Raw genomic sequence first — 121,896 nt, 5'->3', positions numbered from 1 at the left:
TCTGACCTTGTGGTGCCCTGTTACATCCTGTGAGGCTGCAGAGTGTGTGGGTGGGGTGTTTGCCCACTCTCTCCGCCTCCTCCTCTCTTGCTACTCCTACCCCCTCTGTCTCTCTCACTCTCCTCTCTCCCCAGGACACAGCTGCTTTTGATTAGCCTCGTGTGCCACCTGGATCCAGTCAGCAATCACCTCTGAGGCTATATAAGCAGGGGATGAACTGTGAGTGAGGTGGTTTTTCCCCCTCTGTGGCTCTACATGTTTTTCTGCTAGGTTTTGGACAGCCAGCCTCCTTCGACTAGTGAGTAGACGGGCTTGTGGGCCCTGAGAGTGTCTCCCCGTGGTGAGGAGTAAAGTGGGAAGTGCTTCCCTTATTTGTTTGGTAGTTTTTTTCTTTTGTTGCTGCGAGTGTTTCCTTTGTTTCTTTGGCATTATTGGTAAAACGGTGTTGCCGGCTCTTTACGTTAACGTCATTTGTAATAAAACCATATTGTTTGTAATAAAACTATATTATTATAGAACAACTCTGTCTGTTTTCCTTTTCATTCCATTTCCGGACCCATTTGTTACTGGTCCCCTCCCTCACACGCCTAGACCTCTTCGTGGGGACGTAACATGCCCTTTGAAAAGTAGTTGAATCTAGCTCCTGAATAATGAACTGTGGACTTTATAGGATTTGGCAAAACATCCAGAGCACAAAAAATAATGTTTGCATCAAGTAACAGGTGCTATACATATACTTCCAAAAACTGTCAACAGATTCCACAATGCTTTTTGCACACAAAGGATAAAATGGCAAAGCAGTGGTTATAAAGAATATTTGTAGAACCACAAACAATGTGTTTTTTGTTTTGTTTAGTTCAACAAATATAATTGGCTATTTTTATAAGACCATATTGACTCCTGTGCTCCTGTCATACTGAACTGAACTGTTTTACATGACGGTAATACTGAAAAAGACTATGGTGCTTTCTAAAAGCGCGTGTGTGTGTGTGTGTGTGTGTGTAATAAACAGATTTGTGTTGTTTTGAAAAACAAACAAACAAACCATCAGCTGGAAACTGGAACTGATGTTACAGACTGAGTGAAAAATGCTTTGAGAGCATATTAAATCCTCAGTATTTCATCTTCTTTTAAAATTGAATTAAATCTGCTATTGATGAATAATGACGCATCATTGAAGTGCAAGATTTTTTTTTTATTTGGTGTTACTGTCCTTGCAGATGTGGAGAGAGACAAAAGCATGCTCCTGTATGTACATGTTTAATAAATAGGTCAGCATAGGAGGCCAAGAAGAGTCCAGTCTATTGCTCTTATGGTCTAACATTCATAATAAAAGTAACAGTCACTGAACAACCCAGTGACTTTTCTCAGTTTCTCATGTAAACCCTTTCAGTGTCTCATCTTCAACTGCAGGTCTGAACATTCTTCTGTTCTGTCAGAGCAGCAGAGCAAATATCTGAACTACAGCATTGACTCCAATGACAAATTAACCCTGGCTAAAGTCTAGTTTCTTTAGTTCTTTAAATATCTGAACCAGAGCACTGACGTTAATGAACAAACTGATTTCTTTACTCAGTAAAATCATTCATGTGCAAGGATTAACTACCGAACGTGACTTTCCCCAGCAGGTGACAACTCACCTTAGCTAGCAAACAAGGACATTAGCTACAGAATAGCTTAAAAACACATTTAACTTACTAAAAAAGTGCAGCGGGGCCTCAGGTCCTTCTGTTGGTTTGTCAATTTTACTGCTAAAAACCACAGTGTGTGTGGTTTTCGAAAATAAACACTGCCCTTCCTCTCAGCTTCACCGCTCTGTTAGCGATTCTTGAACAGAGATGCACAAGTTTGTCAGTGACTACAGCTGCCAGTCAAAGCTGGTATGATGATGTTGCACCACAATTTTACAGCATTATGGTCATAATTAGAATCAAACTTATGACAAAACACCCCTTGATGAGCACCACTAATAATGACAAAAAGCATCTTTGGGAAAATTTTGTCTTAGGAGAACTTTTTTGGGGAGCTGTTAGGTCGTTCATGTTTTCTACAGTCATTGGTTCAGATGGACAGACCACAGTGGACTCACCATACACTTGTTGTAAGTACACGTTTGTTCTTACATCTTTTACATCAGCTAGCACAAAGGAGCTAGCTGATACAGTTCGCTAAAAACAAACTCACTATATACAAGTCAGTGGATTTGATCTCTAGCTAGAAGCCAGACTGATGTACCTGAAAGTGACAGTGTAAGCTTACTGCAGGATATTGAAGATCACTTGAATTAGCTTTCAGCTGGAACACCTCTGACTCATCATATATCTGCAACAGCACGAAAGGCAATAATATTAAAATAAACATGTTGCCTAATTGCAACTACAGCAAGAAATTAGCTTCTAGAAATTCCTTCTAACTACACATCAGGCTTTCAGCTAGGTCTGTCTCTAAAATAATTATTTTATTTTATTACTTTTAATGTGTCATTTCAGCTTAAACATCTTTATATTTACTGATGATATTCTGATCGGTATTGAGCATACTGTGATCAAGAAAATCACATATCAATCATAATTCTGTGTTTAACCTGTAAAACATTTAACACTATTTTTCTTGCTCAAAAGTATGATGATGGGTCGGCAACAACACAGTTCTTATCTTCTCAAACTCAGACACAAATAGAAAGGTCAATAATGGATCATGTCTACTGTCGTGTGTTCTTTTTCTCTAGGATAAAGAGAGCTCAGGTCCAGTTCAAATGTAAAAGATTTATTGTATCAAGCAGTTCAAGAAATAATTAATGTGGAATAGAATAGAATAGAACAGAATTAAACTTTATTGTCATTGCACATGTCACAGGTACAGGGCAACGAAATGCAGTTTGCATCCATCCAGAAGTGCTTTAGCCATGATATAGATATATTACAATACATTACAGTACATAGCCAACCACCAGAAGAGAGATGCTCCTAACTTAGCGGTGTACACATATTTATAAAAGAGAATGCGCTTCTATCTGATTGGTCAAAAAAACGTTGCGAAGGGGCCGTGGTTTATACTTTAGCCCCCCTTATTGATGGTCTTCTTCTCCTCCCTCAGTTGTAGCTTCACCTGGGGATGGACACACACACACACACACACACACCACACAGGCACACACGTATCCCTGACCTGTTACCCAGTTTCATGCACCTAAAGTAGCATCTATCTGTGAGAGCTACTGTCTCTTGACCTTGCTTGGGTTACTCCCACATTCTTTTCACTAAGTCTGCACAAACAATCCTCAGTCATGTGAATCTATAACTTTTCTGCTTATTTTATTGAGAATGCTCAGTAGTGAAATTAACTATTAAAGTGATCTAAAATTAATTACAGTCCCGATACCATTTGCCAGCACAGGTCTTGTAAACCAAACTTTTCTAGTCCTCACACTATGCACACAAAAACTAGAATAGCCTGAAAAGACATTTTCAGTACTCACAGTACATCTCTCTGCTAACATATTCATCAGACTTATATCTAATCCTTACTAGCAGATAAAGAAAAGCTCTGTTTGAGCACTCTGTCCATTTTCAACACGTTTTTAACGCATAAGGCTGGGTGTCCTTTTATTCCCTCAGCTGTGATGGCTAAGGGGAAGGGGAATCAACATACAGATGTGATTCAGGCTTTTCACACATGAACTTAATAAAAACTAAAATTATATTCTATCAGTGTGAAGCTGTAATCGTTATATTTGTCTGTATGTACTGTAATGGCTTTCTGCAGTGATAACTTTGATCTGATTGAATCATTAATGTTATGCACTTTCAGATGTCCGATATGAGCAAAATGTTTTCCTTTCTATCACCACTGAAAATAAAACTTGTCAATAAAGAAATAGAGAAGATTTCCATTTAAGACTTTTGGAAAATGTTTTTTTGTTTCCAGTCAATGTGATTTAAAAGTTAAAAAGCTGCAAAATGTATTTTAAGTAAAAATGCAAATGTGAACTAATCACAGCAGAAGGCAACTCTAAAATGTTTCTAATGTACGTAATATCTAAAGCCATAGAACAAAAATATAACTGTCACAAACACAGGGACAGCTAATACTGTGGCGGCAATGTTGAAAGTTTGAGCAGTGGAGCCATAATATCGTGCACCATCCACATCTCCAGCCATCTTCCTGTCTCTGGCCTGGAAGGATGAAAACATTTTATACACTTTAAAACTGTAAACCAACACATGTTCAATGCTTGCTGTAAGACACTTATGTCATTTTGTCTTTTATGATTTCCTTTTACTATTTTTAGTAAGCCATTTGTTTAGATTGTAGTTTTGCTTGGAGCTGATTGATTTTATGATTATTTCATTTTGTTTGTTGTTTTACTGACATTTGATATATATTTTTATCTTGTTATCACTTTATTTATGAGTTTATCTTACTGAGCTTTATCATGTACCATATCACTTAACATAATGTTCTGTTAATTTTTTTAGATTTTTTTACACATTTACCTCAGTTAATTTCTGTATACTCTTATTTCATTTAATTGCACACCTCATTTGTATAGTTTTAATCTTTTATCATATTTTACATCCACATTATATCTCTAGATCAGGGGTGGGCAATCTCAGGCCCCGAGGGCCGGTGTCCCTGCAGGTTTTAGATGTGTCCTCGAACCAACACAGCTGATTTAAATGGCTAAATTAGCTCCTCAACATGTCCTGAAGTTCTCCAGAAGCCTGGTATCGAACTAATCATGTGATTCAGGTGTGTTGACCCAGGGTGAGATCTAAAACCTGCAGGGACACCGGCCCTCGTGGACTGAGATTGCCCACCCCTGATCTAGATAGATAGATATTCTTTTGTTATAGGTTGTCTTAATATTCTGGCTTCTGTAACACAGGAATTTCACAAAATGTAATTTCTAAAAAATTAAAATGTTTCACAATAAACTCACCTTGATGGAATAAATGAGAGCTGCAAGTCCAAAACAAAAAGTATTTGCGTAGACAAAGGAAAAGATCGACCAGATGATATAGTCCTTGGGGGGCTCAGTGATGACTTGTTGCCCTCTGGTGATGTTCACAGCAGTGTGCTGGACCACTCCAGGATGACCAGGGAGTCCACCATAACTCACGCCCTGCAATGGCATGGCTTCAGTCAGGTAACCTTGAGGATGCATCGCTCAAACTGTTCTCAGCTTAGCTGCAATGTGGAGAGGAGAAAGGTGTGAACAAGAACAAGAGAGTCACTACCAGTTGTGGCTTTTAAAGCTTTTTTTGGGGGGGGGGGGGGGACAGGAAGCCCAGGAAAACCTTTACTACAATAGTGTGATTCATCACTACAAAAAAGTGAGATACTAAGAATGCATGAAACTCTCAAATCTAAATATGAACCTGCAAAGACACCACTGCCAGTAACAAAGCCTTTTAAATTAATAACACTGCCAGTTATAGTTTGAGAAATAACCTTTATTGACTGAATTTGAAACTGTGACTTTTTGGTATTGTGTTTATGAGATGATGAAGCCGTCTTTGCTTAATATTAAAACTTGAAGGGGATAAATAAGTTTTCACAGTACTGTACTTGCACTTTCTTTCCCACTGTTACAAATTTTGCTTGAATCGTCAGCTTTGTGTAACGGATGGAAGACATGAGGAAATATCTGCATTCAAGCCAAAATAAGAGTTGGTGGAATTCTCCACATGCCTTCTTTAGTACTTGAAATTAGCAAGAAAAGAGATAATGTCATTTCATAATCTAAAGAAATCAACTGAATTAGACTGTTCAAGAAAACTAATGATCCAAAGTAAGACACTAAGAATGCTGCAAACTGTCACATTTCTAAATGTAAAGCTGCAAAGAAAGCACTGCCAGTTACTAAACCTCTTCTACTAAAAGCATTGCCAGTCAGAGTTTGAGAAATACCCTTTATGAACTGGATTTAAATGTTATTTTGACACTGTGTTCCTGAGATGATGAAACATAATGAATTTAGTAATCGCGGAATCATTGCTGTATTTTTTTTTTTTTTTTTTTTTTTTAATGCTGAAACATATTAATTTTTCCAGGTGGAGAGACTAAAAATTTGATGTGTTCAGGGTCAGTTCCAATAAATTTTGTCATGACTCTGATAAAAGTTCTGTATTACTAATTTTCTTTAGAGAACTTTTGCTTGAAAATGAAATGACTATATTTTTAAATTGCTAGATTTTATACAGAGTTAAGCCAAAATCATTCAAAAATATCAATAATGTGCATCTACACACAAAAAACAATTAACAGTTAGTACAACTATATATAACTATATATATTTTAATCTTTTATATTAATTTTTTTGCCTGTATATTGTAAATTTGAGAGAATACAATATTAATATCATCAAAACATATGTACCGAATAATATCAATACTGAAAAAAAGTCACTGATGAATCTGGAGTTATTCACAAGTTTTCCTGTGTGTTTTATATGTGCTTTACTATAAAGACATCCTACAAACTTTTCTTGTAAATAAACAAAGATAATGTGCATTCATCCAAAAGTCATTGTGTGGGTTACGTAACTTACCTGACAAAGTGAAATAGGCTAAAAGATCTCAAAAAGCAACACACCATGGCATAATATAAAGAAAAAACAGAGAAACAATGTCACTGATATCTGTCATTCTGGAAAAGGTTACAAAGCCATTTCTAAGGCTTTGGGCACAATAAAAGCAATTATCCACAAATGGAGAAATCTTGAAATACTGGTGAATCTTCCCAGGAGTGGCTGGCCAAACAAATGAACTCCAAGAGTGTATCAAGAAATCATCCAGATCAACAAAAGAACCTAGAACAACATGTAAAGGACTGCTGGCCTCACTTGTCTCAGTAATTCAAGATTCAACAAACGGAAAGAGACTGGGTAAAAACAGCACCCATGGGAGAGTTCAAGGAAAAAACCACTGCTGACCAAAAAAGAACACACAGGGTCATCTCATGTTTGCCTGGAACATCTTTCTGATCCCCCAAAACTTTTGGAAAATATTTTGTGAACTGAAAAGTTGACAGTTTTGTAAATGTTGCATCCTGCTACATCTGGCATAAAGGGAACATCATACCAACAGTCAAACATGGTGGTGGTTGTGTGATGGTCTATGACTTTTGTAATGCTTCAGGACCTGGATGACTTGCTGTTTTTGATGTAACGATGAATTCTTCTCTCTACCAAAAATCCGGAAGAAGAAGACTCAGTCTGTTTGTCGCCTGAAGCTCAGCCTCACTTAATGATCTAAAACACACCAGCAAGTTCATCTCTGAATGGCTCAAAAAAAAGAAAGAAAGAAAAGAAAGAAAAGACAAGAAGTTTCTGTATCAAGATTAGCGATTACTTAGTCACAGGGGGCAGGTCGGTTTTCCCTTGATAAATGAAACCATCCTTTAAAAACTGCATCATAAGGAACAGCCAGCCTGAGACTCACACATGCAGGTACAAGGGTTTGAGGGAGACAGAAAGAAGGAGAGAGTGAGGGGAATGAGAGAAAGAAAAAAGGATGAGAGATACAAGCAGTTATTCTGAATCATCAAGATAACAACTCAAAAAGAATAATGGACAAGATGAGAGACCAACCTCAGTGTGAAGGTTTATTGTTTATTTCTCAAATGTTATTGTGACTCAAATAGTTGACATGCAGAGATATCATGATGTAAAAACTGAAATGAAACACAACAGACGGGTGAAGTGTGACTGCAGAGTATCAAGTGTGTGTGTGTGTGTGTGTGTGTGTGTGTGTGTGTGTGTTCATATATATGTGTTAAACAGGTAAACCAGTGGTAAAGGGCACAAATGTAAAAGAAAACAGCTCCAACAATGCAAACATGTCAGTAGCCTATAGTATTATCACAGTATGGCAAGTAAATAATAAATGAATAAATCCTGAGTTAGTGTAGAACCGAATAGGTGATTTAGGCCTCAGTCACACGAGAGTAAAAATAGGACGACCACCAACTGGTCGCCCGCCGGCTGAGAGTGAGAAACCACTTTTGATTGCAAGGCGATCAAAAGTGGTCTGGTGGGAGGCAACCTGTCTCTGTCAGACTCGGAATGAATGCAACCACTCCTAAAAACATTGGTCAGGTTCTGCAATTAATTGCCACATAATTTATAAATGCAAGTAGATTGCTGACTCTTGCAATCACTTGAATCAGTCTGTCCCATTGTGTGCCAAATTGTGACAGACACAAATTGAAGTAACTAAGCTATTTGGCTTTAAGTAAATTTAATGAATATATATGAGTCATACAAATACATGCACACAAAAAAGAAACATGCAATGCTGGGGAAGGACAGTTAAAACCACAAAACCACTGCAAATGCTTCCTGGAACATCACGTTCCAAAAGCAACATTCTGTGGTATTACCATACGAATAACATGTTAACAACGCATAGCTTTTCTGGCAATATTAAAATAAATGCTATCACATTCAAATTGTTGTTTATTTGTGTTTAAAAAAACAACAAAGGTTAAGATTTATAAAAGTGTGTGGCTTTAAGAATGGTAGCATATTTACCCATTATATGTCCCACTGCAACAGTGATACAAAGAGGAAAGAATGTGACCAGAGCTCATCACTCCAACAAAATTATATCACTTATACAAAATGTGCAAAAGTGCAAATGGGTCAATGTTTAGTCACACTGAAGCCTTTTTGTTATTGTTTTTCTCAATAGACTTTAAATCTAATAGTCCTAAATAGATTCTGGTAGTTTACCACGATATGATGTATGAATAAAAAATGTGTTTTGAGGGTGGTATTGTTTTTAACTGTAGTTGTAAAAACCTCCAGAAATTTCTATAGTAAAAACTAAAAAAACAGAAACTTTTTTGTCATTTATTGTTATTTCTGTTATTTTTCTGTTATTTGTTTATTGATTAATTAATTTGTATAGTATGATTGGCCATAAGGGAGGTTAAAAGTACAGTTAAAAGTCCAAAATGTATGCTTGTGCTTGTTTGTGGTGAGCAGCAGATCAAAGAGTTATGAGTTGTAAATGGCTTCAAGCGCACATTCAAGCCTGTGAGACTCATTTAGCCCCTGAGACACTGAGCCATGGCTCTGTGCTACATGCACACATTTCTGCATCTCTGCCATTCAAACACACTTTGACAGACTGAATATGACACATTTTGTTTCATATTTAATACTGAACTGTAAATTTATTCTTTTTCAAGGAAGCAATTTTATATTCAGTGTTTTCTTAAAAGTCTTGGTTTTATGCACTTACTACTACAAGGGAGAACAAATATGTTTAAATATATAATTATGTTGGTGATTTTTCATTTTTATGTTTGTTTGTTTTTGTAATGGTATAAACAATGAAAGGTGGTGGATTAGCCAATTGGTCATGATCAACTCTAGGCTGGACCAATTACAATACATCCGTATTGAGGGGAAAAAGATTGCGATTTGTCCCGTACTTCAGCTAGAATAAAAAAAAAGACACAAAGCTGGAGCTATTCTGTGTTTTTGCTGCACTGTTCTTCTCTCATTCTCTCCACTCCCACTCCTGTTACTACTTCAATCATGAAACTGATCAATGATCATCTGATCGGCTTTTCTGCCACAAGTCCCGTCTCTCGTTTGTCTATCGCCTACTTTGTGCTAGAAAGAGGAAACCAGCGGATGTTGCGCTTAACAACAGCAGCACGTTTAAGCTTAATGAGCTGTTGCTAGAATTTATTTAATATTACTTTCTAGTATCAGCTGATGTTTGCTGGAGCCACAGCTGTAAAAGCTGCTGGTCATGATATCGGTTGTGGATATGTGGTGAGAGGGAAACATGAAGGTGATATAAATCATGCATATACAATTCAATTGAAATAAAAATCAAGAAACTTGACAAGAATATTCCAGAATAGAAAAGAGCGTGTGTAAAAAGGGTGTAACTATTGCAGTGTTCACAGTGTGTTAGATGGAGGAGTTGTACAGGGAGATGGCCACAGGCAGGAATGATTTCCTGTGTCGGTCAGTGGTGCTTTTTGGTCATCTCAGTCTCTCACTGAACGTGCTCCTGTGGCTAGCCAGCATGTCATGGAGTGGGTGGGAGGAATTATCCAACATTGTCTTTATCTTGGACAACATCTGCCTCTCAGACACCACCCTAAAGGAGTTCAGCTCCATCCCCACAACATTGCTGGCCTTGTGGATCAGTTAATTTAGTTTGTTGGCATCTGTGACCCTCAACCTGCTGCCCCAGCATGCAACAGCATAGAGGATAGCAGTGACCAAAACAGAGATACAACAAGACAACATTAATTAGTAGGGATAGTGAAAACGTCTGTTGACGTTTGTTAGTCACTTGGCTATGATAGTAAACAGTAGACACTGATGTAGCTTACTGAATCTTTTGGACTGTGTTCAGCAGAATATTAATTAGTCATTGTCAATTCTTGATTTGTCCTATTCTCATTGTATGACGAATTATGATCGCTGTTTGGTAGCCATTTGCATATTATGCATACTCTCTCTCTCTCTTCATATATGTGTGTGTTTCTCTGGTGAAATTCAGTGTGGTTCCGACAACAGTTTTATGTTAATATACAATCCTCAATATGTTTTATGTGTGTGTGTGAGGGGGTGGGCTGTACTGGTAATTTTTCTTATGCAGATGAGGCATTATTTCTGTACCATTATTTAATTCCAGAGGCTTTTAAGTTATTTTTTGGCACTTGTTGACTTGTAAAAGCCTATATGACATTTTTCGTCCACACGTAAACGGCGTTTCAAATCACCTAAAACTGAGATTTTTTAACCCTTGTGCAGCCTGGACCAAAAAAAAACAAAAAGGGGGGGGGTGTCACAAAGACCCCAGCAGCGCGGATCCAGATCTCGTCGCGAAACAGGGCTGCGGCTCGGGGTGGGGGCGGATGGGGGTCAGGCGGACCCCCGGCTATAGCGGGTCTCGTCACAGCGTCGGACAAAGGTACCTAATCGGCTGTAACCCTCCATCGATCGGGTAAGTTACGATGGCAAACCTTGGGGTCTGGAGGGACCCCCAAGTGCCACGGCAACAACTCTCAACTTCACATCATCATCATCATCATCATCGTCTCCTTCTCGAGAGTGTAAACCGGCCTCAGTGAGGACCTCGGGTGCTCCGTGTTCCGTGGGTACTCTGTGACCCCTTAGTGATCATGATGGGGTATTTCGCCACCCCAACCGACATTCGTAAGTTACGTTGGCAAATACTGGCGTCTCGAGGGACCCCGAACCACCGGAGGAAACATCTCTCAACTTCACATCATCATCATCATCATCGTCTCCTTCTTGGCAGTGTTCGCGTAAACCGGCCTAAGTGAGGTCCGGGGGGTGCTGTCTACTCCGCGATTACTAAGGGGTCAAAGTGTACCCACGATAGGGTATTTCGCATCCCCAATGCACATTCGTAAGTTACAATGGCAAACACTTGGGTCTGGAGGGACGCCGAACCGCTGGAGGAAACAACTCTCAACTTCACATCATCATCATCATCATCATCATCATCATCATCGTCTCCTTTTCGGCAGTGTTCGCGTAAACAGGCCTCAGTGAGGACCACAACTCTCCCTGCCTCAGCGTCCTCCTTCCTCTTCTGCTCCGTTCTCCTGCTCCTCGCAGGCGAGCGCTTAGCCGGATGGGCCCCAGAATACGTGAAAACAGGCCTCCGTGAGGACCACGGACTCCCCCTGTCTTCTAGTCCTCCTACCTCCTTCTGTTCCTTTCTCCTGCTCCTCGCAGGCTACCGTTTAGCCGGGTGGGCCCCGGGTTACGCGTAAACCGTTCTAAGTGAGGACCTTGGGCTCTCTCTGATGCCCTGTCCTCTTTCCTCCTTCTGCTCCGTTCACTTGCGCCTCGCAGGTGAGCACTTAGCCGGATGGGCCCCGAGTTACGCGTAAACTGGCCTTCGCGACGACCGGGGGTGCTCTTTACTATGCGATTACTAAGGGGTCAAAGTGTACCCACAATAGGGTATTTCCCATCCCCAATGCACATTCGTAAGTTACGATTTCAAACAATGGGATATGGAGGGACGCCAAACCGCCGGAGGAAACAACTCTCAACTTCACATCATCATCATCATCGTCGTCTCCTTCTCAGCAGTGTTCGCGTAAACCGGCCTAAGTGAGGACCTTGGACTCTCCCTGCCTCCTAGTCCTCCTTCTGCTCTGTTCTCCTGCTCCTCACAGGTGAGCACTTGGCCTTATGGTCCTCGGGTTACGCGTAAACCGGCCTTCGCGACGACCGGGGGTGCTCTCTACTCTGCGATTACTAAGGGGTCAAAGTGTACCCACGATAGGGTATTTCGCATCCCCAATGCACATTCGTAAGTTACGATTTCAAACAATGGGGTATGGAGGGACGCCAAACCGCCGGAGGAAACAACTCTCAACTTCACATCATCATCATCATCGTCGTCTCCTTCTCAGCAGTGTTCGCGTAAACCGGCCTAAGTGAGGACCTCGGACTCTCCCTGCCTCCTAGTCCTCCTTCTGCTCTGTTCTCCTGCTCCTCACAGGTGAGCACTTGGCCTTATGGTCCTCGGGTTACGCGTAAACCGGCCTTCGCGAGGACCGGGGGTGCTCTCTACTCCACGATTACTATGGGGTCAAAGTGTACCCACAATGGGGTATTTCGCAACCCCAATGCACATTTGTAAGTTACAATGGTAAACACTGGGGTCTGGAGGGACCCTCAAGCACCACAGCAACAACTGTCAACTTCACATCATCATCATCATCATCATCGTCGTCGTCTCCTTCTCGAGAGTGTTTGCATCAACCAGCCAAAGTGAGGAACTCGGACTCTCCCTGAGTCCCCGTCCTCCTTCCTCCTTCTCCTCGGTTCTCCTGTGCCTCGCTGTCGGACGCTTAGCTTTGCAGAGGGCAGTGTTCGCGTAAACTTGCCTCCATGAGGACCTCGGACACCTCCTACATCCCAGTCCTCCTACCTCCTGCTCCTCGGTTCTCCTGCTCCTCGCAGGGGACGGCTTAGCCGGATGGGCCCCGGGTTACGCGTAAACCGGCCTAAGTGAGGACCTCGGACTCTCACAGCCTCCTAGTTCTCCTTGCTCCTTCTGCTCCGTTCTCCTGCTCCTCGCAGGCGAGCGCTTAGCCGAATGGACCCCGGGTTACGCGTAAACCGACCTTCATGAGGACCGGGGTTGCTCTCTGCTCCGTGGGTACACTGTGACCCCTTTGTAATCGCGATGGGGTAATTCGCAACCCCAACGCACATTCGTAAGTTACGATGGCAACCACTGGAGGAAACAACTATCAACTTCACATCATCATTGTCATCATCATCATCATCATCAATGTCTCCTTCTTCGCAGTGTTCGCGTAAACCGGCCTCAGTTGGACTTCGGACTCTTCCTGCCTCCCTGTCCTCCTTCCTCCTTCTGCTCTGTTCTCCTGCTCCTCGCAGGTGAGCGCTTAGGCGGATGGGCCCGGGTTACGCGTAAATGGGCCTAAGTGAGGACCTCGGGCTCTCCGTTGCTCCCTGTCTTCCTTGCTCCTTCTCCATCGTTCTCCTGCGCATCGCTAGTGAAAGTGCAGCTGCTTGGCCTGCCTATTACACGAACACCGCCCTCCGTCTGGACTTCAGACACTCCTTGCCTCCTCCTCATCCTTGCTCCCTCTACATTGTTCTCATGCTCCTCGCTAGCATACGCTTAGGTCTGTGGAGGGCGGGTTTCGTGAACACCCCCTTCGGTGAGGACCTCGGGTTCTTCATTGCTCCTCGTCATCCTTGCTCCCTCTACATCCTTGTCATGCTCCTCGCTAGAGTACGCTTAGATTTGCAGAGGTTGGGTTTCGCGAAAACCGCCGTTGGTGAGGACATCAAGGTCTCCGTTGCTCCTCGTCCTCCTTGCTCCTTCTCAGTCTTTCTCCTGCGCCTCGCTATTGAAAGAGCAGCTGCTTGGCCTGCCTATTACGCGAACACCGCCCTCCGTTTGGACTTCAGACATTGCTTGCGTCCTCCTCATCCTTGCTCCCTCTACATTGTTCTCAACAGCCTCGCTAGTGAAAGCGCAGCTGTTTGGCCTGCCTATTACGCAAACACAGCCCTCGGTTTATGTTCCTCGCAAGCGTAGGCTTAGGTCTGCGGAGGGCCGGTTTCGCGAACACCCCCTTCGGTGAGGCCCTCGGGCTCTCCGTTGCTCCTCGTCCTTCTCGATCCCTCTCTATCATTCCCAAGTGCCTCGCTAGTGAAAGAGCAGCCGTTTGGCCTGCCCATTACGCGAACACGGCCCTCCGTTTATGCTCCTCGCTAGCGTATGTTTAGGTCCGCGGAGGAGGGCGGGTTTCACGAACACCGCCCTCTAGTTGGACCTCGGGCTCTCCGTTGCTCCTTGTCCTTCTCGCTCCCTCTCCATCGTTCTCATGTGCCTCGCTAGTGAAAGAGCAGCTGCTTGGCCTGCCTATTATGTGAACACCGCCCTCCAGTTGGACTTCAGATACTCCTTGCCTCCTCCTCATCCTTGCTCTCTCTACATCGTTCTCAAGCGCCTCGCTAGCATACGCTTAGCTCTGTGGAGGGTAGGTTTCGCGAACACAGCCGTCCGTTTGGACTTGGACCCTCGCTCTCACGGGCCCTGCTGGCGAGCCCTTAGCTTTGGCGAGGGCGGGTTTCGCAAACACCACCGTCTGTGAGGAACCCAGTACCCCCCCCCCCCACACACACACACACAGGCGGCAGTGAGGAGGAGAAGGAGGTTGTTGCTACGCCTGCGTCGCGAAACCAGGGCTCATTGTGTGTGCGCCCGGACCAGCTATGTGGAAACACATGGGACAACCAACCAGTTTGGGGCCATGGTTTATTCAACGTGTATTTTCAGTTTGGTTTAACTTGCTAATCTGACATGAAAGACTTTCCTTGAATGTCCCTTAATTTAACCTCTTTTTTCTTTCTCCTTTTCTTAGCTTACTGAAAATGTTGCCGACCAAAGGCCGGATCCAGGGATGTGTGCTGGTTGTGCTACTCGCGTTATGTGGGCAAACTGCTCAATGTCAACGTCGATACAAAGGTAAAATGCAATCCCAGGGTTGTGTGCTGCTTGTGGTACTCGCTTTATGTGGACAAACTGCTTGCTGTCAACCTCGATACAAAAATAACAAAAGAATAGCCTAGTGTAAGGTAGTGTTTTATTTTTTATTTTTTTCTAGAATGATTCAAATGTTACCATCATTTCCCCAACCCCGCAGGCTCTGCGACCCGTGAAGAACTGAGACTCCTTCTGGTCGGTAAAACAGGATCGGGAAAGAGTGCGTCCGGAAACACCATCCATGCGTACGCTTTCAAAGAGGACGTTTCGCCCGAGTCTGTCACCGACAGCTGTCTCAGAAAACAGGCAGAGGGCGACTAAGTGGTGGGAGAGGATGTGGTGAAAATCGGCCAGCTGCGGCTGGTCACAGAGTGTTACAAAGGAGATTACTGAGATTCGTTTGTCACAAAAGGCTGATTCCTTCAATGCATGCATCCTACGGTGATATTTTTATCATGTATTCACAGCCACCGGAGGCGCTGTACAGCACCGAGCGCCTGAAACACCGACAGTTTGTTGATATTTTTTCATGTAAACCTTTTTTTTTTCATGTAAACCTGTTCTTGACATATCTACTGAGATTCGTTTGTCTTGAAAGGCTGATTCAACCCCGTTGTTGACTTTTATTTTGCCTTCCAGATTGCCTCAGTTGTATTGTGAGTGTAATTTCAAATAAAATAAAATAAACCTCAGAAGCGTCTGTGTGTTGTATTCTTCTTCTTCTTCTTCTTCTTCTTCTTCTTATTATTATTATTATGATTATTATCATTATTGTGATTATGCTTCATTTTCATGTACTGGGGTATCAATGACCCCCATGCTGCCGCAGCAGCTTCTGTGCATGGTCCCCAAGTGCTACGTTTTCTTTCCCGATCCCCTGACGAACCCATTAGAATTGCTCTGGGGCACTCTTCGATCCCAAATGATCGCTCTGTTTTTTTTTTTTTTACATTTTCATTCACCTGTCTCTACTGAGGGTGGGGTACTCTGGGACCCCCGGGGTCTGGGGCTGCCCCGAAGGGGAGCACAAGGGTTAGAATCGCTCTGGGGCACTCTTCGACCCCAAATGATCGTTCTGGGGTTTTTTTACATTTTCATTCACCTGACTCTACTGAGGGTGGGGTACTCTGGGACCCCCGGGGTCTGGGGCTGCCCCGAAGGGGAGCAGAAGGGTTAGAATCGCTCTGGGCACTCTTCGACCCCAAATGATTGTTCTGGTTTTTTTTTTACATTTTCATTCACCTGTCTCTACTGAGGGTGGGGTACTCTGGGACCCCGGGTCTGGGGCTACCCGAAGGGGAGCAGAAGGGTTAGAATTGCTCTGGGGCACTCTTCGACCCCAAATGATCGTTCTGGGTTTTTTTTACATTTTCATTCACCTGACTCTACTGAGGGTGGGGTACTCTGGGACCCCCGGGGTCTGGGGCTGCCCCGAAGGGGAGCAGAAGGGTTAGAATCGCTCTGGGGCACTCTTCGACCCCAAATGATCGTTCTGGTTTTTTTTTTTACATTTTCATTCACCTGTCTCTACTGAGGGTGGGGTACTCTGGGACCCCCGGGGTCTGGGGCTACCCCGAAGGGGAGCAGAAGGGTTAGAATCGCTCTGGGGCACTCTTTGACCCCAAATGATCGTTCTGGGTTTTTTTTTACATTTTCATTCACCTGTCTCTACTGAGGGTGGGGTACTCTGGGACCCCCGGGGTCTGGGGCTGCCCCGAAGGGGAGCAGAAGGGTTAGAATCGCTCTGGGGCACTCTTCGACCCCAAATGATCGTTCTGGTGGTTTTTTTTACATTTTCATTCACCTGTCTCTACTGAGGGTGGGGTACTCTGGGACCCCCGGGGTCTGGGGCTACCCCGAAGGGGAGCAGAAGGGTTAGAATCGCTCTGGGGCACTCTTTGACTCCAAATGATCGTTCTGGTTTTTTTTTTACATTTTCATTCACCGGTCTCTACTGAGGGTGGGGTACTCTGGGACCCCCGGGGTCTGGGGCTGCCCCGAAGGGGAGCACAAGGGTTAAATGAGCAGAAGTTTACAACTCTCTCTGCTGCTGCTGTACAGGCTGATGAGTTTGCGTTGACACACAAAGGTGTGTTTTCATCTCCTGTTCACAACACACCACACTCAGTTAGCCCAAAAATCAGGTCTCCAAAGAACATCCGTCGTATCACCACCGGAGCCACTGAAAATGGAGAGTGCTACTATTGCCATGAGCAAGGACACCTTATTGCTGCCTGTCCCGTTCTTAAGAGAAAGAAACAGTACAGGAAGGCTAAATCTCCTTCCCCCTATCAGCTTTCTGCAAACCAAACCTTATGCTTCAGAAGGAATGACTGTACTTAAAACTGAAAAGGACAGAATAGATGACGAGTTCAAGCCATTCGTGTCAAAAGGTTTTGCTTCTTTGGTGGGAGGAGAAAAGAAAGTTGCTGTTAACATTCTGCGTGACACTGGGGCAAAACAGTCGCTCATTTGTGAGGGTGTAAATTCGTTGGGCATCTTTCTTGGCCTTTAGGCAATAATTCTGATGGCAAAAGATCCAAACGGGACAGGTGGGGAAAAAAAAAAAGATAGAGAAAAGCTTATAGAAGCCCGGGAAAATGATGAAAGCTTGTCATCCTGTTGGGCTTATGTGAAGGAAGCTAAGTGTGGGAAATCTGCATCTTACCTCATTGAGGATGGTGTGCTGATGCGCTAATGGGCTCCCAGTTCTGGCTGCACACATGAGGGAGAGCAGCAAATTGTTGTTCCGCAGTCGTTCCGTTCCCAGGTCCTAAGCTTAGCACATGACCACATCATGTCCAGTCACTTGGGAATCACAAAAACATACAACCGTGTCCTCTGTTACTTCTTTTGGCCTGGTCTCAGATCTGATGTAGTAAACTTCTGCCGCTCGTGCCATACATGTCAGCTTACAGGTAAACCAAATCAGGTGATACCTGTTGCTCCGTTGCAACCCATTCCAGTCGTTGGAGAGCCATTCGAGGATGTTATCATTGATTGTGTCTGTCCTCTTCCAAAAACAAAATCTGGAAACCAATACCTCCTCACCATGATGTGCACTGCCACCCGCTATCCTGAGGCCATTCCGTTGCGCTCATTAAAAACCAGTGGGATTGTGAAAGCACTTGTTAAGTTCTTTTCTACCTTTGGGTTACCTAAACGCATCCAAACAGATCAAGGCACAAATTTTTGGTCTAAAATATTTGCCCAAGTCATGACAGAGGTCAGCGTTGAATATTACACTTCCAGTGTGTATCACCCGGAGAGTCAAGGTGCACTAGAACGGTTTCACCAAACCCTAAAAAACATGCGTCACAAATTTTGCACTGAGTCAAGCCGTGAGTTGGATGAGGGGTTACCACTACTGTTGTTCACTATCAGGGAGACATGCCAGGAATCATTGGGGTTCAGTCCAGCTGAGCTAGTTTTTGGCCACACCGTGCGTGGTTACGCCTCCTTAAAGAGAAGTTTCTCTCGAACAAGCATCCACCAAGAGAAAACGTTCTGGACTACGTTACTTCATTTAGAGAGATGCTGCACAATGCCTGCAATTTTGCCCGTGATGCGCTGGCAGAGGCTCAGGTCAAAATGAAAACCAATTTTGATAAAAAGTCCGTACTGTGGACTTTCCAGTCAGGTGACCATGTGTTGGTTTTCCCTTGCAGGCAAAATTTTCCGGTCCGTATGTCATTGAGCGCAAACTGAGTGAAACAGATTACGTTGTGTTAACCCCTGGCCGTAAGAAGAAAAGTCGCGTCTGTCATATCAACATGCTAAAAGAGTACATTGATCGTGAATGCTCTGGTTTGTCTGCTGCTTCACCTGTTGCTTCACTATCCGTCTCTCAACCCTTGTTTAATCCCTGCGATGATGGGTTGGATGACAGGCACAGCTCTGTTTCTCTGTCTGAGGAATTTTGAAATCTTGGCCAACTTGGATACCAATTTGGCCCATCTGTCTGATCCTGCCAAATCTGATGTCCGTGAGCTCATTAAAAATTACCCAACTCTTTTCAGTGATATCCCCACTCAAACAGGCATGCTGAGCCACGATATTGATGTGGGTGATCACAAGCCCATAAAGCAACATGCATATAGAGTAAATCCCACAAAGTGTGCCATAATGCAGCAAGAAGTCCAGTATCTTCTTGACCATGGTTTTGCTATTCCCAGCAATAGCTCTTGGAGATCCCCATCACTGCTTGATCCAAAACCCGATCAAACCTCATGTTTCTGTAATGACTACCGAAAAGTAAATGCTGTTACAAAACCAGACTCTTTCCCACTCTCACGCATGGATGACTTGGTCGACCGTGTCAGTTCAGCAACCTTTGTAACCAAGCTTGACCTCCTAAAGGGATACTGGCAAGTTCCGTTAACTAAACGTGCATCCAAACTCAGTGCCTTTGTTACACCTGACCATTTTTTGCAATACACCGTCATGTCATTTGGGTTAAGAAATGCCCCAGGCACATTCCAGTGACTGATGAACACTGTGTTACGTGGAGTCAGAAATTGTGAAGTGTATTTGGAGGATATAGTGGCCTATTCATCCACCTGGACTGAACACCTCAAAACCCTTAGCGAAATATTTGACCACCTGCGTGATACCCCTCTGACACTAAACTTGGCTAAATGTGAGTTTGGAAAGGCTGTTGTAACCTACCTGGGCAAGCAAGTAGGACGTGGTCGAGTCCTCCCTGTTGCTGCGAAAGTGCAGGCAATATTAGACTTCCCAGCTCCTCAAATATGTCAAAAGCTGCATCGTTTTTTTAGGCATGGCCGGTTACTACCGTGGTTTCTGCAAAACCTTCTCTGAGGTAGTAGCCCCGTTAACCAGTCTTCCCAGTTGTAAGTCACCGTTCGTGTGGTCAGAGACATGTCAGTGTGCCTTTGAAGCTCCCAAGGCTCTCCTCTGCAGTGCTCCTGTACTTACTGCCCCTGACTTTACATGTTCATTGAAGCTTGAGGTGGATGCTACCGCTTTGGGGGCTGGCGCCATGCTCCTGCAGGAGGATGAACATGGTGTTGACCATCCTGTTTCTTTTCAAAAAAATTCATAAAACACCAGCTGCATTATAGCACGCTTGAAAAGGAGGCTTTAGCATTGCTGCTTGCCTTGCAGCATTTCGAAGTGTACCTTGGGTCCAATCCTCTACCAACCATTGTATTTTCCGACCATAACCCCCTCGTGTTATTATCTCGGATGCAGAACAGCAACCAACCCCTCATGCGCTGGTCTTTACACCTCCAAGACTTTAACATTGAAATCCGTTACAAGAAGGGCTTAGATAATGTCATGGCTGATGCGCTGTCTAGATCATGAATCAAACTATGTTATGATTCACTGTTATGGATGTTTTGCACTGTGTTTTTGTCTGCCACACCAGAGGGTGGAATAGTTTGTGTCCTGTGTTATTCATGTTATGAGTTCCAGGTGGAGGCTGACCATTGGTGGAGGACTAGGAGAGGCCAGCTATAAATGAGGGATGATCTGATATCGTCGTGTTGGTGTTGTTCCCAGATCATCATGAAAATGTTGTTCCAGGTTCAACATTGCAAGTGACCAATCACATTGTTGTGACGTTATTCTTTTGCGCGCCAAGCCATTCGTGCATTTATGAAATTCCAATGTTGCAAGGACAATATCAATTCTGCTTACCGTTTATTAAAGGGTTAGGGTTAGGATTAGGATTAGGGTCAGGGTCCGTTGATCGGCGGACAGAGGCGGTTTCTCGCAGCTTAAGTACAGTTTTTTGTTGGCGGCACAGGGCACTTCCCCGCCTACTTCCTGTTCCCAACGAACTGTGCATGTGGCTGCGTATGAATCTGTGTTCTGGAGTGAGAAGCTTTTGCTGTGTTGTAAATAGTTTTGTTGCAAATAGTTGTAAATACTTTTACTCGGTAGCTGTACAGGTGAGAAGCCATTTTCTTTTGGAACCTTTTCTCCTGTTTTTGGTTAGGGAGGCAGGTAAGAAACCTGTATTTTCTTTTGGGGTTTTTCTGTGTAAGTAAGCCAGTTGCATTTCATATCTAGAGAGTTTTGTTTGTTGTTTTGGCCATGCTCACCCTGACGCCCGCTGCCTTTTGGGACTTAATAAACTGACTGGATGTTGTAAATTTGTGGCAGTTTTTGGCTCATCTTCCTTGAGAGCAGGGGTTGGGGGGCATTTTCCTTTTTTTAAATTTTCCTTGTGTTGCACACCCACTTCCCCTGGGCTGGGGTGTAACACAACCTACTAGAACTTGCTGACATGCAGTCATCTGTAGCCACAGCACAGGAGCTGCAAAGTTTGGGACTGAGGTTAACATACATCATTCCCCTTATCAAAGTTGCAGTCATGCTCATTGTGTTTGGATCAACATACAGATGTGATTCAGGCTTTTCACACATGAACTCAATAAAAATCAGCTCCCATTCAATGCACAGAACAACAAAATGGATAAATAACTTTTCCGACTAATGTAAACAGGGTAAATGTAGCCTAAATATTAACATTACTGGATATGTATCAGGCCATGCCTGACTTACAGTTAAAATTATGTTCCATCATGGTATAATGTAATGACTTTCTGCAGTGATGGCTTTGATATGATTGAATCATTAATGTTGTGCACATTCAGATGTCAGATATGGACAAAATGTTTTTGTTTTTAATTTTTTTTTTAAATTTCTGCTACTTCAGATTCTGTTCAGTTACAACTCATTTGTTATTTTTATGCACTTATTCATGTGCATGCTTTCAGATGTGATCAAGTTTAAAAGTGAAACAATGAATAAATATTACTTTTTTTCATTAGTTCCTTTATATTGGTTTGAAGTTTATCATTACTTGTTGCTTACAAGCTGCTTCAAATGTCTGGCCCAGGGACACTTCTAGGTTTGAAAATCTGATCCAACTAAATGTATAACTGCTGTAGTATTTTCTGGAGCTGCACACGACTGAGACGTCAGTTTATACATTTTCAGAGAAGGATAACTCACCACTCTGCCCTTTTACCCACTCATGGTATAAAAAAAAATCTATGTCACCAGTTGATGACATCCAGTTAATTATAATTATAATTAGTCAAAAATATGTAAAGCATAGTAAAATAGGGAGACCTTTATTGAAATGTGAAGCTTTTTAATTCTTAATTATTTGCTGACAGGATTTCTGCATCAAGTAACAAAGTCTGAAAATAAAACTTGTCAGTAAAGAAATAGAGAAGACTTCCATTAAGACTTTTGTAAAATGGCTTTTCTTCCCCAGATGATGCTATTAAAAGTTCTAGAAGGTTGCAAAATTTATTTTAAGCAGGAAAACACAAATGGGACCAAATCACAACAGCAGGAAATGCTTAAATGTGATTAATATTGATGGTTGTAACTGTAACTGGAATAGGAAGCTGTTTGAACCCTAATTACAGTGAATGTAATAATGAAAATCAGGAACCCAACACTGTAAACCCAGATTTTGTTTCTAGTTAAACTTCTGAGTGATCATTACTTATACTGTTATGTTTTGTAAAAACCTGCTATCATTACTAAACAACATTAGTTAATTGTACTTTTTAGCTGAAATAGTAAGTGCCACTAATCCGGTTTAGTAGAATTAACTTGGTGTGTTTAGTTTTATAACAAAGGGGAGGGGCCTAATTCAAAACTTCACTGGGCGCCCCACAAGGCCTCTGCAACGGATTCAACGCGGACTCTGCGGGAGGGAAGAAAGCAGACTGTTGCCGACATTTTCTCAGCAGCATTGAACGCCTTGAACGGTTAGTATGTAAAATAAGTAGTATAAATATCTTTGTTGGAACATGCAACACCAAAAAGCTTGGAGGTATTTTTTGACGCTGTCACTTACTGTACGGTTTAAACTTGGTGCATATCGGTAATATATAGGCTACTTATTGCTAGCTAGAGTCCATCTATTATTGTCAGCAGAATAATAAAGTTAGATTTAGTCAGTTTAATTTGTCAACCACAATTACTTTGATATATAGGGTAACATAAGTTTATATTTGCTGAATCAACGATTTAGAACACTATGATGACCCAGGTCAGAAACTCAGAACACGATGTCTTAGAGAAATGATTAACATTAAAAAAATGTAACAACGTTAAAAAACAACATTGTTAGACAAACTTTCTTGTGGCCTTCTGAAGTGTTCTTTAATTTTTCACAACTCTGCTTGGCTTGTTATCAACTTTTACACATACTGCCACCTTTCATTTTTAACATAAAAGGTCTTAAAAAGACTAACTAACCTGTAGGAACTCTGTTCTCGTTCTCCCTCACTCTCTCTTACCTATTTACGTGCCAGTTTTATGGTAACACATATATTTTGGTTCTATTACTTTTTTGTGTTATACAGCAATATTATTTTGGTCTGATAGTTTTCTTGTTTTATGTTTTACAGATCCTTGTGTTGTGAAGATGCTGTGGAAGTGTAAGTATTGTGAGTTTATGTGTGAGAAAAGGGGTTACCTTTTAAAACATTACCGGTTAAAACACGGAAACTATGGAAGAACAGCCCCATTTCCCTGCTTACACCAAGAATGTGTGTGCACATTCAACTCCATGAATGCACTCAAGGTTCACTTAGCAAAGATCCACCAAAAAACCCAGGTTCCACAGCCAATATATACTGCACAAGTAACCTTTCAGTGTCAGTCATGTGACTTTTCTGCACCCTGCACAGAAGCAGTCTTCCTCACTCACTTGCGCAGTACACATTTGAAGGTAAATCACAGAGTCCAGTGTCCATTTAATGGCTGCAACTTTCACACCAGTGTGTATTCTACATTTAATGCACACAGAAGTAAAGAGCACAGAACACTCGACTGGAGGATGTTCAGGCCGGAAATTGTTGCTGGTAATGTAACTAATGAAATGGCACAAGAATATCACGAGCCTCCCAATGACACCTCCGAATCGGAAGACAATGAGGACTCTACCAATGAAGATCTTCATGATTTAGAAAAACAGCTGGAGCACAATCTTGCTGCTCTTTTTTTAAAGATGCAAACAGTGCTACACATTCCAGAAAATACAGTACAAGAAGTTATAAAACAGCTGCTACAGATTTGTGAACTAGCCCAGCCACTGCTGCATAATGCAGTCAAGGAAATTCTCAAACCACATACAAATGTGGAAGATTCTGTTGTGGAAGAATTAGTAAGGGCTGCTGAAAAGGGTAATGTAATGATGAAATTCTGTGGCAAGAATGGCCCCTTATCAACTACAAAAAGGAGAGCAGCATATGTGAATAAAAACTTTACAGAGGTTAAACCAGTAGAGTACCTTATTGAAAGAGGAAAAAAATGTAGTGCTGTATATGTACCTTTGCATCCAATGCTACAGAAGATGTTGAGTAGGGCAGACATTTTGGATAAAGCTCTTTCCATCCAAAAGCATGTGCAACATGAGTACAGTTCATACAGAGATGGTACATACTGTAATGAAAATGACCTCCTTAAAGGGGATGAATTCAAAATCGCTGTTGGACTATATACAGATGATTTTGAAGTGTCCAACCCTTTGGGAACATCTAGAAAGAAACACAAAATGAGTGCAGTGTATTGGGTGATAGCTAATGTCCCATCAAAGTACAGATCCACACTCCACTCCATCCAGCTTGCTGTCTTGTGTAAAGCCTCTTATGTGAAAGAATTTGGCTATGCAAAAATTCTCCACCCACTCATTCAAGATCTAGCTTCTTTGGAGCAACATGGTGTCTATGTTGAGAAGTTGGGAGAATGTGTTAAAGGGACAGTTGTATATGTGGCTGCAGATAACCTGGCTGCTCATTCTCTGGCAGGATTCTTCGAAAGCTTTACGGTGGACAGATTCTGCAGGTTCTGCATGGCAACAAGGGACGAGATGCAAGCCAAAGAGGTAAATTCAGGTGCTTTTGAACCCCGCACTATTGATGCTCACAATCAGCAGGTGCAGGAGGTAAAGCAGGATCCTACTAAGGCAAAACAATATGGTGTTAAAGGAGAGTGTGTACTGACTGATGGTCTGGAGCATTTTCACGTTGTCCATGGGTATCCCCCGACATCCTCCATGACCTTTTGGAAGGGATTGTTCCTGTTGAGCTATCACTCTGCATTTCAAACATGATTTCTAAAAATATTTTACCATAGACACACTGAACTATGCTATAAAAGCTTTTGAATATGCCTTTGATGACAAAACTGACCAGCCTCAGCCAATTTCCCACAGCTTCTCTACCAAAGGGACCATTGGTGGCAATGGCCATGAGAACTGGGCTCTACTTAGGCTGCTCCCACTTATCATTGGCCATAAAGTCCCTGAGGGAGACGATGCATGGAACATTTTACTGCTCCTAAAAGAGATTGTTGAGTTGGCTGTTGCAACAAAGCACACTGAAGAGTCAGTACATTTCCTTGACTGCAAAGTGTCAGAACACAGAGAATTGTTGCAAACAACATTCCCAGATTTTAGATTACGGCCAAAACATCACTACCTCGAGCATTACCCCGAGCTGATCAAAGCATTTGGTCCCCTTTCAGACGTTTGGACAATGCGATTTGAGGGGAAACACAAATTCTTCAAACGGGTCATACGTAATGCCCACAACTTCAAAAATGTAGCTCTGACATTGGCTGTTAAGCATCAGAAAATGATGGCTTACTATTTGGACACAAGTTCATTTTTCAGGCCATCAGTTGAAATGGACAAGGTCACTACAGCATCAATCAGATCTTATCCTGAGGATGTCCAACAGGTTTTCTGCCGGAAAGTTCCTCAGCTCACATCAGTGCTTGTTGCATCATCAGTCTCTGTAGATGGAGTTACATATCGTTCTGGCATGATAGTCTCTGTTGGTTCATGCGCTGGGCTACCTTCATTTAGGCAGATCAAACAGATAGTGGCACTCAACACCGAGATCCTGTTTATTTGTAATGAGATGACTGCTTGGTACCACGAGCATCTGAGGTCTTTTGAACTCATCTGTGACAGCAGGAACCCCTCTCTGTGTGTGGTGCAGCTGAAAGATCTAAATGATGTGTTCCCTCTTCCAGCATACACATATGGTCAACATTTAGTAGTGACCCTCAAGCGTCATATTATATGCTAAAAAGCAAAAGTGTGGTTTCTGCAATCAGTCTAGACTGTAAGGTTTTTTGTCTAATTTTAGAGCTCATGATGAAATATATAATAATACAGTCTGAGAAGGGTTTTATATTTTTTCATAAATGTCTGACTATTTTAGTAAATGTTTTTCTTGTACATTTGAGTAGGGGGCTTCTATAGAAATAGACTAAAAAATGGAATTACCACTTAAATCTCAGGATAAATCATAATTTTCTTATCTTACATAGAACACCAAGACAAACAACAAAGTCATGTACCACACAGACACAAGCAACACCAACAAAAACAACACACATTTATTGGATGTACAACTTCAATCTCATGGACATCCATAGTTTTTTCCCCCTCTGGATAGTACTCATAACTTGTTTCTGTGTTGGTGATAGTTCAGCTTGTTCAGTGTTTTCCAAAGCCCAGTATGATGCTCTCAAATATTTTGACTTGAAATCATAAACACTTCTATCATTTAAGTTATCTTAATTATTTTCATAGTGATGTTTCTTCTGAAGGAAAAAAAGTGTACTGAATTTAGGCAACAAATGCATTAATCAACTATTTTTGTGATGCACATAGTGATTGTTTAGCCGTTAAATTCCTTTTTTTATATGTAAAGTTATATTCTAATTGTTGTTTCTATTTCCAAGATGACTGCAAACCAGAAAATGACCATGAGAGTCATTCTAACAGAGGCAGATATAAGGAAAGTCATCCTACATTCAAGGCCTTCTACAGTAAAAGACTTGATAACCAAGCTTCGAGAGTCACTGGGACTTCAATACAACTTCAGTCTCCAATTCCAAGACCCTGAATTCAATAATGAACTATGTAATCTAACAGATCTTCAAGAACTTCCAGAAAAACCAACCATTAAAGTCCTGCCTGTCTTTGACCTGGTGCCTGTCTCATCTGATGACGTCTTTAGCGACACAAGTACTGCAGATACAGAGATACTCTCACATTCACCTCAGGATCGACGTGAACCATGGCCAGAATTTTTTGACATTCCAACATTTTCTGTTGATGTGGAGTATAGACTGAGGCAAGCAGATTTGCTGTTTATGAGTGAAGGAACACACCTTAAGGTCTCAAAAGAGCTGAAACATGAGATACTAGAGAGACTGGCAGAAAGCATGTATAGCTACACAGCATACCCAACTGCTGCTCAGTTTGAAAGTGTTGCAACAGCACTGATAAACAAACACCCCTGTCTCCAGGAGCGAGGCTCTGTCACTCGCTGTTGTGGTTGGAAAAATAGTCTAAAGCATAAAATGGGAAATTATAGAACAAAGCGCAGGCAATCAGGATGCCTTGATGTTGCAGTAAATGCCGGTAAGCGGGGAAGGCATTCATCAGATGGACAACCAGCAAACAAGCGGATAAAAAAGGCAAAGAAAGGTGAAATCAACTACTTGCCCAACTTTCCGGATGGATTTGATCAAGCTGCCCTGGAAGAGGCCCGTAAGGACTTGGCTGATGAAATGCAGAAGAGAACCCCAAATGGACTTCTTGTAAAACAAAAGATGGATCAGACTTTTGCTTTGAGAAGAAAAGAGGTTGTGGACTCTGAACCCCCATAAACATGATGGTGAAACGCTGGCCTGCCCTCTTCACAGAAGATCAGGTATGTTCACAAAAGCAAAGATAACTAATAACTATCTGTGTTTTATATAATGTGCCTAGATGTCGATTTCTTTTGACCCCTTTAAGGAAAACATGGATGACTTTAATGTGGAGCATGTCGTTTATACATAGAAACATCAAAACTTAAAATTCCACAAAAATGACATTCATGGCTGTTTCTCCAGCTCTACTTTGCAGATGGCTTGTCTTGTACAGGTTGGTTATGTTAAGTGCTTTTTTTTTACTCTCTCTCTCTTTCTGTATTTTTCAGGTGTTCATGGAGTTCAGCAGGATTGTGGGCAAGAACCTCAAGCAGGAATTTTATGAGAACATCGATCGGCACAGTCCTCGTTTCCTTGAGTTATTTCGTTCCAAGAGAGGGAATGTTGGACAGTTGTTGACTCAGATTTCACAACAGACCAATGTAAGTTCATACAAATTATGTTTAGTATTGTTCTTTACAGGTTTTACAAACATCATAGTCCCAGTCTATAGTTTGTGTAATTCAGTTTATTGTTGATCAGTAGCTTTCTTACTGATAAGTTATTTTGTTTTATTTTAGTCGTCTAATTTGTTATTCTGTTTCATTCCCAAAGACTACTGACCCAACTGCAATCCGGACACAGGTGCTCAGAGGGCTTCCAATCATCCTGGGGGACAATCCTTCAACCTTCTTCAAAGCAGGCTTTGTAAGTACACTCTTGTGTTCTTTTAGCCAAACGTCTCCTGGCACAGCTTCACCCACATGCAAGGTGCACAGAGAAGGTCAAGAGTTGATTGGACAGACGCCTGCAGTAAATAAAACGCTTTGAGGTTATAGGAAACAATAATCAACCTGGAAATGCACAAATATATTTGGAAAAAGAACAAAGAAAATAATATGAAAAATAAAATATCAAAAGGAATGCAAAGAAAGAATGTCTAAGTATAAAAGGAAGTAATTAACACAATTAGAATGGAATTAGAACCGGATCAAGTCTGAAAAATCACTTATACTGATCCAGTTCTAATTGCTTTTGACCCAATTAAATTGAAGGTACCACCCCTACATTTTGATTGGTGTATCGACGTTCCTTCCTATATTATGCTGCATATTTAAACGCTGGTTGGTTGGTTGTTGTTTTTTGTTTCAATAACCCTGTCAATCTACTTATGAAGATTGTTTTATAGCACTTCCAAGTGTTCCCGAAGCCTCTATTCCACTCTTTTCTTTTACATTTCACTATGACACTCTCATGGTATCATGATTGAAGTTTATTTTTGTAACGAGTATTCTAATGATTATGTACTTTTGTTTTACAAGGAATCAGATGCTGATTTTTTCCGTGACCTTGACATCGGGATTCTTCTCACTGAGCGTGAAGAGGCTGTGCTCACATCTGCCCAGCATCCAAGTCCAACCTTGTTGAAAATTATCATTGAGGGAGAAGTCGTGATGGAAAACATCCAAGATCTGCCTAAAGCAATGTGCATTCTGTTTGGACTCACGTATGCACTCCATCTTAACTATCCTAAAAGTATGAAGCTGACCTTTCTGTTCATCCAACAGATTTTGCTCTCATTAGGCCACACTGACCTAAAGCCAAAGATACAATCTTTGAAAAATCAGCTTACAATGTAAAGTGATGTCATCTCTACTGTGACATGTTTGTTTTTTTTCCTCACCTTTTTGGTTCTGTAAAACAGCCCAACAAAAAGGCACAAAACGCAGAAACAGACACATTCAGCACCCAGTCAGAACAGTCCCATACAACACCTACAAACAAAAAACACTACACATAAACTTCTATACACACAAACACACACACACACACACTTAGATGCTTTAGAAGTGAGCAGAAGCATGTGACGTGAAAGTAAAAATTGAAGAGTTGTACCTGAAAGACAGACATTGTTTAAGTTGTTGCATCATAAGTCTTTGTAGATGGAGTTGGATATTGTTCTAATTAGAAAGTCTTTGTTAGTATGTCTGTTGACCTGCCTTAATGTAGGCAGATGGTGCAGATCCTGTTTGTAACAGGGAATTTTTGGGAATTCTGTTTTTTGTTGGTTGTTACATTCACCTACCACACAACACACACACATTCAACTACCACACAAACACACACACATTCAACTACCACACAAACACACACACATTCAACTACCACACAAACACACACACATTCAACTACCACACAGACAAATTAACATTGGCTTTGTTGTGGCTTTTTCTTAAAAATAAAATGCATTGGAGCATTTGAAGATTTTGTTTTTTTTCCTATCCAACTTCATTGTAACAATGTTTTTTATAATTCATAAAAAAGTTATTTTGTTAGAGGAAAATACAATCTAATTTTTTTAGTAAGTACCAGTAACAAGTAATATCTTGTTATTCAATAATTCTGACTACACAAAAAAATATGAATATGAAAATTCATGTTATATTAATACAGCTAAAAGTATTTAGTTTCAGCTTGTGTAAAAACGTAGTATTCCATGTTAATAAAACTAAAAATATTTAGTTTTAGCTTGTGTAAAAACTTAACATTCCATGTTAGTTAAACTAAACCTATTTAGTTTCAGCTTGTGTAAAAACGTAGTATTCCATGTTAATAAAACTAAAAATATTTAGTTTCAGCTTGTGTAAAAACTTATGATTCCAAGTTGGTCAAACTAAACCTATTTAGTTTCAGCTTGTGTAAAAACTTAACATTCCATGTTAGTTAAACTAAACGTATTTAGTTTCAGCTTGTGTAAAAACTAAAGTGGTATAAGGCAACGGGTTTCCTCGCAATTTGCGAGTAAAGTCAACTAATTCGGGTTAAGAGTGAATGGCAGCTATGATTGTGGCAGCAATGTTGAGATTGCGAGCAGTGGAGCCATAACGCCGTGCACCGTCCACATCTCCAGCCACCTTCCTGTCTCTGGCCTGCAAGAATGAAAATATACTTTTCTCAACTTTGAAAAATGGATTCAAGCACATCTTCAATTCCACAGAAACTCAAAACGTCAGATGTCATGTATAATCCTCTAATAGTCACTGAAAATAACAAGATTCTGGTTTGTGAGCACTGATTTTTTTTATTTTGCAAAATGTAAAAGAGGGAAGCTTATATTGTTTGAAGTTACCACAAATCAGCTGTTTTGTGTTTATGGTTTATTTAGTCCTTTACTGTCTCAGTCTGATATTTTCTGTATTGCTTTCACTACTTTTAGTAAGCCTTTAATTTTAGTAACATTTTAGTAAAAGTTGAGTTTCAGTTTTCCTTTATTGAAGTTGAGCTGGTTAATTTTATGAAGCCAGAATATTACACTCCTTTTGCTGTTCTTTTATTGCATTTTATTACAATTTTTCTATCTCAATCTCACTTCATTCATTTTATCTTCCTGTGTTATGTCCTGTATCATTTTCAATGTTTTACATAATGTTCTATTAAATTTTATTTCAATTTTTTTGTTTCATATTATGTACACAAAATAAAAACGTATTGATACTCTTATTTCATTTAATTGAACTCCTTTCTTTTATGTAGTTTTAAACTTTTTAATCATGTTGCATGTTATTTTATTGAAAACATCTATATTTGTTTTTGTTTATATATTCTTTTATTCTTGGTTGTCTTTAATTTTCTGGCTTCTGTATCAAATCCATTTCCCAAAATGTTGGATAACTTTATCTTCTCTTATCACGTAGAGCAAACACATAAAAATGCTATTTCTATGAAATGAAAATGTGTCACAATAAACTCACCTTGATGGAATAAATGAGAGCTGCAAGTCCAAGGCAAAAAGGATTTGAGTAGACAAAGCAGCAGAGCGACCAGATGATATGGTCTTTGGGGGGCTCTGTAATGACTGGTTGCCCTGCGGTGATGTTCACAGCAGTGTGCTGGACCACTCCAGGCTGGCCAGGGAATCCACCATAACCCATGCCCTGCAATTGCACAACGTCAGTCGTGTAACCTTGAGGATGCATGGCTCAAACTGTTCTCAGCTCAGCTGCAATGTGGAGAGGAGAAAGGTGTGAACAAGAACAACAGAGCCACTATCAGTTGTGGCTTTTAAAGGGTTTTTTTTCCGGGGGGGGGGGGGGGTTGGAACAGGAAGCCCATGAAAACCTGACCCACAATAGTTTGATTCATCACTACAAAGTAAATATTAACGTGTAAAGAAAACACTGCCAGTCACTAAACCTCTTCTACTAACAGCCATGACAGTTGACTTTGTGTTCCTGAGATAGTGAAACATAATGACTTTAGTAATCACCTAATTGTTGCTGAAGATATTCCGAACAGCTGAAATGTCTTCATTTCTCCTTGGTGGATAAGTTAAAAATCTGAAAGGGTTCAGGGTCAGTTCCAATAAACTCAGTCATGACTTTGATAAAAGTTTAATATAATTGATTTTCATTGGACAACTTTTAACTGGAAATGAGATGACTATGTTTGTAAATTGCTCTATTTTATACAGAGTCAAGCCAAAATCATTCAAAAATATCAAGAATGTGCAAACATTTCTTGTAAATGAAGATAATATGCATTCATCAACAAGCCATCGTGTGGGGTAGTTAACATGTCTGACAAAGTGAAGTAGGCTAAAAGATCTCAAAATGATGAGAGCCATTATCCACAAGTGGAGAAATCTTGGAACAGCAGTGAATCTTCCCAGGACTCCAAGAGTGCATCAACAACTGATCCAAAAAAAAAAAAAAAAGAACTCAGAATAGTTTTTGGTAACTATTGTCCTTGATGTAAATATGTAAAAAAAAAAATGTGTGTCCTGTGCCCTGTTTGTTTGTATATGTGTTTTTCTTGCTGCTATTACAACCAAATTTCTCCTTGTGGGACAATTAAAGGATTATTCTATTCTATTCTAAAATCTTATGAACTGCAGGCATCACTTGTTTCCTTTATTAATGTCAGTGATTCAACAACAAGAAAGTAACTAAAAACTCAGCATTTTTGGAAGGTTTTAAGTGTTATGATGATCTGTCTCTCTTCCATTGTTAAGTGTGTTTTTCTCGCCATTTTTCTTACAACACACTGCTTTCTGCAGTACAATTCTGTTCAACTGATGCTCACGAGGGTATGGTACCACAGTGTGTTCCAACACTGCTTTTATGCAGACACAGGGGGTTGTAAGTAAAAAAGCAGAAATGTTGGAACACCTGTAGGAATTAGTAGTACCAGCTTTCATGGCTTAATCAACCTCCATTGCTGCGGAACGGCTTTAAACTGTTAACCCATTTTGTGTTGCCTAAAAAAGGCCTTTTTGTTTAATTCTGAAATTAATATTATTTTTCAGTTTTAGGTAACCTCAACTTTTTTAACCTCTGGAAGTTCACCACTTACCTTTGTACCATTTCAAGCTATTCATTGGACTTGAATTGCAGTAAATAACTGGAAAAAATGGTGTTGTAAAACTTTTGGCCAGTAGTGTGTCTACCCAACTTTTTTTCTTCTTTTCCTCATTTTTCTCCTTTTCCTCGTTATGCTAAATTGACACATGGAAAGGGACATGTGTCTAAAGAAGGGATAGAACAAGAAATACAGCCACACAAGAAAAAAGATTCCAAATGTACTCTAAAAATATTCTTCAATTCTTTTATGATTTGTGTAACTTACAATCCATGTAAGTCCACAAAATGCACTGTCCCAAAAACTGCTGTGAAAATATTATATTGTAATATTTTTTCCTACTTTAAGTGACTCTACTCGACTTTTTAATAAACCACTTCAGTCTGAAATATGCATATAAAAAAGTTCTAATTATTTTCATTTCAAACCTTTAAAGGCCTGTATGTTTACATAGCTTCACTCTTTTTTATCAGAGAAAACAAAAAAACCCAAAATATTTTAGGTCAGCTGTCAAACTATTTGTGGTACTGAACCGTTTATTTTGGCTGGGGAGTGTCTTGCTTACCCATTGTGACTTGCTGCTTTTAACAAGTTTGAGCCTAACTGATTCTGATATTGTGAAACAACAACTTCTTTAGACAGTAAATCCTTTTATGTTTTTTTAAGTAAGTTTTTCAATCTGTTGGGTTATTTAATGTGTTATTGATGAACACTTCCCTCATTTCAGGCTGTGTCCCAGCTGCCCTTAAACATGCTGTGGTGCAGCCACTCATCAAACAGAAACAGGAATAACAACAGGGGCATTCCATCAGGCTGCTCTTTGCTGAATTTAGCTCTGCTTTTAATACGATACTCTCTGACAGACTGATAGCAAAACTGCAGGTGTGAAAAAATGCTGTAAACAAAGAATGCTTTCAGAAATATAAATGATTGTTTATTGGCCCCAAATGTTTTCTGTAGAAGGAAAACGACCCCAAACATACAACCAAAGTCATTAAGAACTATCATCAGCTTAAAGAAGAACAAGAAGTACTAGTAGTGATGGTATGGACCCACGGAGCCCTGATCTCAGCATCATCCAGTGCGTCTGGGATTACATGAAGAGACAGAAGGATGTGAGGAAGCCTGCATCCACAGATCTGTGGTTAGTTCTCCAAGATGTTTGGAACAACCTACCAGCTGAGTTCTTTTAAAAACTGTGTGCAAGTGTACCTAGAAGAACCAATGCTGTTTTGAAGGCAAAGGGTGGTCACACCAAATATTGATTTGATTTAGATTTCTCTTTCATTCATTCACTGCATTTTGTTGATTGCTGAAAATAATTCACACTGTAGATGTTCCCTTAGCTGCAGCACCTCTTACTTGTGGAGTTTCTCAAGGGCCATACTTATTTCCCTATATAATATCTCTTTACACTGCTTTGCTGATGAGATTGAAATCTATCTATGTCGGTTTAGATCATCCCTTTATCACTTGCAGCTTGTAATGCTGCAAATGCTTCTGCTCATTGTTAATGGGAACTGGAATATGGGAACATATAACACTAGTTCCTGTTTGTTACACCATTGATTTCAAAATTTTGCTACTGGTTTTTAACTGTCTTAATGGTCTTTCCCCATCATATTTAAAGGAACTTCTAAAACACCATGAACAACAGTACTAACGTCAAACAACCAGCTGTTCCTAAATGTTCCAAGGTCAAATCAGAAAAGTAGAGATGATCGTGCCTTCTCTGCTGCAGCCACAAAACTGTGGAATAATCTACCAAACCATATAAGAGCTGCTTGTAACCTTGAGACTTTTAAGGTGCTTTTAAACACCCGCCTCTAAGCTTTGATTTTGAATTAAGTAGAGCTTGATATCTTATCCATTTATATTTTTTAAATTGCTTCTTTTTTATATAAACTAAAGAATGATTTTATTCATGTGTCCTGTGTGTTTTTTTCCCTTTTTTATGCTATTCCTATCAACCGTTTTGGTTTATTGTTGTGCTGCACTTTGGTGCAACTTGTTTGCTGTAAAGGCCTACATATATATAAAGTTTACATTAGCATATTGAAACAAACAATTAAAAATCAAACAATTAAAAATAATGAGCAAGGAAAACTGTAATTTTGACAGCAGCTAAAAGCCTTTAAACAATAATTTTTGTAGAGATGACCAAAATCCATTAGCTTGAAGACAGGCCTGGTCTAAACAAAAAGTGAGCTGTTTATTTAGGCTGGTTAACAAGCAAGCAAGAAATAAGCCCAACTAAACTGGGAAAAAAACTAAGTACATATATATATAATATACATATGAATGAGTAGGAAGTGGCAGCAGCAGCTGGGAACACAGGAGGAACAAATCAGGAGTAACGAGACAGGAAACAAAGCTGAAAAAAACACAGAAAACAAACAGAGATCAGGAGGGAACTTTTTAAGGTTCCCTTTTTAAAGTTCCCTTGAAGACGTTTCACCTCTAATCCGAGATACTTCCTCAGTTCTAAAAGCAACTGATAGAGAGTCCCAGATTTTAAGCCCTATGTGAGTGTCCCCAATAGGGTCATGGGCCCCCTATTTAACTGGGATGAATGAATTCCCTTATCTGATGCCTGATCTAGTTAGTGTTATCCACTCATATCGGAAGTTTAGCCTATTCTGGTTTTGTCGTCTCCTCATCTCTGTCTCTTCTTTGCACAGGAATTCTGGTTGTGTCGAAGTAATCTACTGAGAGCGAGTTTCCCTTATGAGGATTTTTTTTCTGTGGACTGTTGCCAAGAAATATCCTTCATATCAACACACAACACATCCCCAACCATTTTTAAAAGGCAGGATAGATAAAATTCTGACGCAGTCACGAGAATTTCGCTGCAGATTGATCAGACCAAGAAATGTGTTTCTGATCTTCTTTTGTCCAGCTTTGGTGAGTCTGTGCAAACTGTAGCCTCACTTTCCTGACAGGAATAGCATATGATGTGATCTTCAAACCATCTGTGTCAAGGTTCGATATGTTGTGTATTCAGAGATGCTCTTATGCATATTTTTCTTGTAGCAAGTGGGGTTTTTTTTAGTTATATTTGTCTTCCTATAAGCTCAACAGACTGGCCATTCTCCTGTGAACTGCTTCTCAATGGATAGTTTCTCTTTTTCAGACCATTCCAGGTAAACTCAGCAGATGGTAGTGTGAAACTCAGCAGTTTTTGAAATACTCAGACCAGTCCATCTGGCACCAGCAACCGTGTCACGTTCAAAGTCACTTTCATCTTGAATGTGTTTACATGTCTAAAACCTTTGAGCAGCTGACATATGATTTGATGATTACATAATTACACTCACAATCAGTTGAACAGGTAGGTGGCCTCAGTGTATATAAGGCCACAGTTGACATGCAAAATAAGTGCTTTATATTCCTCAACAAATGAACTACTTGATCTTAAACCTTAATTCATTGGTTTAGTTGTACAGTTGAAATACGTCAAATACTTTTGTTTTGTAACACAGTTAAATAAATTAAGTTAATTACAATTAAATGTTGGTTCTTGGTGTAAAAAGTGAGCAACCTTTGTATTCCAGTTGGCAAAGAATCAAGGCCCACAAGTGAACTAAAGCAGACTTAATGTACTCTGTAATTTTTTCGAAATTATTTTTGCTTTAGATTATACTTCTTGTAAATTTTGATTTATTAACCATGATTACATTTTTGAAGTGTTTAACCAACAGAAACCTGAAGAAAGGATGTAGGATTTATCCTTTATGAAAGAATAGTAAAGCAACATCCGAGTTTGAATTTTTCATATTTTTTGGTTTCAATTAGTTTACAAATACAGCACTTTTAAATGTATTTGACTTCCTTATAAAACAAATATATTTTATTAAATACTGTAAAAGGGACTGATTGTAACGGGTAAGTGACAGCTTGTTCCCGCATAATACTTTAGTTTAGTTCTGTGTTATATGTCAGTCTCACTCTAAAAGGATCAAAACCTCCTATGAATGTGCGCCACAGGTTCCCAGACAGAATCACTTTATCATTCTTCTGGACGAGTTCACACAAAAACGCCACATAAAGCCCCCTCTGTCAGTAAGATGGACATTAGGGAAGAACTGGAATGTATTGTAGGAAGTATGGAATCAGAAGGGCAAGCACCCAAGCCTCTAACCCCTCCTCCTGCTTTACCCAGTGGACCACTGATGGGTGCCCCCATCAACATGGTGCCAGCTCACCTGAACAGTCGGCCAGGGACTGATAGCCAGGGACAAGTGAGACACCCAGAGGTAGTGACAGAGTCATTAGAGATGTATTGATAAAGGTGCTTAAAAGTGTTGGATGCTTCAGGTCAAACAAAAGCAGAACAGTTTTGTCTGAATGTAAAATCAATCTGCTGTCACCTTCCTTGTATTTTACCTTTGTGTAACTGTGCTGTGAAGCTTTGCTGATCAGGAAACTTAATCACTGTCAGTAAATCATAATTCAAAAGAATAACTCAGGAGAACAAAGTCAAGCTATGTATGAATGTAGTTTTATGCACGTTCTCCTTCCAGTGATCACTTCCTCCACCTAGTGGAGGATCCCTTCACTTCCTTACTTCCTGGAAATCTTACTTCATTTCCTCCACTAGGTGGAGGAAGTGAACTCCTACTACTCCTACTCCTACTCCTCAAATGGGAGCGGCTAGTGTCCTTGCTGGAGGCTCAAGTGAATGAGAATGAGGCCTCCAGCCATTTTCCATGTTTTCTGGAGCCTCAGGAAAACCACTACAACCACTACTACAACCATTACTTCAATCACTAGCTCAATGATCAGCTCTGCCAGAGGTCTCTGCACCTGCTGTTCCTGCATCTGCTTCCACTGAAGTGGAAGTAAAAGGATTACAGGATGTGTAACAAAACCAGTAATATTGTTAATTGTAAATTTTCTTGAGCAATCATTTACACTTTGTAAATCGATATTTTCCATGACAATACGTCTATCTACACATAATATGCTAAGTGCTCCAGAAAAAAAAATCATGACAAGAGAACTAACTATAGACTACTCAAGCTTTGAATTATGGTTATGAACATAGAACCGTACAATATTCCTTGAACACTTATTATGAAACTGCATTAATAACTGAAAAACTATACATGATCTGAAACCAGATCTTTAATTTTCCATGTGTTTTTACTGCAGGTCCTGTACTTGGATGCAGCAACTAACAACAGAGCAAAAACTGCATTCTCATTTTTCCTGAGATCAGCCCAGCGTCACGGCTTGTCATCAAGGTTTTTTGTCCTGATTAAAATTATATGCTAGCAACAAGTTTCATTAAAGAAAACTTTACAAATTCCTTTAAAATTTATTTTTTATCAGAGGGTTAGGGCAGATCAAGGAGTAGAAAACCTGGACATTGCACATTTCATGTTTGCCACAAGAGGAACAGGGAGAGCGAGTTTCATATCTGAAAAGAGTGTCCACAATCAGAGGTTAGTCTTTTGATGTTTTTTATATTATTATTGACTGCATGGCTAGATTGTTGTAGCAGTTCTGACATTGATTGGAAGCATAAAATACCTGAAATCCAAATTCAAATGTATTTACAGAGTAGAACGACTTTGGCGTGATGTCTGCAGTCACTAGCAAGTACCATGATATTCTTCACTCACTCAAGGAGGATGGCCTGCTTGACATTTTGGATGTCATTCATCTCTTTGGTGTCCACTACATCTTTGTCCCTTGAGTCTGAGCAGATCTTGTCATCTTTGTTGGAGGATGGAATAATCATCCCCTCAGGACAGAAGGAGGTCTCACTCCTGAACAGCTCTGGCGTATGGGACATCTACAAGAGCTGGATGAGGGTGAGAGACTTGAGGTACCAGATCATAATAAGATTTTTTTTTAAATTTATTTAAATGTTGAATTTCAAAATATTAGTTAGCAGTTAACTCTTTTCTTCTGACATTAACAAATTAAACACTTGCAGCACATCTGGGAGATGCTTCTGGTAACTTCATACATTCTTGCTTTTCAATTACCACTAATCTAAATTACTGTAAGAATAACATGAAAACAAAGGCATTCTTTTTAAATGGTTGTATTTAATGTAAAGAACGCTTACACAAAGCAACATTACTCCCAAAAGTACCTATTCTGAAATAATGACGATTATATGTTTGTGAATTTTAAGGAGCTTCAGGATCCAGGCATCGACTGGGAGAGCGCTGTACTGCAAGAGGAATCTAACAGCACAGTTGTGGTTCCTGAGGTTGAATGCCCACTGGATGAGGAAACCCTGGAGAGACTTCAGAGAACAATTAATCCTTTGGAACATTCTGAGTCACATGGTCATGACCTGTACATACAATTCTTGCAACACGTGTTTAACCAACAGTGACACTTAACATGGACTTGAAAGTCAACACTCTTAAAAGTTCTCAAATACTGGATTTCTTTGCTAAAACATTCAGATTACAAGTAGACAAGCAAACAAAGCGCTTGCTTATTATCTATCAACGTAGGACCCTAAACAAAGTTTTACCGAAAAATGTAGATCTAAGGACAAGATGAGAACACTGAAAGTGTACAGAAAGTACTGCTAAAATCCTCCCAATTCTTTCATCTTTGGGCTGAAGGAAGGACAACACTCAGTGTATAAATGCTCAGTCAACACTCTCTTTATTCCATACCATTCTCATTATTCCATACACACTTTAGCGCAATACATCCGGATGGGAGATGTGCCGAAGAGGGTCACAGCAGATCTTGACGTGTCTGACCATTTCTCACATTCTTATAGCTTCAGCCCCCCTCCAAAGTTATAAAACCTAAACATCCACATTCTTTCTCTCTCTCAGTGAGCCTATGTTATGACCTTGGCTTCCTGTGCAGTATGTTCTGTTCTTTTCTAATCAGACAAATAAGGCCATGATTCTCTGAAAATAGTATTTCTTATAACGCAGCAGTATCATACATCATAAAACAATATCATTCATTCACAATAAATCAGCAGTGTAATGTAATACAAATCAGTTTAATAAATGTAATAGTTATCACCGTCTTCTAAGTCAGGAGAATAATGCAAACTAAAACTATAATTTCACAATCTTTAATTAGAGGTATAACGTGGCATAAGATAGTATAATAATCTCACAATACCTAAACAATGGAGTGTTCATATGATTTGTACTTTAGTTTCACATGGCAATCAGCTTCCATTTTTTGGGTTCCTGTAGCTAAAATTAATGTAATTGAATCCAGCAATACTGCAAAAAATTACTAATTTAATTTGAATTAACTGTCAAATGGATGACCCCAAAAGAAAGAAAAATAAATATTGTAATCTTCAGGAAGGTGGGACTTATGGGGCACTGCTGGATTGGATCACCTTAGTTTAAGCTTGAAGTCTCAAGCAGCTTGGATACAGTGTTCACATTACAGCATTTCAGCAAAGTGGGAAAAACTAAACTCAGCTTTTCAGAATGAATGCATGCAGGGAATCCTATATGGAGGACATCTTGCATATATTTCTGGATAAAGTTAAATGATTATCTTTGTAAAACTGACAGTTCTGAACTCTTGTAATTTTCATGAAACAGCTACGAAAATCTTAACAGCTAATGTTTAGAAACATTTTTACTCATTTAGTTTCCAAATTACAAGACAACCATGTGTTAAACTCTGTGGAATCCACCACCATATCTAACTGCTTCACTCATTACTGTTTTAAACTCTGTGTAAGTGTTCAGATGCTGAAGTGGAAAAGTCACGGTACAAATGCATGCACTTACAACTGGGTAAAAAATGGAGTGATCTCCTAGCTGCTCCTTACATTCATGGTCAAACTTGCATGTTATTTTGAAATGTCTCTTTTCATCAGGAAGGATGGGAACATGGGGTTGGCCGGTCATCCACTGAAGCACATGCTGGACAGCAAGAGACTCTGATTTTTCACCACCTGCACCGCCTGTGTTTCCATCTGTGATGTTTGAAAATGTTTATGAAGTCGTTTCTAAATAAAAAGTAATCTTAATTACAATGCTTAAAATTAATGCATGTTAAAGCAACAAAATTGAAAAGATGCATACAGTATACATATAATACTATAGGTATATACAGCTAATACTATATAGTACCTGATGCTTCAATATCCTGCAAGAAATCTTTCAAAAAATGTACGATCTTCCTCTCAGTTCTCTCCCTAGATGTCCCCTTTTCACTGAAATGTGGTTGGCAGCTCATCATAATGAAATCAGTGTCTGGCTGTAAATAAGGAAATAATGTAGATTATATTATAGATATATTGTTAATTCAAAACTAATAAATAAATACAGGATAACTACAGTACAGAGAAGTGGAGTTTCTTTCCGATCAGACTGAAGCTGTTATGTTAATACTTACTTTGAGGATTTTCCCAGGAACAAACAAACTGTGGCAAGCTTCAGGATTTACAGCCATCAGGTTCACAAGACCATACAGTTCCATGCCCTTTCTGAGCTGATGTAGCATTGAAATCAGTCTAGTTGTAGAGTGTAAGACAACAGCACACAGGGAAGATTCCACATCTGCAACATCCTCCTTAGACAGCTGAAATCCACCTCTCCTGGGCAGAGGAAATTGTAGCACCATTTTTTGAAAAAGGGAGGAGATGGGCCTCTTTGGGCGAGGCTGCAATTATTTCACCAACAGTTCTGTGTAGACAAATGATTATAATTCATTTTCAGGTAACATTTACAAAAATATCGGATATGTATTAAATGTCATACACAAAGCTCATATGTAACCAACCTGAAGTTTTCATTATCAAGATCGGTCAGAGAATACTTGGGGTTTTTGACATTGTTCTCGGGTCCTTCAAAGAATCTGCTTTCAATACCAGAAATCATGTCTTTCATACAAAAAATATCCACATTTTTAATCTGTCCATTTATTCACAAAACAGGTAATAGGCAACTCACCACTCAAAAACTCTTTCTTAATTGCTCCTGTATCCACGCCTGCCTCTCCAATGAAAACCACCCTAAGAACGCTGGTAGGAGATGCAGCTTTTTTTCTCTGCCACTGGAGAATGCCTCTGTCTGTAAGGTCTTCTCTGTCCACACACAAGTTAAATTCTGTTGTGGTGTCGACTTGTTGTTTAAGGAAACGCAATACATCTTCCATGCTTAACAAAAAGTGAAGACATCCTAAATTCTCAAAGACAAACAATCATGTTCTCATTAAAAAGGGCAACAACATTAAACGTGATTAGAAATTATTGCAGTGTGTTCTGTGCAACAACCTTTAACAATAATTTAAAGTAGTGTGATCATAAAATGTTTTATATGAGATTAAACCCCAGTTATTGTGTAAAAGATCTTACACATAATTTTAACAAATGGTTCTGCATAATAATGTGTATGAACTATAATACAGCAAAAAGTACCTGTCTGTTGTGTCATTTGCTTCAGGCACCATGCATTGAAAGCTGTTGACCAAACTAAGTTAAAAAAAAACTGCATATGTTTACGTGGACTGTTACTGATTAACATTTTTTCATAAACGGCTGAAAAAAGATTACCTATCCCCACACAGACTCGCGTGGACTGTGATCTCATCTTCTGGAAGGTCCTTAGTACATATTGGACAAATGACCTACAATTTCAAAAAGGGTTATAAGTTATGTGGGAAAAAGTTCATTACCGATACAAAATTAATTGTAGTTACTATGGTTTTTAGTAATGTGCTAGGTTTACCTTTCATTTGCTTTTCGCAATGCATAACTCAGATGGTGAAAGATGTACCAGTGCCAGGAGGATTGTCAGAATTTATACATCGGGGAAACCAAACAACCTCTGGTGAAGCGGATGACACAACACAGAAGAGCTACCTCGTCAGGCCAGGACTCTGCAGTCTATTTACACTATACAGGCCAGTGGACACTCTTTCAATGATGAGGATGTACACATCCTGGACAGGGAGGAACACTGGTTTGAGTGCGGAGTCAAGGAGGCCATTTACGTGAAAAGGGAAAGACCATCTCTGAATCGAGGAGGGGGCCTAAGGGTACATCTTTCGTCATCTTACAACGCTGTGATTGCAGCCATTCACCAACTCTCTGTGAATGGTACTCATGGCCATTGATTAGTGGTTGTTGATTAATGGTCATAATAATTTGCATAATTATGATGAGGGAACTGACCTCCCAGCCCATTGTTCATTCAGTGGTGCTAGTTTCAGCCATTATGCAAATGCACTTTTTATAAGGTTGGGGAAACCTGCAGTCAGCTGAGACTGAAGAGGTCACTTGGATGAGTGATGAAACGTTTCTCCCACTGAAAACGCTACGTCCAGATGAACAGAATCAACTTTTGGAGACAAGTCTGTGATTGGTTGGTTTTGTGGCACACTTATAACGGTGTACAGAGAGTTAGGTGCGAACGAAGCAGAGAATGTTGTGAGCGCGAACGGCACACTGCGAACAGGTCCGCAGAGATCTGAGCGAGAGCAAATACAAAAACTGAGCGAGAGGGGCTGTTATTCTGTGTGTATATGGATAACAGCAAACAATGATATACATTTTTTGCATGCAGCAATGAATTTTGTTCACTCAAATTTAGCTTTTGTTTGCTCAAAATAAATTTCTCCTCAAAATGCAACACTTGTACTTGCAATTTTTTTTTACTTGCACTCAAATTTTTTTTTATGTCCACTCAGAATAGTGGCACAAAAATAATATTTCATGCCACAAACAGAGTTGCGTGAGGTATGCTAAAGCACATTTGGACAAGCCAGCTTCACTTTGGAATAAGGTGAGATGAACTGATGAAATTATGTGCAGCAGTTACTGTGCAGGAAGAAGAGCAGAGGAGAAAGAAAGCTTGGAGAGGGTCTGGAAGGATGGCGTTGAAGGCACTTCACTGAGGACCCACTCCCCATAACCATCAACCGTCAGCTGTGATAGTAACAAACTGAGATATCAGCTGGAAACTGAAACTGATGTTACAGACATGTACATGTCATGAACATGTTAAATCCTCAGTAATTCATCTTCTGTTAAAACTCCATTAACTCTATTAATTAATAATGATGCATTATTGAAGTGAAAGCTTTTTTTTTTATTTGGTGTTACTGTCCTTGCAGATGTGGAGAGAGACAAAAGCATGCTGCAGTATGTACATGTTTAATAAATAGGTCAGCATAGAAGAGTCCAGCCTATTTGCTCTCCTAGTCTAACATTCATAAAAAAAAAAATAACAGTGTGTGAACAACCCAGTGACTTTTCTCAGTTTCTCATATAAACCATTTCAGTGTCTCATCTTCAACTGCAGGTCTGAACATTCTTCTATTCTGTCAGAGCAGCAGAGCAAATATCTCAAAACTGACAAATTAACCCTGGCTAAAGTCTAGTTTCTTTAGTTCTTTAAATATCTGAACCAGAGCACTGACGTTAATGAACAAACTTAGAGTGATTTCTTTAGTCACAGTAAACTCTTTCATGTCTAAGGATTAACTTGAACATGATTTTCCACGGCAGGTGACAACTCACCTTAGCTAGCAAACAAGGACATTAGCTACAGAATAGCTTAAAAACACATTTAACTTGCTAAAAAAGTGCAGCGGGGCCTCAGGTCCTTCTGTTGGTTTGTCAATTTTACTGCTAAAAACCACAGTGTGTGTGGTTTTCGAAAATAAACACTGCCCTTCCTCTCAGCTTCACCGCTCCTTTTGCAATTTTTGAACAGAGATGCACAAGTTTGTCAGTGATTACAGCTGCCAGTCAAAGCTGGTATGATGATGTTGCACCACAATTTTACAGCATTATGGTCATAATTAGAATCAAACTTATGACAAAACACCCCTTGATGAGCACCACTAATAATGACAAAAAGCATCTTTGGGAAAATTTTGTCTTAGGAGAACTTTTTTTTTTAGGTCTGTTATGTCGTCCATGTTTTCTACAGTCATTGGTTCAGATGGACAGACCACAGTGGACTCACCATACACTTGTTGTAAGTACACGTTTGTTCTTACATCTTTTACATCAGCTAGCACAAAGGAGCTAGCTGATGCATTTCGCTAAAAACAAACTCACTATATACGAGTCAGTCTAGCTAGAAGCCAGACTGATGTACCTGAAAGTGACAGTGTAAGCTTACTGCAGGATATTGAAGATCACTTGAATTAGCTTTCTGCTGGAACACCTCTGACTCATCATATATCTGCAACAGCACGAAAAGCAATAATATTAAAATAAACATGTTGCCTAATTGCAACTACAGCAAGAAATTAGCTTCTAGAAATTCCTTCTAACTACACATCAGGCTTTCAGCTAGGTCTGAGTTAGGCCTGTCTCTAAAATAATTATTTTATTTTATTACTTTTATTCTTATGTGTCATTTAAGCTCAAACATCTTTATATTTACTGATTATGTTCCAATCAGTATTGAGTATACTGTGATCAAGAAAATGACATATCAATCATAATTCTGTGTTTAACCCTTACAACATTTAACACTATTTTTCTTGCTCAAAAGTATGATGATGGGTCGGCAACAACACAGTTCTTATCTTCTCAAACTCAGACACGAATAAAAAGGTCAATAATGGATGTCTATTATCGTGTGTTCTTTTTCTCTAGGATAAAGAGAGCTCAGGTCCAGTTCAAGTTTAACAGATTTATTGTATCAAGCAGTTCAAAGAATAATTCATGTACATGCATCTCCTTCCGGTTAGAAAACCACAGTCTACAGCAAACTGCTGTAGACTGTGGTTTGATGGACACGCACAAACAGACACACACAGGCACACACTTATCCCTGACCTGTTACCCAGTTTCATGCACCTAAAGTAGCATCTATCTGTGAGAGCTACTGTCTCTTGACCTTGCTTGGGTTACTCCCACATTCTTTTCACTAAGTCTGCACAAACAATCCTCAGTCATGTGAATCTATAACTTTTCTGTTTATTTTATTCTGAGTACTCAGTAGTGAAATTAACTATTAAAGTGATCTAAAATTAATTACAGTCCCAATACCATCTGCCAGCACAGGTCTTGTAAACCAAACTTTTTTAGTCCTCACCAGTGTTGGAGAGTAATGGAATACGTGTAACGGCGTTATGTATTTAAAATACAAAATATGAGTAACTTTATTCCATTAGAGTTACCATTTAAAAAGGCAGTAATCAGAATACAGTTACTTTGTTGAAATAAATGGATTACACGGCGGTCTTTTCCTGTTTCACATGTTAAGCTATGCCCTCTCTATTTTTGGTAATTCCACGTCGGTGGAAACCCAAACAAAACACGCATTAAGAGGCTCTAATGCCTGGGTCTCAATCTCACGGCCCATGTCACCCCTACTTGCAGCCCACTTAATGACTTTAAGAAATATTCTTAAAAATTATTTAAAAAATAATGTAATATAAAGGCAATAGGCAGAGTGTTGCAGGCATAGCCCTAAAGAATGTAGCCTCATGGGCAGTGTAGTCCGTGCAGCAGGGAGAATGGTCTGTCATACCTGTTATGTGTCTGTGAGCGCGAGGGAGGGAGAGAAAGGAGAGTGGAAAAGTACGAGCAGAATCAGGAGATGGAATCATGTAAATATAATAATAACCACTGCAGCAAAAAAGAGTGCCTGACAAGCCCAGTTGTAAGCTAATAAGACTCAACTGTACACCGTGTTCGTGTTTTCTCCAAAACAATAAGTTCCATTGGAGAAGCTTTTCAACGCCTCTCTCTGTCTCTCGCTAGCAAAGTTGACCCAGTAAAGCTAGTTTTTGTCTACGAGCCCGACACAGCCGTATTAGCCAGAGGTCCCTTTACTACGGTTCAGAGCCACAGACCTGTTTTATACATGCGCGCAATAATTTTCCATACGAGATCGCTGCAAAAAGTGCAGCCTTACCTAATGTCTATCCTACTGTTACTCATTTATTTTACTTTTTTAATTCTGTTTCTTTGTTACTCTTTTTTTTTTTCGCTCCGGGACCGTGTCCATAATTTCGTTCCACCTCATGTAAACATGTGATGCAAATATCAATAAAGCTTTCTTGAAACCTTGAATAGGCTGAATAGACATTTTCACTACTCAGACTACATCTCTCTGCTAACATATTCATCAGACTTATATCTAATCCTTCAGGGCTCTAGAGTGCGACCAATTTGGTCGCAAACAGACACACATTATGCCCCTATTGTGGACTAAACCAATCATAGATAGTCAGGGGCGGGACCTCTCTGATTGGCCGTGGTCAATATTGAAATGCAGGTGGATAGAGAGAGGTGAGTAGCTTGAATAAAGCGATAACGATTCATTAAATCCTGAATCGACTTTTAAATATAATTGTGTTTTGCCAGAAACGCCAGATTCTCAGATTAAAGCTCACAAAACTATTTCAACAACCACCAAACAGCAAATGAGAGCAGGTACACGGATTCCACACAAAGACCTAAACACAGAGCGGACCCGACACATCAGAATCAGCTTTCTCTTTCTCGGTTTTCTCACCCGATGGCACGTACACACACACGCTGTCGGAGCTCACCGATTCTGATGCGTAGGGTCCGCTGTGTGTTTATGTCTTTTTGCGCTAGATTCTGAGCTGCAGGTTTTGTCTCTCTCCAACCAAAATTCACAGAGCCAGCAGCAAAAGAAGCAGCAAACTACGCTTCACATTTGATAAATGTCATCATGAATTCCCTCTGACTTTTGCTGTTTTGCTTCCACCACGATAAAAATCACACTTCATGCACAGCTCTCTCTCTCTCTCTGTGTACTTTAGTGATGCGCGAATCATGAACGAATCGTTCAATACTCGAAAATCACTTTACTGACTCGTGAATCATGATTCACAAGCCCAACTGACTCACTGACTCATCCCTGTTGCTGTTAGCAAACTAATTTCATTAGTAGAACTATATCTAGCTTATAATTGTGGAGAAAAAACACAACATCCAGTATCTTAAAAAAAACATTTCTGCTCTGAACTGGAAGAAAAAACCCTGAGTAGAAGCTTACATCAAGACAATAGCTCCTCAGTTCACAGTAGCGTCGCTCTGCTAACATGCTAACAGCACATTTGAGCTACTCACCCCCTCCTTTCCTGTGCTGAATCATAGCGCGAATGAATCACTCAGGACTCACTAACCCCGTCCCTCCTGTGCTGAATCATAGTGCGAACGAATCACTCACTCACTCACTCACTCACCCCCTCCCTCCTGTGCTGAATCATAGCGCGAACGAATCACTCACTCACTCACCCCCTCCCTCCTGGCTCACAGCTTCTTCTTCTTCTTCTTGGTTGGCAACCAATGTTAAGGCACATTGCCGCCCCCTGGCTCACAGCTCAGTGGACATTTAGACGAGAAAATATACAGGGTGGGCCATTTATATGGATACACCGTAATAACATGGGAATGGTTGGTGATATTAAAGTCCTGTTTGTGGCACATTAGTATATGTGAGGGGGCAAACTCCTCAAGATGGGTGGTGACCATGGTAGCCATTTTGAAGTCGGCCATCTTGGATACAACTTTTGTTTTTTTCAATAGGAAGAGGGCCATGTGACACATCAAACTTATTGGCAATGTCACAAGAAAAACAATGGTGTGCTTGGTTTCAACGTAACTTTATTCTTTCATGAGTTATTTACAAGTTTCTCTTTGTTCACAGCCATTGACATGTCGAATGAGGAGCGGATCGAAATTGTGTTGATATCTGGTGAACACAGTAACCGGGTCATTGCAGCAGATTTCATCACAAGACACCCTACGAGACCACCCATCTCCCATGCTACAGTTAGCAAACTGCTTGCTAAGTTTCGTGAAACTGGTTCAGTGTTGGATTTGCCAAAATGTGGATCCAAGAAAACTGTTACTAATGAAGAAACATCAGTGGCTGTCCTTGCTGCATTCAGCAAAAGCCCACAGTGTAGCACCCGCCGCATGTCACTGGACAGTGGCATTAGTCAAACATCCCTTTGGCGGATATTAGCTACTCACAAATGGCACCCTTACAAACTCCAGCTACTGTATGAGCAAAATGTTTTCCTTTCTATCACCACAAGTTGTGGCTTTTTAAAAAACATACTATTTCACTACTTCAGATTTTGTTCATTTACTACTGATTTGTATTTTTGATCCATTTTAAAGGTGAAACAATAAGTAAATATTACTCTTTTTCAATAGAGTTTATTTTTATCGGTTTGAAGTTTTGTCTGGCCCAGGGACATTTCTTGGTTTAAAAATCTGATCCAATTAAATTTAGAACTGCTGTAGGATTTTCTGTAGCTGCACACGTGTGACACATTTTCAATTTATACATTTTCTAATCTGAAAATAAAAATTGTCAATAAAGAAATAGAGAAGATCTCAGTTCAGTTCAGTTCATTTTTATTTCAAACATGTACATTCACAATCATTACAAAATATCATTCCATTTTTTTGTTTGAAAAGGAGTAGGCCGAAGTATACACTTATTTGTCCCTACCCCCTCAAGTTGATTTCCATTTAAGACTTTTGGAAAATGTTTTTTTTATGTTTCCTGATGTGAACTAATCACAGCAGAAGGCAACTCTGAAATGCTTTTAATGTAAGTAATATCTGTGAAAGAACACAATTATAACTGTCACAAACACAGGGACAGCTACGATTGTGGCGACAATGTTGAAATTTTGAGCAGTGGAGCCATAACTTCGTGCACCATCCACACCTCCAGCCATCTTCCTGTCTCTGGCCTGGAAGGATGAAAACATTTTATACACTTTAAAACTGTAAACCAACACATGTTCAATGCTTGCTGTAAGACACTTATGTCATTTTGTCTTTTATGATTTCCTTTCACTATTGTTAGTAAGCCATTTGTTTGGATTGTAGTTTTGCTTGGAGCTGATTGATTTTATGATTATTTCATTTTGCTTGTTGTTTTACTGACATTTGATATATATTTTTATCTTGTTATCACTTTATTTATGAGTTTATTTTACTGAGCTTTATCATGTACCATATCACTTAACATAATGTCCTGCTAAATTTTTAATATAGTTTTTTACACATTTACCTCAGTTATTTTCTGTATACTCTTATTTTATTAATTGCACACCTCATTTGTATAGTTTTCACCTTTTATCATATTTTACATTTACATTATATTTGTAGAAATATTCTTTTGTTATAGGTTGTCTTAATATTCTGGCTTCTGTAACACAGGAATTTCACAAAATGTAATTTCTAATAAGTTAAAATGTGTCACAATAAACTCACCTTGATGGAATGAATGAGAGCTGCAAGTCCAAAACAAAAAGGATTTAAGTAGACAAAGGAAAAGAGCGACCAGATGATATAGTCCTTGGGGGGGCTCAGTGATGACTTGTTGCCCTCTGGTGATGTTCACAGCAGTGTGCTGGACCACTCCAGGCTGACCAGGGAGTCCACCATAACTCATGCCCTGCAATGGCACATCTTCAGTCGGGTAACCTTGAGGATGCATCGCTCAAACTGTTCTCAGCTCAGCTGCAATGTGGAGAGGATAAAAGTGTGAACAAGAACAACAGAGTCACCACAAGTTGTGGCTTTTAAAGCTTTTTTTGGGGGGGGGACAGGAAGCCCAGGTAAACATGACCATGTGATTCATCACTGCAGAAAAGTGAGATACTAAGAATGCATGAAACTCTTAAATCTAAATATGAACCTGCAAAGACACCACTGCCAGTCACAAAGCCTTTTAAATTAATAGCACTGCCAGTTATAGTTTGAGAAATAACCTTTATTGACTGAATTTGATATTGTGACTTTTGGCATTGTGTTTATGAGATGATGAAGCCGTCTTTGCTTAATATTAAAATCTGAAGGGAATAAATAAGTTTTCACAGTACTGTACTTGCACTTTCTTTCCCACTGTTACAAATTTTGCTTGAGTCCTCAGCTTTGTGTAACGGATGGAAGACATGAGGAAATATCTGCATTCAAGCCAAAATAAGAGTTGGTGGAATTCTCTACATACCTTCTTTAACAGTGGACATTAACAAGAAAAGAGATAATGCCATTTCATAATCCAAAGCAATCGACTGAATCAGACTGTTCAAGAAAACAAATGATCAAAAGTGGCAAAGCTCATGTAAATACAACTAATTTGTTATTTTTTTATGCACTAATTCTTGTGGATGTTTTCAGATGTGATCCACTTTAAAACTAAAACAATGAATAAATATTACTTTTTATCAATAGATTTCATTTATATAGGTTTGAAGTTTATCATTACCTGTTGCTTTCTGGCTGCTTCAAATGTCTGGCAAAGGGACATTTCTTGGTTTTCGAAAATCTGGTCCAAATAAAATTATAATTGCTGTATTTTCTGTATCTGCACATGAGTGAAACATTTTTAATTTATACATTTTCAGAGATGGAAAAAAACTCACCACTCTACCCTTTTACCCACTTATGGTATTAAAAAAAAACAATTTATGTCATCAACTAGAAAAGGAACCAGTTGAGGTGGTTCAGGTATCTGACAAGGATGCCTCCTGGGCACCTCCAGGGTGAGGTGTTCCGGGCATGTCCCACTGGGAGGAGGCCCCGGAGCAGACCCAGGACACAGGAGTGATTATATCTCTCAGCTGGGAATGCCTTGGTGTAAATAAACAAAGATAATGTGCATTCATCCAAAAGTCATTGTGTGGGTTACGTAACTTACCTGACAAAGTGAAACAGGCTAAAAGATCTCAAAAAGCAACACACCATGGCATAATATAAAGAAAAAACAGAGAAACAATGTCATTGATATCTGTCCTTCTGGAAAAGGTTACAAAGCCATTTTAAGTTTTTGGGGCACAATGAAAGCCATATTTCACAAGTGGACAAATCTTAAAATACTGGTGAATCTTCCCAGGATTGGCTGGCCAAACAAATTAACTCCAAGAGTGTATCAAGAAATTATCCAGATCAACAAAAGAGCCTGGAACAACATCTAACAGACTGCAGGCCTCACTCGTCTCAGTTAAGGTCATGATTCAAAATTCTAGAAGCAGAAAGAGACTTGGTAAAAACAGCACCCATGGGAGAGTACAAGGAGAAAACCACAAAGGCTCATCTCATGTTTGCCAATAACATCTTTGTGATCCCCAAAAACTTTTGGAAAATATTATGTGAACTTAAAAGTTGACAGTTTGGGAAATTTTGCATCCTGCTACATCTGGCATAAAATTAATACAGCATTTCATAAAGGGAACATCATACAAACAGTCAAACATGTTGGTGGTAGTGTGATGGTCTATGGCTGTTTTGCAGCATCAGGACCTGGATGACTTGCTGTAATTGATGGAACCATGAATTCTTCTCTCTGCTAGAAAATCCTGAAGAAAAGGACTCAGCCTCACTTAATCATCTAAAACACACCAGCAAGTTCACCTCTGAATGGCTCAAAAGAAAGAAAGAAAGACAGATTAGGGATTACTTATTCACAGGTAGCAGGTAGGTTTTCCCTTGAAACCATCCTTTAAAAACTGCATCATAAGGAACAGCCGGCCTGAGACTCACACATGCAGGTTCAAGGGCTTGAGAGAGACAGCAAGAAGGAGAGAGCGAGGGGAACGAGTGAAAGAAAAAAGGATGGCATTAAGATAACAATTCAAGAAGAATAATGGACAAGATGAGAGACCAACTTCAATGTGAAGGTTTATTGCTTATTTCTCAAATGTTATTGTGACTCAAATAGTTGACATGCAGAGATATCATAACATGTAAAAACTTAAACATAATGAAACACAACAGATGGGTGAAGTGTGACTGCAGAGTATCAAGTGTTAGGCCTCAGTCACACAAGAGTAAAAATAGGATGACTACCAACTGGTCACCCGCCGGCTGAGTCTGGTGGGAGGCAACCTGTCTCTGTCAGACTCAGAATGAAAGCAACCACTCTTAGATTGGTCAGGTTCTGCAATTAATTGCCACATAATTTACAAATGCAAGTAGATTGCTGACTCTTGCAATCACTTGAATCAGTCTGTCCCATTGTGTATCAAATTGTGACAGACACAAATTGAAGTAACTGAGCTTTTTGGCAGTAAATTTTAATGAATATATGAGTCATACAAATACACACACACAAAAAAAGAAACATGCATTGCTAGGGAAGGACAGTTAAATTCTCACCCAAAACCACACAACAGCTGCAAATGCTTCCTGGAACATCACGTTCCAAAAGCAACATTCTGTGGTATTATCATACGAATAACATGTTAACAATGCATAGCTTTTCTGGCAATATTAAGATAAATACTATCACATTCAAATTGTTGTTTATTTGTGTTAAAAACTAGTAGCAGTGATACGAAGAGGAAAGAATGGAGCCAGAGCTCATCACTCCAACAAAATTATATCACTTATACAAAATGTGCAAAAGCACAAATGGGTCAATGTTTAGTCACACTGAAGCCTTTTTGTTATTGTTTTCTCAATAGACTTTCAATAAAATAGTTCTAAATAGATTCTGGTAGTTTACCACAATATGATGTATGAATAAAAAATATGTTTTGAGGGAGGTATTGTTTTTAACTGTAGTCGTAACCCAAGCAGAAATTTATATAGTAGAAAATAAAAAACGGAAACTTTTCTGTCATTTAATTTTTTATTCCTTTATTAATTTGTATAGTATGATTGGCCATAAAGGAGGTTAAAATTACAGTTAAAAGTCCAAAATGTATGCTTGTGCTTGTTTGTGGTGAGCAGCAGATCAAAGAGTTATGACTTATAAATGGCTTCAAGCGCACATTCAGACCTGTGAGACTCATTTAGCCCCTCAGACACTGAGTCATGCCTCTGTGCTACATGCACACATTTCTGCGTCTCTATGGAATATGGCACATTTTGTGTCATATTCTATACTGAACTGTAAATTTAGTCTTTTTCAAGGAAGCAATTTTATATTCACTGTTTTCTTAAAAGTCTTGGTTTTATGCATTTACTACTACTAGGGAGAACAAACATGAGGTTTAAAAACTTTTGTCCTCCACAATGAAAAATGGCTGAAAATAAGAACAGGCATCACTTTAGCCAGCTCTTTGATTAATTCTGCGCTCAGCTTTCCAGTCTTTAGTATCATTGAAATGCAGCCAGATGCTGCTTATTTTACGTTTTCACTTGTCTCTTTCTTGCATTGAAATTCGGCTCCTCTGTGTATCTGGCATGTACCACTACACTTGCTAGCTTCAGAGCTCATGCCCCCCTTCCTTCTTTCACATAATGGTATGATGCCCGTTTGCTGTTGCATGTGATTGGTGTTCACATCAACATAAAATCCATCCCTTGGCTGCAATGTTGGGGCCAGATATAATTGTATTTATGTGTCTGCAAAGTGTGTTACAGTAACATTACAACAGCTCTTCATCCAAACTTTTGCACCAAGCAACATATGGAGGAGACACCTTTAACTTGAGTTTAGTCACTTAGTAACTCAACACCAATTAGTTCACAATTAGTTTAAATTCATCTGCCTGAACTGCAATAGTGCAGCTGACCATGGTAGTTGGCCATATGGGCACAAAACGGGCACTTAATGGTTTTCCCACACCTTATGATGGTTCATAGACTTGACCCAAGACAGAGAAAAAGGAAGATACAGATTTCTTTATATCCACTGTGACCGGCCATCTTTGAACAGAGACGGTGGTTTATGACACCAACTGTCTGTCATCTATAATCCAGTTTTGAGATCCCTTCCCAGACGCCTTAACGCTCACTCACATCCTGGGCCATTTGACCTCAGGAAATCACATGATAGGGTGGGGCTAGGTTTCACAATGAGCTCACCCGAAACCTTGGCTGATTGTGACCTACACCCATTTTCACACCTTGGCTCATGTGATTAGGTAGAAGATCCTCAGGGGGTCCATTGTCCCTCTTGGCTGGTTACTCCCACTGGGTTTAAATCTGGGACTCTCCACCATTGACCCTAGAACTGAAGAAGCTTCTCGGATGAGAGGTGAAACGTCTTCAAGCAACTTAAAGAAGTCCAGATGCTTTTCTTTCCAAGCTCCTTAGAATACAGATTTCTTCTGTTGGGGAAGCATGCAGTACTTTAAGAAGATTGAAATGGTTGAACTAGAAATGTACTAACCTCATTCATAAGCTACTGCACAGATTCTCCACAATACACAAGTAAAATTTTGGATAAAGATCACTCCATCAGCATGTTTCTGTGACAAATTAAGCATGCCACACCTTTAACAAGTTCTTATGTGACTTTGTGAGCTGTAACTTGGTCCCCTTTAATAAATGCACTCATAAAGTAATCTGTGTGTCTATATAATATAAGATACTACTAGTTCTTTCATGCATAATAGACACTACAGAGGGCAGCTATTGAAAAACGGTTCTCTTGTATATGCATGCGTTTTGTTGTTATAGTTGCATATCAGCTAACACAGTGTTGCTTGTACATCTTCCCATACACTGCTTTCTATTGGTCAGTCATGGGAAGTGCAGTTTATTTCAGTCAAAACCAAGATGGTGGCAGGAAGTCAGAAATGCTGAACAACTATGGATTCTTGTAAATTGTAAATTCTTTTATAGGATTTAGTTGCAGGTAGAAAAAATATGCTAGGATCAAATAGCATCTAAAGATTCATATTATTGTAAAAATTACAATATTTATTTTGTGGTGGGTGAAATGTGCAATCAGTCACGTGTCTACAAAATCACTGGCTATATAATTTAACTGCAATTCATATCATTACCGTATTGTTCTTGCTAAACCTGATCTGCAGGACTTTTTTAGTGTAAATCAATTGATATTTGTTAATGGGTTTTTTTAAAGCAAAACAATTTTTTTGCATATTATCTTCATGAGTTAGTGTCTTAATATTTTGTATAGTTGAAGTTCAGCAATATAGGAACAGGAATAAGATGGGAAAGCCTACAGTATGCTGGAGGATATACCAGGTGAGTCAATTGAGGATGATGCCAGGCTGATTAATGGTTGATAGAAAAACAAAAAGAATGAGGATTATTCATGATTGTTCAGTGCTAGCAGCAGTGACGGTTGAGGAGCTGTGGGTGGAGAGGTGGAAGATGATGCTGAGGGAGGGAAGGATGTACCATGACACATATTGTTATACTTTTAAAATCAATGTAAAAAAATATCTAGCTCTTGACTGATGAGGGGCTTTTTAGGCTTTTCTACAAAAAAAATCTCAATACATCCAGAGCACAAAAAAAATGTTTGCATCAACAGGTACTATACGTAATCTTGCTAAAAGTGTCAACAGATACCACAATGCTGTATGCCCACAAAGAACAAAATATGCATGTAGTGTTTTGTGGCACTGCGCCCTGGATGCTTTTTCTACTTCTATACATGATAGACAGGAAGTTAATGATGAGAAGGCCATGGTGAGCTGAGAACATGGTATCAAATGGTAAATGTCCTGTATTTGTATAGCGCTTTACTTAGACCCTATGGACCAGACATGATCGCCACGAGGTCAGTAAGCACAACCGGGAATCCATAAATAATGCGCCCTGGATTATAACGGGCACTATCGATTGTTGAGAAAATGAAAGGATTTAAAGTGCGCCTTAAAATAGTATTTCAACAGCATTGTGCTGGAAAACTTGGGTCCTCGGTTTTATGTGGAAGTCATTTTGACATGGACTACCTACTCAAGCACTGTTGCACACTGAACACACTCCCTCATAGTAACATGTCAAATTACCATGAGCCTCCAAAGCTCCAAGGTCAAAATCCAATCAAGAATCCATGGAATACACTTGACCAATCCTGATCCACTGAGGACCCACTTCCCATCACCATCAACCATCAGCTATGATAGTAATCTGCCATTAATGATTAATGACACATTATTGAAGTGGAAGCTTCTTTTTTAATTTGGTGTCTCTCTCTACTTGCAGATGTGGAGAGAGACCAAAGCATGCTGCTGTATGCACATATTTAATAGGAGGTTAGAGTCCAACCTATTGCTCTTATGATCTAACATTCATAATAAATGCAAAGTAACAGTAACGTTAGTTAGTGTCTGAAAAACCCTGTGACTTTTCTCAGTTTCTGATTTAAACCATTTCATGTTCAGCTGCAGGTCTAAACATGTTCTGTCAGAAAAGCAGAGCAAATATCTGAACTAGAGCACTGACTTCAGTGAACAATTTACCCTGAATAAAGAATAATCATAATAGTCATAATTAGAGTCACACCTATGGCAAAGGAGACCCATTGAGTGCAAATCATGAGCACTGCTAATAATGACAGAAAGCATCTTTGGGAAAACTTTAACGGATTACGTTTATGAGCTATAGGCAGCCAGACAAGAGGGTAATACAGATGCTTTGGCTTCATTTTTGGGGAGCTTTTAGGTCATCCATGTTTTCTACAGTCATTAGTTCAGATGGACAGATCCCAGTGGGTTCACCATACATTGCTGTAAGTACACATTTGTTCAGTAGTTGTCTTAAACATTTTTTAAATATTTATTCTTATTTGTTACTGTTATGATGTAACGGGGGTGTACAGGTTTTTGTCCACCAGGGGGCAACGGTTTTTGGAGAGCAGCGTCGGTTTTTGTTGTGCATGCCCCAGTGGTGTAAATAAAGGAGTGACTGTGAGGTCGACATAGTCTCCATGATTCCCTATTGCACGATATCACAATTATTTTAGCCAAACTCAAATATCTTTCTATTTACTGATTATGTTCTGATCAGTATGAGCATAATTAACTATCAGCAAAAATGTCATATGAATTATAATTCTGTGTTTAACTCTTACAACATTTAACACTAGTTTTCTTGCTCAAAAGTATAATCATGGGGTGGCAACACAGTTCGTATCTTCTCAAACTCAGACATGACTAAACAGGTCAGTAGTGGATCATGTCTACACACAAAAACTAGAATAGATTGCATAGAAATTTTCACTACTCAGACTAAATCCCTGCTAACATATATATCAGACTTATATCTAATCCTCACTAGCAGATAGGGAAAAGCTCTGCTTTTGCACGCTGACCACTTTCAACACATTATTAACACAAGGCTGATTTTCAAGTCCTTTTATTCCCTCAGCTGCGATAGCAAGGGGCAGTCAGGGGGACATCAGTCTCTCTTTACTCCACATTACACAACAGTCCACATAAGGGTTGCACTCTTCAGTGTTTTTGTGATCTTAAAGAGGAGATCACAATGTTCCTGTTCAACAGCAGGCAAATCCCCCCCCCAACAAGTACAGCTCTACAGTCAGTGTCTACTTTCTGAGTGATATATTCAAACATCTGAAAAGAGAATGCTTAGTGGACTTGAGGTGGACTTCCTCTGCCCATGAAGGTGAAGGAGACGACATTCACAACCTACTGAAACTTGCTGATATGCTGTCTTCTGTAGCCACAGCACAGGAGCTGCAAAGTTTAGGACTGAGGTTAACATACATCATTCCCCTTATCAAAGTGGCATTAATGCTCAGTGTGTTTGGATCAACATACAAATGTGACTCAGGCTTTTCACACATGAACTCAATAAAAATCAGCTCCCATTCAATGCACAGAACAAAAAATGAATAAATAACTTCTCACACTAATGTCAACAGGGTAACTACATATCAACATATATGTAGGCTACAACAGTCTTGAGGTGAATGTTGTTGTGGTTTGACGCTGTGTAAATAAAACTGAATATTACTGGATGAGTAACAAGCCATGCCTGACTTAAAATTGAAATTATGTTCCATCAGGGTGAATCTGTAATTGTTATATTTGTGTGTATAATTCTAAGGCGCACTATTGATTTTTGAGAAAAAAACGATAGTGCGCCTTATCTCTGATTTTTGTTAGAGAGACTTCTGGATATTATTCAGGATGTCGCCATAGACAAAGTTGAACGGCGCCTCAGGGCAACCGTGGCTCAGGGGATTGGGAAGCTCATCTGTAACCGGAAAGTTGCCGGTTCGATCCCCCTGCTCTCGCTGTCCTGGTCGTTGTGTCCTTGGGCAAGACACTTTACCCTACCGCCTGCTGGTGTTGGCCAGAGGGGCCGATGGCGTGATATGGCAGCCTCGCTTCTGTCAGTCTGCCCCAGGGCAGCTGTGGCTACAACTGTAGCTTGCCTCCACCAGTGTGTGAATGTGAGAGTGAATGAATAGTGGAATTGTAAAGTGCTTTGGGTGCCCAGAAAAGCGCTATATAAATGCAATCCATTATTATAATGTAATGAGTTTCTGCAGTGATGGCTTTGATATGATTTAATCATTAATGTTGTGCACATTCAGATGTGTAATATGAGCAAAATTGATTGGTTTTTAAATTTAAAAAAAAACTATTACTACTTCAGATTCTGTTCGTTTACAATTCATTTGTTATTTAAATGCAACTATTCTTGTGCATATTTTCAGATGTGATCAACTTTAAAAGTGAAACAATGAATAAATAATACTTCTTTTATTAGTTCCTTTATATTGGTTTGAAATGTATTGTTACCTGTTGCTTACAGGCTGCCTCAAATGTTTGGCCCATGGACATTTCTTGGTTTGAAAATCTGATCCAACTAAATTTGTAACTGCTGTAGTATTTACATGAGTGAAACATTGTCAGTTTATCTATTTTCAGAGAAGGAAAACACCACTCTGCCCTTTTCCCCACTCATGGTATCAAAAAACTATGTCACCGGTTGGGGTGACATAATTATAATTAGTCAAAAATGTGTAAAGCACAGTAAAATAGAGAGCCATTTATTGAAATGTGAAGCTTTTTAATTCTTAACGATTTGTTAACAGGATTTCTGCATCAACTAACAAAGTCTGAAAACAAAACTTGTCAGTAAAGAAATGGAGAAGACTTCCATTTAAGACTTTTGTAAAATGGGTTTTTTTCCTCAGATGATGCAATTAAAAAGTTATAGAAGGTTGCAGAATTTATTTTAAGCAGGAAAACAAATGAGACCTAACCACAGCAGGAGGAGACTAAATTACTTACAAAGCAATTAATGATGGTTGTACCCATAATATGGGCGAGAGGAAAGTATAAAAGTAGTGAGAACAGCCATCCCAATTATGAAAGCCAGGAACCCAATGGCAACTATGATTGTGGCGATAATGTTGAGACAGCGAGCAGTGGAGCCATAACGTCGTGCACCATCCACATCTCCAACCACCTTCCTGTCTCTGGCCTGGAAGGATGAAAACATTTTATACACTTTAAAAACTTTAATTTCTGACATTTCCTGTGTTGCTACTTCTGGTCAGTCATTTGTTTGATTATTTTTAATTTATTCTCACTTTAAGATTTTATCTTACTGAGCTCTGTCCTGTACCATATCGATTTTTTTTACACAATGTTGTATTACATTTTATTTCGAACCCCCCCACCACCACGACACACACACACACACACACACACACACACACACACACACACACACACTTTTCTTTCATTTAATTGAACTCCTTTTGTGTAGCTGTAATCTTTTATCATATTTTATTACATTTAGCACATTAAAGCAAGCACATAAATGATGTCATTTCTAAGAAATTAAAATTTGTTACAATAAACTCACCTTGATGGAATAAAGGAGAGCTACAAGTCCAAGGCAAAAAGGATTTGCGTAGACAAAGCAGCAGATTGACCACATGATATGGTCTTGCGGGTACTCAATGATGACTGGTTTATCTGTGTTGATGTTCACAGCAGTCTGCTGGATCACTGTAGGCTGAATAGGGAGTTCACCATAACTCACGCCCTGCAATGGCACGGCTTCAGTCGGGTAATCTTGAGGATCCATCACTCAAACTGTTCTCAGCTCAGCTGCAATGTGGAGAGGAGAAAGTTGTGCAAGAACAAGAGTCACCACAAGTTGTGGCTTTTGAAGCTTTTGGGGGTTGGAACAGGAAGCTCATGAAAACGGATCAACAATTGTGTGATTCATCACTACAAAATAAATAACACACTAAGAATGCATCAAACTGTCACATTTCTAAATATGAACCTGCAAAAAAAATTATTCATAGCAATGTCAGGTATAGTTAATATATAGTATACTTTATTAGCTGGATTTAAATGTAATATTGATGTTATGCTCTTCAGATGATGAAACTACAGTGGGCCAAAAAAGTATTTAGTCAGCCACCAATTGTGCAAGTCCTCCCACTTAAAAAGATGAATCATATTGTCTGATTTTTAAAGAATTTATTAGCAAATTATGGTGGAATATAAATATCTGGTCAACTACAAACAAGCAAGATTTCTGGCTCTCAGAGACCTGTGGCTCCTCTGTCCTCCACTCACTGCCTGTATTAATGGCACCTGTTTGAACTCATTATCGGTATAAGAGACACCTGTCTACAACCTGAAACAGTCACACTCCAAACTCCACTATGGCCAAGACCAAAGAGCTGTCAAAGGACACCATAAACACAAATTGTAGACCTGCATCAGGCTGGGAACACTTAATCTGCAATAGGTAACCAGCTTGGTCTGGGAGCAATTATTCAAAAATGGAAGACATACAAGACCACTGATAATCTCCCTCGATCTGGGGCTCCATGCAAGATCTCACCCCGTGGGTTCAAAATAATCACAAGAACGGTGAGCAAAAATCCCAAATGGGGGGACCTAGTTAATGACCTGCATAGCTCTTTGACCAAAGCAACAAAGACTACCATCATTAACACATTACGCCGCCAGGGACTCAAATCCTACAGTGCCAGATGTGTCCCCCTGATTAAGACAGCACATGCCCAGGCCTCTCTGAAGTTTGCTAGAGAGCATTTGGATGATTCAGAAGAAGATTGGGAGAATTTTATATGGTCGGTTGAAACCAAAATAGAACTGTTTGGTAAAAACTCTACTTGTCATGTTTGGAGGAAAAAGAATGCTGAGTTGCATCCAAAGAACATCATACCTACTGTGAAGCATGGGGATGGAAACATCATGCTTTGGGGCTGTCCTTTCTGCAAAGGGACCAGGACGACTGATCCATGTAAAGGAAAGAATAAATGGGGCCATGTATTGTGAGAGGGCATTGAAGATGAAATGTGTCCGGATCTTGCAGCATGACAATGATCCCACAACAAAACTGTTTTATAGACTACATGACAGCATTCCTCAGCATTCCACAGCATTCCACTAGCTCCTATATATCTTTCTGATCTTTTAAATTGGTATACTCCGGCAAGTCATTCAATGCAGACTCTTTACTTTTGACGAGCAAAAATCAGGGAGAGAAAGTGTTAACAGACAGGGATAAAAAATGATATTAAATGTCTCAGTGTGTTAATAGCAGGTAAAACTGGAACTGGATCAATCTCCTCCACAAGCACAGAGGCCGGAGCAAAATGACAGACCAACACCATCAACATCATCAGAACTATAACCAGGGCGAGCTAAATATTCCAGGACTGGGTATCGTCACTGATTTCTAGAATTGATTCGATTCCGATTCACAAGGTCTCGATTCAATTCGATTCAAATCAGGGAAATTTTGCCTCAGACAGTCAGAATTATTATAATTCTGATCATTTATTAGTACATATCCATATCTTTATATCTATAAAAAGAAAGCTGACATTTGTGAGACTTCATCAGAGGTGTAAGCATCACAGCAGATGCCTTTGAGTCAAAGTAACTGAGGATAAAACACAGAAAAACAAGGAGATTTTCCTGGCCTCTTTTTATAGCAGATAGCAGATCCACTGCTGTATAAATATGAGTGAAGAGTAACTGTTTCCTGTTTCTGAAGAACTGGTGGAGCATGTATTTGCCCCTCCCCCCCCAGAGAGACAGGAAACTGAGAAGGTGTGAATAAGCAGTGTGTATTTGACAAAAATAAGTGTGCAGCCAGGGTAATTGTCACTGAACAAAACTGTTTTATAGACTACATGACAGCATTCCTCAGCATTCTACAGCATTCCACTAGCTCCTATATATCTTTCTGATGTTTTAAATTGGTATACTCCGGCGAGATCTTTGAGGTCTGCGGACCAAATGCTTCTAGTTGTCGCTAGGTCTAGATTAAAACACAGAAGATCGGGCTTTTGCTGTGACTGCTCTGAAACTGTGGAATAAACTGCCTTTACATATCAGGACCTCTCCAACACTGGATACTTTTAAAACTCGTTTAAAGACCCATTTTTACTCTTTGGCTTTTAATTCTGTATGAGTCTGTCGTTATTTTATTCTTATTATTTTCTTATCTTTTATTTTACTTTCCTTTTAAGTTGTATCTGATTATTTTATTGTAGAGTACTTTGGTCAACAGTTGTTGTTTTTAAAAGTGCTATATAAATAAAATTGATTGATTGATGATTTTCTTTCACAAGCTGCATAAAATTTTTGGGTCTATCGCTAAAATGAGTGCAACAGTAACAGGGCTGGACTGGGACAAAAAATCGGCCCGGGCATTTTGACTAGAGACCGGCCCACCAGGATAGAGATTGAAAATGTGACGTCATTCAGGGGTAAAACCGCAAAGGATTCTGGGAACTTGAGGCAAGAGGTACTAGCGCACGCAGGCTTTCAATTGAACTCAGTTACACAGCGATAAAAAGAAACCCAAAAAATGGCAAGAAGCTGTTGTATTATTAACTGCAATAGCCGGTCGCATGACAGCCACGGGAAGCCGACGGGTAAAGAGATCGTTTTTTTATCGGATTATGTCGTTGAAGAGAAATTTTTTAAGCCATGTTTCTGAAGTAAGAGCCAACGGATGGTCTGGATATACCAAATATAACGTCCCAGAACACTCCAGCTCACGTTAGTCTGCTCCAAGCATTCCCACAAAGGTCAGTGTTTTGTAGTAGTTAATACGTCACTTTTCTTAACATAATTCGTGATATAGGTTACAAGCAAGTCTGGCGCTGAACAGAAATTGTCGCGCTATGCTTCTTTGTTTAATGTGCATAAATAGTGAATTGTCATGACACAATATTGCGTTTCGCTTCTGTTATTACCACGGTACACTGACAAAAACATATACTTTTATTCACAGGATAAAACAGTTGTTTTGTATCACTAATTGTCCAGTGCGATTACAACATACAATATTATTGTCACTGCTACATTTCTGTAATGCGTACCAGAAATTATTTCCACTACTAATTAATTACCGTTGAGCTCAAAGGTTATATTAATAAACGGTTAACGAATGTGTATTTATGACGACGATTTGTGAGACTGGTAAACTTACCTTTGTTTGTACGATGGTCTTTCGTTCTACACGGTGCATTTCAAGGTCCTGTACCCATCCGTCGGTAAACTGTACCTGGGCTTGTTGCAGTGACCTGAAGTTACTAAAAACTTCATGAGTGTATGCACTCACTCCAAGAACCATATAATTATAAATCTGAGCGTGGTGAAAGTTGGGCAGCACGCTAACGTCTTTTGTCCACTCTGTGTGCTCCTAAGGGTCTGACCCTTTCACTCCTTTGATTTTTTCCTTGTATCTTTTCTTTGCCTTTTCGTCGAGTCTCTCTTTGTACGGACCGGCATTGTTCTCCTTAGTTTTGTACATTCCTTTTTTGTGCGGCAAAAAAAAATCAAGAAGGTATTGGAACCAGAGAATGAACTTTTTGCGGTGCTGCAAATGCTTGCATTTGATGCGGTACTTGGATTGTTTTGCCTCGAGTTCCCGGCATGCAATGCGCGAAAGTCACGTGATCTGTCAATCGCTATAGGAAAAACCTTAAATTAAGACCAAGAACACTAGAGGTGAGACATGATCATTAATTAATATTAAAATTAATAAATGGCAGATTTAGTGATATTTTCATAAACACCTCCTTTCCTTTTTTTGTTCTCCATTTTCTTTAGTTCGTCTATAAGATTGCTAAACAAGGGGAGGGTGCATCCGGCCTCCTCGGCTGTAATTGGTCCAGCCCAGAGTCGATCATGACCAATTGGCCAATCCAACACCTTTCATTATATATACCCTTCCTAAAAAACAAAAAAAAAAACAAAAAATCCATCGGCCCATAAAAACAAAAAATCGCCAGCGGCCCACCTGCCCGGTATGCCCGATGGCCAGTCCAGCTCTGAACAGTAAAAACACTAGGAAGAAACTGACATTCTAGGGGTAAAACATGTTTCTGTTGTAAGAACTGTGCAGCTGCTAACAAAAACTTCTCTGTAAATCCAGGTCCAAAGTTGACCCCAGACTCCTTTACAGGCCAAAGAAAGGTGAAAAGGAAATCTGCAAGAAATGAATTAAAAGAAAAGTGTGTCATTCAATGCAGATTTTCTACTTTTGACGATACACAGCAAAAATCAGGGAGAGAAAGTGTTAACAGACAGGGATAAAAAATGATATTAAATGTCTCAGTGTGTTAATAGCAGGTAAAACTGGAACTGGATCAATCTCCTCCACAAGCACAGAGGCCGGAGCAAAATGACAGACCAACACCATCAACATCATCAGAACTATAACCAGGGCGAGTTAAATATTCCAGGGCTGGGTATCGTCACTGATTTCTAGAATTGATTCGATTCTGATTCACAAGGTCTCGATTCAATTCGATCCACGATTCGATTCAATTCGATTCAAATCAGGGAAATTTTGCCTCAGACATTCATAATCATTATAATTCTGATCATTTATTAGTACATATCCATATTTCTATATCTATAAGAAGAAAGCTGACACTTGTGAGCTTCATCAGAGGTGTAGGCATCACAGCAGATGCCTTTGAGTCAAAGTAACTGAGGATAAAACACAGAAAAACAAGGAGGTTTTCCTGTCCTGTCTTTTTATAGCAGATAAAAATATTAAAAAATATTCTGCAGTAGAACAAAAACAGAAGACAGCCATGAATCAACATATAAACATTACCTTACCTGATGCTGCTGAAGTGAAGCAGAGCAGAGGTTTAATTAATTAGAGACTAAGTTTAAATTTCTTCAGTATTGAACAGCAGAAGTGAAGAAATTAGACTTTCTTGTCAAAGTCAGTTTAAAAAAAGTTTTCCCACTGTTGCCAAAGTGCTTGCTCATAGGGGGCCGTATGGCAGTGTGCAGATCTGATCGGGTGTGAAGTTGGTTCTGTCTTCTAAGGAGCTGTTGTAACACACCCAAAGAAAGATTCTCGGTCTGACCAACCGTCTCAGTCGTGGGCAAAAAGATGAGAGTCAATAAAATTCTAAAAGATAATTTAGCCAGCTATGCCACACGACCAGTTGCACTCCACGTGTTGCCTTTACCAGGGTTAGAAGTTGTCGTCTGAGACCCACCACCCTGTAAGCATATAGCCAGTGGTCACTCCAGCCTCTGCAACTCTGCTGCCTTTAGGCTGTGGCATATAATAGGCCCTGGCCTGCAGTTACAAAAGACCAGACTGCAGTGACAACAGCTAAAGCACTTTGGAGCAAGGTAATTCAGCCCTTCGGTGCACCGAGACGACTGCTGTCAGACCAAGGTCCTAACTTTGAATCGCAATTAGTGCATGAGCTGTGTGAATTGTATGGTATAAAGAAGGATCATACAACACCCTATCACCCAGCTGGAAATGGGGCCTGTGAACGGCTTAACCGGACTCTTCTGGGGTTGCTGGGCACATTAGGTGAAGAGAGGCGAAACTGGCAAGATCACCTGCCTGAGATGATCCAGGTATATAACAATACAGTGCACAGTTCTACAGGATATTCACCACATTATTTGATGTTTGGAAGGCATGGATTTCTTCCCCAGGATCGGCTGATGGGCCTTACTGAAAATGTGGGCTGCTCTTCTGTGAGCAACTGGGTGCAATGCCATCAGAGACGGCTGCAGTATGCCTTCCGAAAAGCTCAAGAACATAGAGACTCTGAAATGTCCCGGCAAAAGAAATATTATGACCTGAAAGCAGATGTTCTTCCATTGTTGCCTGGAGAGAGAGTATTACTACAGGACTTGAGAGCAAGGGGCTGAGGTAAGTTGGCAGATAGGTGCGAGCAGCGACCTTATGTTGTCATAAAACAAGCAGATCCTGATTTGCCGGTGTATGTGATTAGACAAGAAGGGGGAAATGTTGAGAAAGTGATGCATCGTAACTTAATGAGACCTTGTTTGTTACCTATGCAACAAGACATGCAGAACTCTAAGAGTGAGGTGGAGACAGCCAGGCAGGAAGATTTAAAAACTGGAAATGCATTGCCACACACTGGTAGATCTCCAGCTGCTCCACCCTGGGTTGGGTTTTGGCTTCCTACAGAAATCCCTCTTGATGCTGACCCAGAAGACATCGAGACAGGACCCATTCATCAAGAACCCAGACGGTCAACAAGAACAACCAAAGGACTGCCTCCACAGAGATTTGGAGACTAATATTTATAGATTACATGGTCATTGGGCCAATGACCATTTCAGCAGGGAGGGGTGTAACATGGTAGACTAATGTGCCTGTGTTAATTCAGATCCATATTATTGTGTGAAGTTGCACTGGGTTGGGAGTGGTTGTGTGTGTGTGTGTCACATTTTTGGTGAGCCAATGGCTGGAATGGGGTTGGACTAATTAGAGGCAGGTGTACTTGATTGCACTGATACACTGGTCTACTTATAGCCCACACTACAAACACTGCGGTGTCATTTTGTCTCTCTGTGCAGGCCAGGGCTTATTATATGCCACAGCCTAAAGGCAGCAGAGTTGCAGAGGCTGGAGTGACCACTGGCTATATGCTTACAGGGTGGTGGGTCTCAGACGACAACTTCTAACCCTGTTAAAGGCAACACGTGGAGTGCAACTGGTCGTGTGGCATAGCTGGCTCTGGCCTTGGGACTGTGTGTTTTTATTAGATTCATAAATGGGACACTGGACTGTTTTATCTTTTATCTTTTATCTCTTGATTATTTGTCAATAAATTATCTTTTAGAATTTTATTGACTGTCATCTCTTTGCCCACGGCTGAGACGGTTGGTCAGACCGAGAATCTTTTTTGGGTGTGTTACACTGTCTTCTTGTAGTCGTTTTCTGACCGTCTCCACTGCCTCCGTGGTGGGTATGCAAGTGAAGAGAGAGACTACATCATGGTTTTATCTGGATCCAGGGTAAGTTTCTGGACCTTGTCGGTGAAGTCGGTGGAGTTCTTGATGTGATGTGGGGTGTTCCCCACAAGAGGTGCAAGGATGGTAGCAAGCAGTCCATCTGCATCTTAAGGATAAAGGACACTCTTTCGAGGATGCCAATGTTCACATTTTGGACAGAGAGGACAGATGGTTTGAAAGAGGAGTGAAAGAGGCCATCTATGTCCACTGTGAGCGACCATCTTTGAACAGAGGCGGTGGTTTACGACACCAACTGTCTGCCATCTATAATCCAGTTTTGAGTTCCCTCCCCAGACGCCTTAACGCCCACTCACATCCTGGGCCATCTGACCTCAGGAAATCGCATGATAAGGTGGGGCCAGGTTTCACAATGAGCTCACCCGAAACCCTGGCTGATTGGGACCCGCACCTGCTTTCACACCTCGCCTCATGTGATTAGAGGATCACCAGGGGGTCCTTTTGTCCCTCTTTGGGGGGATACTCCCACTGTGTTTAAATCTGGGACTCGCCACCATTTGACCTTAGAACTGAAGAAGCTTCTCGGATGAGAGGTGAAACGTCTTCAAGCAACTTAAAGAAGTCCAGACGCTTTTCTTTGCAAGCTCCTTTGACTACGATGACCTGGATGACTGAGAACCTTCACAGACTTCATCACTGTTGGATTTATATTTTATTATTGTCATTTATATTGAGAAATATTTAACCATATATGCTTAGAGGTGTATAATCGATTGTGTAGTGATAGGATGTGTGATCTTTAGGAGTCTGCAAAGACTTTGTGTGCATTCCAGAGTGTTCTGGCATTCACACCCACATCCAGGGAGCATGGGAGAGGTCATACCTTCTCTTATTGTTTTATGGTAGGATAAACATATCTATATCTGTTTTAGTCTAAGTGCCTGTTGTTTAGATGAACTGCTGGACTTCCAGACCAGCAGGGTTAGGGAAGTCGTTTATGGGGTCACACACTGACACCCCCCCCTCCATAGGACCATATACATAGGTTAATGAACCTATGTATATTCATGTAACCTCAATAAAAGAGCATTGTTGCGAGGGAGCAGACGAGAGCAACTGGGGTCAAGTGAAGGAACGGCGTTTGTCCCGTTGATCTCCCTCGTATACGAGAATCATAAAGAGCTCTGCTTGGTGTCTGATAATTTTTGCTGCGTAACTGAATTGTCTTGAACGTTCCAGCGAAAAGGTTTACGCTACAAACCTATCAATCACTCTTCCAAGTGACTTCTTCAGTCTCAGATGGCTGCAGGTTTCCCCAACCTTATAAACAATACATTTGCATAATGACTGAAACTAGCACCACCAAAGGAACAGTGGGCTGGGAAGTCAGTTCCATCATCATAATTATGCAAATTCTCATGACCATTGATCAAGGCCCACTAATCAATAGCCATTCACCATTCACAGAGAGTTAGGGAATGGCTGCAATCACAGCATTGTAAGATAGCGAAATATGTACCTTTAGGCCCCACCTTCAATTCTACTGTAGATCAGATTAGATTAGATAAAACTATTAATCCCTTGGGTGGGTTCCTCCAGGAAATTCTGTTTCCAGTAGCACAGCACCGACAGAAGTAGCAAAAGAATGTACGCAGAAATAGAAATATACCATATATACACATATAGACATATACAAAGCATGGAGGTCCTGAGTTCAATTCCACCATCAGGCTGGGGTCTTTCTGTGTGGAGTTTGCATGTTTGCCCCGTGTTTGTGTGTGTTCCCTCCGGTTACTCTGGCTTCCTCCCACTGCAGTTAGTGGGGGTAGGTTAATTGGGGAAAAAAAAAAATCTAAATTGCCCATAGGTATGAATCTGAGTTAGCCCTGTGACAGACTGGCGACCTGTCCAGGGTGTACCCTGCATCTTGCCCAGTTCAATTTTATTTATATAGCGCCAAATCACAACAGCAGTCGCCTCAAGGCGCTTTATATTGTACAGTAGATCGTACAATAATAGATACAGAGGAAAACCCAACAATCATATGACCCCCTTTGAACAAGCACTTTGGCGACAGTGGGAAGGAAAAACTCCCTTTTAACAGGAAGAAACCTCCGGCAGAACCAGGCTCAGGGAGGGGCGGGGCCATCTGCTGCGACCGGTTGGGGTGAGAGAAGGAAAACAGGATAAAGACATGCTGTGGAAGAGAGACAGAGATTAATAACAGATATGATTCAATGCAGAGAGGTCTATTAACACATAGTGAGTGAGAAAGGTGACTGGAAAGGAAAAACTCAATGCATCATGGGAATCCCCGGCAGCCTACGTCTATTGCAGCATAACTGAGGGAGGATTCAGAGTCACCTGGTCCAGCCCTAACTATATGCTTTAGCAAAAAGGAAAGTTTTAAACCTAATCTTGAAAGTAGAGATAGTGTCCGTCTCCCGAATCCAAACTGGAAGCTGGTTCCACAGAAGAGGGGCCTGAAAACTGAAGGCTCTGCCTCCCATTCTACTTTTAAATACTCTAGGAACAACAAGTAGGCCTGCAGTTTGAGAGCGAAGTGCTCTAATAGGGTGATATGGTACTACAAGGTCATTAAGACAAGATGGGGCCTGATTATTTAAGACCTTGTATGTGAGGAGCAGAATTTTGAATTCGATTCTGGATTTAACAGGAAGCCAATGAAGGGAAGCCAAAACAGGAGAAATATGCTCTCTCTTTCTGGTCCTTGTCAGTACTCTTGCTGCAGCATTTTGGATTAACTGAAGGCTTTTCAGGTACAGATGGGATAGGCTCCAGTGCCCCCCGCGACCCTGGAAAGGATAAGTGGAAGCGAATGGATGGATTGATGGATGGACATATATAAATACAGAGATATATATAAATACAGATTATATAATAGCAATAAATAGGATAATAGGAATAACCAGGGAATTATAAGTTTCTGTTGGATTGTGTGTCCACAGGTGTTTGTACTTTGTGTCATAATAAAATGACGGTAAAAGGCTCCGCCCACCTTCTATCCATGTCTCACCATGCAACGACTTTGTGAATGGACTGGAGAAGTGTAGTGGTAGAGTCCTCCGTCAGGAATAAGATATGTGTGTTGACTCTTTATTCTCCCTTAAAATTATTATGCCATAACACTGCACAGAGCAGCTCTGCTAACAGGTTATGGGCCCAGAGTAGCAGTAAAGAGATCCTGTAACTGCCAAAGGAAGGGCAGCGTTTCCTGAAACCGCAAGTTACCGGCAGGTGTTAAAAGTTTGGCACGATTGAGTGAGTAAGCGTTTTTGTGCATCATGAGCAGACGCACGGCAGAGTCGGGCAGTCGATATTCCCGTTTGCAATTTGATGGAGATGAAAGGAAATATGAGATATGGGAAACGAAGTTCCTTGGTCATCTCAGACTACAAGGTTTGAAAGATGTCATCGTAGAGGCTGAGGGTGATGAAGAAGCCGATGGTGAAGATGATGACAAAAATGCAGAAGCATATGCAGAGTTGATACAATTTCTGGATGACAAAAGTTTATCGTTAGTTATGAGAGATGCAGTTGATGACGGACGGAAAGCCCTAAAAATTTTGAGAGGTCATTATGCAGGAGTGGGCAAGCCAAGGATCATAAGTCTGTACACCAAACTTACTTCTCTCACAAATGAAAAGAATGAAAGTGTGACGGACTATATTATCCGAGCAGAAGCAATTATCACAGCGTTAAAAAATGCGGGTGAGTCACTAACTGATGGACTTCTGATCGCAATGATAATGAAAGGTCTACCAGAGACGTTTAAACCCCTGATTGTGCACGTTACACAGAGTGAAGCAAAAATCACATTTTCAGAGTTTAAAGTAAAACTCAGAAGTTATGAAGAAACCGAGAGAATGCGTGCGGCTGTAACTGATGACAACGTAATGAGGACAAAAGTGCAATCAGACCAGGATTCTACTTCATGGCGAGCAGATGACCGAAGATCAAAGAATAACGAGATTGTGTGTTTTAAATGTGGACTAAAGGGACACACTGCAAGAACGTGCCGATCCAGAGTATGGTGCAGTTTCTGCCGGAGTAGTACACACAAAGATGCGACCTGTAGAAGGAAGCTAAGACGGGATGAAGCGAGAGGGGTCGTGGAGAAGGACTACGCGTTCAAGACGGGCTCCAAACCCCAGAGGGTCTCGGACGGCGGTCAAGAGATGCTGAATAACCAGCTACTGGTGGATACGGGAGCGACGTCACATATCTTCACGAAGATCGAGAGTTTTAAGACTTTTGATGACACATTTCGACCCGAGGCTCATTGTGTAGAGTTGGCTGACGGAAGGCGGAGCAGAGGAGCTGCAAAGCGGCGAGGAGATGCTGAGATAAGTATGATCGACAGTAAAGGACGCAGCCACAAGGTAACATTGAAACAAGCACTCTACATTCCATCGTTCCCACAGGACATTTTGTCAGTAAAAGCAGCTACTAGTAACGGAGCCACTGTGGTTTTCAAACACGGGGACAGTTTTCTTAAACATGTTGATGGAACAAAATTCCCTATATATTGTAGCGGCCCAGGGCTGTTCGGATTTGTTATGGACATTTATGTTATGTTTACAGTTATGTTTGTTCTGTTGCCATGGTTACAGGTGACGCTCCCTCTGCGACTGTGTGTTTCCGGGTGAGAGAGCGCCATTTTGTGTGTTGTATTGTTGTGTTGTTGCCACGCTGAGCAGAGGGCTCGCGCCAGTGTTCCTCCCCAAAACTGCAAATTAACGGCTGTGCTCCCAGCTAGCTGGCGGAAGCAAGACCAACCGAAACCTCTGTCTCCTCCTTTCCTGAGCTCGCCACATTGGTGTCAGAAGTGGGATAGCTCACCCTCGCCGGAATGGAGAGAGACACTCAGAGGCTGGAGCAAGCCGTCGAGGAGAGTATTCGCTGCTTGGGAAGCCGGCGATTGAAGAGAGAGGAAGCTAGCGGCCATGTAAGTGCCCCGACGGGTCCCGATGGCGCGAGCGCACAGCGGCGGCGGCCCGCCGCGACCGACGCTAGGGCGATGCTTCACGGGCTGCCTCCGTCGGCCGACACACCGGGCCCCCGACAGCGAGCAGTGACGCCTGCAACGCCAGCTAAGGTACCGAAATATAACGGGCTAACCCCGCTAGAGCCCTACCTCTCACAAGTACGGCTAGCTGCGAGACATAATAGCTGGAGCGACGAAGAGGCTGCTACACAGCTAGCGCTAGCATTGGAAGGAGATGCACTGCAGGTACTCCATGACCTAGCCGCGTCAGAGCAGCATGAGCTCCAGGCCCTCACCATAGCACTCGAGAGGCGATTCGGGCAGCGGCACTTCACTGAGCAGAGCAGGGAGCAGCTGACCAACCGGAGCCGTAGGCCGGGGGAGAGCCTGGGCACTTTTGCAGCGGATGTGTTGCTGTATGCTCGTCGTGGCTACCCAGGGTTCCCAGCAGCAGCCCGTGAGGAGCTTAGCCTGCATGCTTTCCTGCGAGGACTTTTTCCAGAGCGACTACGCCAACACGTCCGCCTAGCCATGCCTCAAACTCTCCGTGAGGCGCTCCTTGAGGCTGAGAGGGCCGAGCTGGTGCTCACCTCGCCACCTAACCAGCATGTGCGCCCCCCAAACTACCCTCAAATCAGAGCCGCAGACTACGACAGGGAGGGAGAGGTCCCGGAGGTATGCCAGCAGCAGCCCTCGGTGCCCTGGAGGCGTCCCCGTCAACCGACCGACCGCTGCTACCGGTGCGATGAGCCTGGCCACGTGGCGCGCGACTGCCTGGCGCCCGCCCCAAAGGCCAGAACTATATGGCCTCAGGGGGATGAGAGAGAGAGCGGTACAACGAAGGGACCACCGCTCCAGCTTCCTGCCCCCCTCCAAGAACGATGCACGGTGGCGGGCCTAGTCGGGCACCTCAAGGGACTCTACCTAAGCTGCTGTGTTGAGGACCAGCCCTGCCAAGCCCTGGTGGACACGGGGTCCACCATTTCCCTAATACGACCTGGTGTGTTTCCTGGAACATCCGGGCCGCTTGTGATGGGTTGGTCACCCACCGACACCCAGCTGATGACAGTGACGGGGGAGAGAACTGACATGCGGGGGAAGAAACCGTTGCGGATCCGAGTGAAGGATCTGGAGCTGGTGCACGACTTCTGGCTTGCTGACATCCAAGAACAGTGCATCATCCGCCTTGATCTGCTGACCCGCTGGGGGGCCTGCGTTGACACCGCGAAGCTGGCTATCACTGTTGGTACAGAGACTCTGGCCCTCCAGTGCGGTCAAAAGCAGGGAACCGGAGACTGCAGGCAGACTCGGCTGGTTCAGCACACCACCGACACCGGCTCTGCTCAACCCATCTGTCTGCGCCCACGCCAGCTGCCCCTCTCGAAATGGCAGGGAGAGCGGGCCCAGGAGGCACGGGGCGTGGCTACTGCTCGGGCCACAGCCGGCGGAAGGGGGTGGCTCTCGTTGACCATGCAGCAGCTGAAGCAGGAGCAGGAGGCTGATGCTACGTTGGTTCAGGTGGGGGCCTGGCTGGAGGCAGCACGACGCCCAGGCTGGATAGGGGTGTCAGGACAGGGGCCCGAAGTGAAGGCCTACTACTCCCAGTACGACACCCTGGAGACCCACGACGGCCTCCTGTACCGGAGATGGCGGGCCACCGGGCAGGGCAGAGATCTCTTGCAGCTGTTGGTGCCTCGGACGCTGCGGTCGCAGGTGCTCGAGCTCGTCCACGGCTCGGTGGGGGCCAGCCACTATGGAAATGCTAAAACTCTCCGCCGTCTCAGGGGACGGTTCTACTGGCCTGGTTGTCGACGGGATGTGGAACTTCATGTGCACTGCTGTGACACCTGTACGGCACGGAAGGGCTCCGCTCAATGCTTCACTGTCCCCCTACAGCAGCATCGGGTGGGGGCCCCGATGGAGAGAGTGGGAGGAGACGTCCTAGAGCCTTTCCCCGTCCCCGAGGCAGAGAACCGGCGCGTGTTGGTGGCCAGAGACGGCTACAGGAGGCTGAGGGAGCAGCGCCAGGCCCAGGTCAGTGCCGGAGTACGACAGAAAAGAGCCTGCGACACCAGGTGCCGAGGGGGAGCTTTCGTGCCTGGCGACAAGGTTTGGGTGTACTGCCCGGTTCGCAAGAGAGGGGTGTCCCCCAGGCAGTGCGGTCACTGGCAAGGGCCGGCGGAGGTCGTGGGGCGGCTAACAGAAGTGGTGTACCGGATCCGCATGCCAGGTCCAGGACGCGTGGCGGTGTTGCACCAGGACAGGCTCTCACCGTACTGGCCGCCCGCTCCAGCAGCCGCCGGAGCAGGGGATGCTGGTGGCACCCCAGGTTCTCATCCAAGTGACTCTTCCCCTGCTGGTCGAGATCGGCCTGCGCGCAGAAGGAAGACACATGGACAGTTGCAGGACTTTGTGTGGGGTAATGGGGTTGTCGGGGACGACTGACCCCTTAGGTGGGGGCTATGTAGCGGCCCAGGGCTGTTCGGATTTGTTATGGACATTTATGTTATGTTTACAGTTATGTTTGTTCTGTTGCCATGGTTACAGGTGACGCTCCCTCTGCGACTGTGTGTTTCCGGGTGAGAGAGCGCCATTTTGTGTGTTGTATTGTTGTGTTGTTGCCGCGCTGAGCAGAGGGCTCGCGCCAGTGTTCCTCCCCAAAACTGCAAATAAACGGCTGTGCTCCCGGCTAGCTGGCGGAAGCAAGACCAACCGAAACCTCTGTCTCCTCCTTTCCTGAGCTCGCCACAATATGAACACGAGAGACTGTTCTTTATAAACACTGTGCAAGAGTTTGAAGAGAAATGTAATGGATGTTTTGATATGCAAACGTGGCATGAAATTCTAGGACACTGTAATTATGAGGATGTTCAAAATCTGCAAAATGTCGTTGATGGAATGGAAATTAAGGGTAAAATCAACAAAAATATGCAATGTGAAGCCTGTATACAGGCTAGGAGGGCAGTGTTCTGTCATGTCAGCAGCCGGTTTTGACAACCCGGGAACTAGGAACTAGGAACCGAGAACCAGATGAAAAGGCCAGGGCAGCATTAGAGTTGGTACATACGGATTTAGCTGGTCCGATTACGCCAAACTCTAAAGAAGGGTTTAAGTTTGTTTTGTCGTTTGTTGATGATTATTCAGGTGCAACATTTGTATATAATTTGAAACACAAAAGTGATACAACTCAAGCAACTGAAAGATTTATTGCAGATGTGGCGTCATATGGGAAAATCAAGTGCATTCGTTCTGATAATGGAACTGAATTTACAAGCAGACAGTTCAGAGATTTATTAAGTAGACACGGCATTAGGCAGGAAACTTCGGCGCCATATTCGCCTCATCAAAACGGAACGGCAGAGAGGAACTGGCGTACACTTTTTGACATGGCGAGATGCATGTTAGTTGAGAGCGAATTGCCAAAGTCTTTATGGCCATATGCAGTACAAACCGCGGGAGTGATTCGGAACCGATGTTTTAACAAACGTACAGGTCAGACAGCGTATAAGATGTTAACTGGAAAAAGACCTGATCTTTCTAGAATGAAAAAATTCGGATCATTGTGCTATGCTTATAAACAAAATAGGGGAAAGCTGGATCCAAGATGCGACAAAGGTGTTTTCTTGGGATATGACAAAAATAGTCCAGCATATTTGATCTATTTCCCAAAAACTGGGAAGGTTGAAAAGCACAGATTGATAAAAATACTAAATCCCGCGACAATGGATCAACAAACACAGAGTGATCAGATGTATGAAGATGAGGTTTATGAATCCAGAAAAGATGGTGAACCCAAACAGACGAAGGATGAGGACATTCCAGATGGTAGTGAAAGCAGTCAAACTGAGTCCGAGGTTAAAACTGAGGATAAGGTAGATGCTGGAGCTACACGTTATCCATCCAGAATCAGAAAGAGACCTGATTATTTGAGTGATTATATCACGGATGTGAAAGAGTGTGAAAATGAACAGATGCAAACCAGTGTTGATTATTGCTACAGATTGTTGTGTGAAATACCCACATCATTTAGCGAAGCTATTGTGTCAAGTGAGTCAAAAGAATGGGAAAAAGCGATGAATGAAGAAATTCAATCCCTTAAGGAGAATGACACATTTACTTTAACCACTTTACCAGAGGGTAAGAAAGCAGTGGGGGGTAAATGGGTTTATGCCGTTAAAAAGAACTCAGACGGATCAGACAGATATAAAGCTCGATTTGTGGCTAAAGGTTTTAGTCAAACAAAAGGAGTTGATTATGAGGAGACTTTTTCACCGACTGCTAACTTATCGAGTGTGAGAGTTTTGATGCAGAAAGTGGTTCAGGATGATATGTTGGTTCACCAGATGGATGTAAAAACCGCCTATCTACACGCACCAATAAATGAAGAAATATATATACAACAACCAGAAGGTTTTGAGACAGAATCAAGTGAGACTAATAAACTGGTGTACAGACTAAAGAAATCACTTTATGGGCTGAAGCAATCGGGTCTTAATTGGAACCAAACCTTACATGACTATTTAAGCAGTTGTGGATTTAGACAAAATATTGCTGATCATTGTGTGTATTCAAAAGAAACTGAAAGTGAAAAAGTAATCATCATAGTGTGGGTGGATGATTTACTCATTGCAGCTAACAATGAAAATGTGCTTTCAGGCGTGAAAGAAATGCTCTCTTCTAAATTCCAAATGAAAGATCTGGGGAAACTTAACCATTTTCTAGGAATAGATTTTCTTCAAGAAAAAGAATGTGTCAAAATGTCACAGAAAATATATATTGAGAACATTTTAAAAAGATTTAACATGCAAAACTGTAAGCCAAGGTTAACACCCTGTGAACAGAAATGGACTTATTCTGATAAATTCGAGACATTACCAGATGTGAGGAGATATCGTGAAGCGGTAGGATGTCTTATTTATCTGAGCTATTGTACGCGACCTGATTTAAGCTATGTTGTCAGCAAATTGTCACAACACTTTAATGCGCCAACTGTTGATGATTGGACAGCAGTGAAACATGTTCTGAGGTATCTAAAAGGTAGTCGAGGAAAAGAACTGTGTTTTAGGAAATGTTCAAGTGGAAAACTAGGTCTACGAGCATACAGTGATGCAGATTGGGCATCCGATGTTTCTGATAGACGCAGTATGACAGGTTATTGTGTAAGCCTAAATGAAAATGGTCCTTTGATATCATGGAAAACCAAAAAGCAGACAACTACAGCACTATCAACTTGTGAAGCCGAATACATGGCATTAGCAGCAACAATTCAGGAATGTATGTATTTGACTTATTTGATTCAAGATCTTGATGAGTTTGAGTATGAAATACCTATGATATTGGAGGACAATCAGGGAACAATCGCTTTGTCAAAAAATCCAGTGAACAGACAAAGATGTAAACACATTGATGTGAAATATCATTTTATAAGGTCAGCTGTACATGAAAGGAAAGTGCTCATTGATTACTGTCCAACTGAGTCAATGGTAGCAGATATGATGACGAAACCAGTTTCAAAGTCTAAGTTAGACAAATTCTCTGTATTTGTGTTTGGAATGTAAGATGTTTTTTTCCGGAGGACTGTTTTTCCCCAACCTGTGTACAAGTGGGGGTGTTGGATTGTGTGTCCACAGGTGTTTGTACTTTGTGTCATAATAAAATGACGGTAAAAGGCTCCGCCCACCTTCTATCCATGTCTCACTATGCAACGACTTTGTGAATGGACTGGAGAAGTGTAGTGGTAGAGTCCTCCGTCAGGAATAAGATATGTGTGTTGACTCTTTATTCTCCCTTAAAATTATTATGCCATAACGCTGCACAGAGCAGCTCTGCTAACAGTTTCAACTATTTTGAGTCTATTGCACTGTTGAATATAGAAAAATATTGCACAGTGAAAAGGGCACTACAGATTAGTTGTTCCCGCCCTCCTTCTGTTTATAAGATTGGGGAAAGCTGCAGTCATCTGAGACTGAAGAAGTCACTTGGATGAGTGACAAAATGTTTCTCCCACTGAAAACGCTACGTCCAGATGAACAGAATCGACTTTTGGAGAAGTGGTTAATATATTAAAATTAAAAGATGCTTTCTAATCATTGAGCATCACAAGGAATTTACAATATGAAGGCAGAGATCTTTTATATGGGTCTTTAAAACATGCATTTCTGTTTGCATCATGCTGTCCTGTCAATTTGCTGGGTTAAGATTTGACATGTAAACTAGTTGATTATGTTGGGGATGGCTTGATTAAGACACAAGTGAACAGAATGTTGCAGATGGTTAAATGTGACTCAGCTCCACCGCTGTATGCATATGAGTATAAACACCAACAGTTTCCTGTTTCTGATGAACTAGTAAAGATTTGCACACACACACGGAAAAAATGTAATGTAATGGCACATGGGTCTGAGGAAGCTGGTGAGCAGTTTGAGAGGAAAAAAGAGTACAAAGAGACAGGAAACTGAGAAGGTGTGAATAAACAGTGTGTATTTGACAAAAATAAGTGTGCAGCCAGGGTAATTCTCACTGAACAAAGCTGTTTTCATAGAAAACTTGACAGCATTCCACATGTTTCTGTTTCAAAAGCTGAATAAAATGATTGGGTCTATCGCTAAAGAGAGTGCAACAGTAAATGGTAAATGGCCTGTATTTATATAGCGCTTTCTAGTCCCTAAGGACCCCAAAGCGCTTTACATATCCAGTCATTCACCCATAGGTGATGGCAAGCTACGTTGTAGCCACAGCCACCCTGGGGCGCACTGACAGAGGCGAGGCTGCCGGACACTGGCGCCACCGGGCCCTCTGACCAACACCAGTAGGCAACGGGTGAAGTGTCTTGCCCAAGGACACAACGACCGAGACTGTCCGAGCCGGGGCTCGAACCGGCAACCTTCCGATTACAAGGCGAACTCCCAACTCTTGAGCCACGATCGCCCTAACAGTACAACAGTACAAACACTAGGAAGAAACTGGCATCCCAGGTGTAAATCCTTGCAATGAGGTGTTTGGGAAGCATCCAGCGGCAAATGTTTCTGTTGTAAGAACTGTGCAGCTGCTAACAAAAATGTCTCTGTATATCCAGCAGGTTGAACCATGCCAGTTGACCCCCAGCAATACAAGAATTGCATGATATCCCGGAGCACTTCTGGGCAACCAGTAAATGTGATGTGGGGGGAAAATGAAAGGTACTCCTCCTCTGGTGGTGGCTGACTTCAGACCATGTAAGCATCAGTATCCATTAAAGCCAAAAGCAGTGAAGATGCAATGCATGCCATGGGCACAGGGAGGAGAGGGGCTGGCTTGAGCAGCATCTAATAACCAGCTTGCAAAAAAAAAAAAAAATTAAGTAAAAAAACAAACCAACAAACAGCAAAACAGAAGACATGATATAGACTTATAATTTGCACCAATGTGTTTTCTAAATTCTATTACACACATATATGCGAAAAGTGAGCGTGACGGCCCTTAGTGCATCTGCTTGCTGCTGCGCTCAAGTCTCACACACAACCTGTTGAAAAGGGAGGGGGTGGGCTGCTTCCAAATAGTGCATTTTCATTCATAATGTTGTCAATCCAAGTCCATTACATATTAATGATTTTTCCTGGGATGTGTGAATCCCAGAAGAAAAAAAAACCCCTATGCAAACCGAATCTATGCACTAAGGTGTGCGTCTGTTAGGTTATGGTTATGTTCTGGTAATTCTCAGTGTGATGGACCGAGTTGAAAAAGCAGGAGAAGTCATAAAGAAGCTTAAATGGAGAGAAGCCAGTGGAGGCCTGAGGAACTTCCCTGTAGGCAAAAAGGAGGTATGGCAGCAAATGGTGCCAATTAGACCCTGTGTCATTGACAAACTTTTTTTGATTTGTTTGAGAGTTTGGTTTAAGTGCTCTGTCAGTCCATCTGTCTGGGGGTGAAAAGGGGTCATCCGCACACTCCTGATGCCTATTTCAACAGCATCGATATAAAAATTAGTGCCTTGTCCTGTTAAAATCTGGTTTACATATCGAATGAAAATCCAACCCTTGAGAACAGTTGAATCAATGAGGAACCTACAGTTTTTGCTTTAACAGTTTTTAATGTAAAGACTTCAGGATATCTCGTAGCATAGTCTGTAATGACTAGCATAAAATGATTTCCAGCTTTACTCTTTTCCACAGGACCAAGTATGTCCATGTCAAGATGCTGAAATGGTGTACCAGTGATTGGGAGAGGTTGGAGTGGTGCTTTGGTGGGGACCCTAATTGAAGTCTTCTGACACTGAGGACAACTTCTGCAAAACAGAGCAATGTCTGAGCGTATACCAGGCCAGAAAAAGTACCGCTTAGTGCGAGCATTGGTTTTATGCTTCTCAAGGTGCATAAAACCAGCCCAGGGAATGAAGTGCCCCAAAGTAAACACTGATATGTTTCAGAAGGAGCTGTGTCGTCATTTGACACATATTTCCTGTGCACCGAAGTCTGTGTGCTGCCAGTATCTATTAAAGCATTAATTTCTTGTACATTAATCTTAACTGTGGTGATTTTGACTGCTTTTTCTCAGATTTAATATCCACATTCTGGTGAGGCACAAAACACATCTGAGTTAGTTTTCTTTGATTCTTAGGACACCTGGGCTTAGTGTAACCTTCCTGTCCACAAAGGTAACACACTGGTGGCCTTTTACCTGGCCTGGAGGTATTTGGAGGCTGGTTTTTCCTTGTAAAGCGCTTACCCACACCCGTTGCTGGCCTCTGGGGGTGCTGAGGCGGTTGCGACCGATGTGAATCTCTGGCAGCCCTCTATGCACTGTTGCTCCATGGCTGACTCCTACTTCGGGCAGCTAAAAAGCACGTTAGCCAGGGTGACAACATCTGCAGCAGACTTTGGATTACGCTCCCTGATCCAGACCTGAAGCTCAGGACACAGGATTCTTAAAAATTGCTCAAAGATAATAATTTCACCAAATTCTTTTATATTCTATTTTTAGGCTGAATCCATATCTCACAAGGTTCTTTCAGCCTTGCATACAGTTCCTTGGGACTCTCATCAAAAACATTAAGACAGTGGAATCTTTGCCTGTATGTTTCTGGATTTATATCTTATTTTTTCAAAATGGCAGCTTTTGCCTTATCATATTCCAGTTAATCATCCACATTCATATTAACACAGTCAGAAGAGGAAGAGGTGAAAAATCCAGTCTGACTCTGGCCAGCGACAGGCAGCTGTAATTCTCTCAAAAGTGGTCAGAAAATGTTCAAAATAAGCTTCCACAGCTAAGACTGAACTGTTAATATGGAGGCTGAGCCAGAACCCTCAGGCTGAGATGTTGCTTGAGCCTGATAGTCAGTTGGAGTTTCAACAGGCTCTGGATCAGTTGCTGTGGGCTCTGGAAGTTGGGTTGGTTCTGGCTTGCACCTCTATCTGCAATAGCTAAAACTGGTGTTGCAAACTCTTGAAACGCTGCTCTTGCAGTATAGCGTCCTCTCTCTGCTTTTTATCTTGAACTTCCTGTTGTCCCATGAAGGCCTGAAGAATTCCAGCAATATCAAGCAGAGTTGACTGCCTGATATTTTCTCCTTCAGTGTCTCCAGCCACAACTGAAATTCCTTCTCCCTCTCTGGTGGCTGCACAGCCTCTTTGGTCTCCATTCAATTTCCTTTCCTTGGGCGCACAGCATTCTGCATGGCTTAAAAAGTTTTGTCAGGGGAGAAAAAAAAGGTAGAAAAATGCAAATAAATAAATAAAAATAAAAATCCTGTCTCCTCAACTGAAACGTCCCACTTCTAGCACCACATGTGATGGACCAAGTTGAAAAAGCAGAGGGATCACAGGAATTATTAGAAAAATAAGGTTTTCCTTTATTTAACCCTCCCCCCAAAAATATATTTACAAAAGTTATAAATGTTGAGCTCATAAAAAAGGTCAGAGAAACTAAACTCAGGCAAAGAGACCTGTGAACCCAAACGACTGCCCAAACAAATATAACTGACCCAAACAGGAAATGACACACAAGGGTATATATAATGGCTGATCAGACCGCTATGACACAACAGGAGTAACTAAACAAAACACAATCATAAACCACAAAATGATGTAGTACAGTCTAGTTTGTTTATCAGGTCAAGAGAAGACAACAAAATGAATTTTTAACAACAAACATGCAAACAAAGTCATGCAACAGTGAATCAAAACAAATGACCAACTGATCAAAAAGAGATGTTGACTATGCCACCTTCATTTTCTATGCTTTTTTTCAGCACCTTGTAGAAGATACAAAGTCACTGTAACTTGACTCCTCAGAATGATGGAGAACAGCTAAAACTTTCACATTTTAATTAACAATCAAAATAACAAAGGCAAATAATGCATGTGAAACATGAACTGAAAAAACTAACAATAATAACTAATGTTTAAACTAATTATACTATTATAAAGCATTGAGCACAAACTGCCACAAAGATAGACTCCTATCATTTTTTTTTTATTATTAACACTTTTTATTATAGTCACTTTTTACTCTTGATACACTTGCACAGGTGAACACATTATACTGAAAGGTCTCCTCACCACTGATAATTTTGCATAAAGATACAAATACAAAGAAGTAGTTAGTCACTTACTTTATATGTCAAATGTGTCTTGCATTTAGAAATTAAGCAGAAAGATTAAATCTGCAGCCAGTGTCGATATGCACGCTTTCTAACAACATAATTATTTAAACACTTACTTCAACAGGAACTTCAGAAGGATACATTGCTTCTCTCCCATACATTAAATGGAATTGTGTGTATTTGGTTGTGGTGTGGACTTTAGACCTCAGAGAATACAGTGCGGCATCCAGATACACATCCCAGTCATTCTATTGACTGTTGACTAATTTTCTGGGGGCTCTACATGTAGACATAAAAAAACCCACACAATAGTGACAGTGTCTTAAAATCTGTTGAAATGTTACATACAAATAAAGCATACATGTTGTCATTTGTCTTTTCATTGAGGCCATTTGTCTGTGGGTGATATGCTGCTGTGACACTCCTATCTATTTTCATTAAGCTGCAAAGACTTGAGCTTCAAAGACAAAAGAAAATAGTTTCTCAAACACAATCACACAAAACCTTTGGCCTGGCAGACATTTGGCACACTGTGGCCAATGATTTACCTTTAGGTATGGAAAAGTAAACTTAACTCTTATTTCGTTAACAATTTCTCTTCCTTGGTCAGATAAAATTCTTTTTGGGCAGCCATGTCTACATATGACTGAGCACAACTGATGAGCTACCTCAGCAGCACATTTGCTTTTTAACGGAAAAACCTCAACCCATTTTGAAAAATAGTTGCAGTGGGAATGTACTGATGCCACTAGAAGTTTTTGGAGAAGGTCCAGTTAGATCGATTCCAATTAGCTCCCAGACATCTGACACCTGTCAATGAAGAATCACATTTTTAATATGTACATTATAACATTACTATTTTCTACTAAAATGCTGCTGATATTTACCTTAATATACTGCAGTGGTTGCACAGCAGCCAAAGGCTTTCCTATTTTTTGGCACTTGTCACAAGCCAGGATACATAATTACAAATACTCTATAAGAAAGACTAAATCTAGCTAACGTGTTAATTACTGCACATCATCCTGAAATCTGGGACAGATCTTCAGGATAACTACGCATTCTTTTTGTACATTGTTAACATACCTTACTTTTTTTTTATAAATGAAAACTTCAAAAATACATACCCAATTCCCAATGTCAACTGACATGCCCTACCAGTAAAATCTGGAACACATTGCAGTTCGAGTCTTGAGTACACCAGTGTGTCCACCAATAGAACTTGAATGAAACTCCTTAAATAGTCCCATAGCTTTTGTCATTTACATTTAAGAAATGTAAATTGATTATAAAATGTATTTAACCAATAAGTACATCTAGTTAGTATTTACAATAAACTACTGACCCTTCAGCCTGAATTTTGAGGCATATCTCTTAAGGGTTTCCCTCTGGGACTTGTCGTATTCTGATGGGTAGGACCCATCAGAAAGAAACATGAGCAGTTCCTCGTATTTGTTCTCCATAACTAAGGAGAAAATCGGACATTTTCAAAATGGCTTCGAGATCCATTATGTAAGACGCAATGCACATACAGTAAATAAAATGACCAATGTCAAGGTGCTTAGAAATAAAACAACGTTATCACTCAATAAGTATATAGTGCAATATTACTTTCTTCGACATAAGAACGGAGCGTGGGGTTCACTAACTGCAGGAGGACTAAAATTAATTGTTTACGCTGTATGCAAGTTTACAGAAGTTTAGAAGTACTAAATCAAGACTTGAAATATGACTTCAATTGAGACACCAAATTGGAGTATTTTTGCACGAAAAACAAAATGCATGTTAGCTTGAAAAGTTAACAAATTGACAACAGCTTAAGGAAAACAAGTATCAACTGTAATAAAGAAGTAAAACATATAATACTAACCTTTTTTTGCACGCACAAGATTGGGGTAGGTTCACATAATAGGCGTATACTATTAACACCGAAAACATGGCCGCTTTGAGATGTACGCATGCGCAGTAACAACAAGTAGAACAGCTTAATATGTAGGGTGTTTTTTCAGAACATCGGCTCTGTTTTAGAAGAAATTACATGTAAAAACTCTTAACATTAAAAAAAACAAAAAACAGATGATAATAATTTTTAAGTACTCAGATCATTTTATGCAACATTTTACACTTCCATCATAGCTAAATGAGCCCTCGTTAATTTGATCATATTTGACTCATTTCCTGGGATCCATCTATTCCTGGGATAGATGACAGTGTGAAGGAATTTCCAAACCTGGGCCCATGACTTTGGGTAACTTACATCAAAAACAAAAAGCATGTGCTTCAGTATTTACCAGAGTTTCAACACATTTTACATTGTAGGCGACATACCGCCCACTTTTCTCTTAATTGAGTCAGACCAGTGAAACTCCCCTTTCAGAAAATGGAAAACAAACTTTTCTGTCATTTAATTGTTTATTGCTTAATTAATTTGTATAGTGTGATTTGCCATAAGGTTAAAGATACAGTTAAATGCCCCAAAATGTATGCTTGTGCTTTTTTGTGGTGAGGAGCCGATCAAAGAGTTACGATTTATAAATGGCTTCAAGTGCACATCTAACATTTCAGTCAGCAGTGTTATTGATTTCATTGGAATCTGTTGTTATTATGCAAATGTTGCTCTATTTTATAACCACTGGATAAGTCTTTATCATTTATTAAACAACTCTTTTGTACATTCTTGTGGAGAACACTTTAAAATGACACATTTTTTAAAGCTTGTTTTAACCAGTTTGAGATGATTTGAGCTTTGTGACATGTCATTAGTTGGATATGTCACGGTCTGCCCTGCAGACAGTGGGGGTGTGGGGAAGACAGGACCCAAAACGCAGGACTCTTCACTGCAACGGTGCGTTTATTTACAGTGCAGGAAACAATAACAGTTAATCCCCGTGCTCTCCCGTGACTCCTGTGTCATGTCTTCTTCCCAAAAAGTCCCAGTGTAGTGCTCTCTGCTCCTGTGTCTCTGCATTCCCCGTGCTCACTGCTCTCGGACCTGCATTCCTCCTGAGGGAAAACAATAGAGGCAGCCGTTAACACACTTAATCCCAGCAGGCATACAGTCACAGACTTTCCAACTACACTAGAAGACTGACATGTCGTCAAACGCAATAATCCCGCGTCGGTGGAAGCTCCATGGCTCTTCTAAATAGCTCCCCCAACGAGCCCAGATGAGGAGCAGGTGTGTGGCTGGGACTTCGGGTGTGGCCGCCCCTCAGGCCTGAAGGTGCCTGTAACTTGGCCACAGAAAACAGCAACACACACACACATACCTGCCTACATACAGATGCGGACAGAGACCAGAGGCAGTGCAGACGACACACCAAATGATGATAATATTAATATTAATAATAATAATAATAATAATAATAACAACAACAACAATCATAGTCCCCACTGCTTATGGATCCCGAGTCCCCAGAGCCGGGTCCGCGACAGTACCCCCCCTCTAAGAGTCGGCTCCCGACGACCCGAAAACAAAAAAAAACAACGAAACCCACAGTACAACCAACTCAGCTAGCCGCTCAAGCACCTGCTCAACTTCCTCAGCAAATATCACTACACTCAGTAGCTCTGTCTCTAGTACCGTAACCTGATCTATCGCTAATCAGCCTCTTCAATGGTGCCTCCTTTCATTCAGGTTTACAGCTTTACTCATGTTATTAAACTGCTTTCCTCACAGTTGTACACAGAGGTAACACATGCGTTTACTCTGTGTTTTATTCCTGTAGAAAAAGAAGCCGACAATCCCAGCAGGATGAAGACTGGGCGTATACTAAAAAACAACCAAACGCCTTCATGTTGTATCTGAAGGAGCAGAGGTCACAGGTAATGGCTGAGCTAAACATCACTGGAAGTGCAGCCTTAAATCCAGTCGTGGGAGAGAGGGTAACTGTATAACTCTGTGCATAGAATTATGCATCTGTTCATGTTTTATGCTTATTTTTGTGAATGTGTACCAGTAGTCCTGTAGTAATGTGTAGTAGCAGTGCTGCTGTGTAATCATACATGCTGACAGTGTGTTCAGTGGCGTGTCCAGCCCAACCAGACTGGCCACCCCAGGTGCCACCCTGAAGCTAAAACAATAAAATTCAATGAAACATCAAATGTACGATCATGTTTTCACAGTGAAGCTCAGATATCCGAGTGTAAGTGAATGCAGCATGGGCTTCTGCACTGTGAGCATCACGTTAGCAAAGGTAGGAGAGCCAAGCACGAAAGACAGAACCGCAGAAAACAATTTTTCAGCGAAGATTAACAGGTTAACATAGCTGGACTGGCCATCGGGCATATCGGGCATTTGCCTGGTCGGCTGATGACTTTTTTTTTTTTTCTAACGGCATGAACAATGAGAGGTGGTGGATTGGCCAGATGCTGGCCGATGTGTAAAAATAACTCAGTTGTTTGGTGGTGGCTATGGCGGAGCTTCCACAGAGGCCAGCAGGTGGATGAGGGAAGGGGAGGCAGGAGGAGGAAAGACCCGAGGCGGCCGCCAGTCCGATTGTTAGATGAACTGAACTTCAGGTAAGAAGTTATGACCTGCAGTCTATCCGGGTCAGATATAAACCAAGTTTAGGGGTAGTTTATTTTCCTTGTGCTGACTTTTACAGTCAGTTACAATAACTCGTACAGCGTACTAGCTTGCATGATGGAGTTTCTATACAGCTGGGTGGGTGCTATGATGTTACTGATAGTGAACTTTATTTTATTCATAAGGTTAGTTAGTAGAGTTGCCAACGGCTCCTTAAAAAAGGGAATGGTCCCTCATTCAGAGACAATATTACGCGTTTCGTATTGAGCTGAGAAGAGACGCAGTTTGTCCCAGACTTCAGCTAGAATGAAAAAAAGACACAAAGCTGGATTTATTCTGTCCTTACGCTGCACAGCTGCCTCTTCTTCTCTCATTCTCTCCCCCTCCCTCTCCTGTTGCTACTTCAATCATGAAACTGATCAATGATCGGCTTTTCTCTCTTGTTTGTTTATCCCCCACTTTGCGCCAGAAAGAGGAAACCGCCGGATGTCGCACTAAACAACAGCAGCATGTTTAAGCTTGGTCAGCTGTTGTTAGAATTTATTTAATATTAATTTCTAGTATCAGCTGATGTTTGCTGGAGCCACAGCTGTAAAAGCTGCTGGTCATGATGTCGGTTTGGTTATCTGGTGAGAAGGAAACATGAAGATGAAACCAGGAGATGTCCTTACTGAATCATCAGAGCTGAACAGGTGTCCTTTGGATATCTGACTGCACTGGATGGACCACAAGTCCACCCTCTCTCCCAATCCAATCCAACTTTACTTAAAAAGCACTTCAAGATACCCAGCACAGGACTAAAGTGCTGTACAGTAAATCAGTTAAGAATAATAGAATAAAACAAAACAGCAAAAAAAACAAACAAAAGCACATAATACATAAAAGTTTAAATTTAAACAGGCCTATATAAAAACAAAACATAAAACAGCATAGAATCAACTAAAACAACTAAAATAAAAATAAACTAAAAACCAACATCTCACATGGTGTCAAAGCCAGGGTGAAGAGATGGGTTTTCAGAAGTGATTTAAAAACAGGCAGAGAAGAGGCCAGTCTAATCTCTAATGGCAGATCGTTCCACAGTTTTGGAGCTGCTAAAGCAAAAGCACAATATCTCCTCTACACTCAGTCCTGGGTACATTCAGAAACGGCTGATCAGCTGACCTGAGAGAGTGGGTGGGTGTATAGGGCTTTGGAGCGTGATGTCATGGGGGTGGGCGTGGAAAGGATTTTGGCCTGATGCGCCATTTTCGGGGTCAAAACAAAGCGCAAGCGAAAAAGGAGCGAAAGCACACATAACAGCCATGGTTCGTACTTGCTGTGTGGTCGGCTGCAATGTTCGATCGTACGACCGGCACGGGCATAAGCTTGGGTTGTCTTTTTATGCTTTCCCAACCTGGAAGCAACATGAAGGAGCTCATGTATCAGATGTTACCAAACGAAGGCGTCTAGCCTGGATAGCAGCCGTGAGACGAGCTGATATCAAGTTCTCTTCCATCTCCAGATATCAGTTGGTGTGCTCCAGACATTTTCATTCCGGTAAGTTGTAAATATGTTCACATCACACTTTATAGCTGAATAATATTATCGTTGGTGGTCTCAGAAGTTATAGAAATTGCGAACAAACAAGGTGAAGCTAAAATAGGGGAAATGTGCTCAAACCTTTGAGTGCCAGTTAAAAGACAAGCAGCAGCATTTTGCAGCCTCTGTAGATGAGTAATGTATGAAGTACTGACGTCACAAAGGCATTGCATGTCACAAATTTCAAAGAAAACAGCTCCAACAATGGAAACATGTCATTAGCCTAATAATATTATCACATTATGGCAAAGTGAATAATAAATGAATAAATCCTGAGTTAGTGTAGAACACAATAGGTGATTTAGGCCTCAGTCACACCAGAGTGAAAATAGGACGGCCACCAACTGGTCACCCGCAGGCTGAGAGTGAGAAACCACTTTTGATTGCAAGGCGATCAAACGTGGTCGGGTGGGAGGCAACCTGTCTCTCTCAGACTCGGAATGAATACAACCACTCCTAAAAACATTGGTCAGGGTCTGCAATTAATTGCCATGTAATTTATAACAATCTTTCACCCCCAGCTGTTTCCTGTTTCCCATTGTGTGGCCCCATGATCGTAGGTGACACATCCCGAGTACATCCTGTTCTAACTTCACCAGGCACGTATGCAGTTGCAAGCAGACCACTTCTTTTAAAACAGTCAGTGTGGCTTTCAAAATACATGTATATATGTATGTATATATATATATATGTATATATATATACATATATATATATATGTGTATGTATAGAGAGGGAGAGAGAGAGAGAGATACTGATTATGTTCTGATCAGTGTGAGCATAATTAATCATCAGCAAAATCCCATATGAATCATAATTCATCATAATTCTGTGTTTAACTCAACAAACAATTTAAGACATTATTAACACATACAACAATTCTCCAAAAGTTGAATCTGTTCATCTGGACGTAGCGTTTTGTGGGAGAAACGTTTCGTCACTCATCCAAGTGACTTCTTCAGTCTCAGCTGACTGCAGGTTTCCCCAAACCTTATAAACAGTACATTTGCATAATGACTGAAACCAGCCCACTGAAGGAACAATGGGCTGTGAGGTCAGTTCCTTAATCATAATTATGCAAATTCTCATGACCATTGATCAACAATCACTGACCAAAACCCACTGATCAAAGAACACTGATCAATGGCCATGAGTACCATTCACAGAGAGTTGGGGAATGGCTGCAATCACAGCATTGTAAGATGGTGACAGATGTACCACATACAACAATTAACTTTATTTTTCTTGCTCAAAAGTATAATCATGGATTGGCAACACAGTTCTTATCTTCTTAAACTCAGACAAGAATAAAAAGTTATATAATGGATCGAGGGCCGGTGTCCTGCAGGTTTTAGATGTGTTTTTGATCCAACACAGCTGATTTAAATGGCTAAATGACCTCAACAGCTGTGTCCCAAAACGTAGGCTGTATCCTCCGCCGCATTTGTACACCGATTACGTCACAGCGACGCCACGAAGGCTGTCCCAATTCGTAGACTTCTCCGAATCCGGCCGACAAATGCGTCCTCCTTTTCCCCAGATTTGAAGGATGGATTGGTGTATCCTTCGTGGCCCACCATATCCCAGCATTCATAGCGCGGCCCAGACAATTCTAGTTTCCAACAATGGCGGCTGCTACTAAGTTTTAATATTACTCTTATTAATCTTTCTGGATCACAAAATAAACTTTTAACATAATTCCAGGCGAGAAAGTAGCTGTGTAAACTTCAAATATCTGCTCGGTTTATCAAGACATCGCATATTTGCAAAAGTTCTCCGACGTTTTTGGAGACGTCTGTTACCCACCCGCTCGATAGCTAGCCAGGGGGTTCAATGCGTACAGCGGACAGCGGACTCCCAGCTTCATCGTTTTCAGACGCCCGCGGTCTTTCGCTACTCAGGTTAAACATGATATATAAGTCACTCGGATAACTTAAAAATTTAATTGTTTGGGTTTTTTTGTGTGTTTTATTTCTTCCGGAGTAAATCAGTTTAGCTGAGATCAAAGTTATTAGATTAGATTAAATAAAACTTTATCAATCCCTCGGGTGGGTTCACTGGGGTTTTCACACAGCTGAATAAACGTCAAACAGAAAACTGATTAAACCGAAGTGTGAGATGGTCGAGAATTTACGGCAGTGTCCTGTTATATTTTAGATAGCAAGGAGCAGACGGCTGAGTTCATTAAACTCCACCGAGACAGCGGTGACGCAAATCTGAAGGCTAGACCGTCCCATTTCACAGCCTCGCACTTCCGGCCTTCTCGGTTCTCGGCTGCATCCTTCGGAGGACCCGGCCTTCGCGGTCTACGTGGGCCGGGTCCTCCGAAGGATGCAGCCTACGTTTTGGGAAACAGCTCATATGTCTTGAAGTTCTCCAGAACTTCAAGAGCAGGAAGCTCTGAAATGATTATAATGCAATTAATATCGATAGTTGTATCTGTAACTGTGATAGGAAGCTGCTTGAGCCATAATTACAATGAATGTAATAATGGAAATCAGGATTGCAGTGGTAACTATGATTGTGGCAGTAATGTTGAGACAGCGAGCAGTGGAGCCATAACGTCGTGCACCATCCATATCTCCAACCATCTTCCTGTCTCTGGCCTGGAAGGATGAAAGTATTTTATACACTTTAAAAACTGGAGTCCAACACATGTTCAATTCCAGAGAGACTCAGAATGTCAGATGTCAAACATAATCCTCTAATAGTTCTGGAAAATATCTTCTTTCCAAGCACTGATTTTTGTAATTTTACAAAATGTAAATGAAGGCAGCTTGTATTGTTTGATGTTACAGTGAATCAGCTGTTCTGTGTTTATACTTTATTTAGTCCTGTACTGTCTCAGTAAAGCCACTTCATTGCACTGTCCCTACACTACACTCAGACTCTTTAATGTCATCTGATATTTTCTGTATTGCTTTCACTACTTTTTGTAAGCCAGTTGTTTAATTTTAGTTTTGCTTTATTGAATTTGAGCTGGTTAATTTTATGAGGCCAGAATATTACACTCCTTTTGCTGTTCTTTTACTGCATTTTATTACATTTTTTATATCTCAATCTCACTTCATTCATTTTATTTTACTGAGTTCTGTCCTGTATCATTTTCAATGTTTTACATAATATTCTATTAAATTCTATTTCAATTAGTTTTACATATTTACTTTGTATATGTCACACAGTGGAAATTTGTATTTATGTTTTATGTTGGTTTTATTCTGATTTTTAATGTTTATTTATGAGTGTAGTTTTCATTTGCATGATTTTATTCTGTTTGTATTGCATGTTTTTAGTGTGTTATTGGACATTGTTTTAATCCACTGTGGGTTGGCTGGGCATGGGATAAATTAGTTGATAGGTATCACCTGCTGAGGTATGGGTGACCTATCATCTGTGTAAAGACCTTTTAAAAGCAGGCTAGCTGAGCACTGGGAGGAGAGAGGCCCCAGATATGAGGAGGAATGTATGAAGGCCAGGTGAAAAGAGGGACCTGCTGCCTGATCATGGGAGTGCGATGTCTAATCTGGAGACGGATCGGCCAGCGTGATGTGGCGTTCCAGTCCCGACAGCAGTAACGGTGACAGTAGGAGAACGTGAGCTGGGCTGGGATGTGATGGGCCAATGAAGGGACAAGAGGAGGATAGGAAAGTCCTTCTCGTCTGCCAGAGACGAGGCTGACGTGGACTCCCCTCTAGAGAAGGAATTCCTGGCCTGCTGGTGGACCCATAATGTAGACCCATAATGTGAATGTAGAAAATTATGTTTTTACTAGCTTTAGAATTGGGTTGGTTTATTTCTGGGGGATTTTAGATATTGATGACATTTTATTGTGTACCTTTTTAAGGGTGCTTTTTATTTGTGCTCCCTGGCCTGGGAATAAACAGTTTCAGATCAGGCCTGTTTCATATTTGTGCCCTTCATATCTGAGTCTCTTGCCACCCCTTGGATTTAAAAGAATCATTCTCTTCAGCATGACATTCTGGCGCATCACCTTTAGTGTCTGCTTTACATATACATAATGTATTGATACTCTTATTTCATTTAATTGAACTCCTTTTTTTTGTATAGTTTTAACGTTTTATCATATTGTAAGTAGGTTGTCTTTAATCTTCTGGCTTTTCCCAACATTGATTTCCAAAGATTTTATGTAACTTTATCTTCTCTCACATAGAGTAAGCACATAAAAGATGTAATTAAAAAGAAATTAAAATGTTTCACAATAAACTCACCTTGATGGCATAAATGAGAGCTGCAAGTCCAAGGCAAAAAGGATTTGAGTAGACAAAGCTGCAGAGCGACCAGATGATATGGTCTTTGGGGGACTCTGTGATGACTCGTTGCCCTCTTGTGATGTTCACAGCAGTGTGCTGGACCACTCCAGGCTGACCAGGGAGTCCACCATAATTCACGCCCTGTAATGGCACGGCTTCAGTCGCGTAACCTTGAGGATGCATTGCTCAAACTGTTCTCAGCTCAGCTGCAATGTGGAGAGGAGAGAGGTGTGAACAAGAACAAGAGTCCCCACCAGTTGTGACTTTTAAAGCTTTTGGGGGCTGGAACAGGAAGCTCATGAAAACCTGACCTGCAAGATTCATCGCTACAAAATACAGGAACATACTAAGAATGCATCAAACCACACTCTAAATATGAAGCTGCAAAGAAAGCACTGACAGTTACTAAACCTCTTCTACTAACAGCACTGCCAGCTAAAAACCTTTATTAGCTAGGTTTAAATGTCGTTTTAGCTTTGTGTTATTGAGATGGTGAAACATGACTTTAGTATCGCCTAATTGTTGCTGTAGATTTTTTTTGAAATACTGAAATGTGTTTATTTCTCGTAGGTGGGTAGGCTCAAAATTTGACAGGGTTCAGGGTCAGTTCCAATATATTCAGTCATGACTGATGAAAGTTTTATATTATTGATCTTCATTAGACAACCTTTTCCTGGAAATGAGGTGACTATGTTTGTAAATTGCTATATTTTGTACAGAGTTAAGATGAATTCTTTCAATAATATCAAGAATTGTGCATTTTCACACAGAAAGTTTACAAAAGATATATTCTTTCATATCATTTTCTATGCCTGTATATTGTAAATTTATTGACAAAATATTAATATTAATATCATCAATACATATGTACCAAATAAAATCAAAATGTAAAAAATCACTGATGAATCTGCAGTTATTCACAAGTTGTGTTGCTTCGTGTGTTGTTTTTTCTTTCTCACGTGTGCTTTACTATAAAGACATCCTGCAAACCTTTCTTGTAAATAAATAAATATAATGTGTATTCATCAAAAAGCCATTGTGTGGGTTGGGTAACCTGTCTGACAAAGTGAAGTAGGCTAAAAGATCTCTAAAAACAACACATTATTCCATGATATAAAGAAAAGAGAAAAAAAGTCATTGACATCTGTCATCCTGGAAAAGGTTACAAAGCCATTTCATTTTCTTCTTTCTTTCTTTCTTTCTTTTCTTTCCTTTTCTTTTCTTTTCATCCTTTCAGTTACCATGTAATGTCCCGTGTAACTGAAATCCAGCACCACTCCTCTGTTAGACTCGTAAAAACCAGGATATCTGACTGCACTGGATGGCACCACAAGTCCACCCTCTCTCCCAATCCAATTCAACTTTACTTAAAAAGCACTTCAAGATACCCAGCACAGGACTAAAGTGCTGTACAGTAAATCAGTTAAGAATAATAGAATAAAACAAAACAGCAAAAAAAAAAAAAAAACGCACATAATACATAAAAATTTAAATTTAAACAGGCCTATATTAAAAAACAGCATAGAATCAACTAAAACAACTAAAATAAAAATAAACTAAAAACCAACATCTCACATGGTGTCAAAGCCAGGGTGAAGAGATGGGTTTTCAGAAGTGATTTAAAAACAGGCAGAGAAGAGGCCAGTCTAATCTCTAATGGCAGATCGTTCCACAGTTTTGGAGCTGCTAAAGCAAAAGCACAATCTCCTCTACACTCAGTCCTGGGTACATTCAGGAACAGCTGATCAGCTGACCTGAGAGAGTGGGTGGGTGTATAAGGCTACCATGGAGAGCTTTGAAAGCAAATAAAAGAATTTTAAAATGAATCCTAAAAGGACTGGGCAGCCAGTGAAGTGAAGCTAAAATAGGGGAAATCTGCTCCAACTTTTGAGTGCCAGTTAAAAGACAAGCAGCAGCATTTTGCAGCCTCTGTAGATGAGTAATGTATGAAGCACTGACGTCACAAAGGCATTGCATGTCACAAATTTCAAAGAAAACAGCTCCAACAATGGAAACATGTCATTAGCCTAATAATATTATCACATTATGGCAAAGTGAAAAATAAATGAATAAATCCTGAGTTAGTGTAGAACACAATAGGTGATTTAGGCCTCAGTCACACCAGAGTGAAAATAGGACGGCCACCAACTGGTCACCCGCAGGCTGAGAGTGAGAAACCACTTTTGATTGCAAGGCGATCAAACGTGGTCTGGTGGGAGGCAACCTGTCTCTTTCAGACTCGGAATGAATACAGCCACTCCTAAAAACAATGGTCAGGGTCTGCAATTAATTACCATATAATTTATAATAATCTTTCACCCCCAGCTGTTTCCTGCTTCCCGTTGTGCGGCTCCATGATCGTAGGTGACACATCCCGAGTACATCCTGTTCTAACTTCACCAGGCACGTATGCAGTTGTAAGCAGACCACTTCTTTTAAAACAGTTTAAAACAGTCAGTGTGGCTTTCAATATATATATCTCTCTCTCTATATATAGAGAGAGAGAGAGATAGAGAGAGAGAGAGAGATACTGATTATGTTCTGATCAGTGTGAGCATAATTAATCATCAGCAAAATCCCATATGAATCATAATTCATCATAATTCTGTGTTTAACTCAACAAACAATTTAACACATTTCTAACACATACGACAATTAACTTTATTTTTCTTGCTCAAAAGTATAATCATGGCTTGGCAACACAGTTCTTATCTTCATAAACTCAGACAAGAATAAAAAGTTATATAATGGATCGAGGGCCGGTGTCCTGCAGGTTTTAGATGTGTCTTTGATCCAACACAGCTGATTTAAATGGCTAAATGACCTCAACAGCTGTGTCCCAAAACGTAGGCTGTATCCTCCGCCGCATTTGTACACCGATTACGTCACAGCAACGCGACGAAGGCTGTCCCAATTCGTAGACTCCTCCGAATCCGGCCAACAAATGCGTCCTCCTTTTCCCCAGATTTGAAGGATGGATTGGTGTATCCTTCGTGGCCCACCATATCCCAGCATTCATAGCGCGGCCCAGACAATTCCAGTTTCCCACAATGGCGGCTGCTACTAAGTTTTAATATTACTCTTATTAATCTTTCTGGGTCACGTTTTCGGAGACGTCTGTTACCCACCCGCTCGATAGCTAGCCGAGGGGTTCACTGGTCACTTGAGCCGCCAAGAACAGCGGACTCCCGGCTTCATCGTTTTCAGAGGCCCGCGGTCTTTCGCTACTCAGGTTAAACATGATATATAAGTCACTTAGATAACTTAAAATGTTATTGTTTGGGTTTTTTTGTGTGTTTTATTTCTTCCGGAGTAAATCGGTTTGGCTGAGATCAAAGTTATTAGATTAGATTAAATAAAACTTTATTAATCCATCGGGTGGGTTCCTCCGGGGTTTTCACACAGCTGAATAAACGTCAAACAGAAAACTGATTAAACCGAAGTGTGAGATGGTCGAGAATTTACGGCAGTGTCCTGTTATATTTTAGATAGCAAGGAGCAGACGGCTGAGTTCATTAAACTCCACCGAGACAGCGGTGACGCAAATCTGAAGGCTATACCGTCCCATTTCACAGCCTCGCACTTCCGGCCTTCTCGGTTCTCGGCTGCATCCTTCGGAGGACCCGGCCTTCGCGGTCTACGTGGGCCGGGTCCTCCGAAGGATGCAACCTACGTTTTGGGACACAGCTCATATGTCTTGAAGTTCTCCAGAAGCCTGGTAATGAACTAATCATTTGATTCAGGTGTGTTGACCCAGGGTGAGATCTAAAACCTGCAGGACACCGGCCGTCGAAGGCTGGATTTCTACACCCCTGCTCTAGGGGTTGACATTTACACCTGGCAATAAATGTTGCTATGTTTTGTATCTCTTTGTGCTTTGTCTGTGCCATTTTTCTGTTGTAAAGATAAAGGAGACTTCATGAGCTACTTTATTCTCATTTATAAGCAAAAACAATTATCAGTTAAGATGAGTTCACACAAAATGCTTAATGAACCACCAGTAACTGCCTGAATTAACCATGAATTTAAAACATAAAAATAAGTAATAAAAATATAAGTATCAGTAATAAATAGAAGAAATAAGTATTTATAAAAACCTCTATTAACACAAATTATCACAAACAATGACCTCATAGCTCATATCTTAATCTTAATAGTTCATTATATAATATATTGTGGAGGTAAACACAGACGACACGAGAGCTCTCGATTAACACTCGTCGTTTATTTTCATCACCACAGAACTGAACTCTTTTCCCTCCAAAACATAACAACAACACTTCCTGAGGACTGGGTGTGAGTGGAGCCCTCCAGTGGTCCACCACACATGCCCCCCCCGAACACCCAGTAGGGTCATCCCCTAGTCCAGAACCCTTGCCTTAATCAAACGGCCAGAATGGCTGAACCGGGAGGTGGAGAGCTGGCTGAGGGGAAACGTGCCTGAGGACCAGGCTGGCATGGGCGGCCAGGAGAAGCTGAAGATAGCTCGGGCCCTGCCAGGTGGGGGGTGCTCCCAGAGGAAGAAGCAGGGTTGTCCAGTCCAGTGGAAGGCGGGCGGCCACGGCGGGGGCCTGAGCCGGCACCAACTGATCATCCTGCAGCACATGTGCCGGCTTAAGTCTGTCAATAGAAACAGTCTCCTGACGACCCCCAAAGTCCAAAAGGAAATGCTTCCGGCCCGGTTGAATAACCCTAAAGGGGCCGTCATACAGTGGACGCAGCGGAGGCCTATGAGCGTCATGCCTGACGAAAACAAACTGCGAAGAGTCCAACGACCTCGGAACAAAGGTGTCGGGCAGACAATGGTGCACTGGGCCAGGAAGAGAAAACGAGTCTCTTGGGGGACGGAGAGACAGCACAGAGGGAGCGAAGCACGGGGGTGGGCTCTCGGGCAAGAATTCCCCGGGGACCCGGAGGGGCTGACCAAGGACAAGTTCAGCCGGGGAAACCCCGAGGTCTTCTTTAACCGCGCAGCGCAACCCCAGTAAAACCCATGGGAGGCGGTCAACCCAGTTGCCATCTGTGAGAGAAGCACGGAACGCGGCCTTAAGCGACCGGTGGAAACGCTCGCACATCCCGTTGGCCTGCGGGTGGTACGCAGTGGTTCGGTGGACCTTGACATCCAGGCCATCAGCCATGGCAGACCAAAGCTCGGAAACAAACTGGGGGCCCCTGTCTGAGGTGATGTCGGCGGGGGTACTGAAACGCGAAACCCACGTTGACAAAAATGCCCTGGCCACTACTGCAGCTGTAGTGGACGCCAGAGGCACTGCCTCAGGCCAACGGGTTGTGCGGTCCACCACAGTCAAAAGGTGCGTGAAACCTTGTGACTGTGGCAGGGGACCAACCAGATCCACATGTACATGATCAAAACGCCTCCCTGGAACGCGGAAGGATTCGAGGGGCGCCTGTGTGTGCCTATGGATCTTAGCGCGTTGGCATGGGATGCACGCCGCTGCCCATTCTTTCACCGATTTACGAAGGCCCGGCCAAACGAACCTAGAGCTGACCAGCTTGACCGAGGCCCGGACGCCTGGATGAGAGAGGGCGTGTACGGAGTCGAAAACGCGACGACGCCACGAAAGTGGAACTACAGGGCGTGGCCGGCCGGTGGAAATGTCACAAAGCAGGCTAGGCCCGCCGTTCCACACGGGTCTGTCCTCCAGTACAAGGCCCGTCTGCTCAGACCGAAGGGCAAGGACGTCCGGGTCCGCCCGTTGATCAGCGGCCATAGCGTCAAAGTCTATGCCAACGTAAACGGGAGAAACCAGCGCGCGGGATAGACAGTCGGCCACGCAGTTGGACTTACCAGCCACGTGCTGAATGTCAGTTGTGAACTCGGAAATGGCTGCCAGCTGGCGCTGCTGGCGCCCGCTCCACGGGTCAGAGACCTTGGACATCGCGAATGTCAAGGGTTTATGATCAACGTAAGTGGTGAAACTCCGACCCTCGAGAAAAAAACGAAAATGCCGGGTCGCAAGGTGCAGGGCCAGCAACTCCCTGTCAAAAACGCTATATTTGCGTTCACTGTCCCTAAGCGTGCGACTGAAAAAGGCAAGCGGTTGCCAGACACCGGAGACCCGCTGCTCCAAAACTGCGCCCACCGCCACGTCCGACGCATCGGTGGTCAACGCGATCTCCGCCGATGGAAACGGGTGGGCATGCAGGGCGGCGTTTGCCAGCGCGGCCTTGGCATCAGAAAACGCCTGGATGCGTTCAGGGAGCCAATCAATCGGGTCCTTAGCAGTTTTACCCTTCAAGGCAGCATAGAGAGGCTGCAGCAGGTGCGCGGCTCTGGGGAGAAAGCGGTTGTAGAAATTGATCATCCCCAAGAACTCCTGCAGCGCTTTAACGGACGCGGGACGCGGAAAAGCCGAAACGGCCCGGACCTTGTCCGGCAACGGAACCACACCGTCAGCGGAAATGCGGTGGCCCAAGAAATCCAGAACCGGCAAGCCGAACTGGCACTTGGAGGGGTTGACGATCAGGCCGTGTGCCGCCAAGCGCTGGAAAACCTGACGCAAATGTGACGCGTGCTGACTCTCAGAACAGCTGGCCACCAATATATCGTCAAGGTACACGAAGATGAAAGGCAGCCCGCGCAAGACAGAGTCCATCAACCGCTGAAAAGTCTGGGCGGCGCCTTTCAGGCAGAACGGCATGCGCAAAAATTCAAACAGGCCGAAAGGGGTAATAACGGCAGTTTTCGGGACGTCTTCGGCGCGCACGGGAACCTGGTGATACCCCCGCACTAAGTCAATTTTAGAAAAAATTGAGGTGCCGGCGAGGTGGGCGGAAAAATCCTGTATGTGGGGAATGGGGTAACGGTCGTTCTCCGTGACATTATTCAAACATTATTCAACAGATGTTGCCAGCCACAGAGCTGCGATGATCGCAAAGAAGCAAGAGACATCTTGAGCATATGAGAGACTTTATGCAGTGATTGACAATAATTAGAGAAGGGGGACTAAAAGGAGGTTACTGTGAAACTGTTATAGTAAACCTAAGACTGTTGAACCATGAGTTAATTATTAGCAAGTGCAGTTTGAGCAAAGGCTGGGATTCACATGTTGCACTTCAGTCTCTCTCTACTCCATGTTACATGGCAGTCCATACAAAGATGGAGCACTTGAGTGTTTTTGTGATCTCAAAGAGGAGATCACGATGTTCCTGCTCAACAGCAGGCAAAAAAAACCAACCCCAAATACAAAGTCCACAGTCAATGTCTACTTTCTGAGTGATATATTCAAACATCTGAAAAGAGAATGTTTGTGGTTAATAAGGTGGACTTGCTCTGCCCATGAAGATGAAGGTGAAGGCGACAAATCTGGGACTCTCCACCATTGACCCTTAGAACTGAAGAAGCTTCTCGGATGAGAGGTGAAACGTCTTCAAGCAACTCAAAGAAGTCCAGACGCTTTTCTTTCCAAGCTCCTTAGACTACGATGACCTGGATGACTGAGAACCTTTACAGACATAAGGCGACAAAGTTCACAAGCTACTCAAACTACTCATGCAGTCATTTGTAGCCATAGGACAGAACCTGCCACATTTAGGACTTATGTTAACATACATCTGTTACGCAGAGAGACGCGGTGAGGGAAACATCAGACTTCACTCTGTCTTAACTGAAGTAATTGCTTTATTGTCTCTTGCCAATATCATGCACATACAGACAGCAACATCTCAAAATGGCCCCCAATCCATTTCCTGCTCCCTTTAAATACTCTAAAGACCACGCCTTCTCAATTCAGACTGGCCTATAAAAGAGCTGCAATTGAGGCAGGCCTCCTCTTTACTGGGAAAACAAGATGGCCACCACAGAGGTAACCTGCAGAACACTTTGTTACATGAATGCTTCCCAACAACATCATTCCCCTGACCAAAGTGGCAGTAATGCTCAGTGTGTTTGGATCAACATGCAGATGTGATTCAGGCTTTTCACAGATGAACACAATAAAAAATAAGCTCCCATTCAAGGCACAGAACAAATAAAAAATAAAATGTATAAATAACTTCTCCCACTAATGTCAACAGGGTACATAAAACTAAGCCTGACTTAAAACTATCATATTCCATCAGTGTGAAGTTGTATTTGTTGTATTTATGTTGTATTTATGTGTATAATGTAATGTGTTTATGCACTGATGGTTTTGATATGACTGAACCATTAATATTATGCACTTTGTTGTCAGATATGAGCAAAATGTTTTCTTTTCTATTATTTTTGTTTTTAAGTTTTTAAACTATTACTACTACATCAGATTATGTTTGTTTATAACTCATTTCGTATTTATGTATGTATTCTTGTGCATGTATTCAGATGTGATCAACTTTAAAAGTGAAACAATTAATAAATATTACTTTTTTTCCACTAGTTCCTTTATATTGGTTTGACATTTATTATTACCTGTTGCTTACCAGCTGCCTCGAATGTCTGGCCCAGAGACATTTCTTGGTTTGAAAATGTGGTCCAACTAAATTTATAACTGCTGAGCACTGGGGCCCCACAAGGCTGTGTGCTCAGTCCTCTGCTGTTCACACTGCTGACTCATGACTGTGTAGCAACACACAGTTCAAATCACATCATTAAGTTCGCTGATGACACGACCGTGGTGGGTCTCATTAGCAAGAACGACGAGTCAGCGTACAGAGAGGAAGTGCAGAGGTTAACGATCTGGTGTAAAGACAACAACCTGTCTCTGAATGTTGACAAGACAAAAGAGATGGTTGTTGACTTTAGGAGGACACGAGGCGACCATTCACCGCTGAGCATCAACGGCTCCTCTGTGGAGATCGTTGACAGCACCAAATTCCTGGGCGTCCACCTGGAGAAGGACCTCGGCTGGTCCCTCAACACCAGCTCCCTGCACAAGAAAGCCCAACAACGTCTCTTCTTTCTGAGAAGACTGAGAAAGGCCCAGCTTCCACCACCAATCCTGACCACCTTCTATAGAGGAACTATCGAGAGCATCCTGAGCGGCTGCATCACTGTCTGGTTTGGGAACTGTGCCATATCGGACCGCAAGACCCTACAGCGGATAGTGGGAACAGCAGAGAAGATCATCGGGGTCTCTCTCCCCTCTATTGAGGACATCTACACCACACGGTGCATTCGCAAAGCCACCAGCATTGTGGCTGATCGGACACACCCCTCTTACACACTCTTCACACTCCTGCCATCTGGAAAAAGGCACCAAAGCATTCGGGCACACACATCCAGACTGTGCAACAGCTTCTTTCCACAAGCCATCCGTCTCCTCAACAAAAAGGGACTGGACTGACAAACACACACACGCGCGCACACACACGCGCGCGCACACACACACACACACACACACACACACACACACACACACACTATCACTCAGCTTAACTCAACTACCTCAAAGCATTGAGACTGGACTGACTAATCAACACAAGCGCAAACACACTGACCTACACCACCAAACTATCGTAAACACCAACCTGTAAATGCTCTTTTGCACAATATTATTACTGGATTTTTTTTTTTTTTTTTGCACTAACTTCTTTACTTCCTAATTTTTGCTGCTACACTAAGGAATGTTTACTGTTCCTCCACTACCTAGCTACTACCTACCAAGTTTTCCTTAGATAGTTAGATAGTTAGTTTTTGTTAATTTATGTTGTAATTTATGTTAGGTCAGTCTGTCTTGTCTCTGCTAGCCAGCTAACTAGGCCTCTTAGTTAGCTAGTTTAGTGTTTTCTGTTAATTTATGTTGTAAATTTATGTTGCATGTAGCACCTTGGTTCTGGAGGAACGTTGTTTCGTTTTAACTGTATATGGTTGAAGTGACAATAAAGCCAACTTGACTTGACTTGACTTGACTGTAGTATTTTTTGGAAATGAACACGAGTGAAACATTGTCAATTTATACATTTTAAGAGATGGAAAATAAAAACATTCTGCCCCTTTCCCCACTTATGGTATAAAAATAATCCATGTCAAGTTGGGAGGAAAAAGAACATTATAATTTATCAGAAATATGTAAAGCACATAGTAAAATAGAGGGACCTTTATTGAAATGTAAAGCTTTTTCATTCTCAATGATTTGCTGACAGGATATCAGTATCAAGTAACAAAACCTGAAAATAAAATAAAACTTGTCAGTAAAGAAATACAGAAGACTTCCGTTTGACTTTTGTAAAAAAAAAAAAAAAAAAAAAGAAGGTTCCAGAATTGATTTTAAGCAGAAAAACACAAAAGTCACCTCATCACAGCAGAAGGAAGCTCTGAAATGATTATAATGCAATTAATATCTGTAACTGGAAGGTCCTCGAGCCTTATCTACAATGAATACAATAATGGTAATCAGGATTGCAGTGGTAACTATGATTGTGGCAACAATGTTGAGATTGCGAGCAGTGGAGCCATAACGTCGTGCACCATCCATATCTCCAACCAGCTTCCTGTCTCTGGCCTGGAAGGATGAAAGCATTTTATACACTTTAAAAACTGGAGTCCAACACATGTTCAATTCCAGAGAGTCTCAGAACATCAGATGTCAAACATAATCCTCTAATAGTTCTGGAAAATATCTTCTTTCCAAGCACTGATTTTTGTAATTTTACAAAATGCAAAAGAAGGCAGCTTGTATTGTTTGAAGTTACAGTGAATCAGCTGTTCTGTGTTTATAGTTGATTTAGTCCTGTACTGTCTCAGTAAAGCCACTTCATTGCACTGTCCCTACACTACACTCAGACTCTTTAATGTCATCTGATATTTTCTGTATTGCTTTCACTACTTTTTGTAAGCCAGTTGTTTAATTTTAGTTTTGCTTTATTGAATTTGAGCTGGTTAATTTTCTGAAGCCAGAATATTACACTCCTTTTGCTGTTCTTTTACTGCATTTTATTACATTTTTATATCTCAATCTCACTTCATTCATTTTATTTTACTCAGTTCTGTCCTGTATATTTTTCAATATTTTACATAATGTTCTATTAAATTCTATTTCAATTTGTTTTACATATTTACATATTTATGTCACACAGTGGAAATTTGTATTTATGTTTTATGTTGGTTTTATTCTGATTTTTAGTGTTTATTTATGAGTGTAGTTTTCATTTGCATGATTTTATTCTGTTTGTATTGCATGTTTTTAGTGTGTTATTGGACATTGTTTTAATCCACTGTGGGTTGGCTGGGCATGGGATAAATTAGTTGATAGGTATCACCTGCTGTGGTATGGGTGCGCCTAGAGGTGACCTATCAGCTGTGTAAAGACCTTTTAAAAGCAGGCTAGCTGAGCACTGGGAGGAGAGAGGCCCCAGATATGAGGAGGAATGTGAGAAGGCCAGGTGAAAAGAGGGACCTGCTGCCTGATCGTGGGGGTGCGACGCCTAATCTGGAGACGCATCGGCCAGCGTGACATGGCGTTACAGTCCCGACAGCAGGAACGGTGACAGTAGGAGACAACGCGTGTGATTGGCAGCAGGGCAGAGGTATACCTCTGCCTGCTTTGTGAGTAGTGTCTCCACTGTCGTTCACCGGGTGCAGCCGGGTTGGGAGAAGGTCGCCCTAGCTATAAGCCAGGGCCGCTTCCAGGACGATTGTTCTGGCCCCTACTTGTTATTTTACAGGGTGCTGACGCGAGGGGAGCCATGGTGGCATCGCATGACGGACTCCAGTGCAGAATGTGAGCTAGGCTGGGCTTCATGGGCCCAGTGAAGGGACAAGAGGAGGATAGGAGGCTTCTCGTCTGCCAGAGACGAGGCTGACGTGGACTCCCCTCTAGAGAAGGAATTCCTGGCCTGCTGGTGGACCCATAATGTGAATGTAGAAAATTATGTTTTTACTAGCTTTAGAATTGGGTTGGTTTATTCCTGGGGGATTTTAGATATTGATGACATTTTATTGTGTACCTTTTTAAGGGTGCTTTTTATTTGTGCTCCCTGGCCTGGGAATAAACAGTTTCAGATCAGGCCTGTTTCATCTTTGTTCCCCTGGGTATCTGATTCGCTTGCTCCCCCTTGGATTTAAAAGAATCATTCTCTTCAGCATGACATTCTGGCACATCAGCTTTAGTGTCTGCGTTACATATACATAATTTATTGTTATTCTTATTTAATTTAATTGAACTCCTTTCTTTTCTGTAGTTTTAACCTTATATCATATTGTAAGTAGGTTGTCTTTAATCTTCTGGCTTTTCCCAACATTGATTTCCAAAAATTTTATGTAACTTTATCTTTTATCACATAGCACATAACAGATGTAATTAAAAAGAAATTTAAATTTTTAACAATAAACTCACCCTGATTGAATTAATGAGAGCTGCAAGTCCAAGGCAAAAAGGATTTGAGTAGACAAAGCAGCAGAGCGACCAGATGATATGGTCTGGGGACTCTGTGATGACTCGTTGCCCTCTTGTGATGTTCACAGCAGTGTGCTGGACCACTCCAGGCTGACCAGGGACTCCACCATAATTCACGCCCTGCAATGGAATGGCTTCAGTTGCGTAACCTTGAGGATGCATCGCTCAAAATGTTCTTAGCTCAGCTGCAATGTGGAGAGGAGAAAGATGTGAACAAGAACAAGAGTCCCCACCAGTTGTGACTTTTAAAGCTTTTGGGGGCTGGAACAGGAAGCCCATGAAAACCTAACCTGCAAGGTTCATCGCTACAAAATACAGGAACACACTAAGAATGCATCAAACCACACTCTAAATATGAAGCTGTGAAGAAAGCACTGACAGTTACTAAACCTCTTCTACTAACAGCACTGCCAGCTAAAAACCTTTATTAGCTAGGTTTAAATGTCATTTTGACTTTGTGTTCTTGAGATAGTGAAACATGACTTTAGTATCGCCTAATTGTTGCTGTAGATTTTTTGAAATGCTGAGATGTGTTTATTTCTCCTAGGTGGGTAGTCTGTAAATTTGACAGGGTTCAGGGTCAGTTCCAATATATTCAGTCATGACTCTGATGAAAGTTTTATATAATTGATTTTTATTAGACAACCTTTTCCTGGAAATGAGGTGACTTTGTTTGTAAATTGATATATTTTGTGCAGAGTTAAGCCAAAATCATTTAATAATATCAAGAATGTGCTTCTTCTCACAGAAAGCAGTTTACAAAAGATATATTTTCTAATATCATTTTCTATGGCTGTATATTGTAAATTTGACAGAATACAATATTAATACAACTCCAACAGCAGCGTTACAGGTCGAGATGGGAGAGATGCCATTAGGAATGAGAAGAGAACAGCTCATACTTAATTATTGGGCAAATCTACAGGGCCACGGACAGGATCACCCAACACATGAAGTACTCAAACCTTGCTGGGAGAAAGATAGGAGGGAAAGAAAGAGCTTTGGATGGATTGTGGGAAGACGAGCAACAGAATTTAAACTGGACCAGTTAAACATTAGTCAAAGAGTAACGTTACCAGCAATACCTCCATGGATACTTCCTGATACCACAGTAGACTTAACATTGTTAGACAAGAAGAATAAGGACAAGGCATTTATTTTAATATCATCAATATATATGAACCAAATGAAATCAAAATTGAAAAAAACAAACAAACACTGAATCTGCAGTTATTCACAAGTTGTGTTGCTTTATGTGTTGTTTTTTCTTTCTCACGTGTGCTTTACTATAAAAACATCCTGCAAACTTTTCTTGTAAATAAACATGTGTATTCATCAAAAAGCCATTGTGTGGGTTGGGTAACCTGTCTGACAAAGTGAAGTAGGCTAAAAGATCTCTAAAAACAACACATTATGCCATGATATAAAGAAAAAGCAGAGAAACAAAGTCATTGACATCTGTCATCCTGGAAAAGGTTACAAAGCCATTTCATTTTCTTCTTTCTTTCTTTCCTTTTTTTTTCTCTAGCATCCTTTCAGTTACCATGTAATGTCCCGTGTAAGTGAAATCCAGCACCACTCCTCTGTTAGACTCGTAAAAACCAGGATATCTGACTGCACTGGATGGACCACAAGTCCACCCTCTCTCCCAATCCAATCCAACTTTACTTATAAAGCACTTTAAGATACCCAGCACAGGACTAAAGTGCTGTACAGTAAATCAGTTAAGAATAATAGAATAAAACAAAACAGCAAAAAAAAAAAACAAAAGCACATAATGCATAAAAATTTTAATTTAAACAGGCCTATATAAAAACAAAACATAAAACAGCATAGAATCAACTAAAACAACTAAAATAAAAATAAACTAAAAACCAACATCTCACATGGTGTCAAAGCCAGGGTGAAGAGATGGGTTTTCAGAAGTGATTTAAAAACAGGCAGAGAAGAGGCCAGTCTAATCTCTAATGGCAGATCGTTCCACAGTTTTGGAGCTGCTAAAGCAAAAGCACAATCTCCTCTACACTCAGTCCTGGGTACATTCAGGAACAGCTGATCAGCTGACCTGAGAGAGTGGGTGGGTGTATAAGGCTACCATGGAGGGCTTTGAAAGCAAATAAAAGAATTTTAAAATGAATCCTAAAAGGACTGGGCAGCCAGTGAAGTGAAGCTAAAATAGGGGAAATGTGCTCAAACTTTCGCGTGCCAGTTAAAAGACAAGCAGCAGCATTTTGCAGCCTCTGTAGATGAATAATGTATGAAGTACTGACGTCACAAAGGCATTGCATGTCACAAATTTCAAAGAAAACAGCTCCAACAATGGAAACATGTCATTAGCCTAATAATATTATCACATTATGGCAAAGTGAAAAATAAATGAATAAATCCTGAGTTAGTGTAGAACACAATAGGTGATTTTAGGCCTCAGTCACACCAGAGTGAAAATAGGACGGCCACCAACTGGTCACCCGCAGGCTGAGAGTGAGAAACCACTTTTGATTGCAAGGCGATCAAAAGTGGTCTGGTGGTCGGGTGGGAGGCAACCTGTCTCTTTCAGACTCGGAATGAATGCAACCACTCCTAAAAACATTGGTCAAGGTCTGCAATTAATTGCCATATAATTTCTAAATAGATGCAAATAGATTGCAGTCTTACAATCACTTGAATCAGTCTCTCCCATTGTGAAGTCACTAAGCTTTTTGGCAGTAAATTTTAATGAATATATATGAGTCATATAAACACAAGAACACAAAAAAGAGACATGCAATGCTGGGGAAGAACAGTTAAATTCTCACCCAAAACCACAAAACCATTGCAAATGCTTCCTGGAACATTAGGTTCCAAAAGCAACATCCTGTGGTTTTGCCATGTAAATAACATGTTAACTATTCATATTACGAATAGTGTATTATTAAAATAAATGCTATCACATTTAAATTGCTGTTTATTCATGTTAAAAACAACAAAATTTAAGACTTATAAAAGTGTGTGGCTTAAAGAATGGTAGCATATTTACCCATTATATGTCCCACTGCAGCAGTGATACGAAGAGGAAAGAATGCAGCCAGAGTTCATCACTCCAACAAAATTATATCACTTATACAAAATCTGTAAAAGTGCAAATGGGTCAATGTTTAGTCACACTGAAGCCTTTTTGTTTTGTTTTTCTCATTAGTCTTTCAATAAAATCGTCCTAGTTAGCTTCTTATACTTTACCACAATATGATGTATGGAGAAAAATCTTAAATCACATTTCTGCTTTTAAACTTACTTATAAGCAACACAAAGTATAAATAATGTATTTGTAAAACTGGGGGAGATTTAAATTGATGGAAAATACATTTCCACCAAACTTTTAGAACATTGTCATTGTTCCTCAGCATTGAAGGAATCCAGTCAGAATAATCAGAGTAAACACTGTCAAAGTACAACTGAGATGTGGATGAAAGCAGCTACAGTATGCAGAGTATGCAGCATGTGCCTCAGTATTTACAGTTTAGATCAGGGGTGTCAAACTCATTTTACATTGTAGGCCACATACAACCCACTTTGCTCTTAAGTGGCTCAGACCAGTGAAACTCCTCTTTCAGAAAATGAAAAACAGAAACTTTTCTGTCATTTAATTTTTTATTCCTTAATTAATTTGTATAGTATGATTGGCCATAAAGGAGGTTAAAAGTACAGTTAAAAGTCCAAAATGTATGCTTGTGCTTGTTTGTGGTGAGCAGCAGATCAAAGAGTTATGAGTTATAAATGGCTTCAAGTTCAGGCCTGTGAGACTCATTTAGCCCCTCAGACACTGAGTCATGGCTCTGTGCTACATGCACACATTTCTGCATCTCTGCCATTCAAAGACACTTTGACAGATTGAATATGACACATTTTGTGTCATATTCTGTACTGTAAATTGAGTCTTTTTCAACAAAGCAATTTTATATTCAGCGTTTTCTTAAAAGTCTTGGTTTTATGCATTTACTACTACAAGGGAGAACAAATATGAGGTTTGAGGCCTGGGCAAGTTTAAAACTTTTGTCCTCCACAATGAAATATGGTGGAAAATAGGTATCACTTTAGCCAGCTCTTTGATCAATTCTGCACTCAGCTTTGCAGTCTTCAGTATCATTGAAATGCAGCCAGATGCTGCTTATTTTAGATTTTCACTCGTCTCTTTCTTTTTCCCGACAAGCTTGCATTGAAATCTGTCTCCCTCGGCTGAAGTGTTGGGGCCAGATATAATTGTATTTATATGTCGGCAAAGTGTGTTGCAGTAACATTACAACACCTCTTCATCCAAATTCTTGTAACAAGCAATATATGGAGACACCTTGAACGTGAGCTTAGTCACTTAGTAACTCAACACCAATTAGTTCACACCATATATTGTATGCTCTCAGTACAACTACAATGAAACATCTCTAAGAACTCTGTTTAAATTCAGCTGCCTGAACTGCAATAGTGCATTTCGCCATGGTAGCTGGCCACATGGGCCCTAAAGGGGCACTTAATAGTTCTCCCACAGCTTGTGATGGTTCATCTCTGGGTAGAAGACTTGATCCAAGACAGAGAACAAGGAAGATACAGATTTCTTCTGTTGTGGAAACATGCAGTACTTTAAGAAGATTGAAATAGAAATGTACCAGCTTGCTCAAAGGTCATGACCTGGATGTAAAACGGCTCATTTTTAAGCTACTGCACAAACAGATTCTCCACTTAAGACAATACACAAGTAAAATTTTGGATAAAGATCACTCCATCAGGATGTTTCATTGATAAATTAAGCGTGCCACACCTTCACTAAGTTCTTATTTATAAATAGCAGGTTACCTGTTACTTTATGATACCCTTTAAAAATGCACGCATAATGTAATATGTGTCTTTATATAATATATGATACATCTAGTTCTTTCATGCATAATAGTCACTACAGAAGGCAGCTATTGAAAAACGGTTCTCTTGTATATGCATGCGTTTTGTTGTTATAGTTGCATATCAGCTAACACAGTGTTGCTTGTGCATCTTCCATACACTGCTTACTATTGGTCAGTCATGGGAAGTGCAGTTTATTTCACTCAAAACCAAGATGGTGGCAGGAAGTCAGAAATGCTGAGTCTTGTAAAATGTAACCCATATGGAAAAGATATATATAAATCTTATAAAGTTTGTATCTCTCTTGTGTGAAACTTGTATGAAAAGCATACAAGAGTGAAAACAGATATAAGATCCCTTGAAAAATTATATAAATGATACTTGTATGTTTTGGATACTTACTAAATCAATACATGAAAGTAATGAGAAACTGGCCACTTTCATGAGTAAATCATATAAGCCTCATATGATTCACTATATGAAGTAGGCCACATCTTATGCAAGTCTTTTATAAGTTTTTACTATTTCTTTTCCATATGGGAAATTATTTTATAGGATTTTCTTGCAGGTAGAAAAAAATATGCTAGCATCAAGTAACATCTAAAGATTCATATTATTGTAAAAATTTCAAAAAATGTATTTTGTATTGGGTAAAATTTGTAATTAATCACATGGCTATAATTTATGTGCAATTATTCATTATTATTCAGTGCTAGCAGCAGTGACGGTGGAGGAGCTGTGGGTGGAGAGTTGGAATATGATGCTGAGGGAGGGAAGGATGTACTTCAAGGCATATTGTAATACTTTTTAAATCAATGCAAAAATACTGAATCTAGCTCTTGACTGATGAGCTAGGGGCTTTTTAGGCTTTTCTACCAAAAAAAGTTATTTTGCATTAACAAACATGTGCTACATATAATCTTAGAAAAAGTGTAAACAGATGCCACAATGCTGTATGCACACAAAGAACAAAGTATGCATACATACTTTGTTCTTTGTGTCTTGTGGCACTGTGCCCTGAGTGCTTTTCCAACTTCCATGTTAGACAGACAGGAAGTTAAAGATGAGATGGCCATGGTGATCTGAAAGCACGATAGCGAATAAGACGGTAGAAAGAACATTTGTACACTCACAGTCAATATATTTATTTATTTCTATTTTTACAACACAGTGTAACAGTCACAATGGTGTGTTCTCTTTAATGTAATATAAGTCAAGGGTTTATGATGTCATTAGTATGCGCCACTGCCCTCTCTGTAGCTGTGTCCCAAAACGTCGGCTGCATCCTTCGGAGGACCCGGCCTTCGCGGTCTACGTTGGCCGGGTCCTTCGAAGACCGAGAAGGCCGGAAGTGCAAGGCTGTGAAATGGGATGGTCTAGCCTTCAGATTTGCGTCACCGCTGTGTCGGTGGAGTTTAATAAACTCGGCCGTCTGCTCCTTGCTATCTAAAATATAACAGGACACTGGCGTAAATTCTCGACCGTCTCACACTTCTGTTTAATCAGTTTTCTGTTTGACGTTTATTCAGCTGTGTGAAAATCCTGGAGGAACCCACCCGATGGATTAATAAAGTTTTATTTAATCTAATAATCTAATAACTTTGATCTCAGCCAACCCGATTTACTCCGGAACAAATAAAACACCGAAAAAAGGCAAACAATTACAGTTTTAAGTTATCCGAGTGACTTATATATCATGTTTAACCTGAGTAGCGAAAGAGCGGGGGTCTGAAAACGATGAAGCCGGGAGTCCGCTGCTCTCGCCAGCTCGAGCGACCAATTGAACCCCCCGGCTTGCTATCGAGCGGGTGGGTAACAGACGTCTCCGAAAACGTCGGCACACTTTTGTAAATATGCGATGTCTTGATAAACCAAGCAGATATTTGAAGTTTACACAGCTACTTTCTCGCCTGAAAATATGTTAAAAGTTTATTTTGTGACCCAGAAAGATTAATAAGACTAATTTTAAAACTTAGTAGCGGCCGCCATTGTTGGCAGCTGAAATTTGGCTGGGCCGCGCTATGAACTCTGGGATATGGTGGGCCACGAAGGACACACCCGACCCATCCTTCAAATCTGGGGAAATGAAGGACGCATTTGTCGGCCGCATTTGAAGGAGTTGACGAATTGGGACAGCCTTCGTCGCCTGGCTGTGACGTAATCGGCCTTCAAATGTGGTCTCCGGAGGATGCAGCCTACATTTTGGGACACAGCTATATTGAATGTCGCAATGTTGGCAAAGAGAGGAAGTGACGTAAGACTTGCGCATGCGGGATACCGATCGGGTTTCCGGTACGGATCGGGTAGTGACACGTGCACGCTTTGTAGTCCCATATATTCCACAATTCATAGTGCGGCGGTGGGTGTGGATAATTTTGCCGCATAATACTCTCTAACTCTTGGTCACTTGGTGTTCGCTCGCTTTGTGGTAGAGTATCACTTCCTGTTCCTGCTCAAACACAGTGGTGTTTCTGAGTAGCTTATCTGCTTAGCAATTTAATTAAAATCTTTTAGATACATTCCTTTTTCATAGTATAATCTTCACGTGCTTCATCTGAAGCACCCTTTCTGTGTACTCACTACCTAATTTATAGCCAAAGTATTCACTCACTGTCTCTGTACTGTTTTGCTAGCTTAGCTTAGCTCGTAGCCGACTCGTTAGCACCATGGCTACTTCACCTGTCCCTCCTGCACTTTCCTGCTCATTGTGTCAGATGTTTAGCTACTCCTCGGCCTCCTTTAGCAGTAATGATACCTGTAACAAATGTAGCATATTTGAAGCTCTGTAGGCCAGGATTGCTGAATTGGAGACTTGGCTTCGCACCCTTCATTCACCCGTAGCTAGCCAGGCCCCTGTAGCTGGTGCAGCCGAAGATAGCATAGGCCCTGCTAGCTGTTCCCCGGCAGACCCCAAGCAGCTGGGGAAAGAGGGCGGCTGGGTGACGGTGAGGAGGAAGCATAGTCTTAAACAGAAGCCCCAGGTACACCACCAACCTGTTCATGTGTCTAACCGTTTTTCCCCACTCGGCGACACACCCGCCGGGGGTCAAACTCTGGTAATTGGTGATTCTGTTCTCAGACATGTGAAGCTAGAGACACCGGCAACCATAGTCAATTGTCTTCCAGGGGCCAGAGCAGGCGACATTGAAGGAAATTTAAAACTGCTGGCTAAGGGTAAACGTAAATACAGTAAGATCATAATTCACGTCAGTAATGACACCCGGTTACGCCAATCGGAGGTCACTAAAATCAATATTGAATCGGTGTGCAACTTTGCCAAAACAATGTCGGACTCTGTAGTTTTCTCTGGCCCTCTCCCCAATCAGACCAGGAGTGACATGTTTAGCCGCATGTTCTCCTTAAATTGCTGTCTGTCTGAGTGGTGTCCCAGAAACGATGTGGGCTTCATAGATAATTGGCAAACCTTCTGGAGGAAACCTGGTCTTGTTAGGAGAGACGGCATCCATCCCACTTTGGATGGAGCAGCTCTCATTTCTAGAAATATGGACCAATTTATTAAACCCCCCAAAATATGACTATCCAGAGTTGGGACCAGGAAGCAGAGTTGCAGTCTTACACACCTCTCTGCAGCTTCTCTCCTCCTGCTACCCCCCCGAAAACCCATCTCCATTGAGACTGTGTCAGCTCCCAAAAAGACAAAAAACAAACTAAAAACCAGCAATAAACAACTTAAACATAAAAAATCACAAAGAAAGAGCAATACAGTATCCACATCTGAACCAAAGAGTAAAACAATGAAATGTGGATTATTAAATATTAGGTCTCTCTCCTCCAAGTCTCTGTTAGTACATGACTTAATAATTGATCAACAAATCGATTTACTCTGCCTTACAGAAACCTGGTTGCAGCAGGATGAGTATGTTAGTTTAAATGAATCAACACCCCCGAGTCATTCTAACTACCAGAAACCTCGAAGCACAGGCCGAGGGGGCGGTGTGGCAGCAATATTTCACACCAGCCTATTAATTAACGAAAGACCAAGACAGACTTTTAATTCATTTGAAAGCCTGATGCTTAGCCTCGTCCACCCCAGCTGTAAAACTCAGAAACCAGTCTTACTTGTTATCATCTATCGTCCACCTGGGCCTTACACAGAGTTTCTCTCTGATTTCTCAGACTTTTTATCTGATTTAGTGCTCAGCTCAGATAAAATAATTATTGTGGGTGATTTTAACATCCATGTAGATGCTAAAAATGACAGCCTCAACATCGCATTTAATCTGTTATTAGACTCAGTTGGCTTCTCTCAAAATGTAAAAGAACCCACCCACCACTTTAATCACACTCTAGATCTTGTTTTAACATATGGCATAGAAACTGAACATTTAACAGTGTTTCCTGAAAACCCTCTGCTGTCTGATCATTTCCTGATAACATTTACATTTACAATAATTGATTACACAGCAGTGGAGAGTAGACTTTATCAAAGTAGATGTCTTTCTGAAAGTGCTGTAACTAAGTTTAAGAATATAATCCACCCACTGTTATCATCTTCAATGCCCTGTACCAACACAGAGCAGAGCAGCTATCTGAACACTACTCCAACAGAGGTCGATTATCTTGTTAATAATTTTACCTCCTCACTACATATGACTCTGGATACTGTAGCTCCTGTGAAAACTAAAGCCTCAAATCCAAAGTGCCTGACTCCGTGGTATAATTCTCAAACACGTAGCCTAAAGCAGATAACTCGTAAGCTGGAGAGGAAATGGCGTGTCACAAATTTAGAGGATCATCATTTAGCCTGGAGAAATAGTTTGCTGATTTATAAGAAAGCCCTCCGCAAAACCAGAACATCTTACTATTCGTCACTGATTGAAGAAAATAAGAACAACCCCAGGTTTCTCTTCAGCACTGTAGCCAGGCTGACAAAAAGTCAGAGCTCTACTGAGCCAACCATCCCTTTAACGTTAACTAGTAATGACTTCATGAACTTCTTCACAAATAAAATTTTTATCATTAGAAAAAAAATTACCAATAATCATCTCACAGATGTAATATTATCTACAGCTACTTTTAGTACCATCGATGTTAAGTTAGACTCTTTTTCTCCAATTGATCTTTCTGAGTTAACTTCAATAATTAATTCCTCCAAACCATCAACGTGTCTTTTAGACCCCATTCCTACAAAACTGCTCAAAGAAGTCCTGCCATTAATTAATGCTTCAATCTTATGATCAACCTATCTCTAATAATCGGCTATGTACCACAGGCCTTCAAGGTGGCTGTAGTTAAACCTTTACTTAAAAAGCCATCTCTAGACCCAGCTGCCTTAGCTAATTATAGGCCAATCTCCAACCTTCCTTTCATATCAAAAATCCTTGAAAGAGTAGTTGTCAAACAGCTAACTGATCATCTGCAGAGGAATGGCTTCTTTGAAGAGTTTCAGTCAGGTTTCAGAGCTCATCACAGCACAGAAACAGCTTTAGTGAAGGTTACAAATGATCTTCTTATGGCCTCTGACAGTGGACTCATCTCTGTGCTTGTCCTGCTAGACCTCAGTGCAGCGTTCGATACTGTTGACCATAATATCCTATTAGAGCGATTAGAACATGCTGTAGGTATTAAAGGTACTGTACTGCAGTGGTTTGTATCATATCTATCTAATAGACTCCAATTTGTACATGTAAATGGAGAGTCCTCTTCACACACTAAGGTCAATTATGGTGTTCCACAGGGTTCAGTGCTAGGACCAGTTCTATTTACATTATACATGCTTCCCTTAGGCAGCATCATTAGAAGACATAGCATAAATTTTCACTGCTATGCAGATGACACGCAGCTCTGTCTATCCATGAAGCCAGGTAACACACACCAATTAGTTAAACTGCAGGAATGTCTTAAAGACATAAAGACCTGGATGGCCGCTAACTTTCTGCTTCTTAATTCAGATAAAACTGAGGTTATTGTACTCGGCCCTGAAAATCTTAGAAATATGGTATCTAACCAGATTCTTACTCTGGATGGCATTACCTTGGCCTCCAGTAATGCTGTGATGAACCTTGGAGTCATTTTTGACCAGGACATGTTATTAAACAAATATGTAAGACTGCTTTCTTCCGTTTGCGCAACATCTCTAAAATTAGAAATATCCTGTCTCAGAGTGATGCTGAAAAACTAGTTCATGCATTTATTACTTCCAGGCTGGACTACTGTAATTCTTTATTATCAGGATGTCCTAAAAACTCGCTGAAAAGCCTTCAGTTAATCCAAAATGCTGCAGCAAGAGTCCTGACAGGGACTAGAAAGAGAGAGCATATTTCTCCTGTTTTGGTTTCCCTTCATTGGCTTCCTGTTAAATCCAGAATTTAATTCAAAATCCTGCTCCTCACATACAAGGTCTTAAATAATCAGGCCCCATCTTATCTTAATGACCTTGTAATACCATATCACCCTATTAGAGCACTTCGCTCTCGCTCTGCAGGCCTACTTGCTGTTCCTAGAGTATTTAAAAGTAGAATGGGAGGGAGAGCCTTCAGTTTTCAGGCCCCTCTTCTGTGGAACCAGCTTCCAGTTTGGATTCAGGAGACAGACACTATCTCTACTTTCAAGATTAGGCTTAAAACTTTCCTTTTTGCTAAAGCATATAGTTAGGGCTGGACCAGGTGACCCTGAATCCTCCCTTAGTTATGCTGCAATAGACGTAGGCTGCCGGGGATTCCCATGATGCATTGAGTTTTTCCTTTCCAGTCACCTTTCTCACTCACTATGTGTTAATAGACCTCTCTGCATCGAATCATATCTGTTATTAATCTCTGTCTCTCTTCCACAGCATGTCTTTCATCCTGTTTTCCTTCTCTCACCCCAACCAGTCGCAGCAGATGGCTCCGCCCCTCCCTGAGCCTGGTTCTGCCGGAGGTTTCTTCCTGTTAAAAGGGAGTTTTTCCTTCCCACTGTCGCCAAAGTGCTTGCCCATAGAGGGTCATATGATTGTTGGGTTTTTCTCTGTATGTATTATTGTGCGATCTACTGTACAATATAAAGCGCCTTGAGGCGACTTCTGTTGTGATTTGGCGCTATATAAATAAAATTGAATTGAATTGAATTGAATTAATACAGCAGACGGCAGAAGCGGAGCGGCCGAAGAGTGAACTTTCAAAAGTACGTAGTGAATATCATGTCACTTATTTATGTGCGAATGTTTAATAATGAAGAACATTAAAACATTACTGTTGGCCACATGTCGGCAAAGTTATGTGACATTAGTGATGTTAGTACTAACTTTGTTTTAAAGCCTTTACTTTAAAATATACACCGTTCAATAGTTGACATTAATCTTCAGTGTTGGGGAGTAACGGAATACATGTACCGCCGTTACGTATTCAGAATACAAAATATGAGTAACTGTATTCCGTTACAGTTACCGTTTAAAAAGGTGGTATTCAGAATACAGTTACTTTGTTGAAATAAATGGAATACACAGCGGTACTTCCCTGTTTCATATTGTCGCGGGTCAGGACTGTTTGGGTTTGTTTGACAGCTACGTTCTGTTGTTCCAGGCGGCAGCGTTACGGTTGCCATGGTTACAGGGTGACGCTCTCTCTCTGCGTGTTTCCTGGGTGAGAGAGCGCTTTTTTGTTGTTGTTGTTGTGCTAAGCTAAAAGGCAGAATGCTACAGGCATGGCCCTAAAGCATGTAGCCTGATGGGCAGTGTAGTCCGTGCTGCAGGGAGAATGGACTACCATACCCGTTATGTGTCTGTGAGCGAGGGAGGGAGAGAAAGGAAAAGTCCGAGCTGTCACGGAGCAAAAACGGGAGCTGGAAGCTTGTAAATATAATAATAACCACAGCAGCCAAGAAGAGTGCCTGACGAGCCCAGCTGTAAGTAAGCTATTAAGACTCAACTGTACACTGTGTTCGTGTTTTCCTCCGGAAAAAATAAGTTCCGTTGGAGAAGCCTTTCAACGCCTCTCTCTGTCTCCCGCAAGCAAAGTTGACCCAGACAACAAAGTAAAGCTAGTTTTCGGCTACCAGCCCGACACGAACCCGACGTATTAGCCAGAGGTCCCTTTACTACGTTTCGGAGCCGCGGACCTTCAGTAACAGTAATAAATCACAGCAATAGGACATTCATGTAGTTGTAAACAGCATGATAATATATTAAGTATTCCAAAGTATTCAGAATACGTTACTCTCATTGAGTAACGTAACGGAATACGTTACAGAATACATTTTGGGACATGTATTCAGTATTCTGTAGTGGAATACATTTTAAAAGTAACCTTCCCAACACTGTTAATCTTACAGAGAATGTGATGATTTTGTGGATAATTAAAGTCAGTCATATATCCACAAACACAACAAGCTAAAAGTCACTGATGCTGCTCGGTTTGCAGTCCTGAATATCATGGTACAAGCAGGATTCACTGCACTGTTAATGTTTGCTATGTTATATTGCTGCCTCTGTTCGGTGGTTTTCTTTCTCTCTGATTGTGGAATAAAAGTATGAACATGTATTTATAAGTTACACTTGTGTTTGAATCCTGCAGCTTATCACACATTTGATTTCCATGTGTGACAACTGCAAGTGTCCAGAGTGAGGACAGACTGAGGGACCCACTACTGCACATCATCTGTGAGGCTTTGCACCCCTGATGATCCACCAGGACAAACTCAGCAGTGTGTGAGGAAGAGGAGGAGGAAGAGCCAGCAGCAGCTGACAGATGGAGAGAATAGACAGACTGTTCCCTGTTTGTGAAGGACTGCTAGGAAATGTTTAACATAACTAATTGTCTGTCCTGAATCAGTCTTATTAGGTAATGTTCAAATAATGTGATCATTCCAGTGTTTTCAGTGTGGGAGAAAGTACTCAGGGCCTTCAAGTTACACACTATGAAAGGCAGCAACAAGTTTAATATTCAGAAACCTAAAGTATGTATCAGCAGCAGAATGGAGCTAAAAATAAATGTTTGTTTCAGTTCTATGAAGCTTTGAGTATTTTGGATTAGTAGCACTGCTGTGTTTGTTGCATCATATTGCTGTAATTGTTTATATGCTGTATATATTCTGAGGTAAGTTGATCTATAGTGTTACATCATATTCTATAAGGATGTTATGTGTTTGTATACTTTCTGCCCAGTTTGACCCATTTAGCAGAAGTCAGCCTGTTTAAGGCTCTGATATCTATTCTGTATGACTTAAAGCAGTTATGACATGTTATGATTTTCTCACCCAATAAAGGAATATTTAATATATCAGTCTACTCTTCATTCTATCAGAAACAGTTATCACAGCTCATACATTTCCTTTTTACACATATATGTAAGCATTGAGCCAAATTTAGTAATACCAACGTATTTAACGAACACTATTTGTCTCATATATAATACATCTGTATATACATTGTCAAAGATGCTTGTCTTTGAGTGCAGATTTAAGGTGATAGGAAATATAAATAAATGCAACTTGAATCTTTGACACAGAGTTCAAGCTCACTGCTGTAATATGTCATAATAACAATACATATAATATTGGCCATATTATATTTACATTACCAAAGTGAGATGACTTTAGTCTCATGAACAACATTAGCTAATTGTTATTTACTAACTAATCTTAAAATGACTGTTCAGTACAGAAATGAAGCCCAACAATCATGTTTTTACAGTCCTGTGGTCTCAGCCTCAGATACTCAACTAATCAAAGTGATGTCATAAAAAATGAATGAACAAAAAAACATTTTTTCTCCTTCATTTCTGTCAAACAATGCTGTATGAAACATTTCTCGCGGTTAGTATCATGGTTGCTAGGCTAGGCAACCTGACCAGTGCGACGAAGGCCAGACCGTCCCATTTCACAAGCCTCTCACTTCCGCACTTCTCGTACTTCCTAGTACGCACTGTACATAGTACGCGAACTGCGCGTACTCTGGAGCATGCGGTTGCTGGATTGGGACACAGCCAACGTGCTTGCACGCGAATACATAGAGAGAGACGGACTTTATATGTTTTACCTCTCCAGAAACCTTTGCAACGTTACGGGTTGTATGAACACTGTCTGTCATGTTTGATAAGCAGCAGCCGTTCACCCGGGCCTTGTATTGTTGATGAAGAGAATGCGTATTAAAGGATACGCTGTGGAATTCCCAGTACCAGTGTGATCGTGTATTCTTCCTGCTAAGGTTTCTACCGCCTCCTCTCAACCACTGAACACAACCCAACATTACAACAGACGGACCAGCAACAAGCAAAAGGAAACACAGGGCTTATATACACAGTGGCGTAATCAGGGAATAGGAGACAGGAGATAAACACAGCTGGGAGAAATCAGAGCTGATGAGACAAGGGGAAGCAAAGCCAGACACACTAACATAAGATATGGGCCTTCACAATAAAACAGGAAATTCAACACACACGCAAAGACACAGACTCAGAGACATGGTCTTTACACAGAGACCTGACTAGACTCAGAACAGAAGGAGCACAGAATAAAATGAGGGGCAAAGAGATCAAAACCTAGGACCTAGGACCTAGAAATACCAAAACTAAAACACAGACGGCAATAACATCAGGGAAATAAATAATAAACAATTCAACTTACTGGGTCACAGACACAGGACCATAACAATGTTTAGCTTTTTTAGTTTTCTGTTATTTATTTATTTATTTTCGTTAGATATTTATTAAATTGGCTCAAAAGTCAGCCGAGTGGACTATGTTCATAATACCATGGAAAATGGGCTTAAAAACAAAC

General features: G+C 41.1%; 2 protein-coding genes, 1 long non-coding RNA gene and 1 other non-coding gene across 11 annotated transcripts; 1 reads left to right on the top strand and 3 right to left on the bottom strand.

Moving 5' to 3' along the window:
• Positions 1 to 22,162: 22,162 nt before the first annotated feature.
• LOC100690545 (dispanin subfamily A member 2b) lies at positions 22,163 to 61,409 on the bottom strand. Of its 3 annotated transcripts, none has more exons than XM_025909297.1 (3): positions 60,604 to 60,988; positions 30,595 to 30,691; positions 22,163 to 22,492 (listed from the first exon to the last, which is right to left on the bottom strand). In XM_025909297.1, exons 1-3 carry the CDS (start codon positions 60,826 to 60,828, stop codon positions 22,404 to 22,406), a joined length of 411 nt encoding a protein of 136 aa, XP_025765082.1. In that variant the 5' UTR covers positions 60,829 to 60,988; the 3' UTR covers positions 22,163 to 22,403. The 3 variants fall into 3 exon arrangements, with proteins under 3 accessions (XP_025765082.1, XP_003443893.3, XP_019217348.1); XM_003443845.3 differs by lacking the exon at positions 60,604 to 60,988 and adding an exon at positions 31,514 to 31,782; XM_019361803.2 differs by lacking the exons at positions 22,163 to 22,492; positions 30,595 to 30,691 and adding exons at positions 59,764 to 60,216; positions 61,306 to 61,409 and having other exon boundaries at positions 60,604 to 60,851.
• LOC109202925 (uncharacterized) lies at positions 22,658 to 29,513 on the top strand. Of its 3 annotated transcripts, none has more exons than XR_002062937.2 (7): positions 22,658 to 22,810; positions 23,456 to 23,485; positions 24,830 to 24,933; positions 26,805 to 27,781; positions 28,052 to 28,204; positions 28,377 to 28,469; positions 29,084 to 29,513. XR_002062937.2 is itself a non-coding variant. In XM_025909296.1 (7 exons), exons 4-7 carry the CDS (start codon positions 27,740 to 27,742, stop codon positions 29,399 to 29,401), a joined length of 606 nt encoding a protein of 201 aa, XP_025765081.1. In that variant the 5' UTR covers positions 22,666 to 22,810; positions 23,456 to 23,485; positions 24,857 to 24,933; positions 26,805 to 27,739; the 3' UTR covers positions 29,402 to 29,513. The 3 variants fall into 3 exon arrangements, 1 of the variants encoding a protein (XP_025765081.1); XR_002062938.2 differs by having other exon boundaries at positions 22,665 to 22,810; positions 24,857 to 24,933; XM_025909296.1 differs by having other exon boundaries at positions 22,666 to 22,810; positions 24,857 to 24,933.
• On the bottom strand, positions 39,695 to 42,944 carry LOC109194242 (uncharacterized). Of its 4 annotated transcripts, none has more exons than XR_003221119.1 (6): positions 42,812 to 42,941; positions 42,035 to 42,710; positions 41,865 to 41,939; positions 41,478 to 41,767; positions 41,213 to 41,339; positions 39,695 to 41,055 (listed from the first exon to the last, which is right to left on the bottom strand). It is a non-coding gene; the product is annotated as an uncharacterized LOC109194242 (long non-coding RNA). The 4 variants fall into 4 exon arrangements; XR_001224263.3 differs by having other exon boundaries at positions 39,700 to 41,055; positions 42,035 to 42,168; positions 42,637 to 42,944; XR_002062939.2 differs by having other exon boundaries at positions 39,696 to 41,088; positions 42,035 to 42,944.
• A 24,279-nt stretch (positions 61,410 to 85,688) lies between the features above and the next one.
• LOC102077888 (uncharacterized) lies at positions 85,689 to 94,981 on the bottom strand. Its single transcript, XR_003220745.1, has 2 exons — positions 93,941 to 94,981; positions 85,689 to 86,605 (listed from the first exon to the last, which is right to left on the bottom strand). It is a non-coding gene; the product is annotated as an uncharacterized LOC102077888 (transcript).
• Positions 94,982 to 121,896: the final 26,915 nt, after the last annotated feature.

Source organism: Oreochromis niloticus, linkage group LG7 (assembly GCF_001858045.2).
Source record: "Oreochromis niloticus isolate F11D_XX linkage group LG7, O_niloticus_UMD_NMBU, whole genome shotgun sequence".
Taxonomy (NCBI): Eukaryota; Metazoa; Chordata; class Actinopteri; order Cichliformes; family Cichlidae; genus Oreochromis; species Oreochromis niloticus.
The sequence above is the reverse complement of the archived record's forward strand: the minus strand, read 5'-3'. Positions and strand labels throughout refer to the sequence as shown.

Coding starts and splice junctions, on each gene's coding strand:
- LOC109202925 (XM_025909296.1), top strand. CDS start 27,740: ATGATGGTGAAACGCTGGCCTGCCCTCTTCACAGAAGATCAG. Junction 27,782..28,051: donor CCCTCTTCACAGAAGATCAG/GTATGTTCACAA, acceptor TGTATTTTTCAG/GTGTTCATGGAGTTCAGCAG. Junction 28,205..28,376: donor AGATTTCACAACAGACCAAT/GTAAGTTCATAC, acceptor TCATTCCCAAAG/ACTACTGACCCAACTGCAAT.
- LOC100690545 (XM_019361803.2), bottom strand. CDS start 60,828: ATGGATCCTCAAGATTACCCGACTGAAGCCGTGCCATTGCAGGGCGTG. Junction 60,217..60,603: donor CTCTCCTTTATTCCATCAAG/GTGAGTTTATTG, acceptor TCATCCTTCCAG/GCCAGAGACAGGAAGGTGGT.